Here is a 106,133-nt window from a genome sequence, read left to right as displayed (position 1 = left end):
AGATGCTTAGAGCGTTAAATTGTTTGTGTTGATTAATATTTTCGTATTAAATATTATAAACATCAGAGACATATAATACATAATTGTATTATATGACTCTGTTAACATGAACTTATTTCTACGAAAATGGTTATTGTTGACCGCCATTGGATTTTTGAACTTTTAATAGTTTCGAATAGGTTGTTTTTTCCATGAAATTAAAAGAATGTCAAAGAAATGATATTAAAAGTTTGTTCCCATTGTTTAGAATTACCAAAATTAATATTCTTTTTATCAAATAGTGTACTATTTTATTTGCAATCAGTTATTTTTACCAGAGACATATATATGTCTCTGTTTTTACCATCTTGAGACAAGTCTTCTAATTAGAATTGAGATATAATGAGAATTAAAATACTTAAACTTTTATTTTTGTGGAATAAGAATGCAGTTATTGATTTATTTTGATGCAAATTATTAACCATCATATGATTTCAGTACTTTTTGTACATCAGGATTGGCTGTTCTTCATAAAACATGCCTACTTTAAGGAAAAAGATATTAAATTTTTGTACACATTACCTAAAATGCAAATATTTCTTCATTTTACTGAAAATTATTGACCGCCATTGGATTTTGTACTTTTTATAGTTTAGAATAGTTTTTTTTCATAAAATTAAAAGAATGGCAGAGAAATCATGTTGAAATTTTATTCGCACTGTTAAAAATAACTTAAATTATTCTTCTTTTTATTAAAATTGATATTATTTTTTTGAAATCAGTTATTTTTACCATCTAGAGACAAGTCTTCTAATCAGAATTGAGATATAGTGAGAATTAAAATACTTAAACTTTCATTTTTGTGGAATCAGAATGCAGTTATTGATTCATTTTGATACACATTATTAACCGTCATATGATTTCAGTACTTTTTGTACATCATGATTGGCTGTTCTTCATAGAATAATCTAACTTTCAAGAAAAAGATATAAAATTTTTGTACACGTTGCCTAAAATGCAAATATTTTTTCATTTTACTGAAAATTATTGACCGCCATTGGATTTTTGTACTTTTTATATTTAAGAATAGTTTTTTTTTCATAAATTAAACATGTTAAAAGAATATCAGAAAAATCATACTAAAATTTTGTTCGCATTGTTTAAAATAATCAAAATTATTCTTCTTTTTATCAAAAATGATACTATTTTATTTGAAATCAGTTATTTTTACCATCTTGAGACAAGTCTTCTAATCAGAATTCAGATATAATGAGAATTAAAATACTTAAACTTTTATTTTTGTGGAATAAGAATGTAGTTTTTGATTTATTTTGATGCATATTATTAACTGTCATATAATTTTAGTACTTTCTGTACATCAGGATTGGCTGTTCTTCATTAAACATGCTTACTTTAAGGAAAAAGATATTAAATTTTTGTACGCATTACCTAAAATGCAAATATTTCTTCATTTTACTGAAAATTATTGACCGCCATTGGATTTTGTACTTTTATAGTTTAAAATAGCTTTTTGGTCATATAATTAAAGGAATGTCAGAGAAATCATACTAAAATTTTGTTGCAAATTATTAACCGTCATATGATTTCAGTACTCTTTGTACATCAGGATTGGCTGTTCTTCATAAAATATGCTTATTTTTAGGAAAAAGATATAAAATTTTTGTTCGCGTTTCCTAAAATGCAAATATTGTTTCATTTTACTGAAAATTATTGACCGCCATTGGATTTTTATACTTTTTATAGTTGAGAATAGTTTTTTTTTTCATAAAATTAGAAGAATATCAGAAAAATCATGTTAAAATTTTGTTCGCATTGTTTAAAATAATCAAAATTAATATTCTTTTTATCAAATATTGTACTATTTTATTTGCAATCAGTTATTTTTACCAGAGACATATATACACATATGTGTATATACATGATATATGTCTCTGTTTTTATCATCTTGAGACAAGTCTTCTAATTAGAATTGAGATATAATGACAATTAAAATACTTAAACTTTTATTTTTATGGAATAAGAATGTAGTTATCGATTTATTTTGATACAAATTATTAACCATCATATGATTTCAGGACTTTTTGTACATCAGGATTGGCTGTCCTCATAAAATATGCTTACTTATATGAAAAAGATATAAAATTTTTGTAAGCGTTTCCTAAAATGCAAATATTGTTTCATTTTACTGAAAATCATTGACCGCCATTGGATTTTTCTACCTTTTTATAGTTGAGAATAGTTTTTTTTTCATAAAATTAAAACAACATCAGAAAAATCATACTAAAATTTTGTTCGCATTGTTTAAAATAATCAAAATTATTCTTCTTTTTATCAAAAATGATACTATTTTATTTGAAATCAGTTATTTTTACCATCTTGAGACAAGTCTTCTAATCAGAATTCAGATATAATGAGAATTAAAATACTTAAACTTTTATTTTTGTGGAATAAGAATGTAGTTTTTGATTTATTTTGATGCATATTATTAACTGTCATATAATTTTAGTACTTTCTGTACATCAGGATTGGCTGTTCTTCATTAAACATGCTTACTTTAAGGAAAAAGATATTAAATTTTTGTACGCATTACCTAAAATGCAAATATTTCTTCATTTTACTGAAAATTATTGACCGCCATTGGATTTTGTACTTTTATAGTTTAAAATAGCTTTTTGGTCATATAATTAAAGGAATGTCAGAGAAATCATACTAAAATTTTGTTAGCATTGTTTAAAATAATCAAAATTATTCTTCTTTTTATTAAAAATGATACTATTTTATTTGAAATCAGTTATTTTTACCATTTTGAGACAAGTCTCCTAATCAGAATCGAGATATAATGAGAATTAAAATACTTAAACTTTTATTTTTATGGAATAAGAATGTAGTTATCGATTTATTTTGATACAAATTATTAACCATCATATGATTTCAGGACTATTTGTACATCAGGATTGGCTGTCCTCATAAAATATGCTTACTTATATGAAAAAGATATAAAATTTTTGTACGCGTTTCCTAAAATGCAAATATTGTTTCATTTTACTGAAAATCATTGACCGCCATTGGATTTTTCTACCTTTTTATAGTTGAGAATAGTTTTTTTTTCATAAAATTAAAACAACATCAGAAAAATCATACTAAAATTTTGTTCGCATTGTTTAAAATAATCAAAATTATTCTTCTTTTTATCAAAAATGATACTATTTTATTTGAAATCAGTTATTTTTACCAGCTTGAGACAAGTCTTCTAATCAGAATTCAGAAATAATGAGAATTAAAATACTTAAACTTTTATTTTTGTGGAATAAGAATGTAGTTATTGATTTATTTTGATGCAAATTATTAACCGTCATATGATTTCAGTACTCTTTGTACATCAGGATTGGCTGTTCTTCATAAAATATGCTTATTTTTAGGAAAAAGATATAAAATTTTTGTTCGCGTTTCCTAAAATGCAAATATTGTTTCATTTTACTGAAAATTATTGACCGCCATTGGATTTTTATACTTTTTATAGTTGAGAATAGTTTTTTTTTCATAAAATTAGAAGAATATCAGAAAAATCATATTAAAATTTTGTTCGCATTGTTTAAAATAATCAAAATTAATATTCTTTTTATCAAATATTGTACTATTTTATTTGCAATCAGTTATTTTTACCAGAGACATATATACACATATGTGTATATACATGATATATGTCTCTGTTTTTATCATCTTGAGACAAGTCTTCTAATTAGAATTGAGATATAATGACAATTAAAATACTTAAACTTTTATTTTTATGGAATAAGAATGTAGTTATCGATTTATTTTGATACAAATTATTAACCATCATATGATTTCAGGACTTTTTGTACATCAGGATTGGCTGTCCTCATAAAATATGCTTACTTATATGAAAAAGATATAAAATTTTTGTAAGCGTTTCCTAAAATGCAAATATTGTTTCATTTTACTGAAAATCATTGACCGCCATTGGATTTTTCTACCTTTTTATAGTTGAGAATAGTTTTTTTTTCATAAAATTAAAACAACATCAGAAAAATCATACTAAAATTTTGTTCGCATTGTTTAAAATAATCAAAATTATTCTTCTTTTTATCAAAAATGATACTATTTTATTTGAAATCAGTTATTTTTACCATCTTGAGACAAGTCTTCTAATCAGAATTCAGATATAATGAGAATTAAAATACTTAAACTTTTATTTTTGTGGAATAAGAATGTAGTTTTTGATTTATTTTGATGCATATTATTAACTGTCATATAATTTTAGTACTTTCTGTACATCAGGATTGGCTGTTCTTCATTAAACATGCTTACTTTAAGGAAAAAGATATTAAATTTTTGTACGCATTACCTAAAATGCAAATATTTCTTCATTTTACTGAAAATTATTGACCGCCATTGGATTTTGTACTTTTATAGTTTAAAATAGCTTTTTGGTCATATAATTAAAGGAATGTCAGAGAAATCATACTAAAATTTTGTTAGCATTGTTTAAAATAATCAAAATTATTCTTCTTTTTATTAAAAATGATACTATTTTATTTGAAATCAGTTATTTTTACCATTTTGAGACAAGTCTCCTAATCAGAATCGAGATATAATGAGAATTAAAATACTTAAACTTTTATTTTTATGGAATAAGAATGTAATTATCGATTTATTTTGATACAAATTATTAACCATCATATGATTTCAGGACTTTTTGTACATCAGGATTGGCTGTCCTCATAAAATATGCTTACTTATATGAAAAAGATATAAAATTTTTGTACGCGTTTCCTAAAATGCAAATATTGTTTCATTTTACTGAAAATCATTGACCGCCATTGGATTTTTCTACCTTTTTATAGTTGAGAATAGTTTTTTTTTCATAAAATTAAAACAACATCAGAAAAATCATACTAAAATTTTGTTCGCATTGTTTAAAATAATCAAAATTATTCTTCTTTTTATCAAAAATGATACTATTTTATTTGAAATCAGTTATTTTTACCAGCTTGAGACAAGTCTTCTAATCAGAATTCAGAAATAATGAGAATTAAAATACTTAAACTTTTATTTTTGTGGAATTAGAATGTAGTTATTGATTTATTTTGATGCAAATTATTAACCGTCATATGATTTCAGTACTTTTTGTACATCAGGATTGGCTGTTCTTCATAAAATATGCTTATTTTTAGGAAAAAGATATAAAATTTTTGTACGCGTTTCCTAAAATGCAAATATTGTTTCATTTTACTGAAAATTATTGACCGCCATTGGATTTTTATACTTTTTATAGTTAAGAATAGTTTTTTTTTCATAAAATTAGAAGAATATCAGAAAAATCATATTAAAATTTTGTTCGCATTGTTTAAAATAATGAAAATTATTCTTCTATTTCTATTTTATTTGAAATCAGTTATTTTTACCTTCTTGAGACAAGTCTTCTAATCAGAATTGAGATATAATGAGAATTAAAATACTTAAACTTTTGTTTTTGTGGAATAAGAATGTAGTTATTGATTTATTTTGATACAAATAATAACCGTCACATGATTTCAGTACTTTTTGTACATCATGATTGACTGTTCTTCGTAAAATATGCTTACTCTATGGAAAAAGATATTAAATTTTTGTACGTGTTGCCTAAAATGCAAATATTTTTTCATTTTACTGAAAATTATTGACCGCCATTGGAATTTTGTACTTTTTATAGTTTAAAATAGTTTTTTTGTTCATGAAATTAAAGGAATATCAGAGAAATCATACTAAAATTTTATTCTGATTGTTTAAAATAACCAAAATTATTCTTCTTTTTATTAAAGATGATACTATTTTATTTGAAATCAGTTATTCTACCATCTTGAGACAAGTCTGCTAATTAGAATTGAGATGTAAGGAGACTTAAAATACTTAAAATAAATGATTGCATTACTTTTTGTCCATCAGGATTGGTTGTTCTTCATAAATTATGTTTACTTTAAGGAAAGAGATATTATTTTTTTGTACGTGTTGGCAAAAATGCAAATATTTCTTCTCATATTGGAAAATATTGTAATTTCAATTGCAATCAGTTATTATAAATGATTTTCATATGTTTTTTGTAGAAAATGTGAATTATTCAAGAATAAATATGCTTATTTCTTTCTTTTTAAGGAATATATTCATGTTTACCAACATTGGATTTTTGTACTTTTTATTGTTTAGGAGTAGTTATCTTTTTTTTTTATAAAAAAAAGACTTTCAAAAAAGTATAATGTACTGTTGTTTGCATTGTTTAGAATTATTTCTATTTCTTGTAAAAAAATACAGCAGTTATTTTTGTAATTTTTTATTTTAAATGCCTCGATTGTGACGAGAATATAGAAAGTCCGTGATTATGATAAGTTTTTTTTAAGAATTGTATGATGATAAGGATACAAAAATTTAAAATATTGAAAAAAATAGACTACATTTTTCAATAACTGATTCTTTCATTTTGTTTTTCCCGAGAATGTTTGGAAAATAATGAAATAAAAATCGCGATGTGGAAACCGTTTTTATTAGAACTCGCCGGTTTTGAAAATATATAACCTAAATAAAACGAAAAAGACCATTCTTTAATGATGATATTTTAATTTAGGTTTTATCTGTACATTTCTTTTCATTTCAATTCATAAAACTTTGCTAAATAATTAATAAACAAAATGTATCATTGAACGTTCGATTTTCAAGAGTCGCCATTTTAATTAGATTAAACGAGACTAAGATTCCGTAATTTGTATTAGTTTATCATGTGACGTATTAAAGTTCAATCCGTCATCAAGGTCGATCGGTACTATCCGTCCGATCAGTCCGATCAGTCAATTACTTTTACTATAAGTCTGACGGATTGCTGACGTGAGTTTGACGCGAACTTGACTGATCGGTGACTGATCGATGACCGCTGACTGATCGCTGAAATAGTAACGTCTAAGGTTGCAAGTACTGTATTCTAAAATTGCATTATAAAAGAAAATATCTGTAATATATATGCCAATATGAAGAAAAATGTGTGTTGCATTGAAGACCTGTTGGTGACCTTCTGCTGTTGTCTGCTCTATGGTAGGGTTGTTGTCTCTTTGGCACATTCCCCATTTCCTTTCTCATTTTTATAGGATTTTTCTACAAATTTAAACAAATGAAGAAGAGAAAGTGAGAAAATTTTGAGCATGTGATGTAAGAAACTCCTGGTTTAGATGAAATATAGTCTTCGTGAGTGTTTCCATCAAAGTTTTTATACTTTTGTATTTATCTCCTTGTTGTTTAATTAGTGTTTTTTTTTATTTACTTTGACATTGTTTTTTTCCGATATACATCAGAAAATTTGGTTTTTGAATTATGTAAAACTATGCCGTTAAAAACACAGAAATACTCATTTCATAAAAGTGGTATTATTGTTGTTTTACCTGAAGGGTTTAATCTTTCAACTTTATTCCGAATGTTTTACAGTCAGTATTAAATACAGCAAACTATGAAGTGATTAACACTTTTGACTTTCACAAGTAGATGATATTGAAATAAAGGGTTTGCGTTATTTTGTTGGTTGCGTTATATCAATAACGTAAAAGGTTTGAGTTATTTTGAAAATGTTTAACGCAAAAAAGTTTGTGTTATTTGGCAAATGTTTGCGTAACATGAAAGTATCAACACCTGAAAGTTAAATAGTTAGTGTCTTCCTGATACTTGATGCAAATGAAACAAGAGGGACTTGAGTTAGAGATTTTAGGTGTTAAAGTTGGTCATCTTTTATTTTCAATACAGTTTTTCATTGCTTTCCGATGTTGTACAATATTGTTTATTTTTTTTTGTCAGCACTATTATCATTAATAAATTTAAAGATTTGTACCATTTGTTGTCGTAACATGTAAATTATTTATAAGTAAGTTTGCAGTTTATTCCACTATGGCTTGTCTGTATGTATTTACCTTACCACGGCGACTAACAGGTGGACTTTACATGTATATTTCACTGTGATAAAGTCAGCATTAAAAACAAAAAGTCCTTTATTCTTTTTATCGGTAATTGTGAAAAAAATAAAATCACTACAAAATCAAGAATATTACAGAAAATAACAAACGAACTACTCTTTCGCGTCGAATCACGGAAAATCACACTTGACGTCACAAGTTGAATTACGTCATTTGAAATTTGACAGTGCATAAACATGACGATCTCTTGTACAAAACATTGAAAATGCATATAACTGCTTTCGATTCATTAATTTTACTTTGAACATGACTTTAATCAAATTTCTTTATTTTTCATAAAGCAAAGAATCATACGATATGAATCAGCAATTTATCATTGTTTTAGAAGTTCAACAACACATGGACAAGTTCAATATTTTACTTATATTTGGGTGGAAAACATTACATATATCTTGCCATTATACGCTCAGTGTTCATACTAAGAGCGATCATTTTAGGAAAGCACTGTGTCCGCAGAGTTTTATTTACAGACAGGAGGCAACAAGTCTGTAGGATGACTGTTAATTTTCTGAACAAGCTTTTTTGTCCCCTCCATAATTATTTCAAACATTTTGATAGATGTCACTCAACTTTAGTTTATTCCTTTTCGCTATAAATTCTTATTTTTTCAAAGTCGTGTTTATTTTATATTTTTCAACCCGGACAAATATCAAAACATCGAAGGCCGTGTGGTTACCTTCAATTTCAGAAACGGATTTAGGGGAAGGCGACCCGGGTCACCCCTAAAGACTACAATTATGATTCATGCAGACTTTTTACCTGTCTAACATCAAACGTGGTCTTGTTTGGGGGCCCCAGGAACAGGGGCTTGTTTAGTGGGTTAGAAAAGATTTAACTGTCAATGGCGGTAGCTATCCTATATGAAACACAGGATAGCTACCGCCATTGACAGTAAATCATTCTCTGACGCAGTAAACAAGCCCCATCTTCCTTTAAAAGTATACTAGAACACACCCCCGAAATCGCGGGCATATACAGCTTGTAGACTGTTGTAGGATGATTTTTTGTCAAAGATATTATGTATGGAGAATTTCATAAAAGGTATCAAAAGCCCTCTCCCTTTTTCCAAAGTCCGATATTCGATTCCTTTCTGTTAAATTCGATTATATCCGTGTGTCTGGACTAGACCACAATTATTCTTCTCCTTTGCTACAATGCTTCTTTTGGTAAAAGTAAAATCAAATTAAAAATTTGCACCATTTCAGACATGAAATAACTGTAACTGCTTATATATAGACCATTATTAGTCTATTAAAATATGCTTCTTGGACAATCCACCAGTGCTTTTTCTTTTGAGAGCCTTATTAACATGCCAATGGTAGGATATGAATCATGTATAAATGCCTAAGACCGACTAGGGCTAATTGGAGGGGTGGTCGGAGGGGTCCTGATCCCGAAAACCGGGCTTAAAACCATGAAATCCCGAAATGCAGAATTTAAAGAAATTGATATCCCGGCGAAATCGAAAAATATATTCAAGGATCCCGTAAGGATCAATCCTCAAATCCCGAGCTTGAAAACGGCCATGCCTCTCTCTAATCTCTACCTTACTTATATTTTTGCCAAATCACTATTTTCCCTTTCAACAATAACTTGTTATGCCCCATTTATGGGCATTATGTTTTCTAGTCTGTGCATCCGTGCGTTCGTTTGTTCGGTCGTCCGTCCCTGTGCCCCGCTTCAGGTTTAAGTTTTTGGTCGAGGTAGTTTTAGATGAAGTTGGGCATGTTTTACTTATTTTAATATATATGCAAGTGGTATATCCCCTTAAATAGTAAAGATTTCAAAGAAAACAGTAGACAGAATCAGGGACTTTCTATACTAAAGTTACATAGAAAGTCCCTAACAGAATACGGAGAGTCTCTATATATTAAGTAGTATAATCGTAGTTTACATGTAGATAAACGCATCCTAGCTAAGGAAGTATAATAGTTGCGGTTCTTACGATCAAAACACCATGATTTGAAACGCGAAAAATAATTGTCCTCTCTAAGGAGGTATAATAGTAGTGATTCTTGCGATCTAAACAACATGATATGGAGAACGCTCTGAATGACTTATTTTTTTTTCATTTTTGTTATCCATCATACGATTGGTTGTACTTGTGTCACATGTTTTACTTATTTTAATATATATGACACTGATATGACCCCTTAAATAGTAAACATTTCAAAGAAAACAGTAGACAGCATACAGAGAGTCTCTATATATTAAAGTAGTATAATCGTAGTTTACTTGTAGATAAACGCGAAAAATAATTGTCCTCTATAAGGAGGTATGATAGTTGTGGTTCTTGCGATCTAAACACCATGATATGGAGAACGCTCTGATTGGCTTATTCATTTTTCATTTTTGTTATCTATCATACGATTGGTTGTATTTGTGCAAGTTTCAAACCGGAAGTCTTATATATGAATAAAAGTCAGTCCGATGACGAATTCATATCCGGACTTTTTTTCTTCGTTTTTCTCTCAAAATAACTCAATCTTAATAATCATAAGAATGGATGACAAATGCGACTAATCATGTTATCTATAGGACACAGAGGCATGATGGTTGATTGATTGTGGAAGGAAGAGAAGCGACACACAAAATGAGGTCTTCTCGTTCAATAGTATAGATATGATCGTCCCAAAAATATGTCAAAAATGTGTACAATTAATTTGTTTTCTAGCTTCTCTCAACATGCTCAAGAAAATATGTTTAGGTAGTAGAGAATTGATAAGAAGTAGTGGATGTTTTTGATTCGAGCGTCACTGATGAGTCTTTTGAAGACGAAACGCGCGTCTGGCGTATATATAAAATTTAGTCCTGATATCTATGATGAGTTTATTTACAACCACTGGGTCGATGCCACTGCTGGTGGAAATTTATTTCCCCGAGGGTATCACAAGCCCAGTAGTCGACATGAATTATCATTCATATTGTTATATTTATAAATTAAATTAACTGCTTACAAAATTTTGAAGTTTTAAAATACTAAGGCTTTTCTTCCTCAGGCATGGATTACCTTAGCTGTATTTGGCAAAACTTTTGTGAATTTTGGTCCTCAATGTTCTTCAACTTCGTACTTTATTTTGTCTTTTTAACTTTTTTGGATTCGAGCGTCACTGATGAGTCTTTTAAAGACGAAACGCGCGTCTGGCGTATATATAAATTTAGTCCTGGTATCTATAATGAGTTTATTCGTAAACGATAATCAACGAGCGACTTTAGTCGAATCCACTACTTCTTATCAATTCTTTAGCTTAACCCATTTCTAGTAAAACATCTGTTTCATGATCTGACAATGAATCAACTGAATTTCATTAAAAAATTTCGTATTTTGTCTTTTTTTATTGTCTCATAGCTGGAACTGACTAGATCCATACGGTTTAAATTTATATTGAACTTAATATAAGTTCAATTTAACTTAAATGTGTAGTTATCTTCCCTTTTTATTACCAGATTTTGTATTTGTAAATGATTATTTAATTCAATATTGAATCATTACAAATAATTTATATTAATATTAAATTTTAGTATTTATAATTCATTCAAAAAGACATCAAACCAATATATGGATTTTTTCAAATCTTTTTTGGAAAGTTCAATTTTTTTAAATACCAACATTTAGAAATCTTTATTATTTACAAAAATAGTATTTAGCAACCTAATCTTGATCAAACCAATGGTCCGTTTGATTGAATTTACAACACACATTCAGGAATTAAGATAAGTAAAAAAAAAAAAACACACATTCAAAATTACTATTAACATTTTAAAATTCACAATAGCACCACTTCACTAGACACCAGTTGTTGATAAAATAGATGCTATGATTGATCGTTATTTAAATATTATATATACAGTTTGTTTAAACTGGTTACCTTTCATTTGGTTTTGATTTTTTTAACGTTATTGCATTTGTCATCCATCGTCAATCAGTTAATGAACTAGTCTTATTTGTGGTACGCATCCTAAAACCCAAGCAGAATTGTTTTTGCTTCAAATGTACAACATATAATTATGTCAATTTTGCAATGTGTCATGTAAGCTGTTCATAGCCGCGATCGTTTGGTCGTTGGCATCGAAAGAAACAACTGTAATATTAAAAGTGCCAAGTTCAAGCATAGTACCCAGAATGATTTTGTTTTGTAATGCTTGTCTCTACCAAAATATTAATGATCTCCGTTGCTCTGAAAGATCAAGCCAATCGGTGTCGACTAGTGACACCCTCATATATTATGGGAAGTACACATATGATGATGATATATCGAAATTCGATTGATCAATCCACTGTTCCAGATAAATTTGTAACAAATCAATTTTGTGCTTAAGATGACATTCTCATTTTATTTTATTTGGCGTCTTTATTTTTTCCTGTACTATCATAATAACCAACACATCATACCTGGTTACAATTCTATTTATCATAGAATTATATTAGCTTCAATCATAAATTATCACGTATAACGGTTAAATTTTACTTGGAAGACATTTGAGGAACTATTCAGACGTCACATTACATTGTCTTTTTAATCAACAAGTAACTTGTTTTCTTCATTTATTTTTTGTTTTAGTGTTTTCTTCGAGGATTATTTTTATTCATAATTTTACATGATAATATGTTTTTCTCTATTATTAAGTACTTCCACAACGTACGGGACTCGAGATGCTTGCAGTAGGCGGTCGTAAGTACTTTTGCAGTACTAAGTATTTCCAACATTTTCAATGTCTTTCATGATAACTACATTATTTTGAAAACGTAATTTATCGCTTGTTGACAACCTAGTGGTTATTCGTCTTTTGTTGTACACTTAACTGGAAGATTTAATTCAGCGAACCATTTTATTTAGCGTGTGTTCAACATATCTGCATTCTCACATGAGTAATTGTGGCCGTGTTGGTATACCAAATTTGGATAGGAGTAAAACCAATTTAATAAAAATAGTTCAATCAATATGAAAATAAATTCAAATAGGCGCTTCTGATGCGTTGAATTTACAAAATGTTTTAAAAGATTATTAAAAGTAAAATTACACGTTGATACAATGATAAAGTAAGATGTGTTTTATATATTAATGCTTCGACGCTTCCCTGAGGTAAAGTTGACATGCATTGCATCTGGCAACTCTATATATAAAGTCCCTTCTGGTCCGTTTTGAATGTTGTACCTTGACCTATAATTATTAACTTTTTATCCATTGTGACTTGGATGGCGAGTAGGCACTCATACAATTTTTTTTGTTTATAACTCATCACGATCTGTTATGACTGATCGTCTCTGGCTTCCAAATGTTAATGTGAGAGCGTTTCTGATAACGACAAATTGGTGAAAGACCTTCCAAGGCACGGCAGTACAGTCGGAAACCAGGTTGAAATAGAACAAAAGAATCGAAGCTCTCTATTAAAGAAGGCGATAAATGTTTACTGTATTGTTTACTATAGTGACAAATTTTTAAAAAGTTAATAGAAACAAACAAAACTGCAATTGTCTTCTCAATTACGAGGTGTTTTATTTCAAAAACACCATTTGCATAAGTTTTCAATTTATCTAGTACATAGTTAAGCAGAACAATTAGATATCAAGTCGACGACATGGGTATCTTTCAAGTTGGATGACAAAAATGCATAACCTCCGATTTTTTTGAAAAAATTACCACGGACGGAAAAGATATCAATCTATTAGTTCAGTAATTTTCGTGTCTGCCCTTCCATTATGTGACTGAAGAAAAAATTCCAAAAAATAGGTAACAATTGTATCGAAAAGAGAAAATCGAGTGCACCTTTTTATGTTAGGGCGTGTTTGAGTTGAGTATTTTGTCTTGATATCGTTCAAAGTAAGAATATTTCATACATCGTCTCGCTTCAGATTGACTTTATAACACAAAAAAATAACAGTACTAAAAGATGAAATATATGGGTCAAGTGAAATACCTATCTAATGAGTCGCACAAACAGGGAAGGTGTGTTCGAATAACTATTTTTTTACTGAAAGTACTTGACGACAGTCTTACAAGTTGGATGATGAAAATGCATATCTTCGAAAAATTCTAATTTTTTGTGTGTGATAACTAGGGTTTATAGTCTTCAACCACTAAACAAATCTAGTCTGCCCTTCCACGAAATATTTAATTAGATTTTTTTTAAATGTTTATGATTTTTCGAAAATTCCACCTAACAACCGATCAGACAATAGTTTTAAGTTGAATCAATGCAGACAAGATCATTAACTGATGCTCATTAGCTAGTTGATACATTTGTCTTTTAAAATATAACTGACATATAAGGATCGTATTGGTGCAATGTGGATAAATTTATCGGTTTCCAAGAGTAAAATTGGTAGCGCGTCATCGCTACAATGGCTTCCATTTTTACGATTGGGAAAATGAACTGGCGTAATGGGGAGATAATTTTGACGAAGTAGGATCCTGACTGAGTAAGCAGTACAATTTTGTATTTTCTTGAACTATTGTTGGAATGTTAGTCCCCGATAGAACAATGTATCCCCAGCTGATAACTCAATGATTCGGTACTAACATGATTAAAATTATGCATTGCTTTAATTGCCAAAAAACATAATTAAGAAAAATTTTGAAAACATGTCTTCTAGGTCTTTTTTAGTTGGGTTGTTTTTGGCAATAAACGATGATTTAATGTGTCTCCTGATTTTCATATCTCATGCTTTGTACATGTTTCAAATGTGTAGGATGAAGGAGGTATATCCAATGTGATGTCCTCATTATGTCACAATAATGAGTAGAGAAAGCTGTGGGCATATTATTAAGCTTATGAAGAGCAGGCACCATAATAGTTACATGTTTCATTAACTATAGCATGTATAGACATACATTTTTCTAACTGAAAGTTAGCCAAACTGAAACGACACTTGGAAATTACAGTTCATCGTATCAATAATGTAGATGAACACTGAAGGAAACATTATTTTTCCATTATTTTATATATCAGGCTATCTGTTTCTCATTTCGCAATTTACATTTCACATATCAAAAACAATACTTGAAATTTTGAAAAGGGTATTTCTTTTTCAATTTGGAACTTAAAAAATACAATTTTGGAATTGATCTGTCGTAGCATGGTGACTCCCCTGGTTTTTTAAAGTCGTGACATCTCATTTTGGAACGTTAACATTGCCTCATATGCAAACCACATGCGGGAATAAAACTGTAATACTTAACAGAAAGGTTTGTTATATTTTTTTTTAAATTGATATCGTAAATGTTTTTACGACCATTGAGCGAACAACTCTGCAGGTACGCTGTGACAATTTGTAGTCCACGAGGGTGTCCTCGGCCATGTAGCCAGTACATTGTACTTCGGCACTGCCATTACATTACGAATATTGTGTTATAACAACTAATGTCGAAATACTATCACATTATCCAATTTAAAATTACAGTGGTTAACAATTGATTTTGTCAATACTTCTTTATTTCTTTTTAAATTTAATTTTGTGCAGGTTTGATGTCTATGATATCTTGACGTTACTTCCTACATGTATGTATATTTTATGACACTGATATTTAAATAATATTGTTTTACCTCCATTTTTGATAGGAGGCGGAGCAGGTACAGCTACAGGAATGGTCATGCCAGATTATGTTGGGCCTCCTGTTATATACTCTTAATCAACTCTACCTTATAGCTAAATGATTGATTAAACAAATAAATAATATGTTTAGCCGTTATTCTCATAGTTAACGTTTTCCTGTTGAATAGATGAAAATAACGTTTAGATGGCTGTTCATTCGTTTTCAATAACACAAACAAATGTATCTTAAAAAATAATTAAGGACAACTTCATGTTCTGTTTAAAAGTCATCGATGAAGACTTTTCATCAAAATTGAAGACGAAGAACGATAATAAGAACTATCTTCCTTTGATTTACTTTGGTTATGTCTAAGTCTAATTACACACACACACACACACAGAGACTGTTTTTGCAAAATAAGATATATTCGAACTTATTTCTATTTGAATTGATCTTAATGAAAATGGAGAATGTGTCAAAGGGACAACAACCCGAAGAAAAACATATATATAGTGCATATATATAATAAGTCTATTTCCGAAATTTATAGCAATAAGCCTAATACAAGACATTTATTTATGAAACAAAAATGGACCAATATTGTGCAATCCATTTTTGTTTTGTTTCAAACATATGGAATCGCCAACCATTATCCGATAATAAACGACCAAAATCGCTGTTTTTACACAAACTATCCACAATAACATTCAAAACAAGAACAAAAACTGTAAATCTAGACTATTGGAACAAAAAAGAGAATTCAGGGATTCGAACCTAAACAGACAAGTCCTTATAGCTTTAACTCATTTATCTTAACTACGAAACTTCGTGGCTACCAACTCATACTATACGATTACCTATTATGTATATATAAAGGTACAAGCCATGTGTGTCTGTTGTACTGATGTATATCATATATTCATTTATATATATAAAATATACTTTTAAACCGTAACCGATTGGTAGCCCAGAGGTTTCGTCGATATGTTAATGTCAGTAACAAGTCACAAAAGTTATGGACGGGTTCGATTCCCAGTGAAGGCATATAGAAATTACAAAAATTAAAGGTAAGTTTTTAAAAATAATTCCATTAGTGAACAGAAATCAGGAAATTAGTCAATTCAAACTTAATGATATTAGGCACACAAAGGAAACAATAGAATATAATCTGGTGAGTCCATTTCAGCGACGGATTTAGGAAGTGTTGATTCTAGAAAAAGAATCCACGGTAAATGAATAGGCTGACGTCACCACAATGGTTTAAGCTAACGTCTTTCATTAGAATTTTGTTATCAACTCAACTGTGACACTGTGCAAATAATGACCAAGTTTGAAGATTTAATGTATCACAACGTTAAAAAGCTGTAATGCCAAGGTTGAGCCCTACTACAAGTTATAGATAATGCATATTTTAAGGTTTTTCTTGTCGTAGAACACACCGAGGGGTGTCAGGATTGATCAAATGAAGACCGACCGGAGGGAGGTCTTTCTTTGAACAATCCTGACACCCTGAGGTGTGTTCTACGACAAGAAAATCCTTAAAATATGCATTATCTGACTTAGATACCGTCAAAAAATATTAATTTTATTAAGATTTGTAAAATTTAGTATCCTATTTTACCGACAACACTAAAGTGGGATATTCCTTTCTAATGCGTTCAGGTTTTAATACGCCCTGCGGCTCATTTAGAATGTGAAATAAAACTCACTAAATAATTTAGATATAAACCTTTTAAAAATTATTATCCATACACAATAAAAATATTACTATAACTGCTTGAAGTAAGACACAAATGTATTGGTACCATCCGATAACGGTGTATGACAAATGCAACACATTGTAAGTAATTTATTGTACCACTTAGCTTATAGAAAAGGGGGATGGGTATGTTTTTTTTTTATTTGTTATGTTTTTTCTATCTCGGAAAAGTGGTTATTTTTTTAACAATTTTACTTGAATCGAATGAAAATTCAGAAAGATTGTATTTTGAATAGCAATACAATTTTATTAAAAGATAATCAGGATATAATTATATACTCTCCAGTCCGCACCCGACCCTTTCGTGAGTTACGTTAATGTTATTCAGTAGAATATAAGATAATCTTATTAGTTGATCATTTGATAGAGTAAAAGGTATACATAAATTTTAAAAAGTTAAGAACTGACACGAAGACGAATATAAATACATGTAGGTCACAGTATAATTTCCTATTCAGTGTGTATCGTTCTGAACATGCATGAAATATTTGCCACTGGACGTTAAGCCAGCAACCAAAAATCAATCAACCTAATCAGTTTGACTTAATAAGATTTTCAAAATCTTACACACGAATATGTTGAATCTGGATTTATTTTATGAAAGTCTACATTAAAATTTATCTGACATATATGATAACGTTTCTTTATTGTAGCGATAAATTAACAAAACTTCACGTACTTCACGTTATTTGTTTCTAAAATTAAAATGCGGGACTACAATGACGATTTCTTTTACACCTATCATTGATTGAACTTTAAAAAATAAATTTCCAAATCGGCAACAAAAAACTATTAGACTAATTAAGTTTTGAAGTAAATCATAGATTGCATGTTTATTAAGGAAAATAATGACCTCACACAGGTCATTATTTTATGCCTTTGAGCATATTTCAATGAAACATGGTATCGTCCGGGTTGATTCTGAAAAAGAATGACCTGTCGTTCTGAAAGAAAATAACTCCATATAGGTATATAATGTATTAGAAATATCGGCATCGGCCGTTTCCAGGCCGGAGTGTTCCAAAGTGAAGTAGGAAGCACTGGAAATGTTCGCGACTTTGGAACATATACAAGCAGATTAGCTGTACTAATGACCCTCGAAGAGTGGACATCTTCGCTTATCGACTCCTGGACAAGAAGGCTGCATCCGGGTATAACATTTTCGGAATCAGACTGTTACCTGAACAGCCACTGAAGATTAGTTGTTAACATGATTGAATCAGTTACAAACAGTCCGCAATCGACTACGACTACATGGCATTAGACCCAGGAGGTCGTATTTTGGACCCTATATGAGGCCATTACGTAAACGGAATAGAGTCCAAGGTTGCAGTGGATTTAGAGGCTGGACATTCCGAGACTGTAGGAGAATCGGGTTCAATGACGAGTCATGTTTTATCCTTCAGACATTTGCTGAAAGAACTCGTTTCTGCCGGCGCATACATAATCGTTTTCTTCCTAGTGTGTCCAAGAAGTGGACAGCTTCAGTGGTGAAAGTATCCTCATGTTGGCTGATATCGTTTATGTCCGTAAAATGGAATTGCTACATGCTCCTGTTAATTTAATGGCTAAAAAGTACAGAGACAATATCCTCATACCTTTCCGTATGCATTGACCGACAAGGGGAATTTCAAGCAGGTTATTGATAGCCCTCACACAGCGCGTAAAAAATAACGAAAACTATCTCTTTCAAGAATATATAGATTGTGTTCCTTGTCTGGATTGTGCTACATGTGTATCAATACATTTAGGCCTATATCGGGTAGAACAATCTCTACTTAAAAGTCTAAAACTGTTTGAAAAATAGTTGTTATAAGATAAAAAAAAAAAAAAGAAGATGTGGTATGATTGCCAATGAGACAACTGTCCACAAGAGACCAAAATGACACAGACATTAACAAATATAGGTCATCATACGGCCTTCAACAATGAGCAAAGCCAATACCGCATAGTCAGCTATTAAAGGCACCGATAATGTCAAATGTAAAACAATTCAAACGAGAAAACTAAGGGCCTGATGTATATAAAAAAAAATGAACGAAAAACAAATATGTAACACATAAACAAACGACAACTACTGAATTACAGGCTCCTGACTTGGGACAGGCACATACTTAAATAATGTGGCTGGGTTTAACATGTTAGTCGGATCCCAACCCTCCCCCTAACCTGGAACAGTGGTATAACAGTACAACATAAGAACGAACTATAAAAATCAGTTGAAAAAGGCTTAACTCATCAGATGGACAAAAATACAAGTGGACGTGGCCGAATACTTGTACATCCCGACAAAAAAAGACAGTAGGAACAGATCTGATAGTACTTGCAGTTATCTGACTGCTATTTCAAAGCCAATAACAACTAATAAAACAAATCATGCATCTAAGAGCCCTTCAACACAAGCCATCTTTTATTTCGTATTTGATTTTTTCCAAAATCAATCAAAGTCTAATACTTGTACATGTACACGTGAACTTGCATAAGGTTAATTTCTATCCGACGCGCCTTATACTGTAATTTTTTTCCAAACCACTTGTATATAGTTAAACGTATTAAAAAAAGAAGCTTTTTACTTCTAACGTTTATTTGGGAACATGGTTTGTTTCTATTATGTTTTTTTGTTAATGATATATTTTTGGGACACTTGGAAAATGACAGTGTTAATTGAATACGCTGCAATATGTATACTTCCGTTAGTTTCTGAAACCAAAATAAATATTTAAAACATAGTTAAGCTTTTTCGAAATCACTAATGTAACCTGTTAATATTTTTGAGTGTTTTTAAAACTCAAATAATAAGAGATAATATAGCATTGTGTGAAATTTTCCATCGCCATAAAATTTATTCCGGGAAATTTAATCATTGAATTGTTAATAAAAAACCTATATCTTTGTAAAAACTATATATACGGAATAATAATAGCGTATTTGAATATAAGCTAAATTAATGCCCCCTCCTCTACAGCGAGGCCATAAAAAGCATTTGTAAAGCTTCATTTGTTATGATATAGAGGGACAATTACCCCTTATTCTCTACCAGCCATTATCTTTAGGACATTTGTCATTTGTAGATATGAAGTTCCGCTATTTTAAGTCTTTAAAACCTTTGCTATAGATAAGACAAATGTGCATATTCAGTAATATTTCAGATGTTAAATTCTTCAAAAAAGTATGCTTGTATTATAATTTTAAAATGTGATTATTTTTTTCACTAGTAAATATAAAGAGTCCATTGCAGATATTAACGCCCGCTTACTGTGATATGTTAAGTCCAATTGTCAGGTATTTTAGCCAGGGGAGGATCCAACCAGTTTTAAGGGGGATTCAAACCATATGTCCCCATTTGAAAGCACTGATCGTTAAAACAAAGTGGAGATTCTCTCCCCAGGAAGCACTAACTTTCACCTTCCATGATGTATGTTTGTATATGTTGTGTACAAGTTATCATTTTGTACAAATTATAATTTGTACAAAAATATTGTACAAATTATAATTTGAATTTTGACTTTGTACAAATTATAAATTGTATTTTGACTTTGTACAAATTATAATTTGTATTTTGACTTTGTACAAATTGTAATTTGTACAAAAAGTGCATTATTGTACACATTATAATTTGTACAAAATAAAGCTCAATTTCACTGATAACTTGTACAATATTTTACATATACAGTGTAAAAAGTTTCACATTAAATGATAAAAAAATAATTTCAATTTTAATTACGAATCAATATAAAACACACTGATTACTCTATTTACAATACTTCACAATAATATACAATGCTCTGGTTAATTGGAGCAGGTGAACGAACCATGACACCTTGAATTACACAATACATTCTGCTTTTTGCATTTACACTTCGAATTGTTACAACCGCCTTTACATTTGCAAGAGAGATAACCCTGTCCACCATTTTTATTTTCACAGCTTCCCTAAGGCTTATAGAAACCTGTTAATCTGGAATTTGTGTAACGAACAAAGAAGAGTCACAAATTTATGCAAATTGGTTTCTGCTTATATTCAATCTAACTCAATTATAAACCAAGTCACGATTAAGGACTACATTATGTCCAATTATATTACGCTACTCATTCATAGATTTATGAATGAACTATTTCTTACTAAAATGTTTAGGTTACAAGAGCGCAATTATTCGTAATGCATTTTCCATAGAGTACCATTAGTGTTCCGTATTTTTTTCCCCGAAGACTACACAAACTATGGAAAAACGGGTAGCAGTTCCTGTCACTAGAAATGCCAGTGTTGTATTACAACCAAAAAAATATATAGGGTCATGCGGCTCAAATTGATTAAAATGCAGTTGAAAAAGATCGTCTACTTTTTTCGCTTAATGAAAAAGGCATATTTTTAATGGCTCCGACGTGCAGAAATGGAAGATATTTTATATACTTCGCAAAATGTGAATATGATTTTCGGCAATTTCTAAACCTAATTGGATAAGCTTTGAATTCGATTAAACGTAATTCCAATCCTGTATCAACCAATCAGAAGCCGTATAGGATTCTATTCTGAGTACCATCTTTGGGGTAAAACTTGCCGGTAAAATGTAAACAAATAATTGCGCTCTTGTAACCTCTACGGTAGTGAACAAAAATTCCGAAAATTAAGCGCCCGGTCCAAAAGTCGCGCTAGCGTCTATCTAGATAATATCACATCTTCAGAACTTATCTGATCACTTTCTGAATTTGGAGAACTAGTTCTTGCACGCCGATCAGGCCAAAAATTGGAACTTATTTTTTTCACCTAATACGGTACTGGTCAAAGAGACATGAAGATAATGTTAATTTACTGGCCCAATTTTTCTAAGGTCATCCAGCACTGATCATATTGTCAACAAAACCGTTCTGATATGGAAAAGCTACATCGAATTTTGAAGAATGGTTTTATATGAAACCATTTCTTGAAAAAAACATGCTTTATAAACAGACCATAGTTTTTCCAAATTTCGAAAATATAATATTACTACTTTGACATGAGAAACTATTCTTGGACTAAAATATTCAGTGCCAAGATTAATTTTTCTACTTTGCAATTTAACTAAATCGTTGGTATTTGCTTTGGGACCCATTTGGCAAATTTTCACGAAATTAGTTTTTTGCTAGAACAGCAATTGAGACACGGTCATTATGGTTAAACACCAAAATTGCTTTCTCCGATAAAAACAGTAGATATCACAAAAACGTTCTATTCTCTTCATACTTTGTCGACATTTCAGCCCACCCTAGATTTAGGTATAGAAATAAATACAAATAGGAAACAGACTATAGCATGCATTTACGTTAATGAAAAGTTCATTTGACCCCGTTTCTCACTGTTTCACATTTTCCCCGAGCAAAATGACTATTTTTGATATTTTTCAAAGCCTTATTAAAAAGAAGTGTCATTTCTCTATACGGTAATGAAAAAAATTCCAAAAATTAAGCACCCGGGCCAAAAGTCGCGCTAGCGTCTATCTAGATAATATCACATCTTCAAAACATTATCTGATCACTCTCTGAATTTGGAGAACTAGTTCTTGCACGCCGATCAGGCCAAAAATTGGAACTTAATTTTTCACCTAATACGGTACAGTACTGGTCAAAGAGACATGAAGATAATGTTAATTTGTTATACGATGATGACTGATGTACCCATATTTTGACTATTTTATTAATTGTGACTTTATTTAACGCATCATGTAAATGTAGCGGAATTTGATGAGACTGTTATTAAAGTGAGAGGGTTAGCGCTATAGAACCAGGTTTAATCCACCATTTTCTACATTTGAAAATGCCTGTACCAAGTCAGGAATATGACAGTTCTTGTCCATTCGTTTTTGATGCGTTTTGTTTTTTGATTTTGCCATGTGATTATGGACTTTTCAAATTGATTTTCCTCTGAGTTCAGTATTTTTGTGATTTTACTTTTTACTGGCCCAATTTTTCAAAGGTTTTTCTCTAGAAGCCCTGGAATAGGCCGACCCCCCTATTTGTTTGCCATTTTTTGTCAAATTTTGAGCTTTAGTTTCAGATTTTTGAACATAGCGCCCTTCAATACCTGGCGCAAAAGAAGTGCCTGTTTCTGTTCTTCTAACATTCTAACAGGTAACATTTTGAAAAATGATGTCATTGTTTAAAACTTTTAAATGTGTCCCGCTATTCTATAGTATGGTAGCAACGATATCCAGAAACATGCAATGGGAAAAATGAAGAGTTTCTTCAATTTTAACAATTTTAGGTCATCCTTTGAAAGAATCGTGTCAATGGTGTTACCAATTTAAAGCATATATTTAGGTACCAAATATTATTGTTTAACATCAAACAACTGTTCCAATTTGTTGTTTAGGTTTAAACTACGACTTATTGACATTATTCATATAGCTGTGCATTCTATTTAAACATAAATTTCAAAATATATTGTCGTAAAAAAGTCGCTTGTCCTAATTATGGCCATTGTAAATATAAAAAAATAAACTTAAACTGAATATATGTGAACTGTATAAGGTTAAATGATAATAATATACCTAATCCTTCGTACACGACATAAAAACACTTTTATTTATGAATAAAGATTAAAACAAATGACGCATTTTTATATAGTAACACAACTGACACTTCAGTTACTCCAATGACACAAAAGTATCACCAATGACATTACATTTCAAATTTTACCTTTATCAAGTACTGAACACAAAGCCAAGATCACCGAGCAAAAGAAAAAGATGAAAAATTAATTCTTAGGCTAAAAAATCTCAAATTATATATCATAACATCCATTTCTAAAAATGTCAATAGTGTTACTAAATAGTGTCATTGGTGTTACCAGCATACATGTACATCAGTTTGTGAAAACTGTGTATATGTAATACATGATATTGTTAAAACATTGTTAAATAAGTATTGTTTTTCATAAATAATATGATGTTTAGCTTGTTAAACATGAAAGAAACACAAAACAATGCTGATTGTCATGATATATTCAGTTGTGTTACTAAACTGGTCAATGGTGTTATTTTATCAAAATGGTCTCACCATTGACAATAACACCAATGATTTAAGGTGTATTTTAAGATTCAGTTACGAAATAAGTGCTCCATTCCCCTATTCTATATGTTTTTACTGGTGCATGTTTCTATAATGAATATGTTTCATTATTCAAAGTTAAGGAAATGTTTTAAAAAAATGATATTTCCAATTACGATATAACCTTTACTTACTTTTACGATTTTTTTACTAAATCTTCAACATAATTGTTTGTTTTCTTTTGCATAACATGCTTACAGGTAACATTGCTCAGGGAGAACCTGTTGTAAATGCCAAATCTTGCGAAAGATAACTCTTATCCTACTAATTTGTCCTTTGGTAACACCATTGACTTAAAAAATTACATTTCCTTTTGGTGAAATTTTTTATTATAAAACCAACATACACCTCCCAAAATCATTAAAAAATGTTTGTAGGTATCAAAATGCAATAAAAAAAATGATAAATCATAATAACAAATGATATGAATAATAGTCCTATTTCAAGTCTGAAAGGATTTATAGTAAAAAATAACAGTTAATTCTGGCTATCTTCAAGGGTTTAAGAACACATTAAGGATGTGTATATAACATTTCATACTGTAAACAGTATATTGTGTATCACAAAACATTCATAGCTAACATATAACATATATGTGTTATTTTGATATATTTTCATGTCTGTGACTTAAAAAGACCCAATAACATAGTTTTGCATGTTTTTTTGATAATGACCCGTATAGTCATACCCCGTGACAACCCTCACTTTTTTTCACTAGAAACCCTAGAAAATAGCCGACCCCCTGTTTTTTTGCTATTTTTTTTCAAATTGTGAGCTCTAGTTTCTGATTTTTGAACATAGCGCCCTTAAAAACCTGGCGAAAAGAAGTGCCTGTTTCTCTTCTTCAACACCTTGATAGTCATACCCCGTGACACCACTCATTTTTTTTTTCACTAGGAGGCCTAGAATAGACCGACCCCCTGTTTTTTTGCCACTTTTTTTTTAAATTTTGAGCTTTATATTCAATTTTTTTAACATAGCGCCCTTCAATACCTAGCGCAAAAGAAGCGCCTGTTTCTCCTCTTCAAGACATATATAGTCATACCCCGTGAAACCCCTGATTATTTTTCTCTAGAAGCCCTGGAATAGCCGACCCCCCTATTGTTTTGCCATTTTTTTCAAATTTTGAGCTCTAGTTTCAGATTTATGAACATAACGCCCTTTAATACCTGGCGCAAAAGAAGCGCCTGTTTCTCCTCTTCAAGACCTATATAGTCATACCGCGTGACACCCCTCATTATTTTTTCACTAGTAGCCCTAGAATAGGCCGACCCCCTTTTCTTTTGCCATTTTTTTCAAATTTTGAGCTCTAGTTTCAGATTTTTTAACATATTGCCTTTCGATACCTTGCGCAAAAGAATCGCCTGTTTCTCCTCTACAAAGACTTATAAAGTCATACCCCGTGACACCCCTCATTATTTTTTTCTAGAAGCCCTGGAAAAGGCCGACCCCCCTATTGTTTTGCCATTTTTTCAAACTTTGAGCTCTAGTTTCAGATTTTTGAACATAACGTCCTTGAATAACTAGCGCAAAAGAAGCGCTGTTTCTCCTCTTCAAGATCTATATAGTCATACCCCGTGACACCCCTCATTATTTTTCACTAGAAGCCCTGGAATAGGCCGACCCCCTATTGTTTTGCCATTTTTTCAAATTTTGAGCTCTAGTTTCAGATTTTTGAACATAACGCCCTTTAATACCTAGCGCAAAAGAAGCGCCTGTTTCCCCTATTCAAGACCTATATAGTCATACCGCGTGACACCCCTCATTATTTTTTCACTAGTAGCCCTAGAAAAGGCCGACCCCCTGTTCTTTTGCCATTTTTTCAAATTTTGAGCTCTAGTTTCAGATTTTGTAACATATCGCCTTTCGATACCTTGCGCAAAAGAATCGCCTGTTTCTCCTCTACAAGACTTATATAGTCATACCCCGTGACACCCCTCATTTTTTTTTCTAGAAGCCCTGGAATAGGCCGACCCCCCTATTGTTTTGCCATTTTTTCAAATTTTGAGCTCTAGTTTCAGATTTTTGAACATAACGCCCTTGAATACCTAGCCCAAAAGAAGCGCTGTTTCTCCTCTTCAAGACCTATATAGTCATACCCCGTGAAACCACTCATTATTTTTCACTAGTAGCCCTAGAATAGGCCGACCCACTGTTTTTTTGCCATTTTTTTCAAATTTGAGAATTAGATTTCTAGATATCATCAAGGTAACTTGTTCTAATCGTTGAGTTTTTTGAAAAATTAAATGATGGCAAATAATATATAAAGTATTTTATCTACTAGATTTGATAACGTCTCGACGTGGACATTCTCCACAACATGACTTTTACCAGCAACTTGATAAAAAATTTACAAGGTTATATTGATATAGAGAAATTCTATATAGATTGGTTCTTCTACAAATTATATTTTTTTTAAATCAGTACACTAAACACTACCACCAAATACGTAGAATGACAAAATAAATTATGCATTGAGGGACATGAAAACCAACAATACCGAAAATAGTTTTGAATATGACCATGACATTATGTGTTTCAGCATTGCATAACAACGTAACGTAGTGTTTCAAAATAATTATAACTGATTTTGACAAGTCAACTTACAGTGTATGTCCATATTAACACTAACTCACTTCAGTACTAGTGAACACCTAAAAGCATAAAATATAGCAAATGTAAACCAAATCTTTAAACATAACATACATATACTTTCTGTTCTGGACATATCATCTTATGTAGTTCTTCATTTTTTATTGATAAATTTTAAGTTATCAAACTTAACTAGAGGGACAACTTACTTCACATCCATGAACTATTTGATACTTGACGTTAGGCAAACATCAGTCAGTCAATTGATCAATATGTTTTCTTTCTGTGGTTCGTATTTATTTTTTCTCTATAAAAAACGACTGCACACAAACGTAAAATGAGTAAAACTGCCAGTACTCTCAGATCAGTACCTAGTGTCTTTTTTTTTGTTTGGATATTCAAGTACCCGGCCACGTCCACACTGTGTTTTTGTTAGATGTATTTCTATTTGTATCCATCTGATGCGTTAAGCCTTTTTCAACTGATTTATATAGTTCGTTTTTATGTTGTGCTGTTACACCTATGTCCCAGTTTTTTTAGGGTAGGAGTGGAGGTTTGGATCCCGCTTGTATTTCTAATCCGGTCACATTCGGTATGTATGAGCTTGTCAAGTCAGGAGCCTGTTATTCAGCGTTTGTCGTTTGCGTATGTGTTATATTTTTTTGTTCTTTGTTCATTTGTACATTAATTATGCCGTTACTTATTTTCGTTTGAATTATTTTACATTACACATTTCGGGGCCTTTGACAGCTGACTATGCGGTATGGGCTTTGCTAATTGTTGAAGGCTGTACGGTGCCTAAAGTTGTTAATTTTTTTGTCAATTTGGTCTCTTGTGGAGAGATGTCTCATTTGCAATTATTCCACATCTTCTTTTGTTTTTTAAATAAAGCACAAACCTTATAGTAGCAATAAAAGACCGCACATAACAAAAACACATGAAAAATGAATATTTCAAACGAGAACATTAATATTGATATGCTAGACAACAAACAAAAATACAGATATGGAAAACAGCAATTAACAATTTGAAATTGCTTTTTGCTTTGGACAAGCACATACAGAATGTGGTGGGTTTAATCCTCCTTATAAGTTGGGAATTCGGTGTAACAGTACAAAAAACAAACCGTTAAGGTCACTTTAAAAAGGCTAACAATGCACATACATCATGTACATACCCTATGAAAACTTAAAAGACACAAAATACAGATATGTGAATACTCACATGCGTACATATACTAAATATTGTTCAAAGCCAAAAGAAACCATGTGTCCAACACCCAGTGAATTAAGTATTTCAACGTCACTAACCATAAATGTATATGATTATAATAAATCTTAAACAGTTCATACATTTTATAATACTAACACATTATTAGAAACAAATATAATGAAAGAATTAGCTATCAATATATCCCTCTGGTATCTGTCGTCCCTCTTTCATTAAAAAGACATGCTTTTTTGTAACATGACTTTGTGTAACTTGATAAAAGACAATATCAAGGAAAGGTAAATGAACAAAACAAATCTTTAGGCTGTTTAGTGTCAGTAATTTTAATCGGTGTAAATTTGTGCCATATCATTTCTTTTTATCTTTGCATTATCAAGACATAATTAATTGTCTAACTGACATACAACAACAAATGGGACAAGATCCCTAATGCGCCTTAAAATGAGGAACTCAAAAGTCACGTGTAAACAAAAATTCTCTGTGTAGTGATATTTGACACTTTTCTATGATAAACAAGTGACTGAGCTTAACCATTTGAGTTAATTTAGAAAGTAGGGGAACACAGAATAAAAGTGTAAAATCTATGGAGCTATTAAATGTGTTCAAAGTATTAAATTTTCAAAGAACTTTTTGTGTTAAAAATGGGATTATTTACCATGAGGAGCCGCATCACAAAAGGATACTCGGGGTTTGCTAATTTACGGAAAAAGTAATCTCACTTCGTACCCCGAAAATGTAACTACATATGTCAAAATGTCTCAGCTTCGAAACGAGCCATCACACATATCAAAGTTAACGATATGGACTAGTACTGAGCAACAGAAGAAAACGTTACCATTACGGCCTATGGAAAAACTAATGCGCATCTGTACCCAAATGTTAAATATAGAGACAGAACAGTAGATACAAGTATATTTTACCCTTCCGGGGCACCAGAGATCACCCCTAATTTTTGGTGGGGCTCGTATTGTTTATTCTTTAGTTTACTATGTTGTGTTATGTGTACTATTAGTTGTATGTTTGTACTTTTCATTTTAGCCATGGCGTTGTCAGTTTATTGTCGATTTATGAGTTTGATTGTCCCTCTGGTATCTTTCGTCCCTCCTTTACTGCATTGATTATGATAGTCTAAAAGTGGCATCAGTTGACAAAAATCTCCAACATTATGTTTTTCATCTAATGCGTAATGTGCGGAATAGTGTAATAAGAATTTGCTGTTAGAAAAGGTTATCTGTCGGTTTCGTTAAAAGAAGCTAAAACATATCAATGAATACGGTTTGTCTTGTGACTCATTTTAATTCATATGCATGTGCGCTTCAATTAAACTCTTCACTGGAAAGGGGTTCGCATGGGCTAAGCATGTTTAGTTTTTAAAAAGAATAGAATATCAATAATAAAAAATGAAATAAGGCAGCTACTGGAATGATCCTTTTCTATGACTGATTCTGCCTACCAAAACATCAAGTACACCGATGAGTAATTTGTTTTATCAATCATTGACATGAACTTTTCACATAGAACAGAAAGCATAACCATATGATTACGCCTATTATAAGATTATATGTATATTTATATTCAGTTGATGTTTACATAAGGCATATCACTTGTGAAATTATTCTAAGATCATCTTTATTGTTAATAAGTTGTCGTCTTTTGTTAAATACACACGAAACTTTGATACAAAATGACTCATAATCTGCAACTTGATTGTAATTTTGATTGACGTCCATGTTAGTTATAAATAAAATATGAGATCTTGAGTCGAATTGGTGAAATTGAATTTAAAAGCTAACTGAAATGGCATTTATCTTTTCTCATATGAACTTATAAAACTATCAAGCACAAATTTACATTAGACCTATTCTACTGTGTTGAAATATCGTAATTCACACATAATATGAGTCTTTTTATACCTTTTCATTTAGATTAATACTTATTGATATTTTATTTATTAAAAACAATCCGCTTTCTCATGATTTTACTAGCATTTCGTAGCAATTAAAAGGTAGAAGAAATCTAAATTACAGGACGAAAAATTAAACTAATAAAATAAATATGTAACTTTCGCTTTGTGTTCCGTTTGTTCAATTAAATTATTTTCTTTGATATCCAGGTAATTATTAGAAAATGACATTTAAGAAATCTGTATTGATTACACATGTATATGTATAGGGAGATTAATCTTAAGATCTAAATAGTCATTCAACGGTAACAACAAATAAAAATTAAAGTAGTTAAATACACAACTACTAACATTTTCCCGAGATGAAGATCACTGATAATTAGATAAATATACGAATAACTGCATGATTTTTACTGTTAGTTTGTATACAGTTTTGTATTTAGATCTAAGAAACTTTTTTTGAAAACGAACGGAAAATCAGAAAAAAATCGGAAAAAAACAACTGTGAATAATGAAAAATAAACAATTAAAAGCACTTCTGGGGCGACATGAATTATCAGTGATTTTGTCATAATTATAAATTAACTTAAGATTAAGAGTTTTTTTCCGAAATACTAAGGATGTTGAACATTGTTGAACTTCATCAATATATTACCTTTGCTGAATTCGGCTAAACTTTCAGAATTTCTTAGTCCTTAGTGCTCATCAACGTCGATGTTTATATATCCTTTTTAACTTTTATAATTCGAGAGTCACTTATTAGTCTTTTGTAGACGGAACGCTTACACAGTTTCAATCATGGTGTCCATGATACATTTATTGTTTTATTTATGTTTTAAAATGATATAACACAACTGCTTTCAAGTATGAAAAAAATAAATTACTCATGCTGCTAACTTTCATGTTTGTTAAGATATTTTTTGAGTTTTATTTTGTCGTTTTTGAAACGAAATATTTTAACATACAGGACATACGAATTAAATCTAAATGCATAATTATCCGTAATATCTTACCTTGTCTTGTCGACATGACTACATAAGTCTACTGGTTATAAATCACTTTTAATAATTATATCTCTTCTACATTCAAAGTGCGTTGTTAAGTGTCTAATTGGTATAGGTAAACCTTTAAAAAAAAACCTGATATGATCAATAACTAAATTACACTCATTTAACTGCACCAGTGCATTTCGACAGTCAATATTTTTGTCAATGATCGAAGTCAAGATAATTCAAATTCCAATTGCATTTTTAGTAGGGTATTTAACCATGCAACCATGGTCAATAAAGATCTTTAGAAGAAATAGCAAAACGAAGAAAAATCTGCTTTTTATAACTAGATAAAACGGAATAGTAACCTGTTACCGGTATTGCCGTAAAATTAATTTTGAAACTTCTTTGTCAAAAACAAAGCCAGAGAACTGTTCTGTAATTTTCATTTCTTGTCAATGAAGACAGTTTGACGTGGAAGGTTTCTGTAGCCATGACAACCAATCTGCTCATCCGTTTTTGTCTCTTTAAACAGTGTTATTACAAAGTAAATAGCAGCAAATGGGTATACTTGAAACATTCTACGATTTTCAATCAACTGATCCACATTCTGACGCATTTATCTTTTTGGGGTAACAATTGTTAATTCCAGGTCACAACGATGATCAATAATATTTGATGATTATGCAAATGATCTTCCATTGCCTTCCATAAAAATCTTGCACTGATAAGTATTGAAGAGTAGACATTGTATTTGATGTAAACTAAATGAATAATTAAAAGGCTGGGATGAGAAAAAAGACCAGGTTGTGGTTCTAGACGGAAATTTGTTGGTTATGGTAGAACGCCAAGGGTTTGGAGTAGTTTTAACTGAAGATGACAACAAAACGGAAATGTTCAACTTTTTTCCGACATAATTTCTTCTTTAGAGACTAATAAAATTGTTTATGTTACTCATGGTGAACATATTCTTTGCAATTTCAATAAGAATACTTCACAGCGTGTAACCTTGAGAAGGCAGAATGTTTGTCTATAATAAGCAAACTGCTGAAAATGGTTGTAAAAAGTAATGTTAAGGAGTACGTACATACTGACACAGATGTAGTAGTATTCGAAATTGTAGCACTCGCAAGATTAGGTGTGGACAAATTGTGGATAGGTTTTGGAAAGAATAAACACTTTCGCGATGAGAAATCTACATGAAATGCTTTGGTCGACGTGTAGGTGCTCTTTCTTTCTTCCATGTATTTAGAGGAGGTGATACTGTGTTGGCATTTCCTTTGAAAGTGGAGAGGTCAGATTGGCAGACATGGGAAGTATTTCCAAATGTCCGCTTGAATTTTGAGACACAGACATGAACATCATTGAAGCATTTGTTTTCCTCAAGTATGTCCGACAGTAACATCAACATTTGCTGCTAACGAGGCACAATTTGAATTGTTTGCGCGGATGCTATTCTGCCTACCAGAGTTTCTCTTATGTAGCACATCAAAAGAGAAGCATATTAAGGTGGACATATTTTGGCTCAACCGGTATTATGTATTTGACAGGTACATAAACCAGTTAATAAACACTAGGTTTGATATTATAAATTAAACATTGACAGTTGCCGTTGCATCCTCGTGGCAGGAACCTATGGATACGGATGCAAGATATCCAGCTGTGTCGGTTACTGTAAATACCACCGTTCTGGTCTTCCTTGCAAGGGTTTGTGTATTGGCAACTGTCAGATAACTATTGAATAAAGCAACCTGTTTTTCTTACCAAACTAGGTATTTGTACTGAACACATTAAATGATATCTCTTGTTAAGTTGATTGAAATGATAAAAAAAAATTGACATTTTCTACGTTTTCGTCGCCATTTTGAAACTAGAATTCACATTTTTTCATTTATGTATGGTTTCATCTTACTTCAGTAACTGGTATTTACATTGTATCAAAACTTACATTGGACTTTACCTATAACACAGCTTTCTAAGGATTTAGGAGATGTAGCCAATTGGATATTACGCCATTTGCAAAATGATAGGTGGCCAACTTCATTTTTCTATATAAATAAGGCCGTTAGTTTTCTCGTTTGGATTGTTTTACATTGTCTTATCGGGGCCTTTTATAGCTGACTATGCTGTATGGGCTTTACTCACGTACGGTGACCTATGGTTGTTGATGTCTGTGTCAGTTTGGTCTCTTGTGGACAGTTGTGTCATTGGCAATCATACAACATCTTCCTTTTTTATATTGAAAAAATTAAAAAAAATGATGGCCAGCAGCTGATTTCTTTTAAGGTGGTACCCAACACTTTGACTAAAATTAATTTGGCTCGTTTAATTTTCTTAAAATTTTGACAAAGTATTTACTTTGACCCTTTGACAAAGATATACAAATTTCAAAAAATTTGAACCAACCGTTTTATCAGAAAAATTACACTAGTTATATAGCAGTTTGATGAACACTTATTTTGATCATTGAGAAGCTTGATATTCCTTTAACAACACAATGTAATCAAAACGTTTAGCTGATTTTAAAGAGTTATCTCCCTATACCACCTTTAATAAGGAACATTTATTCAACCTTTTATCCAAATTTCATGCTTGTATCACGATTTGCACAATTATGTCAATAATATGTCCCATTATATGTAATTAACAGCTAATTTAAATAATAGCATTGTAGTATTAAATACGAGAAGGTAACTTTTAGAATAGGCTTTTAGAATATCCACAAAAAGATAGGGTCGCCGTGTTTTTTTTCCGGCTAGAATTCAAAATAGCAAAATTCCATGTAGATTCCTTCAAAAAATGCACTATTTCAGAGTTACTACCACTTTAAATGTTACTTAAAAAACATTAAAATTCAAGCTAAATAATTTACACTATTACAATATTAATATATCGGATCACAACATAGTTTTGGTTGCTGCCATTTGTAAACCTAAAAGGCTACACAATGCGACCATAAAATTTTCTTTGGAAAAAGGTAGATTTGACAAAAATAAAAATATAAATAAACCATTTATATCTGATCTGCTAAGCCAGACCACATTAGAACTTACTATAGATCAGTGGTGGATTAAGTTTAGAGGTGGAATATTACTTATTATCAATGAAAATATATCAAGTAAAATAACAAAAACTAAATATACAAATCCTTGAACAAACAAAGAAATTAATAATTTATGTAAAAAACAAAGACGAGCATTCAAAAAAGCTACACAAAACTGGGAACCAATCCCAAAAAGAAAAATACGAAAAGATTAAAGCAACAGCTCAAAGAGAAATTAGGAAAGCCCAAAGTAAATATATGGAAGAAATCATAAGTCCTCAACTTGAGTCGAAACCAAAATCATTTGCGATATCGAAGACCTCATCACGACCGTGATACGACCGTAATACGATCTACACGGTCGTACTACGATCATCAAAATTTGCATTTTTTTCACAAATCGTAGTGCGATCGTGGCCTAGTGGAACTGCGGTATACTGAAAATATTTGGACCAGACTATAAATTTCAATCGAACACGATACGAAATGTTTGAGTTGACCTTAAGACAACTGAGAAAGTTATTCTGTCAAAGTTTTATTTCAAAGTGTTGATATTTAAAACCGAAGAAGGTGATCATAATAAGAGATTATAGAGAAATTTGACAAAATCGGCTTGATGTCAACCAAAGAAAGACCAGGAAACAAAGATGCGTCGATAAACTAGATATTAAAGTTAAAGATGTAAAAATTCTTTTCATGCATTATTTTAAAAGATCTATTCTGTGAATGTATGTGCTCGATGTTTCCTGTCCAATCATCAGTAGAAATTAGTATATTTTTGGACATCATGAATAAAATGCAACTACGTAAATTTTCAATAAAAAAGCACATTATATATTTAGCAACTATAAAGTAAAATTGAGAATGGAAATGGGGATTGTGCCAAAGAGACAACAACCCGACCATAGAAAAAAAACACAACAGCAGAAGGTCACCAACAGGTCTTCAATGTAGCGAGAAATTCCCGCACCCGGAGGCGTCCTTCAGCTGGCCCCTAAACAAATATATACTAGTTCAGTGATAATGAACGCCATACTAATTTCCATATTGTAAACAAGAAACTAAAATTAAAATAATACAAGACTAACAAAGGCCAGAGGCTCCTGACTTGGGACAGGCGCAAAAATGCGGCGGGGTTAAACATGTTTGTGAGATCTCAACCCTCCCCCTATACCTCTAGCCAATGTAGAAAAGTAAACACATAACAATACGCACATTAAAATTCAGTTCAAGAGAAGTCTGAGTCTGATGTCAGAAGATGTAACCAAAGAAAATAAACAAAATGACAATAATACATAAATAACAACAGACTACTAGCAGTTAACTGACATGCCAGCTCCAGATTTCAAGTAAGTTGACTAAAAGATTATGATTTCATCATATGAACATCTAGTCTCGATTACCCAGACGCTTGAATTTTACAAATCAAACGTCTGGGTTTTTGTAATGGTAAAAAATCTTGCGTCAGATTTCTGTCGCAGAAACGGAACAATTTGGATTGTTCGTAGACCCTATGAAGAGTAACGATAGTATCCGAAATGATATTTTGACCCACAACATCCAAAATGGCAGCCTCCATGATTGTTTTTTTTTATCGACTTCAACCAAAGAACAACATGCAGCCAGAATATACGTGTTAAAGGGTCATACTAAGCGTAATTAATGTGTTGCCAAAAGGCAGTAGGTGAATAGTAGGTTATCATTACAAGTTGATAGGTTTAAACAAAAACAGTAAAGTCGCGCAACATTGTTGAACAGTTGAACATCTGAGTTTCAAAATAATTTTTATTTTATTATTGTATTAAAAAGACATTGCTTCCGGAACAACCCCTCAATTGCATGACTATGCCTTTTCTGAGTAAAACAACACATTTCAAGTGATTAATTTTGTTTTTGTTGTAAAATCCACTTTTTTAGTACAAAATTAATGTCACATGTTGAAAAAATGTTTCCCATTGTAATTGAAAGAACTAATATATACCTCTATCTGGTTTTATAATGCAACATTATTTGTTAATGTCCATTTTGATTGGATAAAGCGTCGCCAGTAAACTGAATTTGCGACCATCAAATCCCCAATTGACGCTGTCGGAGCTTAAAATACAATACAGTTATCTCCTAATTGTAAGTTCAAAACTTGTCCAAGAGTTTTATAATAGGCTTGGATTTATATCTCCTGTTATTATTATTAAAAATAATGAGACCCCTCTTTTAGAAAAAGCTGTTTCAAAAATAATGATTTTTTTCGAATTACCCTTTTAGGTTAAAAATCTTAATTTTCTTTTCTTCAACAGTAAAATGACCCCTTGCCCTCATTTGATGGGTTGTTCCCAACATGCAGCACAATAGTCAAAATAATTTTGACACTTTGAAAGACTGTTTTATTTTTTTGCTTTAATATGCAAAAAATTATAGGAGTGGGCTAGTCCAAATAATCATGATGTCTTGAAAGGCTATTTTATTTTTTTCTGTGATGCCGTCCTTCTCTTAACATTTTTTTTTAAATTTGTATGGAGCTTGTGTACCTTATGTGATCTTCTGTCAGTCCTCTTTGATTTGAAGCCTTTAATATTGTATTTCTTTGTTACCCTGGTATTAAATTGTTTATATCAATAAAACACTGCAAGTACATGTATACAACAGCTGTACAAGGTCTTATTTGATTGAGTAAGACCTCAGACTATTATTATAGACAATTTTTTACAAAGGTGATTCAGTATTTAATATATAATGAATTTGTTTTTATTTTGTAGAGCAAAGCAGTATTGCAATATTCTTCTATGGATTTTTTGCAGGATTAAGTAACTCATGATTTTATGTACTGTGCATATGAGTGAATTGTAGTCGTATGCCTTTATATAATATACTGAGTTGCACATCAATCAACAGAATTTCACCAGATTTTTTAGGCTGCGAATGGTTTTAACAAAAGAACAGGAATATTTGATTGTTTTATTTACATGTCCTTCGATTTAACATAAATCTACTTACATATATAGCCACATCACATGAGATAGTATGTGTTGACCTACTTTCTACTGTATTATTCATTGCAATTTTAACTTAACTTAACTAAGTCTTAAAAAAACTACTACAGCAAGAACTAGAGGCTTGATAGACTTACTAATTCAGTTTACTAGGTTATTTCTTTTTCCTAGTATTTATAGTCTAGAAGAAGGACACAACACAACAACAAAAACTAAAGAAAGCAACACAAACCCTACCAAAAACCAGGGTTCATCTCATGCACTCCTTAATTGTGTATTTTCTGAAGGGTCAGTTGTTTGTTTGGTCAAGTGTTTTCACATGTATTTTCAGTATCATATATATAGTTCCTGATAGCCTTTTACTGTTTGTGTTATATAACAATTTCAGCAGTTGGCCTTAGATAGATAGCTGGGTATTTACAAATAAAGCCATAAAAGGCAGGCTTTAAAATTAATAGTATATATTTAACCCTTGCACAGTCTTATGCCTTTAGTTCAGTGGTTGTTGTTGGTTCATGTATGTCATTTTTAATTTTCGATAATTGTTTTGTAATAAATTAGGCTGTCAGTTTCTCAATTGAATTGTTCATACAATTTATGTCTGGGCCTTTAATAGCAGACAAAATATGGGTTTTACTCATTGTTCAAGGCTGAACAGTTGCCTATAATTTTATAAAATCCACTTAATTTGAACTTTGATTGACAGTTGTCTCATTGGCAATAATACTCAAATGTACCTTTGTTGTTGGGATATGCAAGTACCCGACCAAATCCACTCTATGTAGTATTTCTATTTGTATCCATCTGAAGAGTTCAGCCTTTTTCAACTGATTTTTTATAGTTTTTCTTATGTTGTACTATTACACCACTGTCCTAGGTTAGGGGGAGGGTTGGGATACTGCTTAAAGAACATGTTTAACCCAACCACATTCTGTTTCACTATGTATGAATGTGTCTGTCCCTATCAGCAGCCTGTAATTCAGTGGTTGTTGTTTGTTTTTCCTTTATCTTTATACAACTATACATTAGTATTATGTAGTATGGGTTTTGCTCATTGTTGAAGGCTGTACAGTAACCTATAGTTGTTTAATTTCTGTGTCATTTGATCTCTTGTGGAGAGTTGTTTCATTGGCAATTATACCACATCTTCTTTTTTATACTCATCTTCTTATTTTTATACATGTTATATAGCCTTGTTTGATTTTCAATTTTAGTTCATTTATATGTTTTGAAGTTTAGTATGACATCCATTTTCACTGAACTAGTACACACTATTTTGAGTCCATCTAAAGCCTGACTGAGGGTGCTGGATTTTCTTCGCCGTGATGATGATGCATTGGTGTCCTTTGGCTGTTTTCTTCTCCTTAATTGTCTCTTTGACACATTCCTTATCTCTATTCTCAATTTTACATATTCAACACTAAAGCAGATTTTTTTATTCCTACTTGTCTTTTGACTGTCCAAAGAAGCATTTGGAAAACTCATGGGTGATCTTTGTGTCCATAGCATAAACATAATAAACTGTAATGCCACTTATTTTCACCATCATAACAATTGAGCATTCAGTTATTTAGAAATATCAGTTAGATTAAAAATGTTTTTTTGCCATGTTAGAGCCTTTTAAAACTTATTATAGGCTATGGATTTTGCTCATTGTTAAAGGTTGAAAGGTGACCTACTAATTGAATGCACAATATTTGAACTCTAGTGGATATAAATCTCAGTGGCAATCATACCATATCTCATTATTCTGATAATTATAAGCATTCAATGTAATGATTATTTTTCAGAATCAAATTAAGGTACACATGATAGTGTTTTACTTACCTTTGGTTTTATTATGGATATCATTAAAATGCAACAAATAGCTACAGCAAATCTATTTTCATGGTATTGTCAGAGGTGGATTTAGGGGGCAGGGGGCCTAGCCCCCTCCTTTTATGGAAACAAAATTGGTGGATTATATAGGGAATCACTGAAGCATGTTTGGAGTGAGCTGGACCCCCTCTTAGGCAGTCAGTGGGCCCTAACTTATGAAAATTCCTGGATCTGCCACTGATTGTGTGATAAAGTGCTTTTTAATGTACTGGAAATAAATAAGAAATATCTTTTTTAATTCACTCAAACACCATACTAATTTTTTATTTAAAACATTAAAAAAGAACTTGCACTTTATTCAGCAATTGTCTTTGTCATTTGTTTTTTTCAACATTCTACTCCATTAATAACAAAAAAGTCGTTTTAGAAAATCATACAACCTAAATAACAAATGCAATTCATTATGAAATGAGAGGCATTGACGACCAAAGATGATAATTCTGTCAATGCTGTAAAGTATTATCATACTACAATGTAATATGGACATCAATCACATTTGTTGCACAAGTACTGTAAGCACAGTTGGTCAAATGGTGTCTACTCTTGTTTTTTATTTCTTCACTAGTATCTGAAAAGCAAAGTAAATTCTGTGGTTATAATCAGACTATACAACACTTTTGGTAATGGATATCATGAAGTGGTTAATTGTTATTACGTGTAGAATTGTTACAGAAATATTTATATTTTAAGAGTTTTAACCACAATCGTGTACAAAAATGTTCAGGGAATATTATTACAAGTTCAGATGTTTGACAAAATGCTTAGAACTATACAACTATACTGGTAATCGTTACTAGTTTTCAGGAAACAGAAATATGAAAATTATACAAAGTTATTTTCATATATAGATGTGAAACTATACATTGAAAATCATTGTGTACAAATAGTTTTTATACTATAGCAAGTATGGCTAATTTACAAGGTTTGACAGAGGTACAGAATGACAGACAGTTATGAACTATAAATCATGTACAAGCAGTGTATGCTGACTCTTAACACCTGATATAGCCTGTGTTTTAAGAGGGTTTGTATTGTGTTTGTAGTCCATACAATAACTCGTAAACAGAGAAACATTCCTTTTGTTTTTTAACACACTTGTGTCATGCATTTGTTTCAATTTGTCTGGTTTTGTGCATTGTTTTTTCGACTCTCTCTTTCAAACTCTCCATTTAAAACATATACTGGTTTTAAAAAATATTATATTTGTTGGAGTATGTCTATAAGTGTTTTAAAACTTACTTATCTTAATATATATAAAAAAAAATCAGGATATCAAGCACAACAAAAGGAGGCTATATTTAACAAAAATCTGGGTTTAATCCATTATTAATTTATACTTTACTAAACTAACATAACAATAATGTACATGTAGGTTAAACAACAAGTGCCCATCCATGGAAGGATAAATAAAACAGATGAAAAATACAGATTTTTCAACTATAGTTAATATTGTTAAATGTAAACTTAAGCAATAAAAAGGAGTATGCATTATAAAGCCTTAGGCTCTTACTTTTAATCACACATTGTACACAGGAAAACACATTCATAATAGGGTTACAACTGATAGAAGCCAATTGAGAATTTCACTAACATTTTCATTGCAATTAACCCAACCACACATTGTAACTTTGGATCTCTAAGTGTCTTCCCTGGTCCCAATATGCATGCATGTATGTTTAAATAGCCTTAAAACAATATGTCATGTATATGTTACCTGTTAGGTAAATTTGACCTGTCACCATCATCAGACTGTTGTTCTTTTTCATCAAAGATGAAATGTATTGGATGGCAAAGCCTTTTGCTGAAATATAATTTGACCAAGTTTAATAAAATGCAATTTGACCGTTGGTTTTCCTGTTTGAATGGTTTTACACTAGTAATTTTGGGGTCCTTTATAGCTTTTTGTTCGGTGTGAGCCAAGGCTCTGTGTTGAAGGCCGTACATTGACCTACAATGTATAATGGTTTACTTTTATAAATTGTTATTTGGATGGAGAGCTGTCTCATTGGCACTCACACCACATCTTCCTATATCTAATTTTTATGAGGCCAATGTCTACAAAACTATACATTTGTTTAGAAATTTTACCGAATAAAGGAATTTTGCTAAACTATGAAACAAGTTCAAGTAGATATGCAAGGTTCAAAAACATTTAGTCTGACTTCATGTATCTGTATTGGAATAAAACCAAAGAAATTATTTTTCTTATTGGTAATATTAATTCATGTCCTACCAGTATTTATCAGGTACCAACAAAACAAATCTTAAAAAAACATGGTACAATATATATTTCATGGGCTAAAAAAAGGTCAAAAAGTGATAAAACATATAGTGTATGACATTTAGTTAAGTTCACATATGTCTGAGGAACATGTCAGTAACTGCTAGTAGTCCTTTGTAAATTTATGTATAGTTGTCATTTTGCTTATTTTGTTTTATTTCCTATCATTTTGCCTATTTTGACATACAATGTAGGACTATGACTTCTTTAAAACTGAGATTTACTGTGCCTATTGTTATTGTTTTTCTACAATGGCTAGCTATAGAGGTATTAGGATAGGTTGAGATCTTGCAAAACATGTTTGACCCCACCGCATTTTAGCGCCTGTCCCAAATCAGGAGTCTCTAGCCTTTGTTATTTTTTAAGATTTTTAATTTTAGTTCATTTTAATTTTGGAGTCTAGTATAACATTCATTATCACCTTGAACACATGTTTCCGGGGAGTAGTACACATTTTTGTTTAGGTGGTAGCTCAAGCATGCCTCTGTGTGTGGGATTTTCTCAGTGTGTTGTAGATCCATTGGTGGTCTTTGGCTGTTTTCTACTCTTTGGTCAGGTTGTTGTCTCTTTGACACATTCCCCATTTCCATTCTCAATTTTTTGTTAATAATAAAATTACCCAATGACAGTCAGTTATATGTGAGGCCTCTTCATTCCTCTATATACATTTGTACTAGGTTTGTATTCTCCAGCCATTCAATACAGATAACTGACCTGGAAAAGATTTAATATGTCAGTATTTTACTATTTCAAATGCAACTCAATGCAGATACTTTATACATATATTATAGATAGTTATATAAATATATTGTATTCTGTTGGACATATTTTTTTTATTTCATTCTCAATACTAATTAATCAGCCTTTTATGGCAATCAACAATTGTTACAACGGTAAACCTGTATTTGTTTAATTGTTAGTTTCATAAAGTTACCATGAATACCACCCTCTTCACTCTGTTGTTTATAATTTTTCGTCAAATGTTTTTGTATATACATCATACATGTATAAAGTCTTCCTTAGGCATGTTTTTTTCAAATGGAATTTAGGACCACTATGCATTCTAATTGGCATAATCCATATATGGGGGGGGGGGGGCAATCTTTTTATGTAACGTAACTGTAATCAGTATTTTTGCATTTTTTGTTAACTGTTTTTGCCAAAATATCAAGGTGTTGTTAACATGTTAACAGACCCCCTTTTGCCCCTCCTCATATATAGCATGAGGATAACTTGTCTTATTCTAAGAAGAATTTCATATTCTCTTGCACCATCCCTTGAAGATCTTTGCTGACTGGACACAGTATCTATAATCTTAAAAATATGTGTTTAAAATATATATTTTAAATATTTAAGAAGTTTGACTCTTCTGCATTAAGTACAAGAAGGGACTTCCTTTTTAAAAGTATCAATTCTTATTTCTTGGTGCTTACTGCAGATAAGTCATATTAAATATCCTTTTTTTTTATATTGAGATTTCTCCACATAAACTTCTCATGCCTCTTGTTTGAATTTTTATAGTGAAAATACACTAACCTGGTGCTCTAGGGTCAATGTCAACACAGTATTAATTAAATTATTATATATTGCTATTTTGTTGGGTGTATTACCCATGTTTCCTGTAGTATTTATATATTTTTATTACACATGTTACATATGTATTGTTTGTGTACTGCATATGTTATTGTTTATAATAATATTGTTTGTATGCTATATGCCCTCCTGGGCCATAATTTGGTGAATTAAAGTATTCTATTCCTTTCTATTCTATTTACCAAATGGCAATTCATGGCAAATGCGCATTTCAGCTGAGACTACTGTGTTATAGGGGTCTCATTGGGGGGTTCTGATCACAGATCCCACTTACTGATTTGTCACATTCCCATATCCCACTTACACTATGTACTTCATTTCTGGTTTTCACGTCACAATAATTTGACTTTCACGTGTCAAGCTTACAAAAAATGGGCAATCCTGTGTCGCGCTTAGACCATAATGAGACACACTTATATGGGGACGGAGTCCCCAATAACAGTAGAAAATTCAATAAAAAAAAAATATGGGAAAATTTCCCGAATTTTTTATTATACTAATGAACTCAAAATCGTTCAATTTTTTTTTGTCGTGTTTTGAAATACCGGACCTGCGCAGAAAAGTACAATGTACTTCCTTTTTCCGGTCTCATTTGTATGAAACTTTGAGTAAAATATATATTTATCAGTCTACTATAAAATAGGAAGGAACGCCCAATACCAATTTCATTTTTAATAATTCCTTGATATGAAAAAACGTTACCTGATGATAGCGTTTCTTTGTTTACATTGCATATGACGTCATAATTTAAATAACGTCACAACTAAAATCCCTAACAACAGAACCAAAATCGGAAACGTTACGGTATTTCCGTTTCTTTTTTTTTAACAAATATTTAAGTTACAAAAAAATAATTCATACAGACTTCGTCCCCATTTACAGGTAATGCCTGCCTCATATTACAGTTATAGTAGTCTCAGATTTCAGTGATCGATGCATAAGGTAAAATATTTAAAACTACATAATATCTAAACATTTTATTTTATGATACTAGTTGTTAGAAGGATTTTGCAAACTAATCCATGATTACAACAACTGTACACCTCTATGCGAGTCCCTCCCCCTCCCCCCCCCCCCTCGGTCAGTAATAATGGCCTCGGATGTCTGTAATGGCCCTCGGCGTTACCTCGAGCCATTACAGACTTCCTCGACCATTATAACAGACCTTGGACATATAACAGGGCCATTATAAAAACACCCATTCATTATTACTATAATAATGAGTTAGATAAACAACTGCAATATTCTTTTTGGTAGAGGCATTTTAACTACCAATGTGAGTTGACGAAGCTTTTTTAGTTACATACAATTAAATGAAATGTGCTTTTAGTTCCGTTGTATTGACAAATGTGGTAAGCAACTCACCCATCATTCCCTTTTTTAGTTTAAATGAACACAATTGGCATCAAACAGTCACAATATATTAAGTAAACAACATGTTTAAATGCAATTACTGACAACACTTTGGGGGGATACCGTGTGGCTATAAAACTAGTCATCTACATACATTGTTATGGACGTTTTCTCGTTTTCTTCAGCATGCTCTCTGTTGTAATATCAAAGTGTAGAGACTCTTAATATTCATTAATAAAAACAATATTAAATAAAAACAATGGAAAATATGGGTATAAATTTTATAAATAAACTGATATGTAACGTGTGTAATAGGTTATTCAAATTCACGCAATCACGGCTATCCGAGGAGATTTCCAATATCTGCTGCCCTAAAATGAATAGATACATACTTGAAAAAAATCAACAGCTTCTTTTATAAAACAGAATTTATTTCAATTTGGATGTTTCTTTTGTGATAGGAGTTGATGCTTAGAGCAAAAACGATTAGCATTTGGAACCAATTTAGAATCCTATTAATCAATGATTATCTTTTGTTGGTGTATATTATGTTAAACTTTGTGTTAAGTTATTTGTTTTAGCAAACCTAATATAAATAGCGTTTGTGGTTGAATTGTTTTACATTTGTAATAGATTGGTCTACTATAGTTTCGTTTAATTTATGAGTTTTCCTTATTGCTAATGGTCTATTGGTGATCTTAAGGTGCCCACCTTAACGCCAATAAGTATCTGGTGGACCATTATCTGCTTGCCAATCATACCACTATTTTTTTGTATATCAGTTATGTAGTAAGTAATTTTTCTAAAGCTGTTCTTAAAATGTCCTTACATGTAACACATTCAGGAATATGGCAGTTGTTGTCGTATAGTTTGTTTTTATGTAAGTTGCTTTGTCGTTTGTTTGTTGTTGCACTTCAGTGTTCTGTTGTGTATATGTTTTCCTCTTATAGTTGATGTGTATCCCACGGTTTTAGTTTGTAACCCACATTTGTTTTTCTCAATATATTTCTGAATTTTGAACAGCGTTATACTAATTTTGACTTTATTTAAGGAAGCAAAATCATTTGGTTGACAGTCATGTATACAACAAACAATCCAGATGGGAAATATACACATATTATTGTTTATGTTAATCAGAAATGGCAAAACCGACAACTTCAAAAAAGTTATTATGAATAACTTAGTGTTCGTAGTGCTCTTCAACTTCGTTTTTTATTTTGACGATTTTACATTCTTGATTCGAGCATCAATAATGAGTCTATTTTAGACGAAACAAGCTACTTTGTTTTTGTTATAAAACTCCTGGTTTATGTTATATATTATTTCATATAGCGACTTGTACCATTCACATTACATGCATTACATAGCAGAAATGTGTTAAACACTATTTCAGTGCATATGCTTATATATGCTTAATATTTTTAAGGACACACCCAGGCTGTTAAAAAGTTTAAGACTAAACGGACATTATTGAATTTTAAATTATGCACCATTTGTTGGTAATTCGGTTCAGACGATGAAAAAAAAAGAGCGATACAGATTAACCATTATTTTAGATATTGTAAAAATCACAAAAATTAGATCTTTGATTTATTCTATTTCTTTTCAAATCATTTTTCAAACATGACAAATGCGGTTGAAAATGTACAACGACCTTCTGTTCCTGTGTTGTTAAAGCCATCCACAGAATCAACGCGTATCACAGTGTCAAATGTATTTCTTTGCAATAATACTTACACCATTTCACAAATGTATGTGGTTGGTACTGTGCAAGGACCATCTGTCCAAGAATAATTGAATCCTATAACTGGATCAACTCGCATAGCTACGCAATTTTCGTTTCCCCCTCTGTTATTAGGTTGAGTAGGTCCCCAGTTAAAATATGTTGCCTGCTTGCCGTTGGCTATCCAGTGAAATGTTCCTTCAGTAACAAGGTCATTTAATCCTATGTACATTCCAATGGAATCTGATAATTGAAAGGAAAAATGGCATAGACAGATTAACATTGTTATTGGAGATTATATATAACAATTAATTATTCACAAAATTGCTTTGCCCTCCGAAAAAATATTTCCTATGACAATCGTATAATAAAAACGCATAAAAACAAAAGTTTTATTTCTGTATAGGATTTCCAACGATTTCAAACTAATGTAGAAAGTGTAAATGAGGAAAAATGTTGCACCCCATGTCGGTTTTTGATTTTGGAGAAATATTGTGTGAAAGTGTATTCGCCGTTTATACTGTTCATTTATCTGATCAATTTGTTTAATTTGTGTTTTGTTTTGATGCATTCCAGTATGTAAATTCATGAATTCTTTCAAAAGCCATCAACAAAGTGGTAGATAGTATAAACTTTGATAGGTAGTAGATGTTAACTAATAAAACACAGCATGTTAACTAATAAAACACAGTATGTTTAAAACTTGCAACGGATTTTATAAACAATATCAAAGGTAAAATATATTTAATATCATACATAAATACAGATAAACGTCCGAAAACATGAAAGTCTTATCATGTAGACCGAAACAAGACGAAGCTTTAATTCTTATGAAAATCAAGCATTACTGTCTAAAAACGAGACGGCTTATTCCCTAAACTCCATAAAAAGAATAATTGAACGTTTTGGTTCATCATGCTTGTAATATACATGTTGCGTTTTTATTCTTACTTATTTTGATCATTAAATCTGTAAGAAACTGTTGTGTTTTGGCGTCATCAACAGTGGCCAAAGAGGCAGATCTTCCATACTGACGACCAATCACTTCACATAGCATCTGACAAAAAATAAAGACATAGTATAAAAAATATTAAAGAAAGATGTTTATTTTTATAGATTTCAAGCTTAATAAGTGTTTATGAAAGTTTGGATTTTACTAGAGTAAGGGATGGTCATTACAACCAGTTTCTGTCAATTATTTTTTGTTCTCTCAACCTTTTCGCATATATACATGTCGTGAATTTATCAACATTTGAGAAATGCCAATGGACTTAATTTCGTTCAGTTCAAGCTACATCCAAAACTCTTGGAAGAAAATTAAATATAGAAATGTTTATGAAATCCAACAACGACAAGCAGTGCATCCTTTGTGAGGACTTCTAGTTTAAATACAAGTTATAGCCTGAAATGTTATGAATCGATCTCTCAGCTACATGGCGGTTAATATCATACGTTTGTATTTGATGGTTAAGTTTGGTTCAAACAAAATAAAATTTAAACGTTGTTAGCACATGTAGCATGTAAGTAATTTTAAGACTTCTTTTCATCATATCAACATACCAGTGAATTGCCAAATGTCTCATTGTCCCTGCTTAGAAAGAAACATTTATCTTCATAATGGTTCCATCCATTTGGACATGTGCAAAATACTGAAACAGTTTTACCATTGCATTAATAAGTGTCATACAATTTACCATGGAACTTTACATTCATAAATATAACAGATTGAATCTTGAAGAATTTGTTCAATATTACATTACATGCATTGTATGTATGCTTTATTCTAATACTTTATTTTGATTGGCTATCAGCATTCTCGAGTCAGTCTGAAAACTAACGTTCATTTTGAAATGAAATAAAACATTCATCATGACACGGCCTTCGGCAATAAAGTGCACAGGTAAATAAAAGAAAAAAACTTGTTATTAACCTTGTTTTCATCATCCTAGCAAAAAATTAAATTATAAGTATTGAATTCTTCTTTTAGTAATTTCATATGGTTGTAAAAGCGTTGACCCTGTGTACATTTTTTTAATGAAGCGTTTCGACGCTTTATACTAAATGTACCTCGGTAAACGCTTGTACGACCCAAAATATTTAAGAAGCATTCAAATATTAAGAAGAATTACTTACCAACTGTGGCTACAAATGCCAGAACACAAAGTTTCATACAAACAAAAGACATTTTGTTATATTAGGCAGCAGTTTGAATATTGAATGTTGCATTTCTAGAGGCGATATTTATATTCGTTAATTATCTTAAGTTCGTGAGGTCAAACAATTGCAGACAAACTGGAATGGGGTGTAACATGTGGACCAAAAACAAAGTCAAGGTCTACTTAGTTATTACTGATAATTGACCAACTTTTATGACTGGTTTTCATACTGACTATTTTGATAAAAAGTTCAAATTTCAGAACAAGATTATTTGGAATATAATTTGGAACATTTATCAGGATAAGATAAAAGCGATAGTTCGTGAATTCCTTTACGAATAATTGAAATTTGAATAAGAATCTTTATCAGTACATGAGGTGAACTATGAGAATGATAATCGGAATATCCATTTTGAGTGCCTCTGATGACTTTCACTTAGAAGGAACGCGCGTCTTCCGTGCAAACTTACAAGCCTCATACATTTTATGCGTTTGTAGAAAATTATAATCAATTGACAACTTAGTATGTGCACACGAAACATATTTCCAGAATAAGCTTTAACCTATTATCATTTATTTCAGTTGCAACCAGGGGTCAAAATGATGTTTGGTATGATCCATTGTCTCAGAGAGAATTGCCTCTAGCCATATAAAGCCTTCCGATACAAATTTTTAGTTACATAGGAGACGATAGGTGATACAAAATGCTTTTTTCAGAAAATGAAAATAAAAAAAAAATAATAATGTGTAACTTGCGAACTTGATACATCTCGCACAGCTAAACGGACGCCCTACTTCGGCAAGCGTTTTACTGCCGGTCAGGAGAAGACCAAGTGACCATATTTCTATTCCCCAGTCACCCTAAATAGAATGAATAAAATACTAAAGGTAAGTTTACTTTAATGCATACATTAAAGATATGCCTTGAAATTTCTGTTTATTTGAACTAATAATACGAAAACAACACTATTTTGAAACGTTAACAAATATAACCAACACCAGTATCTTGTGTTTTAGAAAGTAGTTTATAGTTATTATTTTATAAAGTCTGTAAGAAAACATTTTTTTTTCTATAAATAAACGAAACATAAACATTACCTATAACAAATGTGAAACGGAAATATATATTTAGAGTATGAAGGCCGTGTCAACTCAGTTGTTTAAGGTCTGTTTGATTCATGCACTTGTGAATAACTTAGTTATCTCATGAAGAAGCATAAACAATGTTATAAAAACTTGGAAATCGTTATTAAAATAAATCGTTAAACCAGTTTTTGGGAAATACGCATTTCAATTCTTTTAATTTTATCATGATGTAGAAACTTATTTCATGCATTAAATGATACCTCCAAAACAGCACCAACGGTTGTGTTACGTACCAACTGTACATGATACGTAGCAAATCGAGAAACTTTTAATGGGACTGGTTATTTCCAACAATTGAATTTTATTTAATACGTTGCTCAAGTTCAGATAAATCATTGAAAGACTTTCAACATCACACAGTGGAATGATCGTCCATAAATATAAATTGACAATGCCAAAAAAAGGATAGAAATCAAACATTTATAGTTATGACGTGGTTTCTGCATTCCCGCCTTTATTTCATTAACATAATATCCCGTATTAACACAAGTATTCTATAACTACAAAACTTATCATACGTACGATTTGAGTTATCTTTCATGGTTTTGAATATGACAATTATTTTTCAATATACTTTGTTGGTGAACACCCCATTATACTTTTTTCTCTCTTTCTATATGTTACATCTTATTTTTATAATTTTCGTTGTAGTGTAAATAATTAGAAGTTTTTTTCCTACAATTCCCAAAATATCGAAACAAAAGTATGTCAGAATCTGTCTCTCTATATCAATTGAGATAAAACAATCTTTTCTGTTTAATTTCTAATTAAAGTATATCTCATTTTTTATTAATTTTTTTTATGAAAACATCCCTATATCATGTATATATGCTGTGGTTCTTTTATAATTAAGTTGTGTTCAATAAAGGATTGTTTTGTACTATGTGTCTATCTTAGTCTAAATAAACATAAATTTCCAGGCTTATCTTTAATGTATCCATTAAAGTAAATTTACTTATAGTATTTTATTCATTCTATTAATGCCACCAAGGGTAACTGGGGAATAGAAATATGGTCACTTGGTCTTCTCCCGACCGGCAGTAAAACGCTTGCCGAAGAAGGGCGTCCGTAAAGCTGTGCGGGATGTATCAAGTTCGCAAGTTACACATTATTATTTTTTTTTATTTTCATTATCTAAAAAAAGCATTTTGTATCACCTATCGTCTCCTATGTAACGCAAAAGTTGTATCGGAAGGCTTTATATGGCTAGAGGCAATTCTCTCTGAGACAATGGATCATACCAAACATCATTTTGACCCCTGGTTGCAATTGAAATAAATGATAATAGGTTAAAGCTTATTCTGAAAATTTTCTACTTGTACTACAAACACATAAAATGTATGAGGCTTATAAGTTTGCACGGAAGACGCGCGTTCCGTCTAAGTGAAAGTCATCAGAGGCACTCAAAATGGATACTCCGATTATCATTCTCTTAGTTCACCTCATGTACTGATAAAGATTCTTATTCAAATTTCAATTATTCGTAAAGGAATTCCCGAACTATCGCTTTTATCTTATCCTGATATATGTTCCAAATTATATTCTAAATAATCTTGTTCTGAAATTTGAACTTTATATCAAAATGGTCTGTATGAAAACCAGTCATAAAAGTTGGTCTATTATCAGTAATAACTAAGTAGACCTTGACTATGTGTTTGGCCCACATGTTACACCCCATTCCAGTTTGTCTGCAATTGTTTGACATCATGAACTTGAGATAATTAACGAATATAAATATCGTCTCTAGAAATGCAACACTCAATATTCAAACTGTTGCCTAATATAACAAAATGTCTTTTGTTTGTATGAAACTTTGTGTTCTGGCATTTGTAGCCACAGTTGGTAAGTAATTCTTCTTAATATTTAAATGCTTCTTAAATATTTTGGGGTGTACAAACGTTTACCGATGTACATTTAGTATAAAGTGCCGAAACGCTTCATTCTAAAAATGTACACAGGGTCAACGCTTTTACAACCCTATGAAATTACTAAAAGAAGAATTCAATACTTATAATTTAATATTTTGCTAGGATGATGAAAACAAGATTGAAAACAAGTTTTTCTTTTATTAACCAGTGCACTTTATTGCCGAAGCTCGTGTCATGATGAATGTTACATTTCATTTCAAAATGAACGTTGTTTTCTGACTGACGACGCGTGAATGATGTTAGCCAATCAAAATAAAGTATTAGAATGAAGCATACATACAATGCATGTAATGTAATATTGAACTAATTCTTCAAGATTCAATCTGTTATATATAATTAAATGCCTCTTCGTGTAGTTTTGATTTATGGACTTAAGGATTAAAGCAAATGTTATAATAAGCATAGCTGTCAAATCCATGCCATCAAATTATCCCTTGCGATAACATTCAAGGCCTGCCAACAATCATATAACCCGATACATACCATGCATACATTATTTTGATTTGAATAGACAGACAAACTCATCAACTAGAATGTTAAGATCTGTTCGATTTAATGTTCAACTTGTATATGAATGTATTTATGTGTACCGGATCAGTTAACTAAAAGATCTTTTTGCTGATTTCGACTTTGATAAACATATAAATGCTGAACACCTGCAATACCCTTCCCCACCAAATACTACAATTAAATGTGGCACGAACATAACCTAAAATGATATTGTTGCCTTGCAAAACAATTAAGAATTACCGAAAAGTTTGAGCAATTTGTTTATAAAATTGAACCAAAATGATTACGAATAGCGATAGATTATTTTTATTTGTTTGCCATATTGTACGCGCATTTGGTCTACGAAGTTATTCGTACTACTGTGATGAGTTTATCTTTTTATCAATGTTTGAAGCAACATAAATCATATATCAACAGTTGGTTTACTGTGTAAAAGCGTTAGTCACAGCAAAGTTGTTATAAAAGGCTTCATATGTATGTATTAATAGCCAACGCACCATACAAATATTACTATAAAGCAAGAAAAAGTGAACATAGTAACAAAGAAAAAGTACGAACGTTATATTTTGTGCGAAATCAAGCTTTTCCTAGCTTTGTTTTTAAATATTCATATTTTTGTGATGACGTAACTTTATCATAGATTACACGAACAGTTATAGATGCGACGATTTATCCGTTTGACACAGATTTTCGTCGTGATGCAAATAAACTGAGCGTTGAATAAAATTTATCAATCAAAATGTAACATGGATTATTCTTCTTTGACTTTGGATTTTGACTGCATTCTTTGAACGTGACAAATTTTTTTATATCATTTGTTTGTAAATATTAGACAGTTCTCAGCATTTTTATTCTGTATGAAAGTATAAACGAAAAACTAATTTTAATTTCAGTATTTTGTGCATGTCCCAATAGTTGGAGTCATTATGAAGACAAGTGTTTCTTTTTAAGCCGTGACAACGAGACATTTGCCGATTCACTGGTGAGTCAAATTGAAAAGAGCCGAGAGAGGTTAAAATAATAAGTGTTCTCATTATGATTTTGGTTCTTTTACTATGATATATAATTACTCTTTTTGCATGTTTTGTATTAATCGCTGTATGGAGTTTGTCTTATTCGCGATTTTAGATTAGTGTGAATTCCCATGACAGATAATGTGCACATAGCAGAAGTCGATTACCGTTTTTACTCATCTCGGCTCGACTCTTTTAAAGTTATTGAAATTTAATTTAATTTCGCGACCTTTGCGAGTAGTTAAATTACGTGAATATAAACCGTCGCGATAACTTATTTCCTTATCTTACTGCATTTAGTAAATTTGAAAATCGCTAAATTAAATCGTCACGAAGTAGGCTAGAAAGGGCTGGAACAAAGTATCCGCGAAAAAAAGTTGGTTTACAGTATTTGAATTCCTAAGGTTTTTTGTTTATCATTGAATTGTATCCTTTTCATTGGATACATGCGTTTTAAACACTGGTCAACAACTGTTGCATCTCATTTAACATCACGTGATCTTGTATATGATATCAATAACTTTGAATAACAAGCGTTAAGGACTACAATCTTAGAATAAGATCATCGAAATAATGTTAGGAGCGGGATATATATTTTCTCAATGTAGCATATTTAATGATGGTTATACTTAAGCAGTTGGTAATGTAGGAATGTCCTTTTGTTTCAAACGTGTAAGCATGGAAGAAGTTGTGCTGTTTTTCAAGGGAGAGAAAAGGCTGAAAATATGTCAATTTTGTCAATTAAATAATTGGTATCCTATCAAATCAACATGCTAGATAAATGTTTGTTTTGAAATTTGAAAGTAATATTTCTTTATCTTTTAACAGAAACTGTGTGAAGTGATTGGACGTCAATATGGAAGATCTGCATCATTAGCTACCGTTGATGATGCAAAAACACAACAGTTTCTTGCAAATTTAATGATCAAAATAAGTAAGGATGCGTAGACGTTAGATTTAACATTAATGATGGAGCGCAACTTTTCTTCTATATCTTGCATTACCTTAATACAATTTTGCTACTTGTTTAAGGTGTTATCAAGCTTGACTGTTTTACTTACTATCGATTTGTTATGTTCTTATCAAATCAAATAACAAATGAGAAACTTAACATGGAAATGAAAAAATAGAACCTGGTTTGAATTACGTTCACATAACAACAATGCATCACCAAACAGAGAGTGACCTAACGTTTTCAAATCTCAAACGCTCATTTGTTTGAATAGTAGGAAGTAGCATACTAACACAGAAACGGATGTTCCTATGAGCCTAGAAAACGATATATTACACTATAATTATCATATCACGTTGCTCAATTGTTGGTATGTATTTGATATAATAGTTTAGACCGTTGGTTTTTCCGAAAGACCGACTTTGTCATTTGATGGGTTACTTTTACGAAGTGTAACTTGGATGGAGAGTTGTCTCATGGGCATTAATACCATATCTTCTATTACTAAAATACAAAAAAAAATCACAGCGTAACTTTGAAAAAGAATAATCGATTGATGGAACTAACATGTTTTATTTAAAAGCAGCAAAATTTTTGTTTGTTTTATCAGATTCCATTGGAATGTACATAGGATTAAATGACCTTGTAACTGAAGGGGAATTTCACTGGATAGCAAACGGCAAGCAGGCAACATACTTTAACTGGGGACCTACCCAGCCAAACAACAGAGGGGGAAATGAGAACTGTGTAGCTATGAGAGTTGATCCTGTAATAGGCTTCAATTATTCTTGGACAGATGGTCCTTGTACAGTACCAACTACCTATATCTGTGAAATGGTGTAAGTACTATTTCAAAGAAATCAATTTAAACGCAATAACTTTAACACTGTGCTTTTCATCAGCACAAAAATATGTTGTTTTCCCCTGTTTGTTTTGATTTGGTTCCAACTATCGAGTAATCAACATATATTTGTTATTTTCAAAATTGAAAAAAAAATGTCCTCTCTTCTGAGATTTTATTTGTTCGGATATTTTTTTCCAAAAACAGTAGTATGTATAACAAAAGCCAACTGATGAATTACTTCGTTCAAACACTTATACTATTACAAAAATCACAAACATTTGAAATAAAAATTACTTTATGCATATGTTACAGTAAATAGGTGAAATTAGGAATTACATGTAATTACTAAACATTTCAGTAAATACCTGTAATTACTAGCCAATTTAGTAATTATATGTATTTACTAGTTGTTTCAGTGATTACTGGTAATCACTGATTTTTAATGTCATTTTTACAGCTATTTACTAACTTGATGTTTTTGTTTTAAAATTCAAAACATAATTCAAGATACCAAATAAAAAAGTAAAGGGTAGGGTATTTTAAGTGAGCTTACTTAGGGATGTTGGAATATAAGACACATCAAAAGTGCATACTCTGTAGTGTTTTATGAATTGAAACTGGAAAATGGTTGTTTTATAGGTTTTGAAACTCCGTAAATATATGCATGCAAGACAATGATATCAATTCAAAATTGATTTTCATAATTTTGTTAAACTAAAATCTCTATCATGCACTGTGGTTTAAAACTTTAAAATCATTTTCTCCAAATATCCTGGATTTCTACCAAACTTGGACAGAAGCTTAATGCTTATGATCATAAGATAATATCCAAAAGTAAAGTTTGAAAAAAAATCCTTTTTATCGTATATTACTTATAAAAGGACTAGTTTTTCCTCAGTTAACATTACATACACTCTGCAGTTAAAGTTTTTAAAACATTAAAATTTATAAACCATCCAGTATTTTTACCCAATTTTGACAGAAGCTTCTTACAGTACTAGTCAAAAGATAGTATCTAGAGGAAAATTTTAATATTTTTTCCTCATTTTTGTTGAGCCTGCGATTAACAGCAAAAGAAGACTATTTGTTCTGCAAAACCCTTACAATTTTAATAGCTTAATACATCAATAACCCATCTCCAGCTAGGGGTTGAATTGAAGGTATTCAATGAGGTCCAAATATTCACTCGCAAGTGCACAACTCATCAACCTTGTTTCTCAGCTAATTTAACAAAATAGAACCAGATTGGCTGCTAACAGTGAATTAAAATTTCACTTTATCATTTTTATTAATGATTTAACAACAAAAAAAAGATATTTATTTTTTTTATATCTAGAAGCTAATGACATAACTTTATCTTATCTTTATAAGGTAATAAGTCTAAATATTCTTCAAATTTAAAGTTTTCTTTAAAAATTTAAAACATAATGCTTTGGGAGAATTTTCCATTTCTGATTTCCATGTCTGCTGAAATTGGTAAAAAATTATCTGTATAATGGTCAACTTTTACCATTTTGGATTAAAACTAAACTTTTACTCTGATTTAACCAAATATTTGAAAGTCCATATTTATTCAATAGATTTTTTTATACAAATCAACCATTCAAAATTTTAAGAGTACTAACTGATCTTCTAGTTAGTATTACCATAACTTTTGATCATCTAACCATAATACAACATTGTTTTAGCAGTCAGTAAATAGGTGTAAAAATTCATTTTAAAATTAGTAATTACTGGTAATAACTGGGCCGTTTAAGGAATTACTTGTATTAACTAAGTGCATCGGGAATTACCTGTAATTCCTAAATTTTAGTAATTACATGTAATTCCTAATTTCACCGTACTGTAACATATATACAACTGAATATTTTTTTCAAATTTGTCTTTGTATATTTTAGAGCAGCAGATATTGGAAACCTTCTTGGATAGCCGTAATTGTCAGGAATGTGTTCATATCATTTTACATATCAGTTTATTTATTACATATATACACACCAACTTTGTTGTTGTTTTTATTTAATAATTAGTTTTTATCATGTTTATGTTACTTGCTATATATTGAGAGAACCCTCATTGTTACATGGAATGTCGTAAGAAATAGTTCATCAAGTCAAGTTTTTAAATATGCTGATAACATCATATTTTTTGGTCTTTAGAAGCATGTAAGACTCACTACAAATTTGATTAAAGAATTGTTGATACGATATTACAGCATCTATATACCTTCATCCGGCTATTAGAGTACCGAAGGTAGTAGGTTTGTAAAAGCATATTTAACCAACACGAGATGACGTAAAAAAAATCAAACTTATTTCGAAATCGATATCTGTTTTTTTATATATATAAAAACTGGAGAGAAAAAACAAACATAACATTGTGCTCTACAAACTTTTAGACTTATAACATGGCTCTCTGATGTCGGAAGATATCAACATGTTATACATGAATCGGTACCATTATTTGTTAAATAATAATTTATTGACTTCAACGTCAATTCTGATGATTAGAAATATTTGTGAAAATATTGTGTTAGTGCAATCAACAAATGATTATGGAAATATAAATAAACAGAAACATAAAGGAAAATTCTGCAAGAGTTGTCGTTCTTTGTTCGTGTGTTTATCATTTGCTGGTTAAAGTTATTATTGGGTGAAACGAAATACAAGCTAAACGAACTATATTCCATCCAATGAAGTTGTACATTTTATTTTGTAATTTTAAAATGTTAGACGATTGTGACGTGTTATTTGGGTTCTATTGGTGTAAATTATCTAAACGGTTTCAATATTGACTTTCATGGTTTCCAAGTCTATTTGTCTTATGTACATCTGTTAAATATTATGTAAGAATATATGTCGTAATCCCGATAATCTCTATCGTTCTTTTTTATAAACAAAATATGTGTAAGTAATCAATAGCAGGGGTAGCTAGAGAAGGGTGTCCGTTATGCTTTTCGAGTTGTATAAATTCTCAGACTCGAACCGACAATAGATTGTTTCGTATGAATGTAGTTACATTATGGAAAATTGGCAAATATTTCTTTGAGGGGATACTTTAAATGTACGTGGTTGTAGGTTGCAAATATCAGCTAAGAAACCAGCAGTACTAGTAAATATGACAGTTTGACAAACGAAACTATTTTTGAGTAACTGATGAGTCTTTTGTAGACTAAACGCGCATCTGGCGTATATACAAAATTTAGTCCTGGTTGCTATGATGAGTTTATTTGCAGGACTTGCAAAAACTCTGCAACATGATATTACTGCTGATTGAATCCTATTTTGACAACTGAAAGCTAGTTGTCTGACTTTAATGAATATATTATCATGCGCTACTAATTTCCGATGGTGTTTTCTAAGTTGTTGTGAATCGTTATGACACATTATAGTTTAATATGTTTTGAAGCTTAGATTTGTCTATAAATAAAGATTTTGAACTTAAAGTTTATTTCAAGTGCAAAAATATGAAACAGGACCAAAGTATAAATTATGTATGAGTATTTGATATAAAATGTCTTTATTAAACACACAGTCTCAAAGAAGTTACATCAAATAACACGAATAACCAAATCAAGTAACTACTTGAATGTCTTAGAAAAGAGGGACGAACTCATAAATCAAAAATCAACTGACAACTGACAACGCCATGGCTAAAATTGAAAAAGACAAACAGACAAACAAAAGTACACCTAACACAACATAAAAAACTAAAGAAGTAGCAAGACGAAGTCCATTTAACCTTAAATTATGCCTTTCATCTAAGTGATTTATTTCTTTAATTTAGGAAACAAAATATTATTAGGTTTATAGTTCGTAAATACCTTACTTAATCAAGGCCACGACTTATTATGATTTTATCTGACATTGACCAAATATAAGTTACCTGAGATTTAACCTCTCAAAGCTGTATTTATAGTCGGCATGTTACATAACAAATAAACATAAGCTCTCTGAGCTTTTATAACCGAAAAATATCATATGTAGTGGATTGTCACAAAGATGATATTCCCGCCTCCAGATAACATTTATGCTATTGCCTAATGATGAAATATTATATTGTTTAGTGATCAGTTATTTAAACAAAATCTCCAGGTTGTCTTATTTGAGAGATATTACATAACCTCTTAACAAATTGTAAAATAAAACTAGAGGCTCTAAAGAGCCTGTGTCGTTCACCTTGGTCTATGTGAATAGTAAACAAAGGAAGCAGATGGATTCATGACAAAATTGTGTTTTGGTGATGGTGATGTGTTTGTACGTCTTACTTTACTGAACATTCTTGCTGCTTACAGTTATCTCTATCTATAATGAACTTGGCCCAGTAGTTTTAGTGGAAAATGTAAGTAAAAATTTACAAATTTTATAAAAATCGTTAAAAATTGACTATAAAGGACAATAACTCCTTAGGGGGTCAGTTGACAATTTCAGTCATGTTGACTTATTTGTAAATCTTACTTTGCTGTACATTATTGTTGTTTACAGTTTATCTCTATCTATAATAATATTCAAGATAATAACCTAAAACAGTAAAATTTCCTTAAAATTACCAATTTAGGGGCAGCAACCCAACAACAGGTTGTCCGATTCATCTGAAAATTTTAGGGCAGATAGATTTTGACCTGATAAACAATTTTACCCAATCAGATTTGCTCTAAATGCTTTGGTTTTTAGTTATATGCCAAAAACTGCATTTTACCCCTATGTTCTATTTTTAGCCATGGCGGCCATCTTCGTTAGATGGCCGGGTCACCGCACACATTTTTTAAACTAGATACCCCAAAGATAATTATGGCCAAGTTTGGATTAATTTGGCCCAGTAGTTTCAGAGGAGAAGATTTTTGTAAAAGATTACTAAGATTTACGAAAAATGGTTAAAAATTGACTATAAAGGACAATAACTCCTAAAGGGGTCAACTGACCATTTCGGTCATGTTGAGTTATTTGTAAATCTAACTTTGCTGAACATTATTGCTGTTAACAGTTTATCTCTATCTATAATAATATTCAAGATAATAACCAAAAACAGCAAAATTTCCTTAAAATTACCAATTCAGGGGCAGCAACCCAACAACGGGTTGTCCGATTCATCTGAAAATTTCAGGGCAGATAGATCTTGACCTGATAAACAATTTTACCCTGTCAAATTTGCTCTTAATGCTTTGGTTTTTGAGTTATAAGCCAAAAACTGCATTTTACCCCTATGTTCTATTTTTAGCCATGGCGGCCATCTTGGTTGGTTGGCCAAGTCACGCCAAACATTTTTAAATTAAATAACCCCAAAGATGATTGTGGCAAAGTTTGGATTAATTTGTTCCAGTACTTTCAGAGGAGAAGATTTTTGTAAAAGATTGCTAATCTTTACGAAAAATGGTTAAAAATTGACTATAAAGGTCAATAACTCCTAAAGGGGTCAACTGACCATTTTGGTCATGTTGACTTATTTGTAAATCTTACTTTGCTGTACATTATTGTTGTTTACAGTTTATCTCTATCTATAATAATATTCAAGATAATAACCTAAAACAGTAAAATTTCCTTAAAATTACCAATTTAGGGGCAGCAACCCAACAACAGGTTGTCCGATTCATCTGAAAATTTTAGGGCAGATAGATTTTGACCTGATAAACAATTTTACCCAATCAGATTTGCTCTAAATGCTTTGGTTTTTGAGTTATAAGCCAAAAACTGCATTTTACCCCTATGTTCTATTTTAGCCATGGCGGCCATCTTGGTTGGTTGGCCGGGTCACGCCACATATTTTTTAAACTAGATACCCCAATGATGATTGTGGCCAAGTTTACTTTAATTTGGCCCAGTAGTTTCAGAGGAGAAGATTTTTGTAAAAATTAACGACGACGGACGACGGACGACGGACGACGGACGCCAGACGCTAAGTGATGAGAAAAGCTCACTTGGCCCTTTGGGCCAGGTGAGCTAAAAACTATATATAGACCTTTAGGTTACTATCATAATTGAGACACAAAAAAACTCATACATAACGATTTGAACAGATACAGTAAAAAAGGTCAAATATTTCAAAATAACTGTTATGAGAATAATGACGATGAAATGTGTTTTACCGTTCGTGGAATATATTACATGAATTTTAGAATGATAACTTGTCAGTGTGCTATGAATATGGCCCCTGTTTGTTTACCATATCGACATGCTGAGAAGGGATTTTTACTGGCTTGTTTATAATAAGGTAACAAATTTCAGGAGAAGATGCCACCACTCCTGTACACAACCTTTGCTCTTCATGCTCTTAGCGTAAAAGCGTGGCCCCTCAAATGGTTTATTTGACTCGACTGGTTATAAATGTAGAGACTTATGATTTTTGTTACCAAATATGAATAAAACCTGATGCAAGGTACATGTATTTCATAATGAAAATGTGTCCCTCTTTGGCAAGATTTTCATAGCAAAGAACAAAATTTCATGATACATACTCATGAAATAATATTTTGTTTGACAATATTTCATAGGACAACAGTTTGCTTTACATATGCATTGAGGCTTCATCAATAGACACGTTAATATCATGAAATTCTAAGCCGTATCTTTTATAGCGATATAACAATATACTTTCTTGCGTCGTGGCATTTGATTTTTTTAATCAAATATCTGACATTTAAAAAATATTACGAAAGAATCTAAAAGAGACCAATTTCTTAAGTATCGGGAATTGTTTCATAATAAATGGTTCAACACTTTCCTTATTCCTCTTGTTGGCGATTGCAACCTTCCGCCAAGGTCAGAATAGTTATCAAAAGTACCAGGATTATTATTTAGTACGCCAGATGCGCGTTTCTTCTACATAAGACTCATCAGTGACGCTCATATCAAAATAGTTATGAAGTCGAACAATATAAAAGTTGAAGAGCATAGAGGATCCAAAATTCCAAAATATTGTGCCAAATACGGCTAAGGTAATCTATTCCTGGGACAAGAACATCCTTAGTTTTTCGAAAAATTCAAATTTTTGTATCAGGAAATTTATATATATTGAAAAAGTATTGTACCACCGTAATATTTCAAATAAACCAAAATCTTATATAGCATGTGATATTAGTAAATTCTTCAAAAGATATTGTTTTTGCATTTTTAGCTCCCATGAACATGCTTTAAGATTTACTCTCTTTGAATTTCTAAGAATTAAAATAACAACTCATTTGTGGTTCTGTACATACGTAACCTACCTGCACTATCTATTGGTATGTTATAAGTTTTTTCTTAAAATGCCCTGTACCAAATCAGGAAAATTGCCATTGTTAGCTTATAGTTCGTTTCTGTGTATGTTACATTTTAAAGTTGTGTTTCTGTTGTGTCGTAGTTCTCCTTTTGTATTTGATGTGTTTCCCTCAGTTTTAGTTTGTAACCCGGAAATGTTTTTTCTTTATCTTTATCTATTAATGTATTTCGAACAGCGGTATACTACTGTTGCCTTTATTTATAAATGTTCAAACCATTAATTCAATAATGTTCTCTTCTTTCAAGTGGAATTCCAGATATTTTCACTTTTGTTGTTGTCTGGTTGATGTCTAATTGATGTGTACCCTCCTTTGATTTATTCCAATGCAGGATGATTGGTCCCGAACCAATTTAGCAGATCATGTTGCTGTACATTATATCTGTTGTTTTTTTTTTTTTTTTTTTTTTTGTAAATTATGTTCAACAAACATCAATCTGACAATGAGTTTCCTCGTTTAAATTGAATTGTTGAGGCGTTCATCGTATGATAGATGTGCCTTTGCAGTTTTATATTCACATTAAGTCTAGATTATTTGTGTTCTTACGAAAACCGATGCTATACTGTGGATTCTCTCAATATCCAGGTATTTGCATAAAATCTAAATATCAACTAAAAATAATAACAAAATGTTTGTGTGTATATATGTAATAAATAATCTGACATGTTAAGTGTAAACAAATCCTGACAATTACAGCTATCCTAGAAGGTTACCAATATCTGCTGCCCTAAAATAGATAAATAAATATTTGAAAAAAATGAATTGTACATTGTATGTATTAAAATAATTTCATTTCAACATGGGATATTTTTTATTAAGAAGAAGTTGTTGCTGCATTAACAATAATAAGGGTGAACGAAGTAAGATGGTTGAAATTCAGTAGTTGTCTTTTTTTGTTTGTTAAATATTGTATTGAATTGTTTTCCATTTGCAGTTTCAGCGACATTAATTTCTATACCTTGGTACTCTGTATGGGTTTTGTTAATTGTTAAACGCCTAACTGCGACCAATAATTGCTAACTGATTTTAATTAGTCTCTTAAGAAGGGTTGTAGAATCGGCAATCATACCACTTCTGCTATGTTTATATTACTAGTCAGGTTAAAGTAATTTGTTTTACATATTATGGCCGGCTAGGATTTTATTTTCAGTTATGATATGTATCAATTATATATATACAGACAGATAAAAGCTTATCAACATAAACAGAGAATGCGTTTTTCTAATTTTGTAACTACAAATATGTAAAGATTACTCGGTATTTGAAAACAGAAAAACACAACAGTTTATCATACATTTTTGCATTAGCGACAAGAACAGTGTTAAATGAATTCAATGTCTTTGCAAAAGTACTTACAGCATTTCACAAATGTTTGTGTTCGGAACTGTACAAGGACCATCTGTCCAAGAATAATTAAAGCCTATGACTGGATCTATTCGCATTGCTACACAGTTCTCGCTTCCCCTCTGTTGTTTGGCTGGGTCGGTCCCCAGTTAAAGTATGTTGCCTGATTGCCATTGGCTACCCAGTGAAATGTCCCCTCTGTTACAATGTCATTTAATCCTATATACATTCCAATGGAATCTGATAAAACAAATAAAATGGTTTTGAAAATGTTACAAACGTTTATGGATGTACTTAGGTGAGGTTTTGGAATTTGTGTCAAATGTTCGGAATCCTTGGTGTTTTTTCATACAATACAATGTAAAATATTTTGCCCCATAACACCCATTTCTTTTTTCATATAAGACTTAATAGCTCAAGAAAGGTCATTTACCAAAATTTTAGAAGATTCTTAATTTTCTTTCTTTTGTTTTGAGACCTAATAATACCAATGCAAATATAAGGTAAAAGTCCGAGTCAGCCTTTTCCCGCCATATTTTAAATCTCAAATATCTCGAAAAGGAGGTCCATGACCTGTCAATATTTTTAGCTTATTTTATTCCGTAATTGATGCTCTACCAGCTTATAGTATCAATTTTAACTTCTTAATTTATTAATTTTCACCTAACCTAATCTAAGTACATCATTATTGCTGCGATAAAAACAAAACACGCATACTTCATGTAACTGCATTAATCAAATACACAATTTCAATCTTGCATTGTAAAGTAAATTTGCATTTTCAATCCAACTAATAACCATGGTTTAAATGTGTAGTGAAATTGATCGTTTTCCAGGCTAATGGGGATATGTTTTACGATATAAGTGAATGACTTCTCTATTTGAACAATTGAGCGTGTGGGATTTGACCACATGATGTCACTCTCTGTTTTGTAAGGTATTGTTGAGCGTAATTTAATCCGAATAAAAAGCAGAAGAGCTGGTATGCACAAGCATCTTATACTGACAAAAACATCATATAAAATCAAAAATATATCCGAGTGTTATAGTACATTAAACCACATATTTTTTTTAAGTTAAGATAGATAAAGGGGGAAAATATGCTTCATTGTTAATTTTTAATCAAACGTCTACTTATTCTAACTTATTTTGATCATTAAATCTGTAAGAAACTGTTTTGTGTTTGCATCATCAACAATAGCTTATGATGCCGATCTTCCAATCACTTCACACAGTTTCTGAGAATTAAATAGAAAATAATACTTTCAATTTAGTAAACAAGTATTTCATTATCATGTATTATACGATAAATCTCGAAGAAATAGTTGACATATATTCTGTTATATCCCTCCCTTGAAAAACATCATATTAGGTCTGCCATGCTTACATGTTTGTAACGAACGGGAATTCCTACAGCATCAAGTGCTCTAGCTGAGCCACAATAAAATAGGTTATATTGTGTTCATCTATTTCCCGCTCCTATTATTATGTCATAATTCTTATTCTAAGGTTGCAGTCCTTTTAGATTGCTATCTATAAACTCTAAGCTATTTCATATACAAGATCATTTGATTTCATATATGAGTAAACTACCAGTATAGTTTAATGATGTGCAAATCTCACCAATCTATAAGAAGATACAAATCAAAGTGAAAAAAAACCGAAGGATTCACATTGACTCGAACAATTGCGAAACCTTAAACCTATTAAAACCAAGAGTTCCAAATGGTGAAGTTGAAATCATCCCTTCGTAATGTTTACGGAAGCAATAAAGAGTTGGTTGACCGTCATGGAATGTGTTCCTTGTGTCATAACTACAATCCCATTCACTTTTTTTTTGTGTGTTTCCCTCAGTTTTTGGTTTGTAACCCGGATATGTTCTTGTCTCATTTGATTTATGGATATTATACAGCGGTATACTACTGTTGCTTTTATACATACCCTCTGTTTTTAATTTCTAAGTTGTGTTTTGTGTACTATTGTTTTTGATTTTTAGCCATGGCGTTGTCAATTTATGTTTGATCTATGAGTTTGCATGTCCCTTTGGTATATTTCGATCCTCTTCTAAAGGATATGCATACATTGTCCATAATTGGAATCCATTAAAGTCGAGACTTGGATATCTCAGTAAAACGTAATTATATATATATCATTGTAGGACAATCTAAATCATAATGTAACTACATTTTTTTCAAAATTTCATTTTGAAACGTCCTACTACTCTTTTCATTTAAATTCACAAGTGAATCGGCAAATGTCTCGTTGTCACGGCTTAGAAAGAAACACTTGTCTTCATAATGACTCCAACTATTTAGACATGCACAAAATACTGAAATTAAATTGATTATGCGATTGCATCTTATAAGTTACATTTGGAGTGTTAGCATTTATTTAGACACTTTGTTTATTTACATCATGCGGAAAAACTGTCTCAAAGTGATTTCCTTGTTTGATAAAGTTACTAAATTCATATACCATGCTTTATATCAATAAACCGTGACCTTATAACTGCTAATGATCTCTATGACAAGATACTAAATATTAAAAATATGAATATTTGTGTACTTGTAATCTTATTTTGGTATTCTTTACTCTAAATAAGATCGACCCTGAGCACTCAAATACCTGTGTCAGCGATATATAACGTTTGTTTTGGTCATCGCTTTTACACAGTAGACAACAAATTGATATATGATTGTTTCAAACATATGATAATAAACAAGTCAACACTATCCTTTCATTTTATACGCGTACAACATGTTATGTAAACCAGATATATGTAAATCATCGTTTAATTGTTTAATAATGATATTTCTATGTACCGGATTAGTCGACAGAATGGTTAAACCGTATTTCTACTTTGTAATTGTTGAAATAGTTATCTTTAAATAAAAAAAAAACCCAGCTGAACACAGACACAACCCTTCATCACAAAAAAATTCTAATTAAATGTAAAATCGAACAGATCTAGAAATTAAAGTACACGTGTCTATCTGATTATCAATTTTTAAAGCTGTCTATGTATCGTTTTATATGACTGATGACAGTCTTTAGGGTCATCTTTGTGGATAATTTGATGATATTTAGTCTATACACACGAATGGCTTTTACATTGTAACGAGTATATGCATTGTTAAATGCTTCTTTATGAACTTGTCTGTAATTTAGATAGAAGTTTTTACTTAAAAATCCAATATGCTAATTTGTTATTGGGTACAATGGGTAAAATGGGTGAGCATGATTTTGACGGTTACTCTTATCCTAAACTTGACCCTTACCATAATGCCCATTTGTTAAAACTAAACGAAGAAGTGCATGCAATTTATCATGAATTTCATATTCAAATATTTAATCACTTCACCAAACGATAATAAAAAAAAATACTTACTAACTGAGGCTAGAAATGCCAGAACACAAAGTTTCATCATAACACGAAGCAGCAGTTTAAATATTGCATGTTGCATTATTAAAACCGATTTTTATAATAGTTAAGTATCTCATTTTGATAAGTTCGTGATGTTATAAAACTGCAGAACGATTGAATTGTAGGTAGCAAATTCGACCAAAAACCCAAGTCAAGGTCCACTTTGTTATTCATTATCAATAATTAACTTTTATAGACAGGTATTCATACAGACCATTTTGTGGGGAATACCGTGTGGCTATAAAGCTAGTCATCTGCATACATTGTTACGGAAGTTTTTTTTTTCTCAAGCATGCTCTCTGTTGTAATATTAAAGCGTAGAGACTCTTAATATTCATCAATTAAACAATAGAAAATATGGGTATAAATTTAATAAATAAACTGACATGTACAAGGTTAATCAAAATCTGGCAATCCCGGCTATCCGAGAAGGTTTCCAATATCTGCTGCCCTAAAATGATTAGATAAATATTTGAAAAAAGATCAACAGCTTATTTTATATAACAAAAATTATTTTAATTTGGATGTTTCTTTTGTGATAGGAGTTGGTGCTAACAACAAAAACAATGAACATTTGGAACAAATTTAGAATCCTATTAATCAATGATTACCTTTTATTGGTGTATATTATAGTAATCTTTGTGTTAAGTAATTTTTTAAGGACACCTAATACAGATAGCGTTTGTGGTTGAATTGTTTTACATTTGTAGTAGATGGGTCTACTATAGTTTCGTTTAATTAATGAGTTTTCTTTATTGCTAATTGTCTATTGGTGATCTTAAGGTGCCCACCTCTATGCCAATCAGTATGTGGTGGACCATTTTCTGCTTGCCAATCATACCACTTATTTTTTGTATATCAGTTATGTAGTAAGTAATTTTTCTAAAGCTTTCCTTAAAATGTCCTTACATGTAACAAAGTCAGGAATATGGCAGTTGTTGTCGTATAGTTTGTTTTTATGTAAGTTTCTTTGTCGTTTGTTTGTTGTTGCACCTCAGTGTTCTGTTGTGTATATGTTTTCCTCTTATAGTTGATGTGTTTCCCACGGTTTTAGTTTGTAACACACATTTGTTTTTCTCAATATATTTCTGAACAGCGTTATACTAATTTTGACTTTATTTAAGGAAGCAAAATCATTTGGTTGACAGTCATGTATACAACAAACAATCCAGATGGGAAATATACACATATTATTGTTTATGTTAATCAGAAATGGCAAAACCGACAACTTCAAAAAAAGTTATTATGAATAACTTAGTGTTCGTAGTGCTCTTCAACTTCGTTTTTTATTTTGACGATTTTACATTCTTGATTCGAGCATCAATAATGAGTCTATTTTAGACGAAACAAGCTACTTTGTTTTTGTTATAAAACTCCTGGTTTATGTTATATATTATTTCATATAGCGACTTGTACCATTCACATTACATGCATTACATAGCAGAAATGTGTTAAACACTATTTCAGTGCATATGCTTATATATGCTTAATATTTTTAAGGACACACCCAGGCTGTTAAAAAGTTTAAGACTAAGAGGACATTATTGAATTTTAAATTATGCACCATTTGTTGGTAATTCGGTTCAGACGATGAAAAAAAAGAGCGATACAGATTAACCATTATTTTAGATATTGTAAAAATCACAAAAATTAGATCTTTGATTTATTCTATTTCTTTTCAAATCATTTTTCAAACATGACAAATGCGGTTGAAAATGTACAACGACCTTCTGTTCCTGTGTTGTTAAAGCCATCCACAGAATCAACGCGTATCACAGTGTCAAATGTATTTCTTTGCAATAATACTTACACCATTTCACAAATGTATGTGGTTGGTACTGTGCAAGGACCATCTGTCCAAGAATAATTGAAGCCTATAACTGGATCAACTCGCATAGCTACACAATTTTCGTTTCCCCCTCTGTTATTAGGTTGAGTAGGTCCCCAGTTAAAATATGTTGCCTGCTTGCCGTTGGCTATCCAGTGAAATGTTCCTTCAGTAACAAGGTCATTTAATCCTATGTACATTCCAATGGAATCTGATAATTGAAAGGAAAAATGGCATAGACAGATTAACATTGTTATTGGAGATTATATATAACAATTAATTATTTACAAAATTGCTTTGCCCTCCGAAAAAATATTTCCTATGACAATCGTATAATAAAAACGCATAAAAACAAAAGTTTTATTTCTGTATAGGATTTCCAACGATTTCAAACTAATGTAGAAAGTGTAAATAAGGAAAAATGTTGCACCCCATGTCGGTTTTTGATTTTGGAGAAATATTGTGTGAAAGTGTATTCGCCGTTTATACTGTTCATTTATCTGATCAATTTGTGTAATTTGTGTTTTGTTTTGATGCATTCCAGTATGTAAATTCATGAATTCTTTCAAAAGCCATCAACGAAGTGGTAGATAGTATAAACTTCGATAGGTAGTAGATGTTAACTAATAAAACACTGTATTATATGTTTAAAACTTTGCAACGGATTTTATAAACAATATCAAAGGTAAAATATATTTAATATCATACACAAATACAGATAAACGCCCGAAAACATGAAAGTCTTATCATGTAGACCAAAACAAGACGAAGCTTTAATTCTTATGAAAATCATGCATTAATGTCTAAAAACGAGACGGCTTATTCCCTAAACTCAGAAAGAAACGTTCCATAGAAAGAATAATTGAACGTTTTGGTTCATTATGCTTGTAATATATATGTTGCATTTTTATTCTTACTTATTTTGATCATTAAATTTGTAAGAAACTGTTGTGTTTTGGCGTCATCAACAGTGGCCAAAGAGGCAGATCTTCCATACTGACGACCAATCACTTCACATAGCATCTGACAAAAAATAAAGACATAGTATAAAAAAGATTAAAGAAAGATGTTTATTTTTATAGATTTCAAGCTTAATAAGTGTTTCTGAAAGTTTGGATTTTACTAGAGTAAGGGATGGTCATTACAACCAGTTTCTGTCAATTATTTTTTTTTCTCTCAACCTTTTCGCCTATATACATGTCGTGAATTTATCAACATTTGAGAATTGCCAATGGACTTAATTTCGTTCAGTTCAAGCTACATCCAAAACTCTTGGAAGAAAATTAAATATAGAAATGTTTATGAAATCCAACAACGACAACGCAGTGCATCCTTTGTGAGGACTTATAGTTTAAAAACAAGTTATAGCCTGAAATGTTATGAATCGATCTGTCAGCTACATGGCGGTTAATATCATACGTTTGTATTTGATGGTTCAGTTTGGTTCAAACAAAATAAAATTTAAACGTTGTTAGCACATGTAGTATGTAAGTAATTTTCAGACTTCTTTTCATCATATCAACATACCAGTGAATTGCCAAATGTCTCATTGTCCCTGCTTAGAAAGAAACATTTATCTTCATAATGGTTCCAGCCATTTGGACATGTGCAAAATACTGAAACAGTTTTACCATTGCATTAATAAGTGTCATACAATTTACTATGGAACTTTACATTCATAAATATAACAGATTGAATCTTGAAGAATTAGTTCAACATTACATTACATGCATTGTATGTATGCTTTATTCTAATACTTTATTATTAACCTTGTTTTCATCATCCTAGCAAAATATTAAATTATAAGTACTGAATTCTCCTTTTAGTAATTTCATATGGTTGTAAAAGCGTTGACCCTGTGTACATTTTTTGAATGAAGCGTTTCGACGCTTTATACTAAATGTACCTCGGTAAACGCTTGTACGAACCAAAATATTTAAGAAGCATTCAAATATTAAGAAGAATTACTTACCAACTGTGGCTACAAATGCCAGAACACAAAGTTTCATACAAACAAAAGACATTTTGCTATGTTAGGCAGCAGTTTGAATATTGAATGTTGCATTTCAAGAGGCGATATTTATATTCGTTAATTATCTCAAGTTCGTGGGGTCAAACTATTGCAGACAAACTGGAATGGGGTGTAACATGTGGACCAAAAACAAAGTCAAGGTCTACTTAGTTATTACTGATAATTGAACAACTTTTGTGACTGGTATTCATACAGACCATTTTGATAACAAGTTCAAATTTTAGAACAAGATTATTTGGAATATAATTTGGAACATTTATCAAAATAAGATAAAAGCGATAGTTCGTGAATTCCTTTACGAATAATTGAAATTTAAATAAGAATCTTTATCAGTACATGAGGTGAACTATGAGAATGATAATCGGAATATCCATTTTGAGTGCCTCTGATGAATTTCACTTAGACGGAACGCGCGTCTTCCGTGCAAACTTATAAGCCTCATACATGTTATGCGTTTGTAGAAAATTATAATCAATTGACAACTTAGTATGTGCACACGAAACATATTTCCAAAATAAGCTTTAACCTATTATCATTTATTTCAGTTGCAATCAGGGGTCAAAATGATGTTTGGTATGATCCATTGTCTCAGAGAGAATTGCCTCTAGCCATATAATAACTTGATACATCCCGCACAGCTAAACGGACGCCCTACTTCGGCAAGCGTTTTACTGCCGGTCGGGAGAAGACCAAGTGACCATATGTCTATTCCCCAGTTACCCTTGGTGGCATAAATAGAATGAATAAAATACTATAAGTAAATTTACTTTAATGCATACATTAAAAAGATATGCCTGGAAATTTCTATTGATTTGAACTAATAATACGAAAACAACACTATTTTGAAACGTTAACAAATATAACCAACACCAGTTTCTTGTGTTCTAGAAAGTAGTTTATGGGTATTATTTTATTAAGTCTGTAAGAAAACATTTTTTTTTCTATAAATAAACGAAACATAAACATTACCTATAACAAATGTGAAACGGAAATCTATATTTAGAGTATGAAGGCCGTGTCAACGCAGTCGTTTAAGGTCTGTTTGATTCATGAACTTGTGAATAACTTAGTTATCTCATGAAGAAGCATAAACAATGTTATAAAAACTTGGAAATCGTTAATAAAATAAATCGTTAAACCAGTTTTTGGGAAATACGCATTTCAATTCTTTTCAATTTTATTATGATGTAGAAAATTATTTCATGCATTAAATGATACCTCCAAAACAGCATCAACGGTTGTGTTACGTACCAACCGTACATGATACGTAGCAAATCGAGAAACTTCTAATGGGACTAGTTATTTCCAACCATTGAATTTTATTTAATACGTTGCTCAAGTTAAGATAAATCATTGAAAGACTTTCAACATCACACAGTGGAATGATCGTCCTTAAACAATAAATTGACAATGCCAAAAAAAAGATATAAATAAAACATTTTTAGGTATGACATGGTTTCTGCATACCCGCCTTTATTTCATTAACATAATATCACGTATTAACACAAGTATTCCATACCTACAAAACTTATCATACGCACAATTTGAGTTATCTTTCATGGTTTTGAATATGACAATTATTTTTCAATATACTTTGACGGTGAACACCCCATTATACTTTTTTCTCTCTTTCTATATGTTACATCTTATTTTTATAATTTTCGTTGTAGTGTAAATAATTAGAAGTTTTTTCCCCTACAATTCCCGATATACCGAAACAAAAGTTTGTCAGAATCCGTCTCTCTATATAAATTGAAAACTGAGATAAAACAATTTTTTCTGTTTAATTTCTAATTAAAGTATATCTCATTTATTATAAAATTCATTGATGAAAACATCCCTATATCATGTATATATGCTGTGGTTCTTTTAGAATTAAGTTGTGTTCAATAAAGGATTGTTTTGCACTTTGTGTATATCTTAGTCCAAATAAACAGAAATTTCCAAACATATCTTTAATGTATCCATTAATGTAAATTTACTTATAGTATTTATTCATTATATTTATGCCAGCAAGGGTGACTGGTTAATAGACATATGGTCACGTGGTCTTCTCCCGACCGGCAGTAAAACGCTTGCCGAAGTGGGGCGTCCGTTTGGCTGTGTGGGATGTATCAAGTTTGCAATTTACACATTATTATTTTTTTTATTTTAATTTTCTAAAAAAAAACATTTTCTATCACCTATCTTCTCCTATGTAACTCAAAATGTGTATCCGACATTGTCCGAAGGCTTTATATGGCTAGAGGCAATTCTCTCTGAGACGGTGGATCATACCAAACATCATTTTGACCCCTGGTTGAAACTGAAATAAATGCTTATTCTTGAAATATGTTTCGTGTGCACATGCTAAGTTGTCAATTGATTATAATTTTCTACTTGTACTACAAACGCATCAAATGTATGAGGCTTATAATTTTGCACGGAAGACGCGCGTTTCGTCTAAGTGAAAGTCATCAGAGGCACTCAAAATGGATACTCCAATTAACATTCTCATAGTTCACCTCATGTACTTATAAAGATTTTTGTTCAAAATTCAATTATTCGCATAGGAATTCACGAACTATCGCTTTTATCTTATCCTGATAAATGTTCCAAATTATATTCCATATAATCTCGTTTTGAAAATTGAACTTTTTATCAAAATGGTCTGTATGAATACCAGTCATAAACGTTCATCAATTATCAGTAACAACTAAGTAGACCTTGACTTTGTTTTTGGTCCACATGTTACACCCCATTCCAGTTTGTCTGCAATAGTTTGACCCCACGAACTTGAGATAATTAACGAATATAAATATCGCCTCTTGAAATGCAACATTCAATATTCAAACTGCTGCCTAATATAACAAAATGTCTTTTGTATGTATGAAACTTTGTGTTCTGGCATTTGTAGCCACAGTTGGTAAGTAATTTTTCTTAATATTTGAATGCTTCTTAAATATTTTGGGGTGTACAAGCGTTTACCGAGATACATTTAGTATAATGCGCCGAAACGCTTCATTCTAAAAATGTACACAGGGTCAACGCTTTTACAACCCTATGATATTACTAAAAGAAAAATTCAATACTTATAATTTAATATATTGCTAGGATGATGAAAACAAGATTTATTTTTATTTACCTGTGCACTTTAATTTATTGCCGAAGCTCGTGTCATGATGAATGTTACATTTCATTTCAAAATGAACGTTAGTTTTCAGACTGACACGAGAACGCTGACAGCCAATCATAATAAAGTATTAGAATGAAGCAGCATACATGCAATACATGTAATGTAATATTGAACTAATTTTTCAAGATTCAATCAGTTATATATAATGAAATGCCTCTTCGTGTAGTTTTGATTTATGGACATTTACGGATTAAAGTATATGTTAGGATAAGCATTGCTGTCAAATCAATGCTCACCAATTTAACCAAATTGCAAATTAACATTTTTGATTCATAGAAGAGTCAAACACGTTTCCAAATTACCAAAAAATTAGTAGAAAGTCAATTAATCGTAAAATCGATGAAATTTAGCAGCATTTTTTTTTATTATAGACTTCATGCCATCAAATTATCCCTTGCGATAACATTCAAAGCCTGCCAACAATTATAAATTTAAACCCGATACATACCATGCATACACTATTTTGATCTAAAAAGACAGACAAAATTCGTGCACTAAATGTTTAGGTCTGTTCGATTTAATGTTTATCCTGTATCTGAATGTATTTATGTGTACTGGATCAGTTAACGAAAAGGTCTTTTTGCTGATTTCTACTTTGATAAACATATCAATGCTAAACATCTGCAATACCCTTCCCCTTCAAAACTATAATTAAATGTTACACGAACATGACTTAAAATGAAATCGTTGCCTTGCAAACCAATTATAAATCAGCAAAATTTTTGAGCAATTTGTTTATACAATAGAACCAAAATCATTACGAATAGCGATAGGTTATTTTTATTTTTTTTACAATATTGTACGCGCATTTGGTCTACGAAGTTATTTGTACTACTGTGATGAGTTTATCTTTTTATCAATGTTTGAAGCAACATAAACCATATATCAACTGTTACTTTACTGTGTAAAAGCGTCACAGTAAAGTTGTTATAAAAGCCTCCATATGTATGTATAAATGACCAACGCACCATACAAAAATTACTAAAAAGCAAGAAAAAGTGTCCATAGTAACAATTAAAAATACGAACGTTATATTTTGTGCGTAATCAAACTTTTCCTAGCTTTGTTTTTGAATATTCATATTTTTGTGATGAAATAACTTTATCATAGATAACACGAACAGTTAAAGATGCAACGATTTATGCGTTTGAAGCAGGTTTTCGTCGTGATGTAAATAAACTGAGAGTCGAATAAAATTTATAAATCAAAATATAACATGGATTATTCTTCTTTGACTTTGGATTTTGACTGCATTCCTTGAACGTGACAAATCTCTTTATATCATTTGTTTGTAAATATTAGACAGTTCTCAGCATTTATATTATGTATGAAAGGATAAACGAAAAATAATTTTAATTTCAGTATTTTGTGCATGTCCTAATAGTTGGAGGCATTATGGAGACAAGTGTTTCTTTCTAAGCCGTGACAACGAGACATTTGCCGATTCACTGGTGAGTAAAATTAAAAAGAGCCGACGAAGGTTAAACAAATAAGTGTTCTTATTATAATTTTGGTATTTTTACTATGATTTATAATTACTCTTTTTGCCTGTTTTGTATAAATCGCTGTATGAAGTTTGTGTTATTCCCGATTTTAAATGAGTGTGAATTCCAATGACAGATAATGTGTGCATAGCAGAAGTCGATTACCGTTTAAACACATTTAGGCTCGACTCTTTTAAAGTTATTGAAATTTAATTTAATTTCGCGACCTTTGCGAGTAGTGAAATAACATAAATATAAATCGTCGCGATAATTTATTTCCCTAATTTACTGCATTAAGTGAATTTGAAAGTCGTCGCTAAATTAAATCGCCACAAAGTGGGCTAAAAAGGGCTGGAACAAAGTATCCACGAAAAGAAGTTGGTTTACAGTATTTGAATCCCTAAGGTTTTTTGTTTATCATTGAATTGTATCTTTCTCATTGGATACTTGCGTTTTAAACACCGGGACTGTTGCAACTCATTTCACATCACGTGATCTTGTATATGATATCAATAACTTTGAAAGACAAGCGTTAGGGACTACAGTGTTAGAATAAGATCATCGAAATAATATTAGGAGCGGGATATATATTTTCTTAATGTAGCATATTTCATCATAGTCATACTTTAGCAGGTGGTTATGTATGAATATCCTTTTGTTTCAAACGTGTAAGCATGGAAGAATTTATGCTGTTTTTCAAGGGAAAGAAATGGTTGAAAATATGTTAATTTTGTCATTTCAATTAATGGTATTATATCATATCAACATGCTGAAGAAATGTTTGTTTTGAAATTTGAAAGTAATATTTCTTTATCTTTTAACAGAAACTGTGTGAAGTGATTGGACGTCAATATGGAAGATCTGCATCATTAGCTACCGTTGATGATGCAAAAACACAAGATTTTCTGGCAAATTTAATGATCAAAATAAGTAAGGATGCGTAGACGTTAGATTTATCATATATGATGGAGCGCAACTGTTCTTCTCTATCTTTCATTACCTTAATACAATTTTGCCACTTCGTTTAAGTTGTTATCAAGCTTGGGTGTCTTAATTACTACCGATTTGTTATGTTATCCTATCATGGCAAATAACAAATGAGGAACTTAACATGACGATAAAAAAAAAGAACCTGGTTTGAATTACGTTCACATAACAACATTGCATCACAAAACAGAGAGTGACCTCACGTGTTCAAATCTCGAACGCTCATTTGTTTGAATAGTAAGAAGTAGCATACTAAAACGCATGTTCCTTTGAGCCTGGAAAACGATATATTACACTATAACTATTATATCATGGTGCTCAATTGTTGGTATGTATTGAAATTCTACCTCAGGCAGAGATTACCTTAGCTGAATTTGGAAACACTTTTAGGAATTTTTTTCCTCAATGTTCTTCAACTTATTTTGGCATTTTCAAACTGTTTTGGATTCGAGCGTCACTGATGAGTCTTTAGTAGACGACACGCGCGTCTGGCGTATATACAAAATTTAGTCATGGCATCTATGATGAGTTTATTTGATGTAATAGTTAACACCGTTGGTTTTCCCGTTTGAATGGTTTTACACTAGTATTTTAGGGGGGCCCTTTATACCTTGCTGTTCAGTGTGAGCAAAGGCTCCGTGTTAAAGACCGTACTTTGACATATGATGGGTTACTTTTACGAAGTGTAACTTGGATGGATATTTGTCTCATGGACACTAATACCATATCTTCTATTATCAAAATACAAAAAAAACAAATCGCAGCGTGACTTTGAAAATGAATAATCGATTGATGCAACTAACATTTTTTGTTTTATAGAAGCAACATTTTTGTTTGTTTTATTAGATTCCATTGGAATGTACATAGGATTAAATGACCTTGTAACTGAAGGGGAATTTCACTGGATAGCTAACGGCAAGCAAGCAACATACTTTAACTGGGGACCAACCCAACCAAACAACAGAGGAGGAAACGAGAATTGTGTAGCTATGCGAGTTGATCCAGTCATAGGCTTCAATTATTCTTGGACAGATGGTCCTTGTACAGTACCAACTACCTATATCTGTGAAATGGTGTAAGTACTATTTCAAAGAAATCAATTTAAACGCAATAACTTTAACACTGTGCTTTTCATCAGTACACAAATATGTTGTTTTTTCCCTGTTTGTTTTGATTTGGTTCCAGCTATATCGAGTAATCAACATATATTTGTTATTTTCGAAATTGAAAAAAAATGTCCTCTATTTCTAGATTTTATTTGTTCGGATATCTTGTTCAGAAAACAGTCGTATGTGTAACAAAAGCCAGCTTATGAATTACTTCGTTCAAACACTTATACTATTACAAAAATCACAAACATTTGAAATAAAAATTACTATATGTATACAACTGAATATTTTTTTTCAAATTTGTCTTTGTATATTTTAGAGCAGCAGATATCGGAAACCTTCTTGGATAGCCGTAATTGTCAGGAATGTGTTCATATCATTTTACATATCAGTTTATATTTATTACATATATACACACCAACTTTTTGTTGTTTTTATTTAATATTTAGTTTTTATGTTACTTGCTATAAATTAAGAGAACCATAATTGTTACATGGAATGTCGTAAGAAATAGTTCATCAAGTCAAATTTTAAATATGCTGATAACATCATATTGTTTTGGTCTTTAGAAGCATGTAAGACTCACTACAAATTTGATTAAAGAATTGTTGATACGATATTACACCATCTATCTACCTTCATCAGGTTATTAGAGTACCGAAGGTAGTAGGTTTGTAAAAACATATTTAACCAACACGAGATGACGTAAACAAATCAAACTTATTTCGAAATCCTTATCTGTTTTTAAACTATATAAAAACTGAAGAAAAAAAACAAACGTAACATTGTGCTCTACAAACTTTTAGACTTATAACAGGGCTCTCTGATGTCGGAAGATATCAATATGTTATACATGAATCGGTACCATTATTTATTAAATAACAATTTATTGACTTCAACGTCAATTCTGACGATTAAAATATTTGTGAAAATCTTGTGTTAGTGCAATCAACAAATGATTATGGAAATATAAATAAACAGAAACATGAAGGAAAATTCTGCAAGAGTTGTCGTTCTTTGTTCGTGTGTTTGTCAATTGCTTGTTGAAGTTATTATTGGATGAAACGAAATGCAAGCTAAACGAGCTATGTTCCATCCAAGCTCAGACAAACGAGATAAATCATTAAGATGTAAATCATTCTTATTATTCCATCCAATGAAGTTGTACATTTTGTTTTGTAATTTTGAAATTTTAGACGATTGTGACGTGTTATTTGTGTTCTATTGGTGTAAATTATCTAAACGGTTTCAATATTGACTTTCATGGTTTCCAAGTCTATTTGTCTTATGTACATCTGTTAAATGTTATGTAAGAATATATGTCGTAATCCCGATAATCTCTATCGTTCTTTTTTATAAACAAATATACAAAATTTAGTCCTGGTTTCTATGATGAGTTTATTTGCAGGACTTGCAAAAACTCTGCAACATGATATTACTGCTGATTGAATCCTTCTTTGACAACTAAAAGCTAGTTGTCTGACTTGAATAAATATATTATCATGCTCTACTAATTTCCGATGGTGTTTTCTATGTTGTTGTAAATCGTTATGACACATTATAGTTTAATATGTTTCTGTAAGCTTAGATTTGTCTATAAATAAAGATTTTGAACTTGAAGTTTATTTCAAGTGCAAAAATGTGAAACAGGACCAAAGTATAAATTCTGTATGAGTATTTGATATAAAATGTCTTTATTAAAGACACAGTCTCAAAGAAGCTACACCAAATAATACGAATAACACAATCAAGTAATCCTATTTGAATGTCTTAGAAAAGAGGGACGAACTCATAAATCAAAAATCAACTGACAACGCCATGGCTAAAATTGAAAAAGACAAACAAAAAAAAAAAGTACACCTAACACAACATAAAAAACTAAAGAAGTAGCAACACGAAGTTCATTAAACCTTAAATTATGCCTTTTTAATTATAGTTCATCTAAGTGATTTATTTCTTTAATTTAGGAAACAAAATATTATTAGGTTTATAGTTCGTAAATACCTTACTTAATCAAGGCCATCACTTATATTTATCTGACATTGACCAAATATAAGTTACCTGAGATTTAACCACTCAAATGATATTCCCGACTCCAGATAACATTTATGCTATTGCCTAATGATGAAATATTCTATTGTTTAGTGATCAGTTAATAAAACAAAATCTCCAGGTTATCTTCTTTGAGAGATATTGCATAACCTCTAAACAACTTGTAACATAAAAAAAAATAATATATAAACTTTTAGGTTACTATAATAATTGAGATACAAAAAAAAATCATACATAACGATTTGAACATATACAGTAAAATAGGTCAAATATTTCAAAATAACTGTTATGAGAATGATGACGATGAAATGTGTTTTACCGCCCGTGGAATATATTACATGAATTTAATAATGATAACTTGTCAGTGTGCTATGAATATGCCCCCTGCTTGTTTACAATATCGACACGCTGAGAAGGGATTTTTACTGGCTTGTTTATGAATAGGCAACTTTCAGGAGAAGATGCCACCAATCATGTACACAACCTTTGCTCTTCATGCTCTTAGCACTGAACAAATGCGTAAAAGCGTGGCCCCTCAAATGGTTTATTTGACTCGACTGGTTATAAATGTAGAGACTTATGATTTTTGTTACCAAATATGAATAAAACCTAATGCAAGGTACATGTATTTCATAATGAAAATTTGTCGCTCTTTGGCAAGATTTTCATAGCAAAAAACAAAATTTCATGATACATACTCATGAACTAATACCTTGTTTGGCAATATTTCATAGGACAAAAGTTTGCTTTACATATGCATGGAGGCTTCATCAATAGACCCGTTAATATCATGAAATGCTAAGCCGTATCTTTTATAGCTATATAACAATATACTTTCTTCCGTCGTGGCATTTGATTTTTTTAATCAAATATCTGACATTTAAAAAAGATTACGAAAGAATCTAAAAGAGACCAATTCCTTACGTATCGGGAACTGTTTCATAATAAATGGTTCAACACTTTCCTTATTCCTCTTGTTGGCGATTGCAACCTTCCGCCAAGGTCAGAATAGTTATCAAAAGTACCAGGATTATTATTTAGTACGCCAGATGCGCGTTTCGTCTACATAAGACTCATCAGTGACGCTCATATCAAAATAGTTATGAAGCCAAACTATATAAAAGTTGAAGAGCATAGAGGATCCAAAATTCCAAAATATTATGCCAAATACGGCTAAGGTAATCTATTCCTGGGACAGGAACATCCTTAGTTTTTCGAAAAATTCAAATTTTTGTATTAGGAAATTTATATAAATGATCACGTAATTGATATTCATGTCAACACCGAAGTGCTGACTACTGGGCTGGTGATACCCTCGGGAACGAAACGTCCACCAGCAGTGGCATCGACCCAGTGGTGTAAATAGTTATCAAAAGTACCAGGATTATAATTTAGTGCGCCAGACGCGCGTTTCGTCTACAGAAAAGTGTCCTCTTTTTTTTTTGGTGACTACTGAAAAGTCTGAATGGACTTTTTTTAAATAGACAGGATACATCGAATTCTATACTATTTAATGTTAAAATGTGTGTGTGTTATGATTTTTTCATAAAATGATATTCTGATCCCCATTTGTTCTAGCATATAACCCCCTTTTTGAAGTTAAATTGTTGCTTCTTTAATGCATATGGATATAAATCTTCACAATAGTATTATATATATATATTGAAAAAGTATTGTACCACCGTAATTTTTCAAATAAACCAAAATCTTATATAGCATGTGATATTAGTAAATTCTTCAAAAGATATTGTTTTTGCATTTTTAGCTCCCATGAACATGCTTTAAGATTTACTCTCTTTGAATTTCTAAGAATTAAAATAACAACTCATTTGTGGTTCTGTAGATACGTAACCTACCTGCACTATCTATTGGTATGTTATAAGTTTTTTCTTAAAATGTCCTGTACCAAGTCAGGAAAATTGCCATTGTTAGCTTATAGTTCGTTTCTGTGTATGTGACATTTTAATGTTGTGTTTCTGTTGTGTCGTAGTTCTCCTTTTGTATTTGATGTGTTTCCCTCAGTTTTAGTTTGTAACCCGGAAATGTTTTTTCTTTATCTTTAACTATTAATGTATTTCGAACAGCGGTATACTACTGTTGCCTTTATTTATAAATGTTCAAACCATTAATTCAATGATGTTCTCTTCTGTCAAGTGGAATTCCAGATATGTTCACTTTTGTTGTTGTCTGGTTGATGTCTTATTGATGTATACCCTCCTTTGATTTATTCCAATGCAGGATGATTGGTCCCGAACCAATTAATCAGATCATGTTGCTGTACATTATATCTGTTTTTGTTTTTTTTGTAAATTATGTTCAACAAACATCAATCTGACAGTGAGTTTCCTCGTTTAAATTGAATTGTTGAGGTGCTCATCGTATGATAGATGTGCCTTTGCAGTTTTATATTCACATTAACTCTAGATTATTTGTGTTCTTACGAAAACCGATGCTATAGTATGGATTCTCTCAATATCCAGGTATTTGCATAAAATCTAAATATCAACTAAAATAGCAATAAAATGTTTGTGTGTATATATGTAATAAATAAACTGACATGTAAAGTGTAAACAAATCCTGACAATGACAGCTATCCTAGAATTTTATTTTCAGTTATGATATGTATCAATTATATATATACAGACAGATAAAAGCTTATCAACATAAACAGAGAATGCGTTTTTCTAATTTTGGAACTACAAATATGTAAAGATTACTCGGTAGTTGATACAGAAAAACACAACAGTTTATCATACATTTTTGCATTAGTGACAAGAACAGTGTTAAATGAATTCAATGTCTTTGCAAAAGTACTTACACCATTTCACAAATGTTTGTGGTCGGAACTGTACAAGGACCATCTGTCCAAGAATAATTAAAGCCTATGACTGGATCTACTCGCTAAAGCCTATGACTGGATCTACTCGCATTGCAACACAGTTCTCGTTTCCCCTCTGTTGTTTGGCTAGGTCGGTCTCCAGTTAAAGTATGTTGCCTGATTGCAATTGGCTAACCAGTGAAATGTCCCCTCAGTTACAATGTCATTTAATCATATATACATTCCAATGGAATCTGATAAAACAAATAAAATGGTTTTGAAAATGTTACAAACATTTATTGCTGCGATAAAAACAAAACACGCATACTTCATGTAATTGCATTAATCAAATACACAATTTCAAACCTGCATTGTAAAGTAAATTTGCATTTTCAATCCAACTAATAAACATGGTTCAAATGTGTAGTGAAATTTATCGTTTTGCAGGCTTACGGGGATATGCATTACGATATAAGTGAATGACTTCTCTATTTAAACAATTCAGCGTTTGGGATTTGACCACATGATGTCACTCTCTGTTTTGTAAGGTATTGTTGAGCGTAATTTCAACCGAATAAAAAGCAGAAAAGCTTGTATGAACATGCATCTTACACTGACATAAACACCACATCAAATAAAAAATATAGCCGAGCTTAATAGTAAATTAAACCACATAAGTTGTTTAAGTAAATATAGATAAAGGAGGAAAATATCCTTCATTGTTTATTTTTAATCAATTAGCGTCCACGTATTCTTACTTATTTTGATCATTAGATCTGTAAGATACTGTTGTGTTTTTGCGTCATCAACTGTAGCTAATGATGCCGATATACCATATTGGCGTCCAATCACTTCACACAGTTTCTGAGAATAAAATAGAAAATAATACTTTCAATTTAGTAAACACGTATTTCATTATCATGTTAACGTTGGTATTATACGATAAATCTGGTTGAAATAGTTGACACATAATTATTCTGTTCTATCCCTCCCTCGAAACACATCATATTAGGTCTGCCATGCTTACATGTTTGTAACGAACGGACATTCCTACAGCATCAAGTGCTCTGGCTTAGCCACAATAAAATAGGTTATATTGTGTTCATCTATTTCCCGCTCCTATTATTATGTCATAATTCTTATTCTAAGGTTGCAGTCCTTTAAGATTGTTATCTTTGAAGTCTTAGCTATTTCATATACAAGATTATTTGATTTCATATATGAGCAAACTACCAGTATAGTTTAATGATGTGCAAATCTCACCAATCTATAAGAAGATACAAATCAAAGTGAAAAAACCCGAGGGATTCACATTGACTCAAACAATAGCGAAACCTTAAACCTATTAAAACCAAGAGTTTAAAATGGTGAAGTTGAAATCATCCCTTCGTACTTTTTACGGAAGCAATAACGAGTTGGTTGACCGTCATGGAATATGTTCCTTGTGTCATAACTACAATCCCATTCACTTTCATTTGATGTGTTTCCTTCCCTCAGTTTTAGTTTGTAACCCGGATATGTTCTTGTCTCATTTGATTTATGAATATTGTACAACGATATACTACTGTTGCTTTTATATACCCTCTGTTTTTCATTTCTATGTTGTGTTTTGTGTACTATTGTTTTTGATTTTTAGCCATGGCGTTGTCAATTTATGTTTGATCTATGAGTTTGAATGTCCCTTTGGTATATTTCGATCCTCTTCTAAAGGATAACAGCTTCTGTTATGCATACATGTACACTATCCATAATTGGACTCCATTCAAGTCGAGACTTGGATATCTCAGTAGAACGTAATAATATATATATATATATCAATGTAGGACAATCTAAATCATAATGTAACTACAATTTTTTTCAAAATTTCATTTTGTAACGTCCTACTTCTCTTTTCATTTACATTCACATGTGAAACGGCAAATGTCTCGTTGTCACGGCTTAGAAAGAAACACTTGTCTTCATAATGACTCCAACTATTTAGACATGCACAACATACTGAAATTAAATTGATTATGTGATTGCATCTTATAAGTTACATTTGGAGTGTTAGCATTTAGTTAGAAACTTTGTTTATTTACATCACGCGGAAAAACTTTTTCAAAGTGATTACCTTGTTTGATAAAGTTACTAAATTCATATGGCATGCTTTATATCAATAAACCGTGACTTTATAACTGCTAGTGATCTCTATGACAAGATACTAAATATTAACAATATGAATATGTGTGTACTTGTAATATTATGTTGGTATTCTTTACTCTAAATAAGATCGACCCTGAGCACTCACATACCTGTATCAGCGATATATAACGTTTGTTTTGGTCATCGTTTTTACACAGTAGACAACAAATTGATATATGATTGTTTCAAACATATGAAAATAAACATGTCAACACTATCCTTTCATTTTATACGCGTACAACATGTTATGTAAACCAGATATATGTAAATCATCGTTTAATTGTTTAATAATGATATGTCTATTTACCGGATAAGTCGACAAAATAGTTAAACCGTATTTCTTCTTTGTAATTGTTGAAATAGTTTTCTTTAAATAAAAAAAAAAAAACAGCTAAACACAGACATAACCCTTTATTACAAAAAATTCTAATTAAATGTACAATCGAACAGACCTAGAAATTAATGTACACGTGTCTATCTCATTATTTTTAAAGCTATCTATGTATCGTTTTATATGACTGATGACAGTCTTTAGGGTCATATTTGTGGATAATTTGGTGATATTTGGTCTATACAAACGAATGGCTTCTACATTGTAACGAGTATATGCATAGTTAAATGCTTCTTTGTGAACTTGTTTGTTATTTAGATAGAAGTTTTTACTTAAAAATCCAATATGCTAATTTGTTATTGGGTACAATAGGTAAAATAGGTGAGCATGATTTTGATGTTTATCCCTATCCTAAACTTGACCCTTACCATAATGCCCATTTATTAAACTAAACGAAGAAGTGCTTACAATTTATCATGAATTTCTTATTCAAATATTTAGTCAGCTCACCAAACGATAATAAAAAAAAATTACTTACTTACTAAGGCTAGAAATGCCAGAACACAAAGTTTCATCATAACAAGATACATTTTGATATATGAAGCAGCAGTATAAATATTGCATGTTGCATTATTACAACCGATATTTATAATAGTTAATTATCTCATTTGATAAGTTCGTGATGTCATAGAAAATGAAAAACGATTGAGTTGTAGGTTACAAATTCGGACAAAAACCCAAGTCAAGGTCCTCTTTGATATTAATAATAAATAACTAACTTTTATAGACAGGTATTCATGCAGACCATTTTGAGGGGAATACCGTGTGGCTATAATCATCTGCATATTACATTGTTACGGAAGTTTTCTTTTTTTTCTCAAGCATGCTATTTGTTGTAATATTAAAGTGAAGAGACTCTTAATATTCATCAATTAATAAAACAATAGAAAATATGGGTATAAATTTAATAAATAAACTGACATGTAAAAGGATAATCTTAATCTGGCAATCTCGGCTATCCAAGAAGGTTTCCAATATCTGCTGCCCTAAAATGAATAGAATACATATTTGAAAAAAAAACAACAGCTTATTTTATATAACAAACATTTATTTTGATTTGGATGTTTCTTTTGTGATAGGAGTTGATGCTTACAGCAAAAACGATTAGCATTTGGAACCAATTTAGAATCCTATTAATCAATAATTACCTTTTGTTGGTGTATATTATAGTAAGCTTTGTGTTAAGTTATTTTTTTAGGACACCTAACATAAATAGCGTTTGTGGTTGAATTGTTTTACATTTGTAGTAAATGGGTCTACTATAGTTTCGTTTGATTTATGAGTTTTCCTTATTGCTAATGGTCTATTGGTGATCTTAAGGTGCCCACCTTAACGCCAATAAATATGTGGTGGACCATTTTCTGCTTGCAAATCATACCACTTATTTTTTGTATATCAGATATGTAGTAAGTAATTTTTCTAAAGCTTTCCTTAAAATGTCCTTACATGTAACAAAGTCAGGAATATTGCAGTTGTTGTCGTATAGTTTGTTTTTATGTAAGTTACTTTGTCGTTTGTTTGTTGTTGCACTTCAGTGTTCTGTTGTGTATATGTTTTCCTTTTATAGTTGATGTGTTTCTCACGGTTTTAGTTTGTAACCCACATTTGTTTTTCTCAATATATTTCTGAATTTTGAACAGCGGTATACTAATTTTGACTTTATTTAAGGAAGCAAAATCATTTGGTTGACAGTCATGTATACAACAAACAATCCAGATGGGAAATATACACATATTATTGTTTATGTTAATCAGAAATGGCAAAACCGACAACTTCAAAAAAGTTATTATGAATAACTTAGTGTTCGTAGTGCTCTTCAACTTCGTTTTTTATTTTGACGATTTTACATTCTTGATTCGAGCATCAATAATGAGTCTATTTTAGACGAAACAAGCTACTTTGTTTTTGTTATAAAACTCCTGGTTTATGTTATATATTATTTCATATAGCGACTTGTACCATTCACATTACATGCATTACATAGCAGAAATGTGTTAAACACTATTTCAGTGCATATGCTTATATATGCTTAATATTTTTAAGGACACACCCAGGCTGTTAAAAAGTTTAAGACTAAGAGGACATTATTGAATTTTAAATTATGCACCATTTGTTGGTAATTCGGTTCAGACGATGAAAAAAAAGAGCGATACAGATTAACCATTATTTTAGATATTGTAAAAATCACAAAAATTAGATCTTTGATTTATTCTATTTCTTTTCAAATCATTTTTCAAACATGACAAATGCGGTTGAAAATGTACAACGACCTTCTGTTCCTGTGTTGTTAAAGCCATCCACAGAATCAACGCGTATCACAGTGTCAAATGTATTTCTTTGCAATAATACTTACACCATTTCACAAATGTATGTGGTTGGTACTGTGCAAGGACCATCTGTCCAAGAATAATTGAATCCTATAACTGGATCAACTCGCATAGCTACGCAATTTTCGTTTCCCCCTCTGTTATTAGGTTGAGTAGGTCCCCAGTTAAAATATGTTGCCTGCTTGCCGTTGGCTATCCAGTGAAATGTTCCTTCAGTAACAAGGTCATTTAATCCTATGTACATTCCAATGGAATCTGATAATTCAAAGGAAAAATGGCATAGACAGATTAACATTGTTATTGGAGATTATATATAACAATTAATTATTTACAAAATTGCTTTGCCCTCTGAAAACATATTTCCTATGACAATCGTATAATAAAAACGCATAAAAACAAAAGTTTTATTTCTGTATAGGATTTCTAACGATTTCAAACTAATGTAGAAAGTGTAAATGAGGAAAAATGTTGCACCCCATGTCGGTTTTTGATTTTGGAGAAATATTGTGTGAAAGTGTATTCGCCGTTTATACTGTTCATTTATCTGATCAATTTGTTTAATTTGTGTTTTGTTTTGATGCATTCCAGTATGTAAATTCATGAATTCTTTCAAAAGCCATCAACGAAGTGTTAGATAGTATAAACTTCGATAGGTAGTAGATGTTAACTAATAAAACACTGTATTATATGTTTAAAACTTGCAACGGATTTTATAAACAATATCAAAGGTAAAATATATTTAATGATCATACACAAATACAGATAAACGTCCGAAAACATGAAATTCTTATCATGTAGACCGAAACAAGACGAAGCTTTAATTCTTATGAAAATCAAGCATTCCTGTCTAAAAACGAGACGGCTTATTCCCTAAACTCAGAAAGAAACGTTCCATAGAAATAATAATTGAACGTTTTGGTTCATCATGCTTGTAATATATATGTTGTATTTTTATTCTTACTTATTTTGATCATTAAATCTGTAAGAAACTGTTGTGTTTTGGCGTCACCAACAGTGGCCAAAGAGGCAGATCTTCCATACTGACGACCAATCACTTCACATAGCATCTGACAAAAAATAAAGACATAGTATAAAAAATAATAAAAAAAGATGTTTATTTTTATAGACTTCAAGCTTAATAAGTGTTTTATGAAAGTTTGGATTTTACTAGAGTAAGGGATGGTCATTACAGCCAGTTTCTGTCAATTATTTTTTTTTCTCTCAAATTTTTCGCCTATATACATGTCGTGAATTTATCAACATTTGAGAATTGCCAATGGACTTAATTTCGTTCAGTTCAAGCTACATCCAAAACTATTGGATGAAAATTAATATAGAAATGTTTATGAAATCCAACAACGACAACGTAGTGCATCCTTTGTGAGGACTTATAGTTTAAAAACAAGTTATAGCCTGAAATGTTATGAATCGATCTGTCAGCTACATGGCGGTTAATATCATACGTTTGTATTTGATGGTTAAGTTTGGTTCAAACAAAATAAGATTTAAACGTTGTTAGCACATATACCATGTAAGTAGTTTTAAGACTTCTTTTCATCATATCAACATACCAGTGAATTGCCAAATGTCTCATTGTCCCTGCTTAGAAAGAAACATTTATCTTCGTAATGGTTCCATCCATTTGGACATGTGCTAAATACTGAAACAATTTTACCATTGCATTAATAAGTGTCATACAATTTACCATGGAACTTTACATTCATAAATATAACAGATTGAATCTTAAAAAATTAGTTCAATATTACATTACATGCATTGTATGTATGCTTTATTCTAATACTTTATTTTGATTGGCTATCAGCATTCTCGAGTCAGTCTGAAAACTAACATTCATTTTGAAATGAAATGTAACATTCATCATGACACGGCCTTCGGCAATAAAAGAGGGACGAAAGATACCAAAGGGACAGTCAAACTCATAAATCTAAAACAAACTGACAACGCCATGGCTAAAAATAAAAAAGACAAACAGAAAAACAATAGTACACACGACACAACATAGAAAACTAAAGAATAAACAACACGAACCCCACCAAAAACTAGGGGTGATCTCAGGTGCTCCGGAAGGGTAAGCAGATCCTGCTCCACAGGTAAATAAAAGAAAAATACTTGTTATTAACCTTGTTTTCATCATCCTAGAAAAATATTAAATTATAAGTATATGAATTCTTCTTTTAGTAATTTCATATGGTTGTAAAAGCGTTGACCCTGTGTACATTTTTTTAATGAAGCGTTTCGACGCTTTATACTAAATGTACCTCGGTAAACGCTTGTACGACCCAAAATATTTATGAAGCATTCAAATATTAAGAAGAATTACTTACCAACTGTGGCTACAAATGCCAGAACACAAAGTTTCATACAAACAAAAGACATTTTGTTATATTAGGCAGCAGTTTGAATATTGAATGTTGCATTACTAGAGGCGATATTTATATTCTTTAATTATCTTAAGTTCGTGAGGTCAAACAATTGCAAACAAACTGGAATGGGGTGTAACATGTGGACCAAAAACAAAGTCAAGGTCTACTTAGTTATTACTTATAATTGACCAACTTTTGTGACTGGTATTCATACTGACCATTTTGATAAAAAGTTCAAATTTCAGAACAAGATTATTTGGAATATAATTTGGAACATTTATCAGGATAAGATAAAAGCGATAGTTCGTGAATTCTTTTACGAATAATTGAAATTTGAATAAGAATATTTATCAGTACATGAGGTGAACTATGAGAATGATAATCGGAATATCCATTTTGAGTGCCTCTGATGAATTTCACTTAGACGGAACGCGCGTCTTCCGTGCAAACTTATAGCCTCATACATTTTATGCGTTTGTAGAAAATTATAATCAATTGACAACTTAGTATGTGCACACGAAACATATTTCCAGAATAAGCTTTAACCTATTATCATTTAGTTCAGTTGCAACCAGGGGTCAAAATGATGTTTGGTATGATCCATTGTCTCAGAGAAAATTGCCTCTAGCCATATAAAGCCTTTCGATACAAATTTTGAGTTACATAGGAGACGATAGGTGATACAAAATGCTTTTTTTAGAAAATGAAAATAAAAAAAAATAATAATGTGTAACTTACGAACTTGATACATCCCGCACAGCTAAATGGACGCCCCACTATGGCAAGCGTTTTACTGCCGGTCAGGAGAAGACCAAGTGACCATATTTCTATCCCCTAGTCACCCTTGGTGGCATAAATAGAATGAATAAAATACTATAAGTAAATTTACTTTAATGCATACATTAAAGATATGCCTGGAAATGGCTGTTTATTTGAACTAATAATACGAAAACAACACTATTTTGAAACGTTAACAAATATAACCAACACCAGTATCTTGTGTTTTAGAAAGTAGTTTATAGTTATTATTTTATTAATTCTGTAAGAAAACATTTTTGTTTTCTAAAAATAAACGAAACATAAACATTACCTATAACAAATGTGAAACGGAAATCTATATTTAGAGAATGAAGGCCGTGTCAACTCAGTTGTTTAAGGTCTGTTTGATTCATGCACTTGTGAATAACTTAGTTATCTCATGAAGAAGCATAAACAATGTTATAAAAACTTGGAAATCGTTATTAAAATAAATCGTTAAACCAGTTTTTGGGAAATACGCATTTCAATTCTTTTAATTTTATCATGCATTAAATGATACCTCCAAAACAGCACCAACGGTTGTGTTACGTACCAACCGTACATGATACGTAGCAAATCGAGAAACTTCTAATGGGACTGGTTATTTCCAACCATTGAATTTTATTTAATACGTTGCTCAAGTTCAGATAAATCATTGAAATACTTTCAACATTACACAGTGGAATGATCGTCCATAAACAATAAATTGACAATGCCAAAAAAAGGATAGAAATCAAACATTTTTAGTTATGACGTGGGTTCTGCATTCCCGCCTTTATTTCATTAACATAATATCACGTATTAACACAAGTATTCCATACCTTCAAAACTTATCATACGCACAATTTGAGTTATCTTTCATGGTTTTGAATATGACAATTATTTTTCAATATACTTTGTAGGTGAACACCCCATTATACTTTTTTCTCTCTTTCTATATGTTACATCTTATTTTTATAATTTTCGTTGTAGTGTAAATAATAAGAAGTTTTTTTTCCCTACAATTCCCGAAATACCGAAACAAAAGTTTGTCAGAATCTGTCTCTCTATATAAATTGAAAACTGAGATAAAACAATCTTTTTCTGTTTAATTTCGAATTAAATTATATCTCATCTATTATAAAATTTATTGATAAAAACATCCCTATAGCATGTATATGTGCTGTGGTTCTTTTAGAATTAAGTTTTGTTCAATAAAGGATTTTTTTGCACTATGTGTCTATCTTAGTCCAAATAAACAGATATTTCCAGGCATATCTTTAATGTATCCACTTATGTAAATTTACTAATAGTATTTTATTCATTCTATTTATGCCACCAAGGATAACTGGTGAATAGACATATGGTTACTTGGTCTTCTCCCGACCGGCAGTAAAACGCTTGCCGAAGTGGGGCGTCCGTTTGGCTGTGCGGGATGTATCACGTTCGCAAGTTACACATTATTATTTTCTTTTATTTTCATTTTCTAAAGAAAGCGTTTTGTATCACCTATCTTCTCCTATGTAACTCAAAATTTATATCGGAAGGCTTTATATGGCTAGTGGTAATTCTCTCTGAGACAGTGGATCATACCAAACATCATTTTGACCCCTGGTTGAAACTGAAATAAATGAGCATTGGTTAAGGCTTATTCTAGAAATATGTTTCATGTGCACATACTAAGTTGTCAATTCATTATAATTTTCTACTTATACTACAAACGCCTCAAATGTATGAGGCTGATAAGTTTGCACGGAAGACGCGCGTTCCGTCTAAGTGAAAGTCATCAGAGGCACTCAAAATGGATACTCCGATTAACATTCTCATAGTTCATCTCATGTACTAATAAAGATTCTTGTTCAAAATTCAATTATTCGCATAGGAATTCACGAACTATCCCTTTTATCTTATCCTGATAAATGTTCGAAATTATATTCCAAATAATCTTGTTCTGAAATTTGAACTTTTTATCAAAATGGTCTGTATGAATACCAGTCATAAACGTTCGTCAATTATCAGTAACAAATAAGTAGACCTTGACTTTGTTTTTGGCCCACATGCTACACCCCATTCCAGTTTGTCTGCAATTGTTTGACCTCGCGAACTTGAGATAATTAACGAATATAAATATCGCCTCTTGAAATGCAACATTCAATATTCAAACTGCTGCCTAATATAACAAAATGTCTTTTGTTTGTATGAAACTTTGTGTTCTGGCATTTGTAGCCACAGTTGGTAAGTAATTCTTCTTACTATTTGAATGCTTCTTGACTATTTTGAGGTGTACAAGAGTTTACCGAGGTACATTAACTATAAAGCGCCGAAACGCTTCATTCTAAAAATGTAAAAAAGGGTCATTGCTTTTACAACGCTATGAAATTACTTCAAGAATTCAATACTTTTAATTTAATATTTTGCTAGGATGATGACAACAAGATTGATAACAAGTTTTTCTTTAATTTACCTGTGCACTTTATTGCCGAAGCTCGTGTCATGATGAATGTTTCATCTCATTTCAAAATGAACGTGAGTTTTCAGATTGACTCGAGAATCTTGATAGCCAATCAAAATAAAGTATTAGAATGAAGCATACATACAATGCATGTAATATAATATTCAACTAATTCTTCAAGATTCAATCTGTTATATAGAATTAAATGCCTCTTCATGTAGTTTTGATTTATGGATATTTGTTGATTAAAGTAAATGTAAGGATAAGCATTGCTGTCAAATCCATGCTTACCAATTTGACCCAATTGCAACTTAACATTTTGATTCACAGAAGAGTCAAACACATTTCCAATTTACCAAAAAATTAGTAGAAAGTCAATTAATCGTAAACCCGATATAATTCAGCATTTTTTTTTTATTATAGACTTCATGCCATCAAATTATCCCTTGCGATAACATTCAAAGCCTGCCAACTATCATAAAACCCGATACATGCCATGCATACATTATTTTGATTTACAAAGACAGACAAACGCGTGAACTAAATGTTTAGGTCTGTTCGATTTAATGTTTATCCCGTATCTGAATGTATTTATATGTACCGGATCAGTTAATGAAAAGGTCTTTTTGCTGATTTCTACTTTGATAAACATATCAATGTTAAACATCTGCAATACCCTTCCCCTTCAAAAACTATAATTAAATGTTACACGAACATGACCTAAGATGATATAGTTGCCTTGCAAACCAATTATACATCATCGAAAATTTTGAGCAATTTGTCTATAAAATTGAACCAAAATTATTACGAATAGCGATATATCATTTTTATTTGTTTGCCATATTGTACGCGCATTTGGTCTACGACGTTATTCGTACTACTGTGATGAGTTTATCTTTTTATCAATGTTTGAAGCAACCTAGATCATATATCAACTGTTATCAACTGTTACTTTACTGTGTAAAAGCGTTAGTCACAGCAAAGTTATCAACGGCTTCATATGTATGTATAAATGGCCAACGCACCATAAAAAATTACTAAAAAGCAAGAAAAAGTGAACATAGTAACAAATAAAAAGTACGAACGTTTTGTGATGACGTAACTTTATCATAGATCACACGAACAGTTATAGATGCGACAATTTGTCCATTTGAAAAAGGTTTTTGTCGTGATGCAAATAAACTGAGCGTCGAATAAAATTTATCAATCAAAATGTAACATAGATTATTCTTCTTTGACTTTGGATTTTGACTGCATTCCTTGAACGTGAACGTGACACATCTCTTTATGTCATTTGTTTGTAAATATTAGACAGTTCTCAGCATTTATATTCTGTATGAAAGATAAACGAAAAATTATTTTAATTTCAGTATTTTGTGCTTGTCCCAATAGTTGGAGTCATTATGGAGACAAGTGTTTCTTTCTAAGCCGTGATAACGAGACATTTGCCGATTCACTGGTGAGTAAAATTGAAAAGAGCCGAGGGAGGTTAAAAAATAAGTGTTCTTATAATAATGTTGGCTCTTTTACTATGATATATAATTACTCTTTTTGCCTGTTTTGTAGTAATCGCTGTATGGAGTTTGTCTTATTCGCGATTTTAAATTCCAGACAGATAATGTGCGCATAGCAGAAGTCGATTACCGTTTAAACACATCTAGGTTCGACTCTTTCAAAGGTATTGAAATTTAATTTAATTTCGCGCCGTTTGCGAGTAGTTAAATTACGTGAATATAAATCGTCGCGATAATATAGTTCCTTATCTTACTGCAGTAAGTGAATTTGAAAATCACTAAATTAAATCGCCACGAAGTTGGCTAGAAAGGGTGGAACAAAGTATCCGCGAAAAGAAGTTGGTTTACAGTATTTGAATCCCTAAGGTTTTTGGTTTATCATTGAATTGTATCTTTCTCATTGGATACATGCGTTTTCAACACCGGTCAACAACTGTTGCATCTCATTTCACATCACGTGATCTTGTATAAGATATCAATAACTTTGTATAACAAGCGTTAGGGACTACTGTCCTATAATAAGATCATCAAAATAATATTAGGAGCAGGATATATATTTTCTTAATGTAGCATATCTAATCATGGTTATACTTAAGCAGTTGGTAATGTAGGAATGTCCTTTGTTTAAAACGTGTAAGCATGGAAGAAGTTGTGATGTTTTACAAGGGAGATAAAGGGCTGAAAATATGCTAATTTTGTCACTTAAATAATTGGTGTCATGTCATATCAACATGCTGAAAAAATGTTTGTTTTGAAATTTGAAAGTAATATTTCTTTATCTTTTAACAGAAACTGTGTGAAGTGATTGGACGTCAATATGGAAGATCTGCATCATTAGCTACCGTTGATGATGCAAAAACACAACAGTTTCTTGCAAATTTAATGATCAAAATAAGTAAGAATGCGTAGACGTTAGATTTAACATTAATGATGGAGCGCAACTTTTCTTCTATATCTTGCATTACCTTAATACAATTTTCCTACTTGTTTAAGGTGTTATCAAGCTTGACTGTTTTACTTACTATCGATTTGTTATGTTCTTATCAAATCAAACAACAAATGAGAAACTTAACATGGAGATGAAAAAATAGAACCTGGTTTGAATTACGTTCATATAACAACAATGCATCACCAAACAGAGAGTGACCTCACGTGTTCAAATCTCAAACGATCATTTGTTTGAATAGTAGGAAGCAGCATACTAAAACGGAAACACATGTTCCGGTAAGCCTGGAAAACGATATATTACACTATAATTATTATATCACGTTGCTCAATTGTTGGTATGTATTTGATATAATAGTTTAGACCGTTGGTTTTCCCGTTTGAATGGTTTTACACTAGTATTTTGGGGGCCCTTTGTACATTGCTGTTCAGTGTGAGCCAAGGCTCCGTGTTAAAGACCGTTCTTTGTCATATGATGGGTTACTTTTACGAAGTGTAACTTGGATGAAGAGTTGTCTCATGGGCATTAATACCATATCTTCTATTACCAAAATACAAAAAAAAATCACAGCGTAACTTTGAAAATGAATAATCGATTGATGGAACTAACATGTTTTGTTTAAAAGCAGCAACATTTTTGTTTGTTTTATCAGATTCCATTGGAATGTACATATGATTAAATGACCTTGTAACTGAAGGGGAATTTCACTGGATAGCAAACGGCAAGCAGGCAACATACTTTAACTGGGGACCTACCCAGCCAAACAACAGAGGGGGGAATGAGAACTGTGTAGCTATGAGAGTTGATCCAGTAATAGGCTTCAATTATTCTTGGACAGATGGTCCTTGTACAGTACCAACTACCTATATCTGTGAAATGGTGTAAGTACTATTTCAAAGAAATCAATTTAAACGCAATAACTTTAACACTGTGCTTTTCATCAGTACAAAAATATGTTGTTTTTCCCCTGTTTGTTTTGATTTGGTTCCAACTATCGAGTAATCAACATTTATTTGTCATTTTCAAAATTGAAAAAAAAATGTCCTCTCTTCCTAGATTTTATTTGTTCGGATATTTTGTTCCAAAAACAGTAGTATGTATAACAAAAGCCAACTGATAAATGACTTCGTTCAAACACTTATACTTTTACAAAAATCACAAACATTTGAAATAAAAATTACTTTATGTATACAACTGAGTATTTTTTTCAAATTTGTCTTTGTATATTTTAGAGCAGCCGATATCGGAAACCTTCTTGGATAGCCGTAATTGTCAGGAATGTGTTCATATCATTTTACATATCAGTTTATTTATTACATATATACACACCAACTTTTTTGTTGTTTTTATTTAATATTTAGTTTTTATGTTACTTGCTATATATTGAGAGAACCCTCATTGTTACATGGAATGTCGTTAGAAATAGTTCATCAAGTCAAGTTTTTAAATATGCTGATAACATCATATTTTTTTTTGTCTTTAGAAGCATGTAAGACTCACTACAAGTTTGATTAAAAAATTGTTGATACGATATTACAGCATCTATCTACCTTCATCCGGCTATTAGAGTACCGAAGGTAGTAGGTTTGTAAAAGCATATTTAACCAACACGAGATGACGTAAAAAAAATCAAACTTATTTCGACATCGATATCTGTTTTTAAACTATATAAAAACTGAAGAAGAAAAAATCAAACGTAACATTGTGCTCTACAAACTTTTAGACTTATAACAGGGCTCTCTGATGTCGGAAGATATCAATATGTTATACATGAATCGGTACCATTATTTATTAAAAAACAATTTATTGACTTCAACGTCAATTCTGATGATTAAAATATTTGTGAAAATCTTGTGTTAGTGCAATCAACAAATGATTATGGAAATATAAATAAACAGAAACATAAAGGAAAATTCTGCAAGAGTTGTCGTTCTTTGTTCGTGTGTTTATCATTTGCTGGTTGAAGTTATTATTGGGTGAAACGAAATGCAAGCTAAGCGACCTATGTTCCATCCAAGCTCAGACAAACGAGATAAATCATTAACATGTAAATCATTCTTATTATTCCATCCAATGATGTTGTACATTTTATTTTGTAATTTTAAAATTTTAGACGATTGTGACGTGTTATTTGGGTTCTATTGGTGTAAATTATCTAAACGGTTTCAATATTGACTTTCATGGTTCCAAGTCTATTTGTCTTATGTACATCTGTTAAATGTTATGTAAGAATATATGTCGTAATCCCGATAATCTCTATCGTTCTTTTTTATAAACAAATAACAAAATTTAGTCCTGGTTTCTATGATAAGTTTATTTGCAGGACTTGCAAAAACTCTGCAACATGATATTACTGCTGATTGAATCCTTCTTTGACAACTTAAAGCTAGTTGTCTGACTTTAATAAATATATTATCATGCTATACTAATTTCCGATGGTGTTTTCTATGTTGTTGTGAATCGTTATGACACATAATAGTTTAAAATTGAGAATGGAAATGGGGAATATGCCAAAGAGACAACAACCCGACCATAGAAAAAACAACAGCAGAAGGTCACCAACAGGTCTTCAATGTACCGAGAAATTCCCGCACACGGAGGCGTCCTTCAGCTGGCCCCTAAATAAATACATGCTACTTCAGTGATAATGAACGCCATACTAATATCCAAATTGTACACAAGAAACTAAAATTAAAAATAATACAAGACTAACAAAGGCCAGAGGCTCCTGACTTGGGACAGGCGCAAAAATGCGGCGGGGTTAAACATATTTGTGAGATATCAACCCTCCCCCTATACCTCTAGCCAATGTAGAAAAGTAAACGCATAACAATACGCACATTAAAATTCAGTTCAAGAGAAGTCCGAGTCTGATGTCAGAAGATGTAACCAAAGAAAAAAAACCAAAATGACAATAATACACAAATAACAACAGACTACTAGCAGTTAACTGACATGCCAGCTCCAGACTTCAATTAAACTGACTGAAAGATTATGATTTCATCATATGAACATCAGGCACAATCCTTCCCGTTAGGGGTTTAGTATCATACCATCATAACATATATGAGAAGATCCTAACCCGTGTCATGCCAACTGGTTTTTGAATAAATGTGTTTAGTTCCGATGCAAAGACCCTATAAGTGAATCAATATTAACGCCAAAATATGCAATCTTAAATGACCTGACAACAGTATCGTAACTATATCCCTTCTTAATAAGTCTATGCAAAGGTTTTGTTAGTTTTTGAGGTGAATAATAAAATTAACGGTATCAATTTTCCTGCACCAGATGCGCATTTCGACAATACATGTCTCTTCAGTGATGCTCGTGGCCAAAATATTTGAAATCCAAAGCTTATATAAAAGATGAAGAGCTATAATCCAAAAGGTCCAAAAAGTATAGCCAAATCCGTGAAAGGAATCAGAGCTTTGCATGAGGGAGATACATTCCTATACTGACACCTTTGTGCTTGATAAAGAATATTTCCATAAAAAAATGGATGTGAAATACCTGAACGTAGAAGAAGTCTGCATATTGAACTATATTTACGAATGGTGTCCTTATACCGATGATAAAATTTAGTAAATGTTTTGACTAGTTTGTGATATCGAAAACCCTGGTGTAATAATTTTTCAGTAATACATAAATTTCTCTCGTTAAAATCTAAAACATTGTTACATACACGAGCGAATCGTACAAGTTGAGATATATAAACACCGTAAGATGGTGACAAGGGAACGTCACCATCTAAAAATGGATAATTTATCATAAATTGTAGTATTCAGCTTTCCGTTAATGATATAGATATCAAGATCGAGGAAAGGGCAGTGGTCATTGTTAGTATTAGCATTATTTAAAGTAAGTTCAACAGGATAAATTTCTTTAATATACATACTGAAGTCGTCATTATTGAGAGCCAAAATATCATCCAAATATCTAAAAGTATTATTAAATTTGTTTATCCCGATAATCTGACGATATACGGAATCCCCAAAGCGAACAAAAATGTTATCTAGTAAAAATTCAAGGGCATATATAGTATCAAAGCATGTCCAATTGACATAGTTTTTGTGTTTATTGCTACTAAAAAATGACCTAAAAGAGTTTGAACATATGTATTCACATTCTGACTTTTTAAATGCCCATTTAATTAGGTGTGTGAATTTTTTCTTAATGAGAATGTGAGGCAATGTGGTATACAGGGTAGAAAAATCAAAACTTTGAACAGATTCAAAATCACCAATATAAGCATGCAATTTATCAAGTAGTTCTTGACACTCCAAAAGTAATTAATTCCACTATTTTCTAAGGCCTTATTTGAACAATTTATTATCAGGTTTTTAATTGTACCAAGTGTGCTGGTAAGAAGAATAGACAATTTAGTAGTGGAACAATGGCTTGAAGACGCAATAAATCTATATTTGTAAGGTGTTTTGTGTAGCTTCGGAAGCCAGTACATAGTTGGGACTTTCAATGTATTTGGCTCTGCTTGTAAAGCGGTAGCTAAAAGTTTTTTGTTACAGATGTCGTTTTCTGAAAATGGAGTCAGTTTGAATGTTGGTGAATTGGTGATTTCTTTTTTTAGAACCTCAATGTAAAATTTACGTCAAACTATAATAATGTTATTAGCAGCTTTATCGGCCGGGACAAAAACAAATTTCTTGGCTAGTTCTGTTAGTTTATGTTTGATACGAGAAATAGGTTTTTTGTGGTTATTGCTAATAGTAAAATGTTCTTTAAAATATTGAATACGTATATCAACTATCTTCATTACTGAAATAAAAAAAGAGTCCAAAGATTTTTTGTCAGTTTTTTCCTGTTTTATCCATTTCATACAGTAAGTATGGAGTGAGTCGTGGATGATATTACGACACTCATTCCAATTAATAATTGACGGGGGACGATATTTAGGTCCTTTACTGAGGAATGATTTTAACTCTCGGTCTTGAACGATGTTAAGATCTCCTGTTATAACATGGGAAATGGGTCCATAAATATATTCGGAGGTACTACAATTACATGAAGTAGGTGTATTTTCGCTGATATTAACATCTTTACACAGTTGACTATAATTAAACACAAATTTCCGGGTAGATTTCTTGTAAATATAACAAATAAGAGGTAGCTCAGTATTGTCAAAATATCCAGGAATTTGTTCTTTAACAGAATGGTCGTTAAATATACAGGCAATATTTACATAATCAAAACCTTTATTGACATACTTTATTTTAATAAAATGTTTTTTATGATCTTCAGGGCGATCAATTTTGGGAAATTGTTTAGAAGAACAATATGCCATAATAATTTGAACAATTTCATACTTAGAACTGCTATATGAAATTGTGTTGCAATCCTCCAAAATTTTATTTAACTAATTAACCGGTAATGAACTGAGTTGTGTTAACAGATAATGTCTACCGTTGTTTTTTTAAATAGAAATTAGGTCCGAAATATTGGTATGATTGGTCCGAAATTTTCTTTGATTGCGATTTGTTCAACGACCGTGAGAACGGTTTTTACGAACAGTTTTAGAAACTATATCCAAAATGTTAACGGAATCGGTTCTAGATATATTACCAATTCTAATGATATTATCATTAAGACCGAGAGGGTAGACTGTCTGTAATTTTTTAATCCAATTTAATTCAATTATTTTCCGTGATCGTACAAACTTTGAATGAGATTCACCAGGCTGCTTATTTACTACTTCTAAAGGTTGATCTGCTAAATATTTAAAAGGATGGTTGTGCTTCTTAAGGTGTTGGTAAATGATACTTTTGAATTTATTGGGTCTTTTAAAACGATACAGATGTTCTTGAGTGCGTTTAGATAAATACCGTCCAGTTTCTCCTACGTACTGAATACCACATCCCGGTTTGTTTCATGTGAGTAAATAAATAATACTGTTTGTTTTGCAAGTTATATCAGTTTCAAAATTCAAAGAAAATGTGCGACCATTAAACGTGGACCTTACCGTATTGTTGGTGGAAAGACGGGGAGTAATTTTATTACATGACACTTATTGATAGAAGGGTAACCACGATTTTTATTGTTAAAAATGTTAGCGATGGTAGTATTTTTAGATAACCGATTTTGAAGATTGAGACGTGTAGATACCCTTTGAACAGTTTAGTATTTAATATTTTTCCATTTCTAAGCTTCATAATTGTTTTTGGTAGTGAATAATATTATAAAGGAGCAAAGACTGGCGTCCAGAATATGAACCAGCATACAATAATTTAAGTTATGTAAAATTGATAAATCTGTTCGGTTAAAAATGTCAAACTCTATCAGCATTAATTACCCGAAAAAAATACGGTATATCAGGGTAGGACTGATGGCTGACTAAATAGTAGAATGGGGCTGAATATTGAAATACTAATGTTTGATAAATATTACTAAAGTAATGAACTAGAGCAGTTCTCGCTCGGACACACACTCCATAATCTAGTATATTATTCGAGCATAAACCTGCAGGACAGGGACGCACTCTACTGCCTTCACACGGCACTAATATGTTTCTGTAAGCTTAGATTTGTCTATAAATAAGGATTTGAACTTGAAGTTTATTTCAAGTGCAAAAATGTGAAACAGGACCAAAGTATAAATTCTGTATGAGTATTTGATATAAAATGTCCTTATTAAAGACACAGTCACAAAGAAGCTACATCAAATGATACGAATAACACAATCAAGTAATCCTATTTGAATGTCTTAGAAAAGAGGGACGAACTCGTAAATCAAAAATCAACTGACAACGACATGGCTAAAATTGAAAAAGACAAACAAAAAACAAAAGTACACCTAACACAACATAAAAAAACTAAAGAAGTAGCAACACGAAGTTCATTAAACCTTAAATTATGCCTTTTTAATTATAGTTCATCTAAGTGATTTATTTCTTTAATTTAGGAAACAAAATATTATTAGGTTTATAGTTCGTAAATACCTTACTTAATCAAGGCCACGACTTATAATGATTTTATCTGACATTGACCAAATATAAGTTACCTGAGATTTAACCACTCAAAGCTCTATTTATAGTCGGCATGTTACATAACAAATAAACATAAGCTCTCTGAGCTTTTATAACCGAAAAATAAATGTAGTGGATTGTCTCAAATATGATATTCCCGACTCCAGATAACATTTATGCTATTGCCTAATGATGAAATATTATATTGTTTAGTGATCAGTTACTAAAACAAAATCTCCAGGTTATCTTCTTTGAGAGATATTGCATTACCTCTAAACAAATTGTAAAATAATAAACAAAAATAATATATAGACCTTTAGGTTACTATAATAATTGAGATACAAAAAAAACTCATACATAACGATTTGAACATATACAGTAAAAAATGTCAAATATTTCAAAATAACTGTTATGAGAATGATGACGATGAAATGTGTTTTACCGTCCGTGGAATATATTACATGAATTTTAGAATGATAACTTGTCAGTGTGCTATGAATATGCCCCCTGCGTGTTTACTATATCGACACTCTGAGAATGAATTTTTACTGGCTTGTTTATGAACAACAAATTTCAGGAGAAGATGCCACAACTCCTGTACACAACATTTGCTCTTCATGCTCTTAGCACTGAACAAATGCGTAAAAGCGTGGCCCCTCAAATGGTTTATTTGACTCGACTGGTTATAAATGTAGAGACTTATGATTTTTGTTACCAAATATGAATAAAACCTAATGCAAGGTACATGTATTTCATAATGAAAATGTGTCCCTCTTTGGCAAGATTTTCATAGCAAAGAACAAAATTTCATGATACATACTCATGAAATAATATCTTGTTTGGCAATATTTCATAGGACAAAAGTTTGCTTTACATATGCATGGATGCTTCATCAATAGACCCGTTAATATCATGAAATTCTAAGCCGTATCTTTTATAGCAATATAACAATATACTTTCTTGCGTCGTGGTATTTGATTTTTTTAATCAAATATCTGACATTTAAAAAAGATTACGAAAGAATCTAAAAGAGACCAATTCCTTACGTATCGGGAATTGTTTCATAATAAATGGTTCAACACTTTCCTTATTCCTCTTGTTGGCGATTGCAACCTTTCGCCAAGGTCAGAATAGTTATCAAAAGTACCAAGATTATCATTAAGTACGCCAGATGTGCGTTTCGTCTACATAAGACTCATCAGTGACGCTCATATCAAAATAGTTATGAAGCCAAACAATATAAAAGTTGAAGAGCATAGAGGATCCAAAATTCCAAAATATTGTGCCAAATACGGCTAAGGTAATCTATTCCTGGGACAAGAAAATCCTTAGTTTTTCGAAAAATTCAAATTTTTGTATCAGGAAATTTATAAAAATGATCACATAATTGATATTCATGTCAACATCGAGGTGCTGACCACTTGGCTGGTGATACCCTCGGGGACGAAACGTCCACCAGCAGTGGCATCGACCCAGTGGTGTAAATAGTTATCAAAAGTACCAGGCTTATAATTTAGTACGCCAGACGCGCGTTTCGTCCTCTTTTTTTTTGTGACTACTGAAAAGTCTGAATGGACTTTTTTTTAAATAGACAGGATACATCGAATTCTATACTATTTAACATTAAAATGTGTGTGTGTTATGATTTTTTCATAAAATGATATTCTGATCCCCAATTGTTCTAGCATATAACCCCCTTTATGAAGTTAAATTGTTGCTTCTTTAATGCATATGGATATAAATCTTCACAATAGAATTATATATATATATATTGAAAAAGTATTGTACCACCGTAATTTTTCAAATAAACCAAAATCTTATATAGCATGTGATATTAGTAAATTCTTCAAAAGATATTGTTTTTGCATTTTTAGCTCCCATGAACATGCTTTAAGATTTACTCTCTGAATTTCTAAGAATTAAAATAACAACTCATTTGTGGTTCTGTACATACGTAACCTACCTGCACTATCTATTGGTATGTTATAAGTTTTTTCTTAAAATGTCCTGTACCAAGTCAGGAAAATTGCCATTGTTAGCTTATAGTTCGTTGCTGTGTATGTGACATTTTAATGTTGTGTTTCTGTTGTGTCGTAGTTCTCCTTTTGTATTTGATGTGTTTCCCTCAGTTTTAGTTTGTAACCCGGAAATGTTTTTCTTTATCTTTAACTATTAATGTATTTCGAACAGCGGTATACTACTGTTGCCTTTATTTATAAATGTTCAAACCATTAAATCAATGATGTTCTCTTCTGTCAAGTGGAATTCCAGATATTTTCACTTTTGTTGTTGTCTGGTTGATGTCTTATTGATGTATACCCTCCTTTGATTTATTCCAATGCAGGATGATTGGTCCCGAACCAATTAAGCAGATCATGTTGCTTTTTTGGTTTTTTTTGGGGTTTTTTGTAAATTATGTTCAACAAACATCAATCTGACAGTGAGTTTCCTCGTTTAAATTGAATTGTTGGGGTGCTCATCGTATGATAGATGTGCCTTTGCAGTTTTATATTCACATTAACTCTAGATTATTTGAGTTCTTACGAAAACCGATGCTATAGTATGGATTCTCTCAATATCCAGGTATTTGCATAAAATCTAAATATCAACTAAAATAACAATAAAGTGTTTGTGTGTATATATGTAATAAATAAACTGACATGTAAAGTGTAAACAAATCCTGACTATTACAGCTATCCTAGAATTTTATTTTCAGTTATGATATGTATCAATTATATATATACAGACAGATAAAAGCTTATCAACATAAACAGAGAATGCGTTTTTCTAATTTTGGAACTACAAATATGTAAAGATTACTCGGTAGTTGATACAGAAAAACACAACAGTTTATCATACATTTTTGCATTAGCGACAAGAACAGTGTTAAATGAATTCAATGTCTTTGCAAAAGTACTTACACCATTTCACAAATGTTTGTGGTCGGAACTGTACAAGGACCATCTGTCCAAGAATAATTAAAGCCTATGACTGGATCTACTCGCTAAAGCCTATGACTGGATCTACTCGCATTGCTACACAGTTTTCGTTTCCCCTCTGTTGTTTGGCTGGGTCGGTCTCCAGTTAAAGTATGTTGCCTGATTGCAATTGGCTAACCAGTGAAATGTCCCCTCAGTTACAATGTCATTTAATCCTATATACATTCCAATGGAATCTGATAAAACAAATAAAATGGTTTTGAAAATGTTACAAACATTTATTGCTGCGATAAAAACAAAACACGCATACTTCATGTAATTGCATTAATCAAATACACAATTTCAAACCTGCATTGTAAAGTAAATTTGCATTTTCAATCCAACTTATAAACATGGTTCAAATGTGTAGTGAAATTTATCGTTTTGCAGGCTTACGGGGATATGCATTACGATATAAGTGAATGACTTCTCTATTTAAACAATTCATCATTTGGGATTTGACCACATGATGTCACTCTCTGTTTTGTAAGGTATTGTTGAGCGTAATTTCAACCGAATAAAAAGCAGAAAAGCTTGTATGAACATGCATCTTACACTGACATAAACACCACATCAAATAAAAAATATAGCCGAGCTTAATAGTAAATTAAACCACATAAGTTGTTTAAGTAAATATAGATAAAGGAGGAAAATATCCTTCATTGTTTATTTTTAATCAATTAGCGTCCACGTATTCTTACTTATTTTGATCATTAGATCTGTAAGATACTGTTGTGTTTTTGCGTCATCAACTGTAGCTAATGATGCCGATTTACCATATTGGCGTCCAATCACTTCACACAGTTTCTGAGAATAAAATAGAAAATAATACTTTCAATTTAGTAAACACGTATTTCATTATCATGTTAACGTTGGTATTATACGATAAATCTGGTTGAAATAGTTGACACATAATTATTCTGTTCTATCCCTCCCTCGAAACACATCATATTAGGTCTGCCATGCTTACATGTTTGTAACGAACGGACATTCCTACAGCATCAAGTGCTCTGGCTTAGCCACAATAAAATAGGTTATATTGTGTTCATCTATTTCCCGCTCCTATTATTATGTCATAATTCTTATTCTAAGGTTGCAGTCCTTTAAGATTGCTATCTATAAACTCTAAGCTATTTCATATACAAGATCATTTGATTTCATATATGAGCAAACTACCAGTATTGTTTAATGATGTGCA

General features: G+C 31.3%; 6 protein-coding genes, 1 long non-coding RNA gene and 1 pseudogene across 7 annotated transcripts; 3 read left to right on the top strand and 5 right to left on the bottom strand.

The window, feature by feature from the left end:
- Positions 1-39,253: 39,253 nt before the first annotated feature.
- On the bottom strand, positions 39,254-43,937 carry LOC143046696 (uncharacterized). The gene is made up of 4 exons (XR_012969233.1): positions 43,916-43,937; positions 41,708-42,000; positions 40,720-40,806; positions 39,254-39,573 (listed from the first exon to the last, which is right to left on the bottom strand). It is a non-coding gene; the product is annotated as an uncharacterized LOC143046696 (long non-coding RNA).
- Positions 43,938-44,497: 560 nt separating this feature from the next.
- LOC143044614 (perlucin-like protein) lies at positions 44,498-48,190 on the bottom strand. Its single transcript, XM_076216673.1, has 5 exons — positions 48,089-48,190; positions 47,516-47,604; positions 46,907-47,012; positions 45,970-46,198; positions 44,498-44,603 (listed from the first exon to the last, which is right to left on the bottom strand). Exons 1-5 carry the CDS (start codon positions 48,138-48,140, stop codon positions 44,573-44,575), a joined length of 507 nt encoding a protein of 168 aa, XP_076072788.1. The 5' UTR covers positions 48,141-48,190; the 3' UTR covers positions 44,498-44,572.
- A 2,771-nt stretch (positions 48,191-50,961) lies between these two features.
- Positions 50,962-56,502, top strand: LOC143044613 (perlucin-like protein). The gene is made up of 5 exons (XM_076216672.1): positions 50,962-51,099; positions 52,589-52,677; positions 53,537-53,642; positions 54,271-54,499; positions 56,403-56,502. Exons 1-5 carry the CDS (start codon positions 51,048-51,050, stop codon positions 56,431-56,433), a joined length of 507 nt encoding a protein of 168 aa, XP_076072787.1. The 5' UTR covers positions 50,962-51,047; the 3' UTR covers positions 56,434-56,502.
- A 10,375-nt stretch (positions 56,503-66,877) lies between these two features.
- On the bottom strand, positions 66,878-70,407 carry LOC143044615 (perlucin-like protein). Its single transcript, XM_076216674.1, has 5 exons — positions 70,322-70,407; positions 69,877-69,965; positions 69,267-69,372; positions 68,332-68,560; positions 66,878-66,972 (listed from the first exon to the last, which is right to left on the bottom strand). Exons 1-5 carry the CDS (start codon positions 70,371-70,373, stop codon positions 66,942-66,944), a joined length of 507 nt encoding a protein of 168 aa, XP_076072789.1. The 5' UTR covers positions 70,374-70,407; the 3' UTR covers positions 66,878-66,941.
- A 2,745-nt stretch (positions 70,408-73,152) lies between these two features.
- On the top strand, positions 73,153-77,557 carry LOC143044616 (low affinity immunoglobulin epsilon Fc receptor-like). The gene is made up of 5 exons (XM_076216675.1): positions 73,153-73,286; positions 74,919-75,007; positions 75,865-75,970; positions 76,874-77,102; positions 77,456-77,557. Exons 1-5 carry the CDS (start codon positions 73,235-73,237, stop codon positions 77,484-77,486), a joined length of 507 nt encoding a protein of 168 aa, XP_076072790.1. The 5' UTR covers positions 73,153-73,234; the 3' UTR covers positions 77,487-77,557.
- A 4,551-nt stretch (positions 77,558-82,108) lies between these two features.
- On the bottom strand, positions 82,109-85,108 carry LOC143046512 (uncharacterized; annotated as a pseudogene).
- Positions 85,109-85,464: 356 nt separating this feature from the next.
- Positions 85,465-89,333, bottom strand: LOC143044617 (perlucin-like protein). The gene is made up of 5 exons (XM_076216676.1): positions 89,251-89,333; positions 88,477-88,565; positions 87,867-87,972; positions 86,932-87,160; positions 85,465-85,564 (listed from the first exon to the last, which is right to left on the bottom strand). The coding sequence occupies exons 1-5, from the start codon at positions 89,300-89,302 to the stop codon at positions 85,534-85,536; spliced, it is 507 nt and encodes a 168-aa protein (XP_076072791.1). The 5' UTR covers positions 89,303-89,333; the 3' UTR covers positions 85,465-85,533.
- Positions 89,334-92,210: 2,877 nt separating this feature from the next.
- LOC143044618 (killer cell lectin-like receptor subfamily B member 1A) lies at positions 92,211-96,310 on the top strand. Its single transcript, XM_076216677.1, has 5 exons — positions 92,211-92,301; positions 93,889-93,977; positions 94,822-94,927; positions 95,631-95,859; positions 96,211-96,310. The coding sequence occupies exons 1-4, from the start codon at positions 92,250-92,252 to the stop codon at positions 95,651-95,653; spliced, it is 270 nt and encodes an 89-aa protein (XP_076072792.1). The 5' UTR covers positions 92,211-92,249; the 3' UTR covers positions 95,654-95,859; positions 96,211-96,310.
- Positions 96,311-106,133: the final 9,823 nt, after the last annotated feature.

Source organism: Mytilus galloprovincialis, chromosome 9 (assembly GCF_965363235.1).
Source record: "Mytilus galloprovincialis chromosome 9, xbMytGall1.hap1.1, whole genome shotgun sequence".
Taxonomy (NCBI): Eukaryota; Metazoa; Mollusca; class Bivalvia; order Mytilida; family Mytilidae; genus Mytilus; species Mytilus galloprovincialis.
Note: the sequence above shows the minus strand (reverse complement) of the source record. Positions and strands in the feature narration are given on the sequence as shown.

Coding starts and splice junctions, on each gene's coding strand:
- LOC143044614 (XM_076216673.1), bottom strand. CDS start 48,140: ATGTCTTTTGTTTGTATGAAACTTTGTGTTCTGGCATTTGTAGCCACA. Junction 46,199..46,906: donor AGATTTAATGATCAAAATAA/GTAAGAATAAAA, acceptor TTCAATTATCAG/ATTCCATTGGAATGTACATA. Junction 44,604..45,969: donor ACATACATTTGTGAAATGGT/GTAAGTATTATT, acceptor TATTCATTTTAG/GGCAGCAGATATTGGAAATC.
- LOC143044615 (XM_076216674.1), bottom strand. CDS start 70,373: ATGTCTTTTGTTTGTATGAAACTTTGTGTTCTGGCATTTGTAGCCACA. Junction 69,966..70,321: donor GGCATTTGTAGCCACAGTTG/GTAAGTAATTCT, acceptor AAACTGTTTCAG/TATTTTGCACATGTCCAAAT. Junction 66,973..68,331: donor ACATACATTTGTGAAATGGT/GTAAGTATTATT, acceptor TAATCATTTTAG/GGCAGCAGATATTGGAAACC.
- LOC143044613 (XM_076216672.1), top strand. CDS start 51,048: ATGTCTTTTGTTTGTATGAAACTTTGTGTTCTGGCATTTGTAGCCACA. Junction 53,643..54,270: donor AAATTTAATGATCAAAATAA/GTAAGGATGCGT, acceptor TTGTTTTATCAG/ATTCCATTGGAATGTACATA. Junction 54,500..56,402: donor ACCTATATCTGTGAAATGGT/GTAAGTACTATT, acceptor TGTATATTTTAG/AGCAGCAGATATTGGAAACC.
- LOC143044618 (XM_076216677.1), top strand. CDS start 92,250: ATGTCTTTTGTTTGTATGAAACTTTGTGTTCTGGCATTTGTAGCCACA. Junction 92,302..93,888: donor GGCATTTGTAGCCACAGTTG/GTAAGTAATTCT, acceptor TTTTAATTTCAG/TATTTTGTGCTTGTCCCAAT. Junction 93,978..94,821: donor AGACATTTGCCGATTCACTG/GTGAGTAAAATT, acceptor ATCTTTTAACAG/AAACTGTGTGAAGTGATTGG.
- LOC143044616 (XM_076216675.1), top strand. CDS start 73,235: ATGTCTTTTGTATGTATGAAACTTTGTGTTCTGGCATTTGTAGCCACA. Junction 73,287..74,918: donor GGCATTTGTAGCCACAGTTG/GTAAGTAATTTT, acceptor TTTTAATTTCAG/TATTTTGTGCATGTCCTAAT. Junction 75,008..75,864: donor AGACATTTGCCGATTCACTG/GTGAGTAAAATT, acceptor ATCTTTTAACAG/AAACTGTGTGAAGTGATTGG.
- LOC143044617 (XM_076216676.1), bottom strand. CDS start 89,302: ATGTCTTTTGTTTGTATGAAACTTTGTGTTCTGGCATTTGTAGCCACA. Junction 88,566..89,250: donor GGCATTTGTAGCCACAGTTG/GTAAGTAATTCT, acceptor AAATTGTTTCAG/TATTTAGCACATGTCCAAAT. Junction 85,565..86,931: donor ACATACATTTGTGAAATGGT/GTAAGTATTATT, acceptor TATTCATTTTAG/GGCAGCAGATATTGGAAACC.